Source organism: Seriola dumerili, unplaced genomic scaffold (assembly GCF_002260705.1).
Source record: "Seriola dumerili isolate Sdu_G_001 unplaced genomic scaffold, Sdu_1.0 BDQW01000052.1, whole genome shotgun sequence".
In the NCBI taxonomy this organism is placed as follows: domain Eukaryota; kingdom Metazoa; phylum Chordata; class Actinopteri; order Carangiformes; family Carangidae; genus Seriola; species Seriola dumerili.
The window spans coordinates 6,914,453-7,036,348 of NW_019174307.1; the positions used below are offsets into that span (position 1 = coordinate 6,914,453).

A 121,896-nucleotide genomic window follows, 5' to 3' on the forward strand; every position below is an offset into this window, starting at 1 on the left:
CTTTATCTCCTCACATTTTGTTTTGCTGCACATGGTGTTACATGTGCATTGTATGTTTGTTGTCTGTCTTTGTGAGGGGTGGGCTTTGGATGAGGCTCGCCTGATGTCAGAAGGTGATGTGGGTGTATGAGTCATGATGGGGGTGGTGGCTGCTGGGCTGGCGGTTTGGAGCAGATGGTTACAGTCGCCATGGAGGGGGATCACACTTAGAGGTAAAGTGAGATATGCTGTTCATTCAAAGGTGGCTGATTGTTGCTCTCCACTAGGCAACTTACAAGGCAACTCTGCATAGTTGAAGTTCCAGCAAGAGGCAAATAAAATTGTTTAAAAGAGGCTTTTTCACTGTGGCAGGAATAAACTCTTGAGGAGATGAATGCATTTCAGTGTTTTGAATTAATACATTTAAACATTTCCACTCCCACCAGTTTCCATAAATGGATCTTGACGCAGCCGTGCTTCACATTGTTTGGACATAAACCAGCCGAGATTTGTTTTGCATTTGCTCTGGCACTGGCAATGTCATCCACTGCCAAAACAGCTTTTTCGGCCTTAAACATAGCCATTGCACCTTTTATATAGTGTTTTTTTGTGACCCAGTATAATCAACCAATTGATTTATGATGTGCTTGGTGAAATTTATTTAGTTTATTTAGCTCTTAACTTAAGGTATGTATTTAATTGCTTCGTCAAAGAGAGTTTTATTCAGCCTGTGAAAATAATTGCATAATGTCCTCTGTATATCTGAGGAAACTTTTCATGTTGATGTCATCAGGATTATTTTAGATTATGTCAGTTTGGGCAGAAACCTTGTGTTTCAAACTGGGGCATAGTTTTTGAAAGATGTGGGCATTTACCTGGCATGGGAAGTCTGTTGAAAGCTGCAATTGAGCTGCATTATAGGAAATGTGGGATTCAGCATTTTGTATCTTTACTCACAATAGACTACAAATTGTTATATCTCTGCCTCTGTGTGTTGATATTGATCCCTCTTTTTTTTTTTCAATATGTCTGGTATATTTGTGGAAGTGCATTCATTACTGGACTACTCATTTAATTATGTTATTTTCTACTAATTTCTTCTAATTCAGGGAGAGATATTTTAATCTTCTTTTCATTAGATTTGTATTAGAATAATATGATTAATCACTTATTTATTTACTGTCTGTGCCACTGTCTGTCATTATTATCAACGCTAATTGTAAATAATTTTGTTACATCTAGTCTATGGTACACATCCTTCTTACTTGATAAAATCAAAGCTGTGGTGGGGAAATACTTTAGTTAGACAAAGACAACTTTGTTCCTATTTTTTTTCTGTCTGAACTAGTTCATTGCGGATATCAGAAGCTCAGGACATTCCTGCATCAACTTAAATGGGGAAAATATTCATCACAAAAAATAATCAGTAGAGGGGTATAAACATATTGTCCACTAATTCAACTAATTTTAAGAGTGAGCAGAGTGATGACACACATCAGAGTGCAATGCAGAGAGATAAAAAGAGGTCCTCCTTGAGGGAAAAGGGCAGCATTTATCTCACAGACTGGCCTATTTTATATATCTTTACTGGATCTGGGAGGATTTGATAGCACTCCCTAAAGGCTTCTGCAGGTGGAGTTGCTGCTTTATAGTGGAAGCGAGCCACTACCACTTACTCTTTTAAGAAGCTGGTTTTCGGCTCAAACATTGTTGCATGACGATTGTAAGTGTTATTTTTTTATAGATTAATTTCATAACGACTATGACTAATTGTAAGTATAAGCCAATACTGTCAGACAACAAACTTTGTCAAGCTAGAAAAGGTGATAGTTCCTGCAGGATTCCTGTAAGACAATTGGTTGACATTTTTGATAATTGATTATTCTTTAAGATGAATTCAGAAAGTCCGATGCCAGATTACTAAAAGTTCAATGCAGTTCATCACTTTAAAGATGAATTTTACACCAGGCAGAGAAGACTTGTTTTACTGACTTTTTCCCCAACACTCACTGTCACTGTGGGGGTATGATTAACTCTGTTGCACCTGTAAACAGTGATGTCAAAATGACAAGTGTTGACTGTTGTGTTTATATTTTCTCTAGTTACGGACCTTGCTAGAGATAATTTAAAAAGACAGGATCAGCAACAATAAAAGTGATGGGACAAAGTGAGAAGAAGATCTCACCATCTAGTTTGGTCTGGCTTCAAATCTGTTACATCCTGTGGTTTATCACAGGATGTAACAGAGCCCATCCTTCATTCTTCTAATGGACCCAAAATATTTCCAAACCAACAGAAAGGCATTATTTTTTGAGTATCATAAGCTATAAATTTTCTTTCCTCTACTGAAATTCATAGTAAGAATAAAACACAGACGTTTCCATATAAAATACTTAGAAACAATGGTTTCAGTGTCATTTTTATTTGTAAAATATTCACATTGAAAAGTAATAGGCATTGTTGTGGCACTGGCTTCACAGAGGCTCACAGCACTAACAAACACACAGTTTATTTAGTGCACATGCATCATGCTAGATTCAAAGCCCTTACAATATTCACGGTTCTTTGCACTTAAACTCAACTTGTTGACATAATGTGAGAAACAGTTTCATGTTGCTTCGGTGTGATTTGGATGTGAAGTTTGTTAGTACAACCAGAACAACATCAGTGCGCTGTTTTTTTCCCTCCAGGCGCCAGAAAGGCTAATAAACTAAACACAAGCTATTAAACCAGCTAAACACAGCACACACAGTGTATAGCAACACGCACACACACGCACAGATTGTAGTAAAAGCTGAATGGCACAACAGTGCACATCACGGCTGGTTTTGAGGGCTTTTGCAGCTGTTGACAAAGCAGCAGAAGCAGTTCTCATACAGAAACAAATCCACTGATAAAGCTGTCGATGTTCAGAATCTCAATTTGATCCCTTCGTCTTCTCTATGGAAGGATTCACAGTTGGTTTGTCTTTCACATTACAATTACTTTTTGTATTACATCTCATCACATTCAATTTAGATAACATAAATGCTAAATTGATCTGGATTATTCTATACTAGCTTACAAAGCAGTGCAAAGATTGATGTCAACATGCCATTCTCTTGATAAAAATCACCCAAAACTTATCAAATCATATTTTTGTAAGTCAACATTGTGTAGTAAAGATATAAAGACTGTCCTGTTAGACAGTACAATCTACCTGTTTTCCTTCTCCCACCCATGACACATTACATATTACAAGATCTTCAAGCCAATGCCTCACATTAGCAGGGTGGATATGGAATCAGGCACTACTCTTTTCTCTCTCTGCCTCTCCCTCTCCTCCTCTCTCTGATTGCTTCCATCCTACTTGACAAAATGCAGCGCCTCAGCTGCCACCACGGAGCCTTTGCTGCTGTCGAGGCTGGTGACCAGCTTGAAGCCTGATCTCAATGCTAGCATCACCGTCTCTAGTTTCAGACAGTCAAGCGTGCACAAGAATGTGCTGTCCTCCTTCAGAACGAGCCGTGAGCCGGGCTCCGACTTGATGAAGTGTCGGAACTGGATCACGTTGGATGACACCACAAATTCTTCCGGAAAGCCATCAAGGCGGCTCTTGGAGATCTGAACCAGCCGCCCTTTAACCTTGTCGATAAAGCCGGGGTCACTGCAGTACACCTTGAGGCCCTGCGACCTCTCATGGCTATCTGTCACCTCCAAAAAGGCAGGTTCTCGCTGGGCTGCCCTCTGACTTTCCCAGTCAACCACGGCCTCCACCAGTTCACTCAGATGGTAAAAATTGGCCTCCCGTCGCAGGAGGGCCGCCTCCCGGAAGTCGTCAGGTAGCTGGAGCTCTCCGGTTCGCAGGTAGTTGAGCACATGGCGAAAAACTGGACCATCTCTATCAATGAATGGGTTGCCCATGGAGTCGGTGTGCTGAACTGGCTTCTTACCGTTGGCCAACTCTTCCAGAAAGGACCCCTGGTGCTTGGCAAGTGTGGTCCGGTGGGCAGTGTACAGAAATCCCCCTACGTTGAGGGTGATGGTGCCTGAGGAGGGCTTCTTGAAGCTCTTGCTGGGCTGCAGCAGGTCTGGGTTGATGTGCCTCAGTTCACTTTCCATCCTTCTGAGGTTCCATTCCATTCTCCAGTCACCGTCTCCAGCCTCGACCCAGCCTCCTCAGAGCTGGTGTTTGCGTGTGTGTGTGCAGTACAAATCAAGCCTCTTTTTTCACCCTCTTTTGGATCTGGCTGTGTGAGTATGTGCTACTGCTGAGAAAATGAAAAGGTGTTGTCAGCTGTCGTGTAGTGAGAATGAACGTGTTTGAGACCATGTGATGGTGGATGGGTGAGTCCTGTCTGGCAGAAGAGCTACAGTGAACTAGGAGCAGAAAACAGACTGGCTCTCTGTGCTGCTCGGTGTCCCTCCTCCTCTCGCTTCTCTCTCTCTCTTCTCTCTCCCTGTCTTCTCTCTCTGTCTCTCTCCCCCTCAGGAGTGGGTGGGCACACACAGCGTCACATGCAGGGAGGAGAGAGAGTGAGCAAACAACTGAAGACTCCAGGAGCTTTTTTTCTTTCTTGCTCTCTTTCCCTAATTATCTTTGATAAAAAAGGTGTGGAGCTGAGCTCTAGCAATTAGCACACACACGCACACATGCACACACACCCACAAATGCACACACACCCACACTCCCTCCTGTCACCAGATGGAGGGAGGGTTGCTTCCATCATTTTTGGTGTGAAACTGTCGCAGCTTGTTTCAGTCTGAATATGAAACTCCTTTTGCAGCCAAATCCATCTGTTTACCACACAGCACTTCATGTGAACTGGAATCTGTTTGAAAAGGAATCCAGTTTAATTCAGGGGTTTACCGGCATGCTCTTTTTGTGTCATCTCTGCTTATGACAGGGAGAAGTAGCCTGCTAGTCTTACTTATGTAAATGAAAGCAACAGGAAAATGCATTTATGTAAATATCCTGTTTTCCTTTTTGCAGAGTAACAAGCAGTCCTCTGTCTTAGCAAATGTTGCCTGTGCATTGATTTGTGTGTGTGTGTGTGCGCACACGCATACGTGCGCTGGCTTTGGGCGGCTGTGGAAATGGACTAATTACAGTCGATGGTGGTCTGGTCATGAAGGACAGGTTTTGAATAATATTCCCCCCCTCAGGGAACGGCACTAGACGGGTAATTTGGTACTAACGACTCATTCCACTACTGTGTATGTGTTTCACGTCACTGTGTCTCTGCTAGTGCAACTGCGGATGCGTACAACACATTTCATGTTACATGTTATGTGTAGTGCTGCGTAAAAGATACACAAACATCCATTTCAAGAAGAACAAGGAGCAACAGATGGTCTGGCCTCCCAGAGTCCTGATCATAATGTCATGGAAGCAGAGAGAGTAATTGATCTCAAAACTGAAGAAATGATCATTCAAATGGCTATAGTAGATAGATGCAGATAGATGGATAGATACTTTATTTATTTAAATGAATGTGTCCATTAGCTCATTGTTGGTAATAATAATAATAATAATAAAAACAGTTAATAATAAATAAACAATAATAATTAGATTAGTCCACTTCCTTTGGCTGAGGTGTTGTATAGCCTGATGGCAGTGGGAACAAAGGATCTACTGAACCTCTCTGTTCTGCAGCGCAGTGAGATGAGATGTTTGCTGCAGCTGTAGCTGCTTCTCTTTCCTGCCAGAATCTTATGGAGCGGGTGGTTGGTATTGTCCAAGATGGCCTCCATCTTACATTGCATGCGTCTCTCCACAATAGTCCTGAGTGAGTCCAGACTCCTGCCAAGCACAGACCCAGCCTTTTTTACCAGCTTGTCCAGTCTCCTTGTGTTCATGTTGGACATGCTGCTGCCCCAGCAGACTGCAGCATAAAAGAGCACACTGGCCACCACTAACTGATAAAACATGTGCAGCATTTCACTGCAAACATCAAAGGACCTGAGCCTCCTGAGGAAAAAGAGCCGGCTCTGCCCCTTCCAGTAGATGGCATCTGTCTTCAGGGACCAATCCAGTTTACTGTCCAGGTGCACACCTAAGTATTTGTGTGTGCACCACCTTAATGTCCTTCCCTCGAATGTTGACTGGCTGAAGGGTGGGCCTAGACCTCCGAAAGTCGATGACCATCTCCTTGGTCTTGGAGATGTTCAGAAGGAGGCAGTTCTTGTCACTCCATTCACTGAAGGCCATCGTCAGATCCCTGTACTCCTTTTCCTGCCCATTCCTGATACGCTCCACAATAGTTCTGTCATCTGAGTATTTCTGGATGTGGCAGGACTCAGAGTTGTATTTAAAGTCTGCCGTATACAGGGTGAACAGGACTGGAGCCAGAACAGTTCCCTGTGGAGCCCCAGTGCTGCTCATCACTGTCCCTGAGACACAGTTACCCTGCCTGACGTACTGTGGTTGTCTTGTCAGGAAATCCACAATCCAGGACGTGAAGCAGGGATCCACCCCCATCCCTTCTAGCTTGTTTTTAAGAATGGGGAGCTGGATGGTGTTAAATGCACTTGAGAAACATAATCCTCATTTAACCACCTGGCTCATCCAAGTAAGAATAGGCCCGGCAGAGCATGTAAAGGACGGCATCATCCACTCCAATATGTTCTTTGTAGGCGAACTGTAGGTGGTCAAGTGCATGTTCAACCTGTGGCTTCAGAAGGTGGAGAAGCAGCCGCTCCAGGGTCTTCATTACGTGTGATGCAAGGGCCACCGGTCTGTAGTCATTTATCTCAGCTGGTCATCCTACTTTAGGGACCGGAACAAGACATGATGTTTTCCACAGGACCGGGACCCTCCTTGTTTGTAGGCTTAAGTTAAAAATCCTCTGGAGAGGCTCAGCCAGCTGGACTGCACAGTCCTTTAACAGCCTCGGACACACACCATCCAGGCCTGTTGCCTTTCCTGCCTCTTGAGCTCTGCCCTCCCCTCCTCCATTGTAAAGGACAGGAGACTTGACCCCATTGTGGAGGGAGTTGCAGCTGCAGTGTCAGGTTGTGAAGGAGATGCCGTAGGAGAAGCTGCAGCTGAAGCAGTGGGAGAGAGAATGGCTGAGGCTGTGTAAAACCTGTTGTAGAACAGGTGGAACTCATTGGCCTTGTCCACATAACCTAATGTTGCCTGGCTGTAGTAGTGAATGATATGTAGCATAGTCTTCCAGTCTTGTGTTAGTATTGTATTAGCTAGCATGAGATGCTTTCTATGTATCTACTGGGAGTGTGAGTGCTTGTCTGGCTGCTTTAGCAATCACACAGTGAGTTAATACATTTTTTTAAAACCTATCATCAATTTTAAAAAGACCCCTATCTTTCCATCAATGTTTTTCTACCTTATATCATGCAAGTCACTTACTGACTGCAGGTTTCATAGGTCGTTGGGTACCACATGCTTTTTGCCATGTTTTTTTTCATGTTTCTTTGTGTTTCTATTATGGAAATTACAAAAACTATGAGGGAAGAGGTAGAAAACAGCACAAAATACATGCTCTTATGTTAAATTCACTGTACTGTACAGTATATTAACTTGCACATTAAACCTGCACACTAATGTTTGTTGTTTATGTATGTCTCCAACAACTCTGCTGCAGAAATATTTTCGTGCAGATGATTTGTAACCTACTTCAGATGTTTTTTTACACTAGAGAATCAATGCCAGTGAATTTGCATTCCTTTTAATGGGTAGAACCTTGAGCATATCCCGGCTCATGGTGGGCGGCCGTCTGCCTCAAGCGGTTGTATCTCGTTTTACATTTTAAATTATTTCTAATTTATTTGGAATGTTTTTCGTTTTTTTTACAGATTTATTTTTACATGTCTTCGTTCAAATTACCTTAATAAATTCAACCCATATTATTATGGGTTCCCTAATTTGTAGATTTTAAACGGCTTTTATAAATTAATTGTGGTATTGCCATTTCTCTGTTAGTTCATCCCCTTGTCGTTATTTCCATTGTGTAATTTGACTTGAAATCATTTGTAAAAAAAAAAAAAAAAAAAAAAAAATAGAAGTGTGGAAAAAGGTCTGGACTCTAGTACAAGCGCTTCAGCAGTAGCTGTACAGGCTGGTGATTAATTTTTCTGTTTGCTGAAATCACACTTACTTCTACCAAGGCACTTAGCAAGAAGAAGAAGTGTCTTGTGTTGAGAAAAGCCCTGTAACTGTACAGTCTTGGTGATGCTCAGGTCTGCCCTCTTGGCACCAACGATCTCGCCTTTTAAAGTCTGTTAGATCTCACTTGAGGGGTCCGTTCAAATGCAAAGTAGGTGTGGAAATGAAGGTGCTTTTACTTGCACCTGTTTTTTAGCAACAGAAATGAAAAAGGAAGAAATGTTTATATTTTTCTGGACCCATTCTTCAAAGAGGCTAAAATGACCCTATTCTGAAATATACAGTATGTATTTCTTAATAGAACATATTCAGTGAGATAATTGTACAGTCATTCCAAAACACGCCTCAGAAGGTGGCCTCCTCTCCGACAGACAACTCATAATCAAACTGAGAGCTCCTCAGTGCATAAATTTGCATTTAGAATGAGCAAAATACATTTTACAAGCTTTTATTCTTAAGCTTGTGAGTACGATGAAAAGTGAGGGATTTTAGCTATGATCTTTGATCCGAAATGTTACCTTTAGCAGTATGATAAGTTTTGTCCCAGATCACATAACGTACACACAAACATGTCTGTTTTTGTATATGCCAATACAACAGAAACATTTTCAGAATTTGAGAGTTAATACATTCATGAAAGTCATCCCTTCTCATTTCCCCTCAATAATGAATTAGAACAAAATTAGCATTAAATTAATGAGATTCTGTGGACTGCTTATTCTTCTTAACACAAACAGTTAGCAACAGGTGTGTTACATTTGTGCAAGAGGTTATCATCCAGTTACACATCAGAGCTATTGCAGAAGAGTATTGGGAACAATTGAAGATTCATTTGAACTGAAATGCACTTCAAACGCAGTGACTACAGTCATATTTGATACTCAAATGCTGCTTTTCTTTCTGTGGCTGTGTGTGTTTATCTGGGAGAAGTCCCAAAGCGACAGCTCTCTGCCTCTGCAGCGATTTTCTAATCATAAGTGATTAGTGGTATCATCATCAACAACACTCGATTGGAATTGCAAACGAGGCCAAGATGCAGCAGAGAGGATTGTGGGAGGTTTGACCTGCTTTCTGCCTCCTGTTCATTAAAACTGGCTGATTGAGGAAGATTGTTATCTTCAAAGTCAGTGAGAATCTGTTTGTCACAGCTGTTGCGTCTCTTTACTGACAGCTCAGGACATTTGAATGAAAATTTCCCAAAATGCTGTGAGCAAGGACTCTCCTTCTCTCTTAAAGGTGGTGAATTATTCATAGAGCTGCTCTTAGAGCTTGTGGTGTAACACGGAGCCACTGACTGCTGTGAAGCTGGCATGGCAACCACTTAAAATAGGGAATTGTATTAGCTCTGAGCTGTCAGTCTTTTTTGCTTAATTCATTATGGAAGTCTGTCTACTGTATTGTATTGTATTGTAGTGTGTGTGTGTGTGTGTGTGTCAGGGGTAAAGTACTCTAACCCAAAAAGTTAGGTATGATGTCACAGGTAAAAGACTCAAATACAACATTAACAGTGAGTCCAGACTACAGGCAGGTTAGATGAGTCATAAACTTGAGATATTAGCCTTATTATTATTATTATCGTTTTTAATATGTGCAATACAAATCATTAAACTGGTGTAATATTTAGTAATTATTTGAACTATTTAAACAAAAGTTAAACCATCACATATTTAAAGAGCTATTAGTGTCCCCAGCTTTAATGTAACTACTGTCACATTAAAATGCTCAAAACATTAAAAAGTTGATTATTAATTTTTCTGTCTGAATCTCACTCATTTTGTCTACTTTTAATTTGATGTTATGAGAAGGAGTATATTATATTATATACAAAAACAAAAATGTCAAGGATATAACAATAAATTTCAAGAGATATTTTCATTGTCATCCTTCAGGAAAAGATGGCAAAGGTGACATGATATTACCACGAAATCAGCACAATAAAGTCATTGCAAGTCAAACATAAAAAAAATTGAAGTCATGAGGCTGGTCTTTGAGATACTTACTCTTTGAGGCTCTGTTTTTAAAACAATTTTCTGTAGTCCTTTAATGAATTATAGTTCTGTATTCCTAAAATATACCGTATTCCTGTTTCAAACCTTTTTAAAACCCATAATACACCATTTTTAAAACCTTGCAAACTGCCAATGAGGTTTTAAGGGTGAAAAATAGACTTACACCTGTGAAATCCAGTAGTAATTAAATTGTTCACCAGTCATTTGTGTGTTAGTAGGACTTTCTGTGTTTCATATGGATGGAGATCCATGTTAGAATCAAAACAAGTGGGCTGAAGTTACAGACGTCGGAAAATCACTTCAGAGTTAATGAATGGAATCATTAAAGCTCCTTAATGAAGCAGCCTCTGGGCTTGGTAGAGATGAGCTCTAATGGAAAATTATATTTGGAGATCCAATCACTGACTCACCCCCCCTCCAATTGCTTCCTTGTTGTCATCAGGAATGGACAAGGCTCTCTTTGTGCGTGCGTGTGTGTAGGACAAAGGAACAATAATCTTAATCAGATTTCTAAAAGCCTGTGTGCATACATTTTTGTTTTATCAAACAGAGCATACATACATGCACAAACCTGATTTTCATTCCCACAGTTAGTATGTTGATGTAGTATGTAGGCACTCCCTGTTTGCACACCAGTACTTCTGTCAGCTCTACTAGTCTTTAGACCTGTCATTGAAAGGAACAGCAAAGAGTTGGTGCCATTTCACCAGTTGTGCTGTATCACCAAGGTTCTTGGACGAGGGCAGAACAGTTGTCATTATGCGCGTGGCAGCGGCTATTTATAGTACCTGTATTATTACCTCATCACAGTTACCTTTAAACCATCATTAGCAGTGAGAGCAGAAAGTTAATGTCATTTACATAGCTCATTTCAAACAAACTTTAAACAGCCTTATAACGGATAAAATGAAAAGCTCATAAACACAGGGAAATAAAATAAAGCCTTAATTTTAAATGATTAGAATGATTAAAATAATCACACAAGTATCAAGTTGCAATGCGTCTTTTTTTTTTTTTTTTTTTTTACATATGTTGTAGTCATGGGATAAAGGTCAGTTTCTGCATGCAGTTTATTTATTCATTCTGTGTTTGTCTGGGATCTTGCCCAGTTGTTACAACATAACAGAACAGCAATTAACAATTCCATGTATTTTCACTGTTTCTTTAGCAATCTCTTTAGCCAGTGATTCCACTGCAATTAATGGAAATTGCTGCAACATTTTGCTGTTTTAAATGGTGGTGTGACTAGTCCTCTAGTCTGGCTTTCCCATATATAATACCAATCATCCTCAGTTTTGTATTCTATTGGATAGTACAGTATATGCCTCTTTGATGGGTACTGTACAGATGGTGTATAGACTACAAAAGTAAAACAATCAGGGAAGTTGGCTAAGAACCTAAACAAACAATGCTTTATGATTAGATTCCATGTCTCACTATATATTTCCATTTCCACCTCATCATCACCAGCATCACCTGCTGCTGGCTCTAGAAAACCATGTGTATGTTTGGTTTATGTGTATGCCTTCTCACTGCACCATCTGTCTTTATAAATACCTGTTCACGTGTGGGAAATGGCGTGTTCAGGGTTTTTGTGTGTACACGTTATTTATACCCCTGGTCCCATGACATTCAAAAGGACTTACAAACTATTCCTGAGAGCTAAAACCACCCAACATTGGCATTATAACTAGGAGGTCACTGGGTTCGATGGTCAGATGTCAATCGAAATCACAGGTAAGAGTGTTGTGTTAGAGAAGTATTGAAATCATACCACAAGTCTTATTGGAGAGGGATGTCAGAGCAAAGAGAGCCAGGCTCACATAAGTAGCCTCAGGCACAGCAACAGAGGCAGCTTATGCAATGGGTCAGATCGTGTTTGTAAGAAAAAAAAGGAGCTTAAGGCTAGTAAAATTTGAAAAGAAAAAGGAGCAACTTTTAGGCAGTGATAGTTTTACAATACTGAGGAGCAGTATCCATGTTGCATGCTGATAAATGGCTATTATGTATTTGTATTTATTGGTTTAATTCAAGTATGTGTAGGCTTTGTGTGTTTGTGGTCGGTTATATGTTGAAACACACATGAGGAGGGATAGTTTATCCAGACACAGTGGTGGTGGGCGGCAAGCTGTTTGTTGTGTTTAACGTTAGGAAGGTCGGGACTTTGAGGAGAGGGCCTCGGAGCAGATGGAGGTAAGAGATGAGTGTGAGGGGGTGGACAACTGACCTTCTTACCCTTGCATCTGTCTCTCTCTCCCTTTGAAGTCTTAATGCGGCCATTTTTCACTTCTCTGCTCTTAAAGAATTAGCTAAATGTAATGCCTTTAAATGTCATGTTTTACCTTTCCATCTACATATTCGTGCATGTTGTCCTGATTTCCCTTTAATTTTACCACCTATTAATAGCTTTTTGGTGTTTTGGTTGCTGGTATTACCATTTGGGTTAAATTTAGTGGTCTTGTCCTGATGTCCTTGTATTAAAAAGACACACTTTGATAAGCGACCTTACTTAATCTGCTGGATGATTTTAGTTTGAGGTGTTCACATTGAAAAGGGACCTAAGTACAGTCTTTGAGTGTAGTTTTATAGAGAAATAGTCATTCTGTACTGTGTACACTTAATTTCACGAGTAATTGGAGGAGTTGGTCATGAAAAATATCAACAAATTCATAATCATCAGTTGGTCTGATTCAGTCTCACCGGAACATCTTCAGTTTGTCTTCATGGCAGATTTGAATTTGGAGAAAGACAAAGATTTCTTTCAGAGACAGAACTTTTTATAAATAATGATTGGACATCCTAAGAGAGTAACCTAATGTCCATGAGATACAAGATGCTGGAAATGATCCAGCCAATGTGTGGATGACCTCCATAAGCATGAGGGTCTTTTCTCCACTCCACTATCTTTATGTGACGGGCCTAATTTTGCTGGAGCAGCATCTCTGAAGCATGAAATTCCCATGTGAATATATTTGAATGCCTATATTTATTGAAAGTTGACATAAGATCGATGGGCCTCATTGACCAACCATTCTTAAGAAAAAAATTCTTCTTAAAACCCACTTTCGCACTTTTTACGAAGATTCTGACATTTACCAATGTTTTCTTTTTTGAATCTACGCACACTCGAGCCCTCTTACTCACATTTGAGTGCTGACATGTTTGAGCAAAATAAGTGGTTATGCGTTTTCTTCTGTTCTACACTTATATAATATTATATAATTTAAATTACAATATTTTTGTCATTTATGATATTTCTTAAAAAACTTTTATTTTACAAAGCATTATGGTCTTTTAAAATAAATGAACGCTACATTAACACTTAACCGCTCGTTTGCGGCTCACTTCCTGCAGCAGTACCTTCACTTCAGAACTACTGAAGTTCCTTTTGCATTTTGATTCTAGTGCTCTGTCTTTAGATTTTCGTTTTGGCATTTCCTCAACTTTTCCTTATGGTTCTCTTTGTCTGTGTCTGCACATGACAATTCAGTCCCGTGCCCTTTTAAGAGGCATTTTCGGGCGTTTACCTATGCTAATTAGGGCCAACTGGCACACACGGAGATTGGCTTTCATCAATCTCAGCTTCTGAAATATCTGAACTAGAGCTGCAGTGATTACCTGATTGGTCAAGGGAAAATTAAAATGCAACTGTTTTGAGATTTATTTAATTGTTTCAGAGAATGTTTGGCGTTTTTACTATCCTGATGTTGCCTCGCCACATCCAGTGGACAGTGAAGTCTGCAGTAGGGATACTAGGTGATTGACGTTGTAGCTGCAGGGTCTAAGAGTCGTGACATCAGTTGAAGGATAGGTCCACCCAACATCTAATGTTTTAGTGAATCCCTGAACCATCCTGTAGATCGCCCATCAGCGGCAGAAATACTGACAGCGTGACGGGCCGTGTGTCATATTTAAGACACAATTTACTTGAGAAATTGCTAATCAGTTGTCAGATCAGTCTTATTCTGATTGTGGATCATCACTCAGTAGCATTCAGATTCAGAAGATAGTCGTATGTGTTTGCACTGGCTTTTTTTAATCTTTTCACACTATTTGTACTAAACTCAGGCCTCTGTAATTTATAGTATAGCACGAAGGGCAGGCAGAGAGCAAGTGTGTGTGTGTGTGTGTGCGTGCATGTGTGTGTGTGAGAGGAGTGCTAATAGCTAAAACCCAGAGTGAAGTGCATATAGGCTGTTATCTCTCTGCTGCTGTTATGTTCAAGGACATCAAAACATATACATCCAAACATGTTTCACTGGGGAACATCATAACCAGCAGCTGCCACTCAGCAGCATCAGATCAAAATTTTCCCCTTTTTAGACAGAAAATACAACCTGGCCCTGAAACTATGAAAACTTTTCTCAACGGCTGGCAAGACTGTGTCATCACAGAGCTGAACCACAACAGAAATAAAGTCACAGAATTGCACCTGGTGATCTGTTTCTCTCAGAGAATGCCATTATAGGAGATGTTACATTAATGCATTGATGCATTAACAGGGGATATCAGCCTGTACTGCAACTTACATTAAAACCTGAGGCAGCTGTCAGACTGTGTTCAGGCCAACAAAAGCCCTGTGTGTAAAAAATCTAAAAATGCAGTCATTCATATGAATGGAGCCAGTTTGTTGGTGCAGCAAAGCTGAAAAGGGCTCAATTTGTTCTGCAACGCAAGGGACGTCAATGCAATGCCAGCACAAAGTCAGCACGACGCAGTGCTGCATTTTAGCCACTCTGATACAGGCAAGCGCCCATTCCTGGTAGACAACCTTATAACGGGAATGCCATACTTCTGCTTTTTATCTTGCAATCGTGCTGACAAAAGATAAAATGGCTGCATTACATGGAGTATTACAAACCATAAAATCTGTTGCTCAAACGTTACTTCTCAGTAAACTGACAAGTCATAAAGACACATTGAGCAGATAATGATACATAAAATTTCATCTATTCATATATATTTTATTCTTATTTACAAATTGTGATTTATTTAAACTCCAAATTAATTCATCTTAAGGCATCATAATTAAGTCAAGCAAGAGTTTTTCCCTTGTATGACACACCTGGACCACTGTTGAATTTGTGAAAATTCTAAGTACAAGAAGAACAGTGAATGTGACTAGTTATGTTAATGACTTCTATGTTTTTCTTTAACAGAAAGTCCACTATTTACACATCAAAGTCTGTTTACTGGTGTAGGGGAGAACTACTGCATATGTATAGTGTTTTGTTGCTCCAGAGGGAGCTGCATGAAGTCAGATAAATTAGTCAGTTGAGGCTGCAGACGACAAGTTTGCAAATCTTTGGAAGACGTGAGTTTACCAGACTTCTGTAGCTTGCTCATCTCTGCTTGAGGCTAGTGGCTTAAGGCTGTATTAATCATGAGTAGAATAACACACACAAATCTCTGACTACACTGTCAGCTTTCAAGTTGCATGTCGACAATGTTGGCAACAGGTTTTGACAAGGAATTATTCCTTGTGTGGAATAAAAAAGATGATGTGTGATGTTAAATCTCAGCACTGACTTTTCTTCATCTGTTAGAGAGTAATAAATTATTGCCCAGCCTCAATGACAGATGCGTTGGACAATTAAGGTATTAAATGTCTGCTAAAGTTGTGGACCACAACATTGCTCTAGCACTTAAGCGTTTTATAGTGAATCCAATGTGTAGGAATCTACTATTTATCTCAAGTGTTCCTCCCACACAGAAGCCTTGAGCTACACTTGCTGTGGTCAGTACATAACAGATGCTGGTTCTCCCTTTGTCTACAGTATGTGTGTCTGTCCTTGTTTAGAAAGGCACTTCTCTCTTACGTACAGTGTCCCTCTGGATCCTGGAGAGAGGAAACGGGAAGACTTGAAGGGTTTGGGAAGTAGTCCTTATTCCTTCAAGGCCTTGACCTTGTTTACCTGTAACTATTGCAAAACATGTTTTGCAATAGTTAGTAGTAGAGGATGAAAAATATGTGACAAAATAAAAACAGGATTATTTTGATGTATATTGTTCTTGTGGTGAGTCACATATTTAGTAGGAATGGTACTGTATATTTGCATTTAATTTTCATTGAAAAAAATATGAATATGATGATGTGATTTTTTTTCCTGGGGTCTGTATCAAACAAGTATATTCCCTTATGTCTGGAGAATATGATTTGTAGGCCTGGGCATCTCTGTAGCACCACAATGCTTAATTTATAAAGATATGTTCTGACACATTTTACCGTTATCAAAAAATTGCAGCGCCATATTGAGATTTCGATCATATTCTGAGTAATTGTTCAGAGGGTTTTCATTTGGCCCTGTGCATGTGTACACACATGTTTCTTGTGTGTGGGTGTGTTTTTGGACATGTTGCTGGAAAGTGCTCTGGCACTCACCAGCCAATAATTGCACATAATTGTATCCATTTGTGGAAAAGGCGAAGATGAACATTAGTGAGATCTGTTACATGTACTGCAAAGTGTTTGTTGCCTCAAGATTAAAAGCGGACCCTTGTGGGCACTTGATGGAATGTTTCATGACATGTGATGTCGGGTGGTATGTGATGGTTACCATGGTGACCGTGGCTGTTGCACCTGCTTTTCTTCAGCTTTGATTAACACTGAATAGGCTGCTCAACAAATCCCATGAGAAGAGCAAAGCCAACAATGAATTGATCCCACTGACAAGTACTGCTCCTGGAGCCACAGCCTGATTTTTTTTTTTCGGCTGTGCCACTCCAAAACCTATTCAAAATACATAAATGAGCCACACTGTTGTATTGTGTGACATGTGCCTTCATTACAATAAACCTGGGTGTTGTAGTTTATTTTGTGTCAGTATCACTTACTCTGTGCTGCTGCTGTAAATACTCACTAGTGCACCAAATGTGTATTAATCTGGGGATGAAAATAGTCCCCATTAAATGCACCAATCCCTCCTGTTTGAGTAATGTTTGCTAAAACCTACAGTGCCCAGCTGTTTTAGGAAAGTATTTAGCCTTTTATAATAACTAAACTATAAATTTGTCCTTGATGTCTTAAATAGGAACCAGTGTGGCTGAGGTAGGGGAGGGAAGTTCCAAACACATTGTTGGTTTTTATTTTTTATGGGATTTGTTGACAATAAGTAAGGAAATGTGTCAGTGCAAGGACCAGCAGTTCTTTTTTATAACTTCTGCTATAATTTTTTTTGTGAAAGATGGTTCAAGTTTACCAACAAGCACCATGAGTCAAGTAGCCACTTAAAACAGAAACATTTTACCAATACCAATAAGTCTATGATCAGTAGAACAGCAACATCTAGACAACCAGCTGGACTGGTCTGTGAACACTGATGTCCTCTATTGAAAGGTGCAGAGTCTGCTCTATTTCATAAGTAGGCTCAGGTGCTCTGACGTCTGCAGTGAAATGCTGCACATTTTGGGGGGGCCAGCATAAAAGACAAGGATACTAGGCGGCTGCACAAACTGGTGACAGAGGAGGGCTCAGTGCTTGGCAGGAGGCTGGGCTCATTGGGGACTGTGGTGGAGAGATGTACACGGAGTAAGGTCCAGGTAATCTTGGACAATAGTGATCATCCCCTACACAACATTCTGGTAGGCAGACATCTCATCTCACTGCCCTGTGAGATGGGTTCAGGAGATCCTTCGTTCCCACGGCCATCAGGCTGCACAACACCTTACTTTAGCCAGTGGCTAATATCCAAAAGCCTCTGTCCCTCCCTACAAATCCAACCAGCCTCAAACACTGGACTCTTACATTTTTAAGAGTTGTTTTTATTATGCTCACCTACTTTTTTTTAATCTTTATTATTGTTAATCTTAGTTGTTGTGTATTATTTGTAGATGGTTTGATAATCTACACTGTGGCAGCAACTGGACACCTGAATTTTCCCAAGGGGATGAATAAATTACTATCAAACTAGGCATTGCTTTAAGAATTCACATATTTCATAGAACAATAAAATATGTAACTTTCAAAGAAAAGAAAAGGCCATCACAAAGCAGTGCAGGACAGTGAAGTTGAAGTTGTCAGTTATTTTCCCAACCAAAAAAATACTGGGTCAACATAAATAACCACTCAACATGCTCCCTGCAGTTTAACGTTATTAGTTGAATTTGAGTGTATTTTTAGTTGGTTTAGTTGGTATTCATTGACCACACTCACACATGGAGAGCTGGTGAGATGCTTAAGAAATGTTTGCGCCCAGTTTGCACAAACAAAAAGGATCATGAATACATAGGGTTTTGCCTTTTCTCTTATTTTATTGTTCCTTGCTCCTTGATTTATGTGTTAGGAAGCAACCAGCTCTACCATCACTACGCTCCAGTGCTCTTAATTCTCTTAATAAGGAGCATGAAAATATAGCATCATCTTCCCTAGCAAATCTGTTAGTGGCTGGACAGTGTAGCTTATTGATCCATCATGGATTGACGAAGAACAAAACCAACCTGAGGTGTTTTAGTATTCCCAACTTCTACATTTTGTTTTCTTATTTACATGTGGTAAATCATTAGAATCAGCGGCTATATGTTAACTATGATTCCGATAAACAAAAAACATTAACAAAGCAATAAACATCAGTGGATTTATATTTAGAATAAATTACTAATTTCCTTATTTTTAACAAGTTTGTATAAGCCACTAAATTATTTATCCATCCCCATTATTTCATAAATCATTAAATAGAGACTTTACAAGCGCAAATTTAATAAATGCAGACATAAATAATTGATGAATACAAAAATATTTTGCTGCTAGTAGAAATGACTTTGTGAATCCAGTGTGAGCATTGAAGTACATTAGATTCAATTGACTTTGATCTGTAAAGTCTGAAAAGAGATTAGTTGTGTATGTGCGGCTGCGTTAAGCAGTGACAAGTATTTTTTACATTCTGTTTTGTCATGTGGGAGGACCTCAGTAAAACAGTAACTGCCTCAGCTGTGGTAACGTGCACCCTTATTATTATCTGCACAATACATCACATCATCAGCGGATACACAACAAAAGACGCCACAGAGCTTTTTAGGCTGACTGACTGGTGATCCTGCTGTGTCTCCGTCATCAGAGACTGACGTTGCAGCAGATGACGCCTGAGAGAGAGAGTTTCGTTTCTTTTCTTTTCTCTCCCACATTTTAAGTGGGAGGGACTAAGACAAAAGCAAAAGAAGCGAGTGAGGAAAGCATGGAGACAAGGGAGGGAATTTCATGTGTCCCTAGAGGATTTACTAACTGTGATTTTACAGGATTTCACACTGTTCTGTAAGAGCGGGTTAAAATAACTTTGACAGCCTCTCTCTTTTCTCCACAGGTCATCTGGGCCTGTCAATCTGGTCTTTACCAAAGCCTCTTCACCTGTTTGTTCACCTCGACAGTTCTCTGTAGACTTACTCTGTCACTGTCTGCTGATTTTCTTTAACTAGTATGTCTGAAATGTAGCAGCTTCTCAGACCTTTTTTTTGTGTCCAGATACAAAAGATGCCAAATCATACAACAATAGACAGAGACAGAGACAGAGCTGTTGCCAATATAACACCAACACTCATCAACTGGACTCCACCATCTCCTGGACAGTCAACTCAAAATTTGCAAATAGAAAAACAAACAATGAGACTGGCTTGCAATAACAACTGGAGAGGAGCAGAAGAGTGGTCCTCTCCAGTCCTCAAATGGTTTAGGAAAAAGGTTGTGGGTTGGACAGTTAAATAATTGGCCAAAGCACCTCATGAAAGAACAGCTTGAAATCTAAATGCAACAAATGAAAGGGCCATATTCAAGGTGAATCAGTAATGGCTGAAAATGTCAAGCTGTGAGTGGTGAATGGGTTATCAAGGGCTGAGTGGGCCATAACAGGATCAAGGGTGAAATGTACTGACTTAATGCTTTTCATGTATTAATATCTAGGACCACATGATTTATACAATTGAAAAATAGGTAAAAAATACCCCCAAAAAGTGTGAATTGCTCTTCACATTCAAATGAGATTTTATGCCATCATGAAAACACTGATTTCTGGTTGAAGTAGAACACTTCTTTTTCCCAGTTTTGTGGCATTTTATCAGTCTAACATTCCTAATTATACATTTTAACACATTTGTTAAAAAAAACTAAATGGTGTGTTGTACGTGTTAATTTATTGTATTTTACTTTTTGAAGAACCACCACAGACATTAATTACAGCTACAAGTATTTTTGAGGCTGCTTCTGTGAGCTGTGCACACCCGGATTTGAGCAACTTCATTCTTTGCACATTTTCTCCTGCTTTGTCAAATCGGATGGGAAAGTGCTGGTAAATTGCAGTCCTCATATGTGAACACAGATTTTTATTCGGGTTCAGGGCAGGTTCAGGTTTTCGGCTGCTCAAAGTCTTTCAGAGACTTTTAATAAAGCCTCTCTAGCGTTGTAAGTGGCATTGTATTTATGAAAGGTCAAATCTGATGTCACGTGGCTCAAGGCCAGCTTTGCCATATTTAGGGCTACGGTAGCATGATCCCACAATTCACCTAATTATTAATACCCTCCTTGTTTGTGCAGAGAACTTCTGCTGTGAGTGTGACTTCATGTGGAGTAACGCTCAGTGGCCCTTTGTGGTAAACGGCCATGGTGCTGCAGAGATGGCTGTCCTTCTACTTTGTCCCAACTCTGCTGAGCTCTGTTTCTCCCCCAGGGCTAACTTTGGCTCAGTGAGGAGGATCAGAAGACATCTGAGACTAAATTTAACCCTTTTCTGTGATATAACTTGTATTGCTTTTACTACATCCTTTAATGATTCTGTGAAGATCCAGCAAATGGCATCCTATCAATATATGTATTGTTTGTCCCCACATCACACAGCATGTCCCCAATTCTTCCAAAACCTCATTCCTGCCATGGTGCCATTTTATGAACACCCTACCTCACCCTCAGCACCACCCTCCACCCTATAGCCTTAAAGAAAAGGATAAATAAAAATATAAGAAATAAATACAGTATATAATATATAGAGAACCAATTCCTCTCATTGCATTGTAAAGATGTATATGCTTATGAGAAATGGTTCAAAAGACAATTAACAAGATTGTGTGATGTGATGTTAGGTGACAAAATAGTATATAAGGTTATTTAAAAAGTTTTATATCAACAAAATGTGGATAACAAAGACTTTTACATTTGTTTTCAACAAACTTTGTGTGTACGTGTCTGGACGATGATTGAGCAGCTGAGTCACTGTGTCTGTTGTAGATGAAATCAGTCTGGAGGGGATGGTGGTGCACAGAGCTGAATGCAGACCGGTTGTCAACGACAGCTACATGAAGCTGAAGAAGTGAGTGAACTTTGAAGTTGTTTGTGTCAGAAACGCTGTAGTTTGAAAAGGTCGAATGGTCTAAACACATCTCAGGATTACATCAAATCAATCCAGATGAACTTAAATGTTAGGTTGCCTTATAGCGGCACTGGGTTAGAATAAACTTTAGAATGCAGCAAACTGATGTTACAGATTAATTAAAACAACAATACCAACACTCATATGATTAAAGAGAAACAGAAAAAATCTTTTTGTAGTACCATTACTGTACATCATGTGTTTATTGACACTAAATAACAGCATAATATTTCAACAAAATTTGTTAAAGGTTAAAATATAAGCACATTCCTGACATGGTCAGGAATGGTCATTGTATTCATGTACATGACCTCTCAAACGCACTGTAGGGGTCTAAAGTTGATATTAATGATGCACCTGAAATCAATAATATGCAGTCTGTAATAGTCTGTAGTGTTTTCACTACAGTAAAGGAGCAGACAGACTACAGATGAATTATTCATCAAATTTGGGGTATATTAAACACAAATGTCAACAGAAATGAACCAAACTGTCAGAGTAGTATTTTTTGAATTTGTTTCTTTCAACCCTGGACGACGCAAAATCTGTTCAAGTGTTGCGAATTTATTCCAGCAGGAGCAGAGAAGTTCTAATGCGTTGACAGGGCCATCACTGCAACTGTTCTTTTGTGTACACTAAACACTCGAGTTCACTCTGTCTTTTTTTTAAACTACTTCTTTATTGGAATTCGTTATTCCAGCCAGACTTAGAGGATGGTATTGCTATAGCAACAGCTATGACTGTGGCAGATGCATTGCTACATTACATTTCTAGACAAACATACAACACAGTTTACTTAGTATGACATAAACCATCCAATCAGCGAGACACACTACAGGATAAAAAGTTGTTGTCTCTGAACTTCACAGAGACTCTTCTGTGAACGTCTTATGTCATCCTCCTGCAAAAAAAAAGTGTTTTCAAGTGTATGTGCAGATCATCTAGCGTGGATTCTTCTTAGATGTTACATGGTGGTGATATTTGTCTACTGTATAGTACACATGAACCAGATGTATTTCATTTCACACTTGACAAGGAAAGTCTTCACTTTTCACTCCAGTTTTATAATCTCCCATTTGGATGGCAGCTGACAAATGTTCCTGCATCATGGCAGGCTACAGGCTATGCAGGATAGTCCGTTGTCATGGTTGTGTGTGTGTGTGTGTGTGTGTGCGTGTGTGTGTGTGTGTGTGTTCATGAACAGTTTTGCTTCACCACATGTTTTCTACTGTAGATAAATGATTTATATGTATTACATGAAGCATTTTGCCACATATATTTGCATATTAAAGATGAAAGACAAAAAACTATCCTCTAAATGCTGCAAGATACAAAACAAAGTTTTTATTTAGTGTTCATTAACGTACAGTATGGAGGATGAGATATGACTCATCTACAAAAATCTAAATGAGAGAAAAGGAAAAAACAAGTGTGTAAATGTCTCTCATGCATCAGTAAGCTTTACTAAAAGCTTCATTTGCATAGCTGATCATAGTTCAACATTTTCCGAGCCAATTATCTTTGCTGTTGTATGCAACCATCAATCTAAATAAAATATGTTCAATGAGCGGCCCAGTCAAGATGAATGAAAGTCAACAAAAAATAAATGAAAAGCAGCTGCCAGTATATTTGGTTAGTTTAACCTCAAGGTGCTGACAGTTGCTTTGTGCCAGCAGGCACATCTGTCAGCATAGATCAAGCTAGATCACAGAAAACACAAAGCAAACTTTGTCTCTCTCTCTTTTTGTGTGTGTGTGTGTGTGTGTGTGTGTGTGTGTGTGTGTGTGTGTGTGTGTGTCAGGCTGCAGATTGAAGAGTCCACCAAGCCTCAGCGTTTCTCACAGCAGCTAGAAAGAGCCATCACCACTGTCTTCAAGCCTGTGGCCAACCACGATTTCAATGTAAGAACTAATAACAGCAAGGGTGTGTGTGTGTAGTTGGTTTAATATAAAATAAAATGATAGCATGATAATATTGATAGAAAGTTGTAGGACTGAGGTAGTGAAGGTTGCTACAGAGTTGACCTGTACATTTTACCTATAAAAAGTCATCTGTAGGTCTCATAAACTCTGTCACACAACATCTGAATCACTGCACACCATACAGTGTAATTTGATATTATATGATCCTGAAGGTGCTGTAACACTAGTGGCATAACAGGTATTTTAGCTTCTGAAGGTGTTCTCTTTTTTCTTTAAATGTATTTTTAAAGAGGAAATTTTAGTATTTTTCTTCCTGTGAAAACAGATGAACAGTGCTTGTTTTAGCCTTTGGTTCAGTTCATTTGGGCAGATCTGAACACAGCAACAGTAGCAAAACAAACACACTGTGACCCCTTTAGAGGAAGTGGTCTCTGTCAGGTCACACCCTAATTCTAGAGTAGTTCAATTGAGGTGGGAATGAGTGATCCAACCTCAATTTGATTTGATTCATTATTTTGGAGACTAAAAGTCAAAACATCTCAGCCTTTACCTCTTTGATTTTGACAAAACTTTGAAATAAAATATGTTTCTTGTAAGTTCACCAACTTTATGGAAGCACAACTTGATATATGTTCAACACAATTACAAGTCCAGTAAGTGGGGAAAAAAAGAATATAGAAAAATAATAAAGAATAATAGCCAGATTTTATCATCGTGTGCAACTTTTAAAAAGTGCAATCAAACATATTAACTAAATGCTTATATTATGATTAGGCATGAGCTTCACATTCAGTGTTTTTCATGGGCATAAGTACAGACTAACTAAACAAACATCTCTATTCTAAGGTGGAGTATGAGAAGAAGAAGAAGTCGGAGGGGAAGATGGTGAGGGCTGAGCGGCAGGTCGTGCTGGACATGCTCTTCTCTGCCTTTGAGAAGCACCAGTATTACAACATTAAGGACCTCGTGGACATCACCAGACAACCTGTGGTGAGCAGCATGCACACATACATGAACACACATACATAAATAAACACATATAACAAGAAAACTGGACCACAAAAAAAAACAATACACCTGCCCACTATCCACCTTCCTTTGTTAAATTTTGAACAAATCGCCCACAGCATGATGTTCATGCCTGTTCACACTATCTGTTGTGCCTGAAATTTGTGCCAGCATGTGCACACATACACACACACACACACACACACAAACATGGGATGAATCGATACAGTGCAGTGGATTCATTCCAGCTCTCAGAGAACAGCAATGTGTAGGTGCTGATGAGACCTCGAGGTGATCCTCTCCCTCTGATTGCATCTGATTGCATAACCATCAGCTGAGTAGGAGTCAAACGCTGCAATACACTCCACACCATCACTTCTCTCCGAAAGCACTTGGCTAACGCTCAAATTAACTGAACTAAAGTAACTGAAATGCCCATTATGAAAAGTCTTGAAACACTGTTATTCATCAGTAGAGCAGAGCTGTCTGTTAGCTCCACAGAGACATCCAGTGGTCGTTGGAGAGTCTCACACAGCACTACTGAATTGTCTGCTGCTCTTGTACTGACAGTGTCTTCCACAGCTCCTGCACAGTATTAGACATGAGGTTGTGCTGGATTTATGCTTCTTCATGAAACCAAACAGCACTGTCATTACAGAAGTGAAAGGTCTAGGCAGGTTAAAATGTGAAGCAGAGTTGAATGCGTGAATACAAGCAGAGTCACAGGGAAATCACCATTAAAATGAGTGTAAAACTGGTCAAAACGTTAAAGGAATAGTTTGAATCATCTGTAAATCTCTGTCCGGTGCAGACCTACCTGAAAGAAATCATGAGGGAAATTGGGACGTACAACAGCAAGGGAGCTCACAAAAGCACCTGGGAACTGAAGCCAGAGTACCGACACTACCAGTCTGCTGAGGAAGAGGAGGAGATGCAGACCACCTAGTGCCAGCAAGGGCCTCTGAGCCCGTTCACTGGTGTATGTCTCATTGTATGAGAAAAAGCAGATACCACCTGCCAGGAATTCTGTTTTTTCAGGGAAATACTCTATCAGCCATGCTGGTAGTTATCGGTGTTTTTTCAAAGTTGGGGAATGAATATCCTATGGTTGTCTGGAAGCAGGCGGAAAAAAAAAACATTTAAAAAAGTAAAAAATGTTGAAGACAAAAGCACTGGTTTTCTCCTTTAAGTTATGAGCACAATATGAATGTTTAGTTTCTTTGTATCTGTCTCTATTTCTAAACGGGCAGTACGATGATTGTAGAGTTGTGTTTTGCTTGTTTTAATTTGCATGGTGAAACAGTAACTTGACTTAAGTCTGTCCATCTTGAATTTTACATGTTTTACTTTCTGAATAAATCTTGCTGAGTCTTGATAACCAACGATCAAATCTTTGGTAGAATGGCTTTTATCACAGTAGACATTTGAAGTGTCAAAGTAGAAAAAGCACAAGTGGATCTAATGACCGTAACAATGTCTCAGTCCCAGCAACTACTGCAACACATTGCAGCAGTTAATTATGTTATTAATTACACTTGTGTTTGAAGAGTCAAAATTCCTCTGTTTACCATGGGCACCTCCCAGTTTGGCCTCTACACATTTAGAAAATAAATAACAATAAACATCATGTCTGTTGTATTATAGTTTGGAGCAGGAGCTGCAGCACTGAATCTGAGAGAAACAAAGAAAGAAAAACAAAATGGCTGCAAACTCTTTTCCACTGATGGTGCACGTTTCTAGTAGTGTTACTATGACAACTGTGGACAGCATTTAACTATATGTACAATAAACCACACAGGGCAGAAACCTGCTGCTGCGCCATGTGTTTAAAATTTAAAGCATGTTGAGTTTCTGACCACACCCTAACCACTTATGTCAGCGGGTGTTCGCCATCAACCAGCTAAGGGCAGACTCCTGATTAGGGTGTTCAACCTTTTATATTAATTGCTTGATTGAACCTTAAAACGAACACTTTTTAGATGAAAAGGTTATAGTGGATGTATCGAGTCACATCAGAAACACACATGTTCATGCAGTAAAGAGGTTTGTCTTTTTTTTTCTTACCAAAGAAAAGTAGTGATACATATTGTAATTTGAGCTATATTGATAGATGAGAGCTGTGTAAGAGTTTTGAAACAGTCACTATTTCTGTAAATCCATCCAAACACTCAATAGGTCATTCTTCAACCTTGTTCTCAGTTACATTGTGGTGTTAATGTTGTCAGCTCCTCTCCACATTCATTCTTCAAACTAATATTCATGTTATTTATTTCTCTTGCTGGCATACAGATTACCATAAGACAGGTGGCTCATGAAACAAATTGAGATATTTCCTGCAGAATTAGGTCTTTGTTTGAATACAAATAAATGTGAACTGTTGCCAGTTACACTGTAAACATGCATATTGCGTATGACATCACTGTCTCAACTCTCAGGTAATATACAGACAGGATGACAATGCCCCCATCTACAGGACACGAGGGGTCACTGAATGTTTTGAGTATGATAATGATGTGAATCATATGCTGTAAACTCCTCTGTCACCAGATCTCAACCTCTTTTAACCAAAGCTGAAGGCATTTCGAAGTTGACATGTGCTGCACCTGATTTAAATGTCTTTTCCTCTGCTTGTACATGATGTTATTTGTCAAGCGCTATCTCCAATGGAGGAAAACCACGCCAGTGTTGACTCTTGTTTTGCTTCTATTTCTATCACGTTTTTGTCGCTGAACGTGGTTTCTTGGCCTTTGGGTTGTGCTACTTCATCTTCTCATGTTGTACTGAGGGCAGACTGGTCCACACCACGAGTGACTCACGATCAAGGGCGCAGGGTTGCATATTTTTGGAGGACAGAATTGTCTCTACCAATATTTGGTGAACTCCTTCAAAATATGTTTGGAGTGAAGTCATTGGATCATTCCAATGTGCCCTTAAGAGGCAACGTCTCCAAGACAACCAATTTAGGCATGCTAGCAATTGATTGACTGAAAAGGCAGGGGCTATCTGAAGGCTCACGATGTGAGAACATCACAGCGGTACCTAACGTCACCAGAAAAACTGCTGTTATTTAACCTTGTTAGCTAGTGTTAACTAGCAAGCTAACCCTGGTTTCTGTCTTCTATATGCTAGCAGTCAGGTTACTAGAAGGAGTAAACATAAAATGCTGGATATATCATAATATGAGTTTAATTTCTGTCAAAAAAAAACTCCCATGAAAATGCCTAACTATACTATGACGTTTTTATGCCTTATTATACAACAGTTACTTCCGACCAAGTAATTTGCTTTAGGCATTCCATGAGTGCCGATATAGAGTATAATAGCACTGGGACTTTTAACTACGTGTATTACTCCGCTTTACAGGTGTTCTATTAATCGCTAATTAGCAGTACATTAACGATCATTATCTGTCTTAGATTGTAACAAACTTTGCAATGATGATTATATTTCCAGAAATTACATTTTAATTAAATGATGTATGGTCGTCAGAAGAGGATGAGGGGAAGAAGCTTGGATAATTCAGCGCACAACAGATGTAACGCATAGACAAAGTAGCAAGCTAGTGTGTACTGTGCAAGTCGGGACAATGTTTATATTGCTTGCAACAGTCCAGTACCAGTCCAGTTGCAGAACTTTTTGTGTTGGCGTAGCCAAATAAATGATGAAACAGACAAACAAATAAAAACCCGTTGATGCTTATTTAACGAATGTGGCGCTCGTAGAACTGTTGTATAAAAGCAATATCACACTCGGTCGAGTGTGGCAGCTGTAATTACGTGCGGTCGAGTACTGAAGACGATCATGACCAACAATCAGACCATGCTGATATTCAGTATATCACTCCCTCTCATGTGATATTGCAGAACCATATCATGATTTATTTATGGAGCGGCACAGTGATGTAGTGGTTAGAACTGTCGCCTCACAGTGAGAAGGTTCTGACTTCGAACCCCAGGCCTAGAGCACCTCTGTGTGGAATTTTTGCGTGGTGTTCCTGTGTCTGTGTGGCTTCACTCCGAGTACTCCGGCTTCCTCCTGCTGTCCAAAGACATACCCATTGGATTGGGTTAATGGCGACTCTAATGCCTTACTATACTATGACTTTTTTATGCCTTACTATACTATGACTTTTTATTTTATTCAATACTTTTTAGTAAGAATGCAACTTTATTAAAACAACATGCTTATCAAAATTCTGTTTGTATATGATTTTCTTAATAATTTCTTATTAATTTTAAACATACATTTCTATCTTTTATACTTACATATAAAATATGAACATATACTGATAGGCTTTGGGATGGATACATATTTATGTAACATATGTGTATAATATAAACAGACTAAAATACATGTTTCCTTACCTAGACATACAGTATATGTAATTATATGATAGTGTTCCAAACAGTTTTCATCTCATTTTTACATATATAGGCTATACTTTGAATACATATTATTTTCTTTCATATGTACATATATTTCATATATGGAAGTTCAACACATGCACATATATTACATTTGTGTAAGGGCATTACTGAAGGAAAATTAAGACCTTGTGTTAATAAACCGTTTGGTTGACCGCATTAAAAAGCCAACGTCTTTGTTTGGGAGGGGTGTTGTTGTGTCCCTACCAATGTTGACACCAAACCTACACCTTTGCGCACAATCAACTCTTGAGGAAGTGGAGACCAGGCTAGTTGCTTAGCATGTCAACTTCAGTATCTCTGCAACACTATACATATATATCATCAGAGCCGGCCCAAGCCTTTATGGGGGCCCTAAGCAGAATGTTATACAGTTTAGCCTATGTAAAAATTACATGTGAAACCTGTAAGAAATAGGAAGTATATCATATATTTACATTTAGATCTATCTAATGGAAACATGTATATTGGCATGTCTGTTTTTATTGTAGGTTTATATTATAGACGTATCTAAAATAAATACATATCCATCTGTCAGTGTATGTTCATCATTTATATATACATAAATATAGAAGATATAAATGTATGGTTGAAGTTAAAAATAACTTATATCTTCATATAGCCAGATGATGTACATATATCACAATAATATATCCTCTTATAGATGACATACAGTATATAGTAAAATCAATCTTGTTATAGGGACAAATAAAACATCATAAGTCATAGTATATAGTAAGTCATAAAAACATTAAAAAAAAGTCATAGTAAGGCATTAAAACATCATTATATTAAGGCATAAAAATGTCATGGTATAGTAATGCATCAAAAACGTCACAGTAGAGTAAGTCATAAAATACGTCACAGTATAGTAAGTACATCATAGTATGGTTAGGTATAAAATGTCATAGTATATCAATACATTAAAATGTCAGAGTATAGTTAGGCATAAAAATGTCATAAAAACATCATAGTATACTAAGGCATAAAAATGTCATGGTATAGAAGGGCATAAAAACATCATAAACACGTCATAGTGTAGTATGGAATAAAAAAACGTCATATTATAGTAAGGCCTAAAAACGTCATAGTATAATAAGGCATAAAAATGTCATAAACTCGTCATAGTATAGTGAGGTGTAAAAATATCATAGTATAATAAGGCCTAAAAACATCATAGTATGGTAAGGCATAAAAATGTCATAGTATAGTTAGGCATAAAAAAACATCATAGTATAGTAAGGCATAAATGCGCCATAGTATAGTTAGGCATAAAAATGTCATAGTATAGTTAGGCATAAAAATGTCATAAAAACGTCATAGTGTAGTAGGCATAAAAACGTCATAATGTAGTGAACCATAAAAATGTCATAGTATAGTGAACCATAAAAATGTCATAGTATAGTAAGGCATAAAAAAATCATATTGTTGTAAGGCATAATAAATTTTATGAAAACATCATAGTATAGTAAGGCATAATCATAGTATAGTTAGGCATAAAAAACGTCAAAGTACAGTAAGGCATAAATACATCATAGTATAGTTAAGCATAACATCATAGTATGGTGAGGCATAAAAATGTCATAAAAACGTCATAGTATAGTAGGCATAAAAATGTGATAGTATAGTAAATCATAAAATACATCATAGTATAGTAAGGCATTAAATCGACATAGTATAGTAGGCATAAAAACATCATAGTATAGTGAGGCATAAAAACATCATGTATACTAAGGCCTAAAAACGTCATAGTATAGTAAGGCATAAATGCGTCATAGTATAGTATAGTATATAGTAGTATAGTAAGGCCTAAAAACGTCATAAAAAATGTCATAGTATACTAAGGCATAACAACATCATATGAAAGTAAGGCATGAAAAATGTCATAGTATAGTAAGACATAAAAAAATGTCATAGTATAGTAAGGCATAAAAAAAGTCATAAAAACATCATAGTATAGTAAGGCGTAAAAACGTCACAGTATAGGAAGGTATAAAAAGGTCATAGTATACAAAGGCATACAAATGTCATAGTATAGTAAGGCATAAAAAATGTCATAGTATAAGTAAGGCATAGAAAACGTCATAGTATAGTAAGGCATAAAAATGTCATAAAAACATCATAGTATAGTAAGGCGTAAAAACGTCACAGTATAGGAAGGTATAAAAAGGTCATAGTATACAAAGGCATACAAATGTCATAGTATAATAAGGCATAAAAAATGTCATAATATAGTTAGGCATAAAAATGTAATAAAAAACAGCATATATAGTGAGGCATAAAGATGTCCTAGTATAGTGAACCATAAAAACGTCATAGTATAGTAAGGCATAAATGCATCATAGTATAGTAAGACATAAAAATGTCATGGTATAGTTAGGCATAAAAAAACATCATAGTATAGTAAGGCATAAATGCGCCATAGTATAGTTAGGCATAAAAATGTCATAGTATAGTTAGGCATAGAAAACGTCATAGNGCCAAAATATATAACATTATAGTAAGCAATAAAAATGCTAGAAAAGGTCATACTATAGTAACGCATAAAAACATCATAGTATAATAAGGCATAAAAAATGTCATAGTATAGTTAGGCATAAAAATGTCATAAAAAACGGCATAGTATAGTAAGGCATAAAGATGTCCTAGTATAGTGAACCATAAAAACGTCATAGTATAGTAAGGCATAAATGCATCATAGTATAGTAAGACATAAAAATGTCATAGTATAGTTAGGCATAAAAAAACATCATAGTATAGTAAGGCATAAATGCGCCATAGTATAGTGAGGCATAAAAACATCATAAAAATTATCATAGTATACTTAGCCATTAAAATGGCATGGTATAGTAATGCATCAAAAACGTCATAGTAGAGTAAGTCATAAAATACATCATAGTATATTAAGGCATTAAGTCGACATAGTATAGTAGACATAAAAATGTCATAGTATAGTTAGGCATAAAAACATCATAGTATAGTGAGGTGTAAAAATATATTATTGTAAGGCATAAAAAATGTCATAGTATAAGTAAGGCATAGAAAACGTCATAGTATAGTAAGGCATAAAAATGTCATAGTATAGTAAGGCATGAAAAACGTCATAGTATACTAAGGCATAAAAATGTCATAGTATAGTAAGGCATAGAAAACGTCATAGTATAGTAAGGCATAGAAAACATCACAGTATAGTAAGGCGTAAAAACGTCACAGTATAGTAAGGCGTAAAAACATCATGGTATACTTAGGCCTAAAAATGTCATAGTATAGTAAGGCATAAATGCGTCATAGTAAAGTAAGGCATAAAAATGTTATAAAAAACGTCATAGTATACTAAGGCATAAAAATGTCATAGTATAGTAAGGCATAAAAAACGTCATACTATAGTAACGCATAAAAATGTCATAGTATAGTAGGCATAAAAACGTCATCGTATAGTAAGGCATAAAAAACGTCATAGTATAGTAAGGCATAAAAATGTTATTAAAAACATCATAGTATACTAAGGCATAAAAACGTCATAGTATAGTAAGGCATAAAAACATCATAGTATACTTAGGCCTAAAAACGTCAGAGTATAGTAAGGCATAAATGCGTCATAGTATAGTTAGGCATAAAAAAACATCATAGAATAGTAAGGCATAAATGCGCCATAGTATAGTGAGGCATAAAAACATCATAAAAATTATCATAGTATACTTAGCCATTAAAATGGCATGGTATAGTAATGCATCAAAAACGTCATAGTAGAGTAAGTCATAAAATACATCATAGTATATTAAGGCATTAAGTCGACATAGTATAGTAGACATAAAAATGTCATAGTATAGTTAGGCATAAAAACATCATAGTATAGTGAGGTGTAAAAATATATTATTGTAAGGCATAAAAAACGTCATAGGATACTAAGGCATAAAAATGTCATAGTAGAGTAAGTCATAAAATACATCATAGTATAGTAAGGTATTAAAACATCATAGTATAGTAAGGTATTAAAACATCATAGTATAGTAAGGTATTAAAACATCATAGTATAGTAAGGTATTAAAACATCATAGTATAGTAAGGTATTAAAACATCATAGTATAGTAAGGTATTAAAACATCATAGTATAGTAAGGTATTAAAACATCATAGTATAGTAAGGTATTAAAACATCATAGTATAGTAAGGTATTAAAACATCATAGTATAGTAAGGTATTAAAACATCATAGTATAGTAAGGTATTAAAACATCATAGTATAGTAAGGTATTAAAACATCATAGTATAGTAAGGTATTAAAACATCATAGTATAGTAAGGTATTAAAACATCATAGTATAGTAAGGTATTAAAACATCATAGTATAGTAAGGTATTAAAACATCATAGTATAGTAAGGTATTAAAACATCATAGTATAGTAAGGTATTAAAACATCATAGTATAGTAAGGTATTAAAACATCATAGTATAGTAAGGTATTAAAACATCATAGTATAGTAAGGTATTAAAACATCATAGTATAGTAAGGTATTAAAACATCATAGTATAGTAAGGTATTAAAACATCATAGTATAGTAAGGTATTAAAACATCATAGTATAGTAAGGTATTAAAACATCATAGTATAGTAAGGTATTAAAACATCATAGTATAGTAAGGTATTAAAACATCATAGTATAGTAAGGTATTAAAACATCATAGTATAGTAAGGTATTAAAACATCATAGTATACTAAGGCATAAAAATGTCATGGTATAGTAGGCATAAAAACGTCATAGTATAGTAAGGTATTAAAACATCATAGTATACTATGTCCTAAAAACATCATAGTATAGTAAGGCATAAAAACGGATCTCCAGCTACTCCAGGCCGCATGTCGAAGTATGCTTGGGCAAGATACTGTACCCCGCATTGCCCTTTTCATCAGTATATGACTGTGCATATGAGTGTTATGTATGATGTCAGTGAATGAGTGAATGTTGCAAGTATTGTTAAGTGCTTTCAGTGGTCAGTAAGACTACAAAAGGACTATATAAGTGCATAAGTGAGGAATAAGAACATAGTATACTAAGGTATAGAATGTCATAGTATAGTATGGCATAAATGCATCATAGTATAGTAAGACATAAAAATGTCATAGTATAGTTAGGCATAAAAAAAATCATAGTATAGTAAGGCATAAATGCGCCATAGTATAGTGAGGCATACAAACGTCATAAAAAACATCATAGTATATTAAGGCATAAAAATGTCATGGTATAGTGATGCATCCAAAATGTAATAGTAGAGTATAGTATAGTAGTATAGTAAGGCATAAAGACATCATAAAAATGTCGTAGTATAGTGAGGCATAAATGCGTCATAGTACAGTTAGGCATCAAAAACGTCATAGTATAGTAGGCATAAAAACGTCATAGTATAGTAAGGCCTGAAACGTGATAGTATAGTAAGGCATTAAATCGACATAGTATAGTAAGGCATAAAGACATCATAAACAAGTCATAGTATAGTAAGGCCTAAAAACGTCATATTATACTAAGGCATAAAGATGTCATAGTATAGTGAACCATAAAATACGTCATAGTATAGTAGGCATAAAAACGTCATAGTATAGTAAGGCATAAAGACATAAACAAATCATAGTGTAGCGAGGCGTAAAAATGTCTTGTACACGAAAGCCTAAAAACGTCATAGTATACTAAGGCATAAAAATTGTCTTAGTATAGTTAGGCATAAAAACGTCATAGTATACTAAGGCATAAAAATGTCATGGTATAGTAATGCATCAAAAATGTAATAGTAGAGTAAGTCATAAAATACCTCATAGTATAGTAAGGCATTAAATTGAAATAGTATAGTAAGGCATAAAGATATCATAAAAACGTCATAGTATAGTGAGGCGTAAAAATGTCTTGTACACGGCATAAATGTGTCATAGTATAGTAAGGCATAAAAACGTAATGGTATAGTAAGGCCTAAAAACAGCATAGTATACTTAGGCCTAAAAACATCATAGTATAATAAGGCATAAAAACGGCATAGTAAGGTATAAATGTGTCATAGTATAGTAAGGCATAAAAACGTAATGGTATAGTAAGGCCTAAAAACATCATAGTATACTTAGGCCTAAAAAACGTCATAGTATAGTAAGGCATAAAAACGTAATGGTATAGTAAGGCATAAAAATGTCATAGTATACTTAGGCCTAAAAACGTCATAGTATAGTAAGGCATAAATGCATCATAGTATAGTGAGGTCTAAAAAACGTCATAGTATGGTAAGGCCTAAAAGTGTCATTGTATAGTAAGGCATACAACGTCATCATATAGTAAATTGTCTTAGTATAGTTAGGCATAAAAACGTCATAGTATGGTAAGGCCTAAAAGTGTCATTGTATAGTAAGGCATACAACGTCATCATATAGTAAATTGTCTTAGTATAGTTAGGCATAAAAACGTCATAGTATGGTAAGGCCTAAAAGTGTCATTGTATAGTAAGGCATACAACGTCATCATATAGTAAATTGTCTTAGTATAGTTAGGCATAAAAACGTCATAGTATGGTAAGGCCTAAAAGTGTCATTGTATAGTAAGGCATACAACGTCATCATATAGTAAATTGTCTTAGTATAGTTAGGCATAAAAACGTCATAGTATGGTAAGGCCTAAAAGTGTCATTGTATAGTAAGGCATACAACGTCATCATATAGTAAATTGTCTTAGTATAGTTAGGCATAAAAACGTCATAGTATGGTAAGGCCTAAAAGTGTCATTGTATAGTAAGGCATACAACGTCATCATATAGTAAATTGTCTTAGTATAGTTAGGCATAAAAACGTCATAGTATGGTAAGGCCTAAAAGTGTCATTGTATAGTAAGGCATACAACGTCATCATATAGTAAATTGTCTTAGTATAGTTAGGCATAAAAACGTCATAGTATGGTAAGGCCTAAAAGTGTCATTGTATAGTAAGGCATACAACGTCATCATATAGTAAATTGTCTTAGTATAGTTAGGCATAAAAACGTCATAGTATGGTAAGGCCTAAAAGTGTCATTGTATAGTAAGGCATACAACGTCATCATATAGTAAATTGTCTTAGTATAGTTAGGCATAAAAACGTCATAGTATAGTAAGGCATAAAACGTCATAAAATTGTCATAGTATAGTAATGCATACAACGTCATTGTATTATAAGGTAAAAAATGTCATAAAAATGTCATAATATAGTAAGGTATAAAAATCTCATGAAAACGTCATAGTATAAAATGTCATAGTATAGTATAGTAAGGCACAAAAACGTCATGATATAGTAAGGCATGAAAACGTCATAGTATATTAAGGCATAAAAATGTCATAAAATCGTCATAGTATGGTAAGGCATGAAAACGTCATAGTATATCAAGGCATAAAGCGTATCAAAAACGTCATAATATAGTAAGGCATAAAATGTCATACTATAATAAGGCATTAAAATAGTATATCAAGGCATAAAGCGTATCAAAAACGTCATAATATAGTAAGGCATAAAATGTCATACTATAATAAGGCATTAAAACGTCATAGTATAGTAAGGCATAAAGCGTCATAAAATCGTCATAGTATAGTAAGGCATAAAAACCTCGTAGTATAGTAAGGCATACAACGTCATCATATAGTAAGGTATAAAATGTAATAAAACTGTGATAGTATAGTAAGGCATACAACGTCATCATATAGTAAGGTATAAAATGTAATAAAACTGTGATAGTATAGTAAGGCATACAACGTCATCATATAGTAAGGTATAAAATGTAATAAAACTGTGATAGTATAGTAAGGCATACAACGTCATCATATAGTAAGGTATAAAATGTAATAAAACTGTGATAGTATAGTAAGGCATAACTTGTCATACTATAATAAAGCATTAAAACGTCATAGTATAGTAAGGCATAAAATATACTATAATAAGGCATGAAAACGCCATAGTATATTAAGGCATAAAGCGTAACAAAAATGTCATAATATAGTAAGGCATAAATTGTCATACTATAATAAGGCATAAAAACGTCATAGTATGGTAAGGCCTAAAAACATCATTGTATAGTAAGGCATAAAACGTCATAAAATTGTCATAGTATAGTAAGGCATACAACGTCATAGTGAAATAAGGCAAAAAATGTCATAGTATAGTAAGGCATAAAACGTCATAGTATTATAAGGTAAAAAATGTCATAAAAACGTCATAATATAGTAAGGTATAAAAATCTCATGAAAACGTCATGGTATAAAATGTCATAAAATCGTCATAGTATAGTAAGGCACAAAAACGTCACAATATAGTAAGGCATGAAAACGTCATAGTATATTAAGGCATAAAAGGTCATAAAATCGTCATAGTATGGTAAGGCATGAAAACGTCATAGTATATCAAGGCATAAAGCGTAACAAAAACGTCATAATATAGTAAGGCATAAAATGTCATACTAAAATAAGGCATTAAAACGTCATAGTATAGTAAGGCATAAAACGTCATAAAAACGTCATAGTATAGTAAGGCATAAAAACGTCATAGTATAGTAAGGCATACAACGTCATCATATAGTAAGGTATAAAATGTAATAAAAATGTGATAGTATAGTAAGGCATAAAATGTCATAAAATCGTCATAGTATGGTAAGGCATGAAAATGTCATAGTATATCAAGGCATAAAGCGTAACAAAAACAACGTTATAGTATTATAAGGTAAAAAATGTCATAAAAATGTCATAATATAGTAAGGTATAAAAATCTCATGAAAACATCATAGTATAAAATGTCATAAAATCGTCATAGTATAGTAAGGCACAAAAACGTCATAATATAGTAAGGCATGAAAACGTCATAGTATATTAAGGCATAAAAGGTCATAAAAACGTCATAGTATAATAAGGCATAAAAATGTCATAGTATAGTAAGGCATAAAACGTCATAAAATTGTCATAGTATAGTAAGGCATACAACGTCATAGTATTATAAGGTAAAAAATGTCATAAAAACGTCATAATATAGTAAGGTATAAAAATCTCATGAAAACGTCATAGTATAAAATGTCACAAAATCGTCATAGTATAGTAAGGCACAAAAACGTCAATATAGTAAGGCATGAAAACGTCATAGTATATTAAGGCATAAAGCGTAACAAAAACGTCATAATATAGTAAGGTATACAAATTTCATGAAAACGTCATAGTATATTAAGGCATAAAGCGTAACAAAAACGTCATAATATAGTAAGGTATACAAATTTCATGAAAACGTCATAGTATATTAAGGCATAAAGCGTAACAAAAACGTCATAATATAGTAAGGTATACAAATTTCATGAAAACGTCATAGTATATTAAGGCATAAAGCGTAACAAAAACGTCATAATATAGTAAGGTATACAAATTTCATGAAAACGTCATAGTATATTAAGGCATAAAAGGTCATAAAAACGTCATAGTATAGTAAGGCATACAACGTCATAGTATTATAAGGTAAAAAAAAGTCATAAAAACGTCATAATATAGTAAGGTATAAAAATTTCATGAAAACGTCATAGTATAAAATGTCATAAAATCGCCATAGTATAGTAAGGCACAAAAACGTCATAATATAGTAAGGCATGAAAACGTCATAGTATATTAAGGCATAAAAGGTCATAAAATCGCCATAGTATGGTAAGGCATGAAAACGTCATAGTATATCAAGGCATAAAGCGTAACAAAAACGTCATAATATAGTAAGGCATAAAATGTCATACTAAAATAAGGCATTAAAACGTCATAGTATAGTAAGGCATAAAACGTCATAAAAACGTCATAGTATAGTAAGGCATAAAAACGTCATAGTATAGTAAGGCATACAACGTCATCATATAGTAAGGTATAAAATGTAATAAAAATGTGATAGTATAGTAAGGCATAAAACGTGATAGTATAGTAAGGTGTAAAACGTCATAAAAACGTCATAGTATAGTAAGGCATACAACGTCATCACATAGTAAGGTATAAAATGTAATAAAAATGTGATAGTATAGTAAGGCATAAAATGTGATAGTATAGTAAGGCATAAAACGTGATAGTATAGTAAGGCATAAAACGTCATAAAAACGTCATTGTATAGTAAGGCATAAAAACGCCATAGTATACTAAGCCATAAAAATGTCATGGTATAGTAATGCATCAAAAACGTCATGGTAGAGTAAATCATAAAATACATCATAGTATAGTTAGGCATAAATGCGTCATAGTATAGTTAGGCATAAAAAATGTCGTAGAATAGTAAGGCATAAAAACGTCATAGTATACTAAGGCATAAAAATGTCATGGTTTAGTAATGCATCATAAACATAGTAGAGTAAGTCATAAAATACGTCATAGTATAGTAAGGCATAAAGACAGCATGAAAACGTCATAGTATAGTGAGGCTTAAAAACATGTATAATAAGGCCTAAAAAGGTCATAGTATAGTAAGGCATAAAAACATAATATTATTGTAAGGCATAAAAAATGTCATAGTTTAGTTAGGCATAAAAAACATCATAGTATACTAAGGCATAAAAAATGTCATGGTGCTGTTGGGGGCCCCCCTGTGGCCCCAAGCAGACACTTATTTAGCTTATGCCTTGGGCAGGACTTGTATTTCATTGACATGATGTCAAGACTTGTTTCTTCATTCCATTGATAATTACCAGACGCAAAAACATGGCTGGATGGTTTCACATCCATGCAAAATAGTCACAAACCTTTACGGGTGTAGTTGACATCAAATGAAGGCCGAGTTGGAAGACGGGTGTAGTCTGACCCATAAGTAAAGTACTCTGTAATAATGTAGTAATGACTGAGTATTAATGTTTACAGACATCATGGCTGATGTGATCCCATCGAAAGAATTTTTGAATGTTTTGAACTAAAATACTTACATATAGCACCTTTAAGATTGAATATACTGATGCTAAAAATACTGTAATGGCCATGTGAAATCTTAGTGTAGAATGGAAATTCAACTGAAACAATTTAAGAAGGAAAATGACTCTGCTTGAACTGTTAACACATGCCCACACTAAGAGAACAGCCTGTGATTAGGATATAAGTATTGACATGTAGACTGTAACATAAAATCAGTATCAGACTCATGCAGATCTTGTGTAGATGTTTCCGTAACAGTCTGATGTACAAAGCAAAGATAAACATGGAACATTTCAAAGAAAATCTTTCAATCAACAAACATCTGGTACTTGTAAAGCAACTTTATTTGTCCTTTATCATCATACTATTTTGTTACAAGCACCATTTTTATTTTAATAGTGATCATCTCAAATGATAATGTGTTGCCTTTGTAAAATCCAAACCAGATGTAATGTGATCGTCCAGCCACCCTGTGTCCACAGGACAACACAGTGAGATGACTCAAGTTTATGTGGTCAAATATGAAGCCCAATTATCCGAACATTGTGAAATCCATCTGCACAAAGAAAAATCACTGGGGGAGCCCTAATGTCAGAAGTACACAGAGGCAGCATTTGGAGAGAAGGCAGGGGCACAGTTACAAACCAACAGGTGCTCTCAAATAACAACCTCACTTTTCAGTTATAGTTAAGACTTCATCAAAAAGGGAAAAAATACCCAAGTGGAGCTTATGAAGAGGACCAGCACGTTCAAATTGAACACATGCAAGACAGAAAAACAAAAATAGACATTAAAAAAGTAGTCCATGTACAATTATACACACAAAATAAACAAATGGGAATTTATTGACAGACTAAGATGCAAGTGCAACAGAGCAACAATATATTATGTTTGCTCCAAGTGCCTCCTCCCCCACGTATCACTACACCATCTTTCCCATTTGTGAAATAATAATTTATAAAGAAAAATAATTTCTAATCCCAGGTTACTGGAGTCAAGTTTCTAAAATGAAAGGTCTTGGCCAGTAGTCCTATGATGGTGTTTAATTCTCAGATGCCTAATCACTACGGAGCAGGAGGCTATGCACTGCACAGGGATCATTATCCAAAGGCCTCTCTGACCTTGACTTTATAACCTCAACCAAGCTGTGAATCTTGATGTTAACATTTAAAAAGCTACAGCTGCCCACAGTCTGTGATGACCAGCTTCTTCGTGGGCGTGCCTCCCTTGGTACCCAGCTCTCCCATCTGTTGCACCACATCCATGCCATCCCGAACCCAACCGAAAGCCACGTGTTTGAAGTCTAGGTGTTCGGCTTTCTTCAGGGTGATGAAGAACTGTGAGTTGTTGGTGTCGCGCCCACGATTGGCCATTGACAGAATACCTGGACCTGTGTGCCGAACATCAAAGTTCTCGTCCTCAAACTTGCTGCCATAGATGGACTTTCCTCCTGTGCCGTCACTGTTTGTGATGTCACCGCCCTACAAGACCATTGGAGAACTTGTTAGTAGTGTTACATAGAGCTCTATTACTGAAAAATACATTATTTCCTCCGTGATATACAGTAATGATTTGATGGAATTATAAAAAACAATATTCTTTATTAGTAAAATAATTATTTAACAACTTGGATCATGAAGTATTACAGATGCATGTGCTTCAATTATATATCATGAGGTAGCTGTTATGCTGTTCTTCCTCGCTGCATAATTGTACACTGAGGTTCGTAGTGACACCACACGTGAATATCATTTTAAGATGCCAGTCCATGACGTGCAATATTTGAGGCATTGACCCAAGCAGATTAATCACATCCATTCAAATACAGCTCTAAGGTAACAATAATATCTGCTGGATTTTGTTTTGCCAGGTGAAGATTAAACACTGTAGTCAAATATACGAGTGCCATTATTACAAACATGTACAGTAAACACCAGTGAGCAAGTTTCACATTGTAATTATTAGTGAAACTGAAGTCATCTCCTCACCTGACACATGAAGGCTGGTATGACTCTGTGGAAGATGGACTCCCGCAGTCCAAAGCCTTTCTCTCCGGTGCAGAGAGCCCTGAAGTTCTCTGCCGTCTTGGGGACAATATGGGAGAAAAGCTCTATGGTGATAGTTCCTAGTGTCTGGCCATCAGCTGACACTTTGAGGAACACCTGTGGATTACTGTCTCTGGAGTGCTCTTGAACTCTAGACATCTGTGGTGAGAAGATACATGAGGCGTCGCTGCCGGCTGGGCCCATTCGGCTCTGACACTCACAGAAGGTCTTCTTGAAGGTTTCGGCGATCTCAGGGGTTTTGAACTTTGCTGCCAGCTGCTCCACTACGCCGTCGCCGTCTGGAAAAACAGAGGAGGAGACTGAAACCAAGAACAGACTAATGTGGTGCAGAAACTCACTTCATATCAACACTGTGTGTGTACCTGAGTAGTCGGTGGCAGTCCACAGCAGTGCATTAGCTGAGGCGTTCATGGGTTTGAGCTCCATCGCCTGTGAGATGGTGTGGTTGGCACAAACCCTCAGCACCTGCTCTCTTCTCATAAGGATTCGGTAGAAATGTTTGGTTGGGTGGAAGAGGATCTTGAGGTCACCAATGCCACGCTCCTTCCACTGGCCGAGGTCCCGGTCCCATCGGTACAGCTTGGCACGCTCCTTAAACAGGATTTCCTCGTCCTCCTCCCCAGACTTCGTCTCCACCTGAGAGAGAGACAACACGATGAGCTGTGGTGAGCATTCACTAAACTTATTTAATTTAATGTATTATAAAAAAACATTGCAGCTCAGCAGTGTAAGCTACCTCTGGTAGTGACACTATTGGCTCAAAGTGAATGTCCACATTATTAGGAGCATCCTCTTCATCACTGCCCTCTTCATCACCGTTGTTTTTTGGTGCTGAGGACACTGCGGGCCCAAAAACTGTCGCTCCAGCGTTTGCCCACGAGAAGTTGGAGTCTACATGAAAGAGAAAACAATAAATATGTAGTGAAATATAATCTTGCTGTGATGATACCTTAGTAGAGACCAATAGAGACATGGCAAGACAGTTGTCGAAAAGAAAAGCCAACCTTTGTTTCCAAATGCAAATCCCTCTGTGTTTTTGGCCAAGTCAGCAAAGGAGAAGCCACCAAATGAGTTGAAGCCAAAGGAAGAGTCTGTGGTGGGAGGGACAAAGTTATAATTAAGTACTTAACTTAATGCAGTTTATTTCACATCTTCTCTTTGTTTGCACAACTCCCACAGACACTGGGTTGGACACAGCATCATGAACAGTGTAAAGTTATGTGAAGCAATAACCCTGCCATAAACATAACTTGAAGTCAAAGATGATACTCAGTGGTAGAGGAAGTTTTGAATTTTTTTTTTTCTTTTTTGCTTAAAACGTACCAATGACACAATGTAATGCAATGAACTCCATATCAAAAGCAAGTACTCATCATAAAAATGGCTCCAGTAAGTGTGATGTTATTACATTAACAATATTGATACATCCATGATTAATAGGTTTGAAGGGAAAGAAAAAAGTTCTGAGAGACAAATTAGTTTTGATTTGATTTTTGGACTTTTCACTTTACACTACCTTTGAACAGTATAGAAAACTTAAATGGGGTAACAACATTTGAGCCGAACAGAACTGAATTTCATAATATACAAACATGGATGCTGTTAAATTGAAGTGAATGTCAGAGCTTCTTAACTTCACACAGGTTTGGGCTGTTAGGCCTGTAGTGATGCTAATAATTCCTCCTTTCCCACTGTTAAGTTTGGGGAAGGGAGTCAACTGGACTAAGTGCTTCCACAGATACATATACTGATGAGCCGGTGAACAGATCAACACACCAGTTTATCAATGATTACATGTAATACATCATTGATAAATCTTGTGAAGACGGTTGTTTGTTTCTAAAGCTGGCAGGAATATTTTGACTTAGAAGATTGTATCTCAAATTGAACAAACCAGTAAGGTTCCACACTCAACGGGTAGACTGTCAGTGGTCTTACATCTACAGTGAGGAACAGGAAATAGTCTATACCTTGACTGGTTGTAGTAGAAGAAACAGTAGAAGCTGCAGTCCCACCGTTGGAATCTGGCTCTGAGCTCTTCTTTGTTGACAGGTCAATGGGAGAGCTGCTGCTAGGAGCTTCACTTTGAGTCTCTGTTGGCTGGTCTGAGGTCTGCTCCTCAGGTGCAGATATGCTGCCTGCGGTGTCTGTGCTGCTGGATGATGGGACTGGCAGCAGCTCCTCTGAGGGTTCAGCAGTGGAGGCCATTCCAGCTTTGTTTAACTGGGCATCCTAATACAAATTTAGGAATGAAACTCACATTACCTTCACCGCAACAAATACATTTTTGACAATAACAAATATTGATACCATAATTGTGCTATAAATGCTACATTAACAAAATATAAATAATATAACCTGGCCATCACATTGATGGAGGAGAAACAGTTGTGTTTTTGAATCTACCACATGCATGAATACTGTGTCATCTATTGTGTTTAGTAGAAATGTCCCAAGCATATCCTAAGGATCGGTATCAGGGCTGATCTGGGCAGCCGGCTAGGGTTGCAGCACCTCTTCTTTAGGACAGCCAGCATCCTGCTTCATAAGCCAGAGAAAATTAGCCAGTGTGAATGTAATTATTTGGGTGCAGCGGTGAATGAGTCTCAGTTCAGACACTGAGGTTGGAGAAATACACAAACATAAATACAAATGTCGCCAACAGTACGCCAGATCAGCTGTTACTAATTAATGTTGATTCTGTTAGCAAGTTGATGACAGTCCTAAATTAAACTTGGCTGTTGTCGGTTTGTGAGCTCTCTACGCAACACTGTCAGTTCTCATCAAAAATAGCTTCTGAGGAAAGAACCTCCACTCTGCAACACCACTGTAAAAAAAAACACAAGTGAACCCAGTTTTTTTTAGTGAGACATCACGGTCAGAGTAGTATTCTTCCAAATCAACTTTCATTTCATATCATATCAATAATTTAAGCTTATGAACTTTATATTTTTCAACCATGATCTTCAGTGTTTGGATCAATAAGCTCATAGCGTAAGTCTCAGATCAGACTTGGTTTTGGCAGATACCCAGTATTAAAGGACTCGGATCAGGGCCAAAAAACTATTGGGACATCCCTAGCATTTAGATTCAGTCTACTTGTATGCTTATTTGCCTTCAATTATTATTCAGTGCTTTTCTAAATGCTGTATCTGTTACCAGGTCTTGCTGTGCCTTGCGGACTTCTGTCTCAAAGTCTTCAGGCTTGTCGTGGTCTGTGTCGCTGTCTGTGGTGCTCAGGCCACAGAAGAAGGTGGGTGGAAGCTGGAGGCTTTTGGCCTTCTCCTCCTCCTCCGGCGTCGGCTTCTTCTCCCACACCACCTGGCAGTCTGGCTCTGAATGCAGTATACACAAGTTTAGGGCTAGAGAGTGGCACACTGAATCAAAGCAATGGTACTTGATGAATAAGTGAGGTTGAGCTATTGGACATAATAGAGTATCACTGTGTGACAGGATGTAACATACATACCATCACCACATGCTGCATCCTTTTTCTCAGGAGGATCAGGGTAGAGCTTTCCATTCAAGGCTTTTACTGCTGACTCGTAGTCCTCATCTGGAAATCAAAACAAATTCAAGTATTTAGCGTAAATTACATTTCGTAATCATGTTTGCCAAGAGAGAAGATATGTTGATTCCATTGTTCCCACTTCACTCCTACAGACTTGGACATTGGAACAAGAGTGATTTACATTTATTTTTCCTATATTCAAATTTCGTGATGGTTATATGGAATGTATTTACCGTAGTCACATAGGCATAAAGCAAGGTGAGCTTGCTTCAATAAAACAGCACAATGCAAAAGCACTAAAGAGCTTTTCTACCACTCTAAGGGGATTAAGACTATATTTCTGTTCATGAATGAGCTGACAGTAAATTAATGAAAGGTGACTATACTATCTATGGAAAATATTAAAAGAAATTTTGCAAAAATTTCACTCTTTTATATTCTTGTTGTATTTTCTTATTCTTGTTTTGTATGTTAGTTACCATCAGTATGATCATCACTGGAGTAGCCTGGTTCATTCTGGTAGCAGAAGAAAGTGAATGGCAGCAGGAGTTTCCTGGCTAAAGCTGCCTGTTCAGCAGTGGGTTCCCTGACATACACAATCTCCACTTCTGAGTCCTCCTCCAACCCTGCACCACCTCCTTCTGCCTGAGGGGGCCCTGTGACACACAAGTAGAACAGTACATAGACAGGCAGGTAAGGAACTGCTTAGAACAGATGAATCTGCTTCATTCCCTATATAACCGCAGGTGTTAGTTCCACACACACAAAAAAGTCATGCACAGCAAAAAGGAACGGCATGCATTTGATTTACAAATGTGTGAGACAACTTGTATTAAGAGAACATTTCTGTATGCATGTCTCTGTGTTTTTCATTCTATTTGACGGACTACACCACTTGTTGGACACATGATATTGTAAAATTAAACCGCATAAATACCACAGCTTTAACTCTAATTGGCCTTTGCACATAACTGGCAGAAGCCAGACTGGACAGGGAATTGCATTTCACACTGTTGCTACACATCCTGCACTAAAAATGGAGTGTGTGACGTTTGCACAGTGCATTCCTCTCTGAGGGAACACTCTGTGTGGAATCTTCTCAGCTCACTTTTCAATAGACATTAACTTTAACTGACGTGCCTGCTGTTGGGATTCAAAACTCAAGTTTGATTCTGTCTATTGTTTAATCAACTGGTCATTAGTAATTACCTCATTACATTATCACATTTCCTTACCCAACCCAATTTTAGCATCACTGAAAAACCTTTACACCCCTATGAACTCAAGCATAGTATGAGATCTTATGACTGTCCTTAAGATCGAGATTCAAGACTCAGATAAGAGAAAGTCTAACCTAACATAATTTGACATTTGCTCTTTGGTTAGCAGGAGAAACACTGTGAAGATAAAATTGAAAGTTTACAAGAGGAAAAATCTAACGACAATATAAGAGCTCAAACTAATAGTTTTTGGTCAAATTTCACTTAAATTCATTTAGACATGGGAGCTGTGAACCACGATGTCAAACTGCTAAGTTTATAATGAGTCATATGAAAGAATCATTTATGATAATACTGAATTACAACTCATCTAAGATAAAATGGATCTTCTTTTATTGAACTAAATCTAAAGGAGGAGCACTGAATTAGCAGATACAGAAAATCAAAACACCACATTTTGTCATTTTAATTAACTGCCTTTTATGAGATTATATAACTGCATCACTCACTACTTCGACAATGACTGATGAATTAGCAGATACAGAAAATCAAAACACCACATTTTGTCATTTTGTATAACTTCCTCCTGTGTGAGACTCTTATTATAATATATATATATATATATATATATATATGTATAATATTATATATCTATAATATCTTAGATTATATGATATGATGTATTATTATAAATTAATAAAATTCTTTGTATATTAAAAACTGCACCTCCACACACTGGACATGCAAAACATTAGCTCCACTGGTTTTTCCACTCCGTGCATCCAGGTTATTTTTCTCTAGTAGTAAGGGCCAGCCAGGTGACAGCTGAGAAGTGTTAACACACACTGCAGTGATTAGAGTACCTGGGGGTTCAAATTGGGTGGTTGATGTGCTGGTCCAAAAAGCCATTGGGTTATCTTTGAAAAGCCTAAAATCCAGCCCTAAGGGATGATGGGTTGTTGGGCGAAGAGAAACTAATTGTGAGGTTGGTATCATAATCAGAAAACAAGGCCAAAAGTGTTCAAATAAAAATGTTAAATACTATGACCGTGTGCTGACTGAAATATATAAAAATGTGTTCTAAGTATTGGTACTAGACAATCTATGGGTATGCAACATACAGTATGTGCAGAACCAAAAACCTGCTGTAGATCATTTACTGTATTCATGTTTACTAAAGATACAGGGATATCTTGAGTAAATTAAACAATATACAGCATAGAAAGTGGCTACATGTGGATGAAATGAGAAATCAGATTTTAATCCAATTTTCCAATTTCTGTCCTAGTAAAAACTGAGGAGGGTCTTGGCTGGGTCAACTAAGATGATGGAGCAATGAGATGCAGATGGAACAAGACAATGAAGTAAAAATAAAATGAACAAAACAGTCATGATACTCATTCAAAAACAGAAAATCAGACAAATATTTCACATATACTGTATTAAGATGTGTTTCTTTTTTACCTTTCTCTGGGATTTTGAACGCAGGTGCTGCAAGTGAAGCCTTGGCAGGTCGTCCAGAATCTTTGGCTTTCGAACCAGATGCAGATTCCTCTGTCTCAGAATGAGATTTAGGAGTGCCAAAAATCTTCTGAAGGCTATCAGTGCCAAAGACAAACTTAGGGGGAGACACCACTGTCTTTGAGGTGTTGGCTGGACCCGGAGACCCAGGTGCACATGGCTTACTGTCAGGGGAAAGCTCTGTACATTCCTTTGTGGTCTCTTCCAGAACAGCAATGGCTGCCTTCCCACATACAGCTGTAGCAGTCTTTGCAGATCCTGCAGCTCCACTGTCTTGAGATGTGACAACTCCAGATGTCACTGGGTTCATAAGTTCCTCTTTCCCTTGTGCAACCTTAGCCTCCTCAAAGACCTGTTTGAATGTATTTGCAGTATCCTGCAGTTTGAATCTCACAGCTAACTGCTCAATATTAGCCTCTCCTACTTCAGCAAAGTCCATGGCACTCCAGACCCAGGCCTTCTCAGCACCTTTCATAGGTTCAAGCTTCATGGTTGCTGTGATCCAATGGTTGGCACAGATCTTAAGTACCTGGTCTCTTCTCATTATCAACCTCACTCGTTTGGTGTCATAATTCTGCAAGATCTTGAGGTCTCCGATACCCCTCTCCTTCCACTGACCCAGTTCTTTGTCGTAGCGATACAGTTTGGCCCTATGACTGAAGACTACCTGTTCATTTTCCTCTCCTGTAGAAATCTCCACCAGATCAGGCAAGGGGACCACAGGTTCAAAGTACTGGCCATCCCTCTCTTCATCCTGGGTTACATCTTGCTCGTCATCAGTACCCACTGAGGCTCTGCTCTGGTTAAGTTTAGCAGGAGACTTAGATGGGCTAATGCCAGGTTGAAAACTGAAGCTGAACCCACCCGTAGATTCTCCAAAGCGGAAAAGGTTCTTTCTCAAGGGGCTACTGGCGATGGGAGAGGCATAGACTGATGAGTCAGCAGTATCATCTAACGCTTCTTCTCGTAGGTCATAGTTATCCCACTCCAAGGTGGGGCCAGTGGTTTCACTGTGAGCCTTGATTACGAGGCTTGACACGTTGCTGGATGTTGTAACATCTGCCTGGTTTTCATCATCTTTGATCTTTGTTTTCTCATCAGTCAAAAAGAATTTCAGGTCTTTCAAACCAGACTTCATTTCCTCTGCTTTCTGAATGAGATGTGCCGTTCTACCTGTGTCAACCAGCTTGTGGGGGGTTTGTAGGGGAATGTCCAAAAGAAGTCTCTGACACTCTTCAAACTTCTCTTTAAACTCCTCAGCAAGCTCTGAGCTTTTAAACTTAGCAGCCAGCTGTTCAAGATTAGCATCTCCATCAGAAAAGTCATTGGCCATCCAGATCCATGCTTTATCCGAGCCTGCCAAGGGCTTAAGATTCATGGTGGTGGTGATCCAGTGGTTGGCGCACACCTTCAGAACCTGCTCTCTTCTCATCAGCACCCTGAGCCTGCCATTACTGTTGTTTTTCAGGAATTTGAGGGTTCCCACACCACGCTCTTTCCACTGACTGGTGCTGGAGTCAAATCTGAAAAGTTTGACGCGCTGAGAATAAAGAACTTGTTCATCCTCCTCCCCTGTCACCAGGTCCACCTTCTCCGGCATCTGAACCACTGGTTCAAACTGGATATCATCATTTTCCTCCGTTTTATACATGCCGTCATCCTCCAGTTCATTTGAGGCATCTGCCTTTGTGGGGGTTGCCTGGAATGATGAAAACACCTGCTCACCGGCCCCAGAGAAACCTTTGAAATCGGGGTCTTTCTGGCCAAACTGGAAGTCTGCTCCAGACGACTTTGCCAGGTCAGCAAAACTGAATGTATCGGTTTTTCCAGAAATTAATGGATTTTGATCTTGCTCCGTTTGATCCACTGAGGAAGTAGACTCATTTTCTTTCTCATTGTGTTTCTCTGCTATGCTTTTAAGAAAACTGGAGGCTGACCCTGATGGAGGTGTTGGATTATCAGTTGAGGGGGTTTCTTTACTAGTGTCCTGAATGCCAAACTTGAAGCCACTGGATGGAATGGGCATTGAGAATGAAAAGCCTGAAGCACTTGTGGTACTAGATCCAGACTGAGGAGCTTCAAACTTGAAAGAAGAAGCTGAGCTTTTATCTTTGTTTTGACCAAACTGAAAAGTGCTGCCAGTTCCAAAAGGCATTGTGAATCCAGTTCCAGCAGGCTGACTTGATGAACTCTTGGTTCCAAAGGTAAAGCTGAAGGTGGAGGCTGAGGGAGCAGTGCTGGTTGTGCTTTTAGCATTGGGATTTGGTGTCTGACAAGCCAAACACTTACTGGCAGAAGCATTGTTTCTCACCAGACAAGTGTCACAATCCCATTCTCCATCTTTCTTGGCAAACATGGCTTCTAAAGAGGGTGCCTCATTTGGGGTGTGGCAGGAAACACATTCAGCAGCTGATGCATCATTTCTGACCAGGCAGGCTTTGCAGCTCCACTCATCTTTCTTTGCAAAATCAGCCCCAAATCCTGAAATTGCTGTCAGATTTGATGATACTGGAGCCCCCTCTGTTGACTTGGCAGCAGGGTTGGGGCTATTACAGGCAACACATTTGTCAGAAGAGGCTTCATTTCTTACTTCGCATACATCACAGTCCCACTGCCCAGGCTTCTTGCTAAACTGGGCACCAAACCCAGAATCAACAGCAGATATAGAGGGCTGCGTTGCAGGTGCATCTACAGCTGGTGTGGTTTGTGCTGTGGCAGTTGTTTTAGCTGAGGCTTTAACAGCTTTACAAGAAACACAACTGTCTGCAGAGCCCTCATTTCTCAGAGAACATGTGTCACAGTCCCACTGCCCTGGCTTCTTTCCAAAGCCAGAACCAAACGCACTGGTTACTGTGTCAGCAGGTTTTGAGGTGCCAGTCCCAAATGTAAATGAAGATGGTATAGAAGCACCAAAAGCACCAAATCCAGTAAATGTAGAGCCAGAACTACTGGGTTTTGATGAATCAGTCCCAAATTTGAATGTAAAGGGACTGGCTTTGGTTTCAGCAGAAGCCTGAATGTCTGGTTTAGATGAAGAATTGGGATTGACACTTTGACATGCAACACACCGCATATCTGTGGGTTTATTTCTTACACAGCACACAGTGCAGTCCCATTCCCCTTCTTTGAGTGCAAACTGGGCTGCCAGTGACTCTGAATCTTTTAAGCTTTCCTCTTTCTTCTCCTGTTGATCGTGCACTTCTGGCGATTTGAGTACAATTTTCTGGGCTTCCTCAAACTTAGCTTTGAAAAGCGATGCCTCATCTACTGTTTTAAAGCGGATGGCCAGTTGCTCTGTCTTAGGCTCTTCATCTGCATAATCAATGGCATTCCAGACCCAGGATTTGTCAGAGCCAGCATTCGGTTTCAGTAGCATATCAACAGTGATGTAGTGGTTGGCACAGATCTTAAGGACCTGTTCCCTTCTCATTAAGAGGCGGACCTTCCCTTTAGTGCTGTGTTTTAGGATTTTGACATTGCCAATACCCCGCTCCTTCCACTCTTTTGTCTCTGTGTCAAATCGATATAGCTTTGCCCTATTGCAAAACATCTCCTCCTCCTCTTCCTCACCCGTTTTCACATCTACTTTATCGGGAAGAGGTACAATGGGTTCAAAATGAGGGCCATCCTCATCCTCTTCAACATGAGTGCTGTCATTGTCACTTTCTGCTGCCCTTTCTTCTTCTGCTGCATAATTGGGTAACCCAAATACTGGCTTGGTAACATCCCCAAATTTAAATGGCTGGTCCACATTTCCAAAGAGACTTCCAGTGCCAGTGTTCTGTGCAGAATCAACAAAGGAAAAGCTAGTAGCACTTTTAGTGCCAAAGGTGAAAATGCTTGTTTGGCTGGTAGGCTGCTCCTGAGTAGGAGGCTTCTCTGGAACAGCATCTGTTTTAGTGGGAATGTCTGACGTAAGAAGACCAAGGAGACTTTCACTGTGCTTGGCCTGAGAAGCTGAGAAAGTGAAATCTCCGTCATTGGATTTAAAGTTGGAGTTGAATTTAAAAGCAGCTGAAGGTGTTGACTGGGCAACTGCCCCTGCTCCAAAACTAGGCACTTTGGGGACTTCAGCAGGTGCCTGCTGACTGAAAGACAGCTTCCCAAAGTCCACTGGCTTTCCTTCTATGCTCTTTGGTGGCTGAACAGGGACAACAGATGGCTTGGTGAAGTAGCCAGGCTCAGGTAGAGGAGGGTTAGTGGTTTGTTGGGTTACACTCTGGCCATAATATTCTTCACTATATGGGGAAAGAAGGCTTGTGGCTGGCGATTCAAATCGCAGAGGGGCACCAAAGACTTGCTCTTGAGGAGGGTAAATGCAGGTTGGGGCTGTTTGCAGTGGAGGTGTGTGAGTGGGCTGCTGGTAGGCATACATATGCTGCTGAGGTGGCATACGGTTCATACTATACATTGGGCCCTGTGTAAAGAGAGAAGAATAAAAATCAAATGTTACTCTGTGTACTCCAAAGCAAGTTTATTAATGTAAACCAATGTTAGATGATGATTACCTTGGTGGGGGTTACATTTGCTGCTGTGCGCAGGAGATACTGAGAGTTGTAAGCTGGAGATTGGTTGTAGTACACAGAAGGGCCTGTGGTGGCAACTTAAAGAAGGACAAATTATATATATGAAGATTGTTAATTTTACAAGCAAAGTCTGTCTAATACTTGTAGAGAAAAATATAGAATATTTAGACATGCTTTGGTTCTATGTGCTGTGTTTACCTGTTAAAGGGGCACCGTGGTAGGACTGGACTGGGGTAAAAGGCTCCTGTAGGCCCTCAGCCCCGTAGCTTTCCCCATACATCTTATGATGAGGAGAGCCTGCGTTCCCCGAAGAGTTGTGCCTCAGATCATGAACTTCATTCTGCAAAACAAGGAGCTTAATGAGAAACAATTTGACACATCTATACAAAACATTTAGACCAAAATCTAAAAATGTACATACAATGGTGATTTGGCATCAATCCATGTAGAAAATCAACATTTTATACTGTGACATTCTCATGTTAATGAATGTCTGTCACACAGTTCCTGGGGTATTTGTTTTCCTCGACTGCAGGGTTATCATAAGAATCATGTGCAATTTCTCCTGTTTTCTAAATATACTTTCACATTCCCATAAGTAGCTTCCCTGATTTCTGATTTACTGTTGCTGCAAACTCCTTTGTCCATGTTTACCTTTTGTCATGATAAATTCAGCATAATGCACCCAACTATGGCTAACAGCATACCATACTCACCACTCTACTGGCTTCGAGTTTTGCTTTTAAACTTAAGTAATGTTAGTGATCACCTATTACTTCTAAATGGAATCACATGTCAGGTTGTGTGAAATCAAATTTAAAAAAAGATGTTTAATCTCTAATCCTGACCTTGAGGGCTTCAACTTGCTGACACAGCATCTGAAGGAGACTTTTCTGGTCCTCCACCCAATGAGGTGGTGTCTTGGGAGAAATCTGAATGACAAGGTAAAGAAATTATAAGAAAGTTACTAATTGTGTTTTGAATCAAAATCTCTAGGATAACTACAAGGAAACATTTAAAATTTAAAAAGACACAAAGAAGCCTCAAGTGGTCTTGATAACCAAAAATGTGAACCTACCAATCTTTTGGAAGGAGAGACCAAGCTTTTGTTAGGAGAGGGAGTGGAAAACTTGATGTGGGATATGGTGGCACTGGTTTCTGTGGGATGAGCAGGGCTAGAGTGGGCTGGTCTTCTTCGACAATCCTCTTCTTTCTCCTCGTCTTCATCCATGGCCTCCCCACTCTCCCCCAACTGCTGGTTCACGTCATTCAGGAGGTCCACAACTTCCTCCATGGACACAGGCAGCTGGGACACAAAACGTGGGTTATTCTGCTGCAGAGTTCACATTTACAAGTATAACCAGTGTCCATCATGCTAACTCAATCAGCAAATAGTATGTCATTAAACATGAATTGTGAAATTTTAAGTCGCTAGTTTTGTCTTTGATATTTTGAAGGTTCAAAAAATTACCTTGTCAATGTCGTCAGCATTGGCATTGTAGATCTTAGACAAGTAGGTCCTGAACTTTCTCAGGAACGTGATGCACCTGTCTTGGGTCTCCTCAACCCCATTGCTGGCCTCCTCTGACAGCCGCTGGTAGATCTGCCAAGGAAACAGAGCACATCATAAAAAAAATTGAACATGAACATGGACAGGTGTCAGAAGCACCAGCTTCCATATTAAGATACACCAATCTGATATCACGTTAGCGGACTGATCCAGGTGAATTTTTGGGAATCATCAACAAATAGGAATAGGGTAGTTCAGCGGTTGAAAAATGTCAAATGGAAGGTGCTGTTTTGACGCAAAGATAAACTGCTGAAAATATTCTACATCAAGTGTACATTTAAATGGATACTGGACTGTTTCGGTGGGTGTTTTTAAAACTCTCTATGACATGTTTTTTTTCTCTCGAGGTCCTGTGCTCCCGGTTTGCGTTCTAACTGCGCGCTGGACAGAATCTACTGTGGGTAATGTAACGACTATTCATGAGTACCTCAAACAACCCCACGTCAAAAAACTCTTATGTACATGTTGTGGCACTGACAATGGATAATTTTGTAATTGTTCCCACTTTGCCATTTCATACTACTATTGGCATCAATCATCAAAATGTGCTGCAATACAAACAAAACCGTATTCACAGTTTTCATTACTATGAAAAATAGTTAGAATAAGCACATCTACATCTGTATTATCAGGTCTGGTGCTAACACACCTCCCAAGATGCATGTTTATTAGGCCTAAGCTCATAAAATGTCATCTATTCTTAATAAGAGATTATTTTATTACATAATTTATTATTCCTGCTTTTTAAGGGACTTTGTAGCCATTAGTTGCCATCAGTGGGAGCTGATCGAGTAAACCTAAAACTGAGTTAGTGAGTGAGTGAGTGAGTGAGTGAGTGAGTGAGTAAATACATACATAAATACAAAAAATAACTAACTTATCTCATTTATGTTGTGTAGAAGCCAATGACTTACCTGAGCCAAATGCCAGACGGATGACATGTTATTGATGGTTTCCAAGGTAGCAATGGCCTCTTCTGTCCTGCCTTCAATGTCAAGGAGAGTCGCATATGCTATCTTGAATTCCTCTTCATAACCCTTCACAGATGAAATCTGAACAGGGACAGATACAAACTGTAAGTGGGAATCAAACCGCAAACTCTAACATCTATCATGCTCTACCATTTGACCTACAGTACTACTGACTGATTGAAAAATGTCAACAAAAAAAATGTGTGACCTGTTTGACAACAATTTATTAAGTTCTTAAATAAAAAAAACAAAGGTCATTCATTAAATGAATTCCAAACCAAGAAAAGAAACACACTCACACAGCACAGCACTCGTGTTCATAATTCATGAAAGCATAAAAGACTGAATCTAATAGCTATTCTTATGCCAGAGATTCAAAGATGATGTTATTTACAGGCAAAGCGAAAAACCTTCACATCTTTAGACTCAAGACTAGACTGTCTCAGGAAAGAGTGGACAAGGTGCAGCCACCCAACCCATATCCAAACTGTCTTATAATAAAAAGAAACCATGAGCACAATATTAACCTGTATGTCTTTGGAGGGAAAGTGTATGAAGAGGGGGTCAAGGGGTTCAGGTATACTGCGTCTGTTTTTGATCCTTTCCAACAGTGGGAGGACAACTTTCCAGTAGTGGACACTGCGGCCGATGTACTCCTTCTGGTCGTAGTACGAGTTCACTCCATCACCCTGGGTTATTAAACATACAAACACAGCCAGATGACGGGGGAGGTGAGCCAGCCACATTAGCTTAATGCAGGGCAGATAATATTAACAAGGTAAGAAAAACAGTGCATGCAGTAGTTTCTTCAGTTGCAAATTCTACACTAAACAAATGCACACAGTCAGAGAGGCAGCACATGTGGCCGTTTCGACAACTTAAAGTTGATCACATTTAGCAGTTGTAGAGTGAGTGACAGAAAGGAGCAGGTGTAAAGGCATGTGTGTCCCTGCGCAGTATCTGGCAAGGTGCTGTGTTATCTAAGTGGTGTTTTTCTGTCTGTGCTGAATGTCTGTGTGTGCATGACTGCCACCCACATAACTGATGCTTTTCTCCCACTGCAGTCAAGTAGCATTCATAGTGTAAAGGCAGGGGAAGAACTTTTAATACAGTAATCTGTAGATTTACTTGTCAATCACAATTTAAGTTAGCAAGTACAGTGTTTTTAGTGATTTTGAGTTTACTACTTATCCATTTAAAGGCACACAAAAGACTCTTGCTCTGCTATTCTAACTACAATCAAACAACTATATCAGTACACAAAATCTGTCAAAAAAACACCAAAACAAAAAACAAAACAAAAAAAAAAAAAAACACAAAACAAACAAAAATGTGTGCATGTGTGTGTACCGTCTGGCTGAGACACTGAGCCCAGTGGATGGCTAGTGCTGGTTGAAGCCCATGTTTCTCTCCAGCCCTCAGAGTGCTCAGTCCATGCTGCACAATCATCCGTAGCTTGGCTGACATGCTAGGGCTGCAAGAAGACAAGCATCAAAAGCACTGTTTAAATAATTACACTAAAATGAGTGAGTACCCTGTTTTGGCCTGTTCATGTCACTTATGAAACTGCTAGACACTCAAATACTCTGCTTCATTTTTGACCTAGTGTCTAAATATTTTTTAACAGTGACACAAAGAGCTTCAATGTAAGTGTTTTTGGGAAAATGTTGAGGCAATATCAATTAGCAACTGATTAAGGTCTATAAGAGAAATAGCCTGACAGCTAACAGCCATACTGACATTTAAATTAAGTTAATATTTAGCGTTTAAATACATTAACTTCATTACTGGCACCATCACTATTTAAATTTTGCAGGATTGACAACATTCAGAGAGTGAGATAAAAACTATTTGACAGGCAGACTACAAAATGATTCTGTACTTGCATAATGCACTCTAACGCTGCCATCTCAATATCAGATTTTGATCTGACTTGCCTATATTGTCAGAATATTTTCTGAAACTGCTCATGGTCCAAGGCATACATGGTTTTACACACATAACCACAACACAACATTGAAATAACTGGTCTTGTATTGTTAGATATTCTGCAAACAATGTGCTTTAAACAATGTAATTTGTTAAAGTAAATAAAGGTAGCTGATCATATCCATTATGTCAGATGTGGTTGATATAATCACTTATAACAGCTTATACTTAGGCAGATATACTATATGTTCAGTTTTAACCCAGGTTACTGGTGACTTTTTGTCTTCGAGTGCCTTATCCAATCTGGATCTCAGGAGTTCTCAGACTCACGCTGCTCGTTTGTGAATGAGGCTATAGATGGCATCCCACCACTCCCTCTGTCTGTCAGTGGTCAAGAGGCGAAGTAGAGGAAGGGGGAGGCAGCGAGGTTCATAGAGCTGCTGATGTTGCTGCTGGTTCATTCCGCTGCTGATCTTTGCTGTCTCCTGGAGCTGGCAGTGACTACAGAACACCACACCTTGTAAAAACACCTGGAGGGAAAAAACAAGACAGGAGACAGAGACATGTTTACATTTTGAAAGAAGTGCAGGAAACCACAAATTTCAGAATCAATTATAACAACAATAAAAAATTACAATAGGGTCCTCGCACCCTTTATTGCTCCGGCCCTAAAAATAAATAAAAACAAAAAAAACCCCAAAAGGAACAGCAAAGGCGTATATGGTTGGATTGGATTTAGATTGCAGTAGGCAAAACAGATCAGTTGGCTAAGCAAACCTTTTATTTTTTATTAGCAAAGACATATGTTGAAGTCATGCAGGTAAGGCTTGCGTGCTTCTCGTTTATAGCCAGTGTGGACTGTTGCTTTCGTTAATAAATTATGTTAATCTGAAAAGGCAGCCCACATGGCTCCGCTTACCTCCAGGTCCAGCAGGCAGATGGACTCTGGTGCATTTGTGTCCAATTTGGAAGTTTCCAGGGTAAGCCTAGGAAAGAGCTGTGCTAACCAGTCCCGTAGGGCCGGTCTTTGAGCCAGGAGAGTCCACTGCAGTCCCAACCAACTCAGATGCTGCAAGTCACCACCATGCAGTAGGATGGAGCCTACAGAGGAGGCACCACAGTTATTACCATGTAGGAGTGAATAAAAATGGCATTTTATCTGCCACTATTTTGGAGTACCTGAAAAGTGAAATCTTACAGCTGTCAAAAATAAAAGTGAAATGGGAAAATAACAAACAACTGGAGAAATCTTCATGGTGCATTAGTAGTCAGTCAGATTATTAGGTTTGTACCAGTGTCCCATTTGGCAAGCTGAGAGAGCTCTGGAGCCGTGGTGTTAATGGAACGAATGTCATCATTGGCAATAAATGAAGATCCAGTGGAGGCCTGTGGTCCAAACAGGAGTTCAAACAGAGAGTCCTGACCGCTACGATTTCCAAATGCCTCCACCACCTACACACAGACAACATAAAATTATTTTGTCTGTTTCTAAAAATATAAAATAAAACATCACTTTGTCAGTGTTGTCTATGTCTGATATGATGAATATGATGCAGAAATTATTAATGTTAGTGCTGAACTGTAAAGACAAAGCAATAATGTATCTGCTGTAGTTGTGACAGAGAGGTAAGATGTTTGCATCATGCTGAATCATAAAGCCGAACTTAGGCTTTATGATTAGGCTTTATGTGTCAGATATTTTACCCATGCCAAATTAAATTAATAATAACATAATTAATTAAAATGTCCTTATGTGGCATAAAGCACTTAATTCCTGGTTAAAAACCTGGTAGTAAGCTTCAACTAAACTGACTCAGAACACACAGACAGACCTCTCTGATTAAGGTGGATGAATCAGTGCTCAGATTGAGCAACATGTGTCCAGCCTGACTCTGTCGATCGTTGGCCAGCAGTTCCAGGAGCGGTGGGGCTGACTGGTCTCTTTTGGTCACTTTAGGCTTTGGTCTGGGGACCTGGTGGAAGGACAACAAACTGTCAAAAGCTGACTATATTCAATAGTTCCTGGCTGTGGCTGCCAAATAAAATCTGTAAATGGAAAGGGAAGAACAAACTGACTGGCAGTTAGCTAGATGATAAGTACTGGGTATATTTGTGTTAATTGGTGTGTCAGTACCTGGTATGCCAGCAGGTAGCACAGTGCAGCCAGGTCAATGACAACCCTCCAGGTCTGTTGGCGATCCTGTGCTAGCTTCAACAGCAGTGTGGCAGCATGCAGGTAGAGGTGACCTCTCATCTCCACAAACACCTCACAAAGCTCATCTGTGTGGCGGCCTGCAACGCTGCTCAGTGTCTGCATAGCTTGGTCAAAACTACACACACACAAACACAGTTTTAATATAGAGTGCAGCGTTTCCGGCAGTTATGTTTGATTGGAATAATGAAAACAAATGGTCACCTAGAAGAAAACAGATGTTCACAATGCTATGAAAGACATGAACGTTGTATGTCTTCTGTAAGCATAGAAATTTAATTGAAAGAAAAAAAAAAGAATTGTGACTAGAAGGCTAGGATATATAAAAATATTATAAATATAATATAAAAACAGTCTTGGGGGAAATTACTTCAAAATCCAAAAATGAGAGTAAAGAGGACTTTAGGTTTAGATTTGATTTCATGGATACGGCTTGTCTACAGAGTATGCTTACAACACCCCAAGACCTCAACATGACATACCTTCTGAGCGCATCACGACTGGGCTCCATGATGCTCTCAGACAGTGTGATTCTCAGGAGGCTGCAATGGGCCAAAAGCAGCTCCCTCTGGAGACGCCGACACATCTTTTCATTGCTAGATACGCTGGGCTGAGCCAGATATTCCTGAAAAAAAGTCATTGATTTTTAGTATTATTTGAGTTGAACAGGTTAGATTTTAAGAAGCTTTCAAAAAAAGCATACTTGTCCTACCCTATCAAATATACTATAACTAGTGGCCCTCTAAATTTGAGTATATGCTCACCTGCAGTGTGCGCACTACCACTGTGTACCAGTCCAGGCTGTGGCTCAGCATGCCCCTTTTCTCAGCAGCCAGGCAATGTTTGACGGCCTCATCCAGTCGGCCATCCTGACAGAACAACTGAACCAGCTTCACATTCACATGTGTATCACCTGGCCTTGCTGCAAGCTCGGCCTGGAGAAGGTCGAATAACCGGTTCCAACCCTGCTGACCCTGACGACTCAACAGACGCTCCTGCGTGAAGCAACACAGATAAACCAAAAAGATGATCATTATGGCATCCTTTGCACTTTTAGTTATTAGGTACCTCCTTCCTGGATTGGATCTACACAGGACTGGCGAGCAAAGTCCTGTTCATGAAAAGTACGATTAAATTTAAGACAATGGCAACAGAGTGAGGTACAAATCAAATCAAATTTAAAGTGATATTAAATGAGTTCAATGGTATAAAGCTGCAGTGTACAACAGAGGTCTTACTGGAGATTCAAAAGAAAATAAGCCTCACCTTCAGGTTGAAGATTGCAGGGTTTCCTGGCAAAAGCTTTGCCGCTTTCTCCACCCAGAACTCTGCTCTGCTGTCACATTCATCCTTACTGACCAGTAACTCAGCCACCTTCAGCACCAGGTCCCTCTGGGCTGGGTTCAAGTCCACTGACCGCTACAAACACACACAGAGATGAAGGCATACTAGGGTCCGTTTTTTTTTTTTTTTTTACAAGCTTGCAGACGTGTGATCAATCCAAAGGACAAGATACTTCCAAAACTTTAAAGAGGTGGGAAAGAAAGATGAGGAGAATGGCTACTTTATTTATACCTCAGTCACATGTTGGGGTGCCAAAGATAGGGAAGCCTTATGAAGCTAATGAATAAACATGAGGAATCAAGTCAAAGGAAGATAGTTTCATACACTGTAAACCTGTAAAGCTGTAAACTTCAATGCCATTTTACTTCTTGATTTTATTTACTTAAGAAGTCCTACCATCTGCACCATATGCTCTGCTTTTCTTTTGGCTCTTAACTTTGTGATAACAATAAAAACTTGACACCTCCTCCTTCTCACACTATGATAATGAAATGTCTCATTTTCTTTTTAAATTTAATACAGTCTGGAGGTGGTTTTATTTAAGCTGCAAACTGTCAGCAGCAGGTTGCACTATAGTCAGTCCTGGTCATGCTGCTTTATGGTTCACCCTGTGTTTTAACAGCTCAGCTGGGCATTTTTCCGATCTGGTATACCCAGCTGGAGTACGATGACTTGCAATAAAAAAAAATTGGAAATGAATAGGGTTTATAGCCAATAGTACTCAACAATACCTAAAATCAACCCCAATACTGACTTTGCACATGGGCTCAGGATGTTCATGATTACAGTGGGGTTCCAGCTGGGTGTCCCATCTGAATAAAGGTGTATGGGGGAAAAAGCGACTTAACATGAGTTAACAAACATACCTATAGTTTTGTATATTTTATCCCATCAGTTAGAATCGAACTACACTGTTTTAAGTATTACTTCTGAAAATTTCTGAAGAGCATGTGCTACATTTCCAGACCGATTTCTGTTCTGTACAGTATAAAAATCAACTTAGACCCTCTGGAAGTGATGCATCACAGTGAGCATACAGTAGCCTTTACAAAGTCAGTCATATTTTTGTAACATGGTAATACAGCTGTGAATGGGTCTTTGTTGAAAACTGTTACTACTGGTGCATTCAATTTTGCTGAGAATCTGTGATTTAAGCATTGACTGCCTCTACATGCAAGAAACAACTAATGTCACTTGATTCTCATCACACCACAGCCCTCCAGAAGCCAATGAAAACCCTGAAAATGTTCATGTCCATTATTATTTGTCTGTCCGAGTGAGATGAATGCACAACCATTTCGGAAAACATAACAAATAAAGGGCATTAAATGGTCACTTTGATAAATGACCTACACAATCCTAGTGTTTGCAACTTTAAAATTTCACATAGCTGATGCTAAAGAAGGTAGGAAACATATCTAAAACTGTATGGTATGTGATGGAAGAGGTTGACAGGAAAGTAAATGAAAGTACATTCAGAGCTGCGTAACTTCCCCTCCCTATGCAGGTGTTAATATAAACCCCAAATACCTGTTTGGTTGGTACGCCAATAATTAAGGTTAACCTTGTATTCTAAAATAGATCTCTTCACAGCTCTGTCATTGAATTTCTTCAGCTCTGCAAACCTTCTATGAGGTGTAATGGCAGAACTAAAAGAGTTTTGGGTAACCTGATAGACAGGAACCCATTTACACCAACACCAAGTCCTAATTAACAGTCTGTAAATTCAAACAAAAAAGACACTGAAAGCTGAAGGAGTTAAGATGTTTAGAGAATCAGACGCTGGCAGCCAGATAAGCTGCAATGCAAGCTTGAGTTAAGACTTTATCCATGCTGTAGGGTTGGCTGCCTTGACACAAGCCATTTAATGTATGGTTATTGGGCTGTGGAATGAGTCCTCCATTACAAACCACCTGCTGTAAATTGGCATTGGATAAAATCCCAACCAAAATGAGGGTAGTTAACAAGGAGCATTGTTATCCATGTACTCCTTCATATTATTCCACATTTTCAATTTGAACTGTTGTAACTTTATGAATCAACTTGTACATGGACTGCACTCGCATAACATTTTTTAACCTGAATGACTCTGACTCACCCACATGCACACAACCACAGACTGGCCTGGCCATCGGTAGCAGTTTTAAGTTTGGTATTTTGCTCAATGCCCTTTTACTTTCACATGTGAACAGGAAGGAAGAACCGGACTTTAAACAACAAATCCTGGAATTCATTACATTAAAAGCAGGGTGTGTAGCAGACTTTGATCATCCTAATTTTAAAACACTAGGATGACACATCCACAAGCACATCTTGTAATGCATTCTTTCACAAAGAAAGGCTTTGTTTTGCACTTTTTTTTTTTTAACCAATGACATGTTTTTCCTACCTTGTAACATCCTATTGCCTTGTCAATGTCTCCCTCTTTCTCGTAGAGCTGTCCAAGGAATTTGTGTGCTTTCGGATCCCTCTGCTGGACCTTGAGATACTCTGATACATGTCTAGGAAGAGCATGAAACATGCAAAATTACTGTCAATATAACAGAGACATCTCTTTGAAGCAATAACACATTCACTCAATAACAGGGAAGCTTGTGTGCTTACCTTTTCGCAAGTTCATATTCCTTTGCCTCAAAGTACAATTTAGCAAATAAAAATCCTTTGACTGGCTTCTGTGGAAAGAAAACATTGAAGATGAATATCAGTAAAAGGACAATATTTGGAGTCATTTAAAAAATAAAAAAAATTCTCTCACTTTTGCTGGTTAGAGGCCATAATAATAAATGTCATTATGGCTTAAAATTCAATTTACAAGATGTCTTTTTGGATGGTTTTATCCTAGATACAAATGACCCCCTGTCCTGACATAGTAAAAACAAACAACTTCTCAGCCAACATGGCTATGGAATTAAATCCATTTATGATTTACTTCTCGCCTTCCTTGTCCACCAGATTTGAGCTAGTGGTGCCTGTCAACTTGTACTTGCTGAGGTTTAATACCTACATGGATACTTGTTCCATTATAGTGTTTTTTTTCAATATGGTACAGAGTCAACTCGACTTTACTTGCTTTTGGTGCCAGATATTTCTTTAGATTCTGTGTTGCCAGGATATGGGATAATTTAACTTTGCACATTAAGATAATATAGTAAGCACCCTAGTTTTGAAAACGGTTTAATCATTTCTTATGAGCGACTTGACTCATTTTTGTATCATTTATTTATTTTGATGTTTGATTTGAAACGATTTCGTTGATGACAAAAGAAGTATTTGTTGTGTTGGGTTGTTGATAGTATGTCACCCAGTCGCCTGGACTTTGCCATCTCTACATCAAGACCGACAATGAAATCACTGTGATTTTTGGACTTTATATTGAAGTTTATTTATGCCATCATTCTCTCCTTGTTATTCGTAGATCTCAGCTAGTAATTAAAGGTGACCCCCAGTCTGTGGATCAAACTATTGAGATCAGGCACACTATATCTTTAGCATCTTTTAAATCCTTGCATAAAACATTATGATTATTTCATATCTTGATCACGCCACCTTTGCTATTTTATGATGCCTGTGTTCGTTTTTATTTACATGCTTCAGCTGTATATTTCATTGTTTTTCTTTTTAAGTAAAGCACTTAGCAACTTTGTTAAGAAAATTGCTGTATATATAAAGTTGTTTCTTCTAATTATTACTTCATAATGATATCAATCAAACTAAACTACACAGCCATTTTCACTCTTCTTACTAATACTATACAATCTAATGATTCAGACACTGCTTAGTGCAACATTAAAGTTAGGCTAGCTATGTACCAGTCCAGTAACTTCTGTTTAAAGATAGTCTAGTCAGCAGTTCGCTAAATAACAGCAAATTTCTGATAAAGTTAGTTTCGTGCTGCTAGTATAAATCAATTAATGGCGCGTATTCCGGTTAAAATCGGCATTAAGGCCATGTTTTTCCAAGTGTATAAAACTAGTATCAACTACACAAGTGGTCTAACTAGCTGACTGTGTCATTGCTAACTAGCAGGGCTAATCAGCTAGCGCTGCTGTAACAACCCTGCCGCGCATTTTCCGGGCATAAAGGGGAGGACAAGACGAGGCGTTACCATGCCGGTTTGCTAATGTCTGCGCTGCTAACCGGTTACGGTTATCAGAGTTTACACAGAACACGAGATTAAAGCGAAACTATTTAACGTCCCGTCAATTCAAACGTTAGCTAGTGTTCATTTAACCGGTTGTTGAGGCTGACACATGCTGGCTGACATGATGGCAGCAGCACGCTAACGTTAGCCGCCGGTTCAACTTACCTCTTTGAGTGAGGGAGAGGAACTCTGTACTGAGGAAACGTAACGGTCCACTTCAGCCTTACTTCGCCGCATGGCTTCCAAAAACAACTACCTCTAAAACGGCGGACTAAGGTGCATAGAATACCAGGAATTCACAAAATATATATTAAAAAAACTGACATTAATATCGGCTCGACTGTCACTCCTTAACGTTAACTGCCCATGATGATATTGCGCAGTCTCATTACCATCAAATGGCAGAGGGTCACGTGGGTCGTGCGCTTTCTTGAATCAGGCTCCTTAACCAATGAGAACCGTGTATTCAGTATGACGCACACTGACGCACTTTATTTTGAAGGAGGGGTGGTCAGGCTGGGTGAGCCCTCTTTGCATTAGGTGAAATGGTTATTGCTACTACTATACCTATTCTTTATACCACCAATCGAAGATCAATGAAACCACGGTTGGTGTCCAGTTTACATTTAAATTTTAGTTTGATCTGTATGTCCATGCAAATAATATAATAAAATATGCAACAAATATGCACTTGAGGATGAGTGAGGATACTTTCAAAAATAATGTTAAGTTCACAAAGTGCAGTAAAGAGGAAGAAAAACATTAACTCACTATTTTGTGTGAGTACCCTTAGCCTTTAAAACAGCACCAATTTTCCTCGGTACACTAGCAAATAGTTTTTCATGGTTGGCAGGTAGGTTGTTGTGAGTGGAGAACATACCAGTTCTTCTGTGGATTCAGTCTGTCTCACTGTCTTCTGTCTCTTTGTGCGATTCAAAACTGACTCCATGATGTTTGAGATCAGGTCTCTGTGGAGGACACACCATCTGTTGCAGACTCCTCATTTTTCTTTCTTTCACTGAAGACAGTTCTTAATGATTGTGGCTGTGTTTTAGGGCTCATTGTGATGCTACAGAATGTGGCTGATTTTTCAGCACATTGTCATGCTGCATAATGAATTTGGTACCAATCAGATGTGATCTGCATGATAGATAAGAATCTAAACATCTAAAGTGCCTAGAAAGTCCACTAGCAACATATTGGCCAAGTATGTGTAAACATACTAGCCCTGTAAGGACAAGGACGACAAGCATGTATGAAGTTTTACACAGGAATAATTTTCTCTGTATCAGTGTTGTCAGTGCTCTATGCATCTTAACTAGGGGTAAAGTTTTACCACAACAGCTATTCAATCGACCTGTGACTCCCACACCTGCTTGGGATGTCATGTTACACTCTAAAAGATGTCAGAAATTGGAAATCAAAAACAAGACTACCTGCACACTGGTAGCATTGATGTACAAGTTTATTCTGATGAATTGACAGAATTATCTTAGATATACTGAAAAATAACTTTCCATTCAAGTATAGAGCATGCACTTTGGTGTGGTTACATGGAGAAATATTGTCTCTTGACAAGCATTGTGAAGATAAAATACAATATAAGAGCAGTAGAGTCATCTCATTCATCCAGGTAGTAAGATATCAAATGCAACTATCTGCTGGACTATTTTTAGTGGAGCTGAAATTCTGCTTCACAACAAAGTCCAATGGATAGTTTTACTTCTACATGACATATGAGAAATGTTGTGGCTTAGGCAGTGAAATTCACAACAGTAACATAGGCTTTGTATTTCCATAAAATAGTGGAATGTGTCTTTCTATCAAACTGCTATGCATTAGATGAGGTTTCTGTGATAAAATATTACTCGAGTGAAACTTTGTGAAAACAGAAATTATTCTTTCCCATTCACAACACTTGCTTTTTTTTCCCTAAGAGGGTCTGAGCCCTGAGGAAGTCAGTACACCTCCCTAAGAGGATCACTTTCTCTGGATTACAAGCAAACAGAGACACGTTATAACATCTAACATTACTCCAACATCCGGTCTCTGCACATGCCACAAGCCATCATGTTTTAACACACACACAGTAACCACTTGTCATGCAGTAAAAGCTGTCACTGTGACGTTAGGGCGTTCAGTATTTGCTGGCAGCATGTCAGAGGTGTTGACTCTGCATTACTTTTAAAGGTGTTTCAGCTATTCTGTCACCCTTGTGTATTTACTGTAAATGGGGGTAGACAAAAACTGATCATTATTAACTTGTGATTTATTCCCGGGAGGTTATACTGGATTATTTTAGAATGTACAAGTGAAGCTAATGAACTGGTAACTCAGTGTAAATACCAATTTTAGAGATTGTTTCACACATAAAATGCATAGTATGTAGCAAGGCAACCCAACATACTGCAGGTGATGGCTGAGTCCATCACTGTAGTATTAAGGAGGCTACAGTATGACGTCAACAGTTTATGGGGAAAAAAAAATCTAATTTTATAAAACACAAACTTGATTTGCATAACATTACAGAAAATACATTAGTAATACATAAAATAATACATGTTGGTGGAAGAGATATTATATACACATTCAGTACACCTGCATTTTTTATCGCTTTGTCTGGGTTTACTCTATTATAAAAGAGTATCAGTAACATAAGTCAAACAGGAAACAGTTTTTTGGCATCAAGACACAAGTTGGCAAACAGTTAATCAAACTGTCAACACAGCTTGTAAGTAATTATATTATCCCCATGTTTCAATGTTCTCTTAAAGCTCATGTTATTATTAAATACAGGACCATCATTGTGTATGTTTCTGTTTATACTGTATATATATATATATATATTTTTTTTTAATTTTATTAATGAAGGCCATCGCAGTGAAATAAGGCAAGCATATGAAAAATGTACAGTGCAGTATTTGAGCCAAAAGGATCAAAACAGGTTAAAGTTGAACCCACCAATTGAATGACCAACAATCAGTCAGTTTCAGGCTCTTGAAATGATCCTCAGTGCTTAGCAGCTGCAACTGAAAGGACAAATAGTGGAGTGTTCCACTGAAATAACAAACCTAAATTTAAAATAACAACAATATAAAACAGATTAATTATATCTAATATGATTGTCAATTCTGGAAATGTGACCACCTCACAGTCTCATCTTTCCCTCCCTACTGCGGCTCGAATGTATGTTTACTTCCGTGCAACAGTTTCAGAGAGCTTCTTCAGTCTCTTCTTCAGCTCCAGAGGGAATTTCTCATAGCACTTCTTGCATACTGGCTTCATGTCAAACTCCACAAACTTGTTCCTGTGGAAGAAAGACAAACATTAGCTTAGACATTAGATGTTGTCACTCCTAGTACGAATATATACTGTATGTGTCAATGCTATGTCTAATGGCATGAAAAATGGTTTGGCAAACTTGCTGGTTTGAAGCTGCACCCTAGAACACTGCCAATCAAATATTTCATAGCCTTACAAATCACCCGTGCAACAGCATATACATTGAAATGTTGACATGGAAAACAAACAAAAAAACAGAAGATTGTGGTCATTGAGTACTAAAGTAAATATTGTGAATGGCATTTCTTCTTGTTGAAAAATCATACTGAAAAGCATTTAGTTTTGTTTGTTTTATAGTTACAGAGAATTTTCCTTTTTCAGATTACTTCTAAATTACTTTTATGGTCAAATTTTACTAATATCATCTTTCATTCCATAATTAAGTACCACTGCCCCTGCTCCATACCTTGGTTTTTACGTCGGCCAAGGAGGTTATGTCTTTGGTCCTATTTTGTATGTTCATAAGTTAGCTGAATAAACCCAACATTTTATTGACCTTTTTATCCAAGACACCCAACCTGAAACCTGCTCACAGATTTCAGCCAACTGGATGCAGTTGCACATCTAGCAATATTCCAGAGGATCCCTGACCACAGTGGCAGAGTGATTCTTGAACATTCTTGATATGTTTTGATGAACTACACTACAACTCCTGCACTTTCTTGAATGAAAACAATCAGGCCCATGTTCCCTGAGACAAACATTGCTATGTGTACTGATATTCTTTAGATCTACATACAGATTAAAATTTTCTAAACATTTTCAGTGATTAAAATAACACATTTAGAGATCTGAGTGCCTTCTGGTTGTTTTCTGTACTAAATGCTATTAATTCCACTAACACTGGCCAGCTCTCTAAACCTTTCCCCAAAGCTTCCCCTGGACGACATTCCCTCCCAAAGCAGATAATCGCTGGCAGGACCGGGGCACGTGTCAAATCCAGTGGGACCTTGGCACTTACACAGCTGCGGCCAGAAAGCTGCCGGAAGTGATTAAGGTTTTACCCTTTATGCCCAGACAGACCGGGAGACCCGAGAAACAAAGCCTTCCTTCCCTTTACCATGTGACTGATCTGATTTTCCTGTTTGCATAGCACAGGTTAGCAGTACCAGCCTTAATCCTGACTAGTGTTTCAGAATGAGAAGTGGTTATGTACTGAAATATTTTCAGTGGTAGCTCACTCAAATCTGTCCAGTCAGTGTATATTCACCTGCTTAATCTCTGCTTTAAAAAGCCAAAGGCATTAATTCTGACTGTGATATGAGGAATGAAAGTGGCATGGAGCATGTTTGAAATATGATGACATGAAATAGAAGAAGAATAAAAACATAAAGGAAGAAAGATGGAAACTGACCAAAGGAAGAACAATGGAAATGAAGAGAAAGGAGAAAGAGAGGATCACAGACACATGGGTATCAATTTCTTCTTCTTCTCTTTTGAGTCACGCTCACGCTTGGCCAGCCGGCGTTTCATGTCGTCTGGCAGGCGTTCATAACAGTGTTTACACACTGGCTTCAGATCCACCTCCACAAACTTATCCCTGACAGAGCAGGGAGGAAAAAGAGATGGCGAGAGGTTTGAAAGAAAGGGGAAGAGAAGAGGAAGGGCAGTTGGAGAGGAGAAGGAGAGAGACAACAAGACGGCAGGAATAAAGGTAAGAAATAGAAGGAGGAGAAGTGAAAGATAAAAGATAAAAGAGAGATTAAAGTTGAAGAGAGGGCAAGGGAAGGAAAAGTGGTGCAAGAGAAGCATACAAGGGAACAAAGAAGTGGGATTATAAAAGGGAGGAAAGATGGAGAGACAAGCCCACAGAAACACAAAGTTAAAAGAGAAAGGTGAGAAAATCAGGAATGGACATGTTTGAATAACAGACAGTTAACAGCAGCAGATAGTCTTAAATGCAGAGAAGTTGTGAATGACAAAAATTAGAAGCAGCAGAGAAAGCTCGGCCAATTCACATGAGAATTCCTGACAGTCTTCAGAGAATATAATTAATACCTAATAAGTATTAAAAAAAAATCCAGGCTAAAATGTGTGTATTGATCCCACACATATAAACGTTATAGTGCGTCTCTTAGACTCTCTGCATTACTTACTTGAGGGTGAGCTTGGTGTTGCAGGTAGAGCAGGCAAAACAGTTGACACACCAAGCCTTGTTAAGAGCAGACACCACTGAAAAAAAATACAGTCACAGTCACATGAGACACTGACCCAGATTATTATCATATGACTAGTTCTGAATCCAATTTTCAAGAAAGAACCTTGTCAACATGTATAAATCAAATAAATGTAAGTGTATGAATCCAACTACAGTCATGATCATGTGAAAGAGAAGCACATGGTAAACAGTGCTCTAATGAGCACTAATATCAACAGGGCTGCGCAATGAGCGACATTCACATATATTTTCAATCTAAACAAGTTTCCTCACCATCTCCTTCAATAACACGGTTGCAGTGGTAGCAAACATCTCCAAACAGCTGAGCGTGGCAAGGGGAGAGAAACACAGAGAGTGAGCAGTGACACATCTCATGAGTTATGAAAATATGCAACACAATGCAGCAGTGGTAGTCCTCATCATGGGTAAGATAACACTTTCAGATGCCATGCAAACAAACACAGGCTACAGAAGCATTTTAAAACTTCATGAGTACATGAGTTGAACACCTGATCCCATAAAACTTTCTAACACTAGGTGGAGTCATTACAATGATGAAGTCGTTTTCTTTCTGCTCCAGCACAGTTCATATTTCTCTCACAGATATAAAACATTTTACTGCCAAACTTCATCTTTTTTCTATTATTGTTATTAAAACTTATTAAAAAAGAAAAAAATAGTGCCAACTGTGACTAGTTCAAAATTTTTGGCATCTGGCAACATGTTGAATATCTCACCTAGAGTCCCTCATGTACACAAGTAAAATCTGTGGCTCACCCAAAAATATTGTTTGTATTCTTTATTCAAATATCTACCTGGTGTTTCAAGTAAAAGTGAGGATTAATAGAAAAGTTGGCCAAAATAGAGCATTCAACTGAAATATTACAGACTAAAAATGACTTCTCTGATTGGAAGGTAGACTACAAATGTATAACTGTTTGCAGCCAACTTAAAAATTTCAGATAGGTCAGACTTTCCCACATAACTACCCTCCATAATCAATCTTTCCATCATCACTTCATATTTGAGCAGCCTGGGTCAAAGGCACAGTTACTAATCTTGACATACTATAAATGGAGCCAAGAGAGAGAGATTTCATGACAGGCAAAACACAGCAACATGTTTCAGCTTCTTTTTGAGTATTCAACATAAATATTCCCAATACGGTTGAGTGTTACCTGGTTGTAGTGCGTTTCACAGTAGGCCAGGCCCTTGCGCTCGTAGTGACGGTGTCCCAGGAAGGGTTTCTCACACTTAGCACACACAAAATGCTGCAAACAAACCAATGGCCAAGCACACATGGTTAGCACAGCCATCTGTCAGTACATTATCCCATTCAGACCATGTCACAGGCAGCAGCACAGTCTGGCTTTGACATTATCAGGTCAGACCACAACCAGATCAGTTCAGCCCAGATGTCCTGTTATTGCTCGCAAACTGAATATAGAGAGTAGAGAAGCTGGACAGAATAACAACCTCTAGAGGGTGCAATAGTCCTCAACACAGACAGGGGGATTTAATTGTAGGGTATGACACAGTTTTTTGATAATGAGCAATTTAGTCCCCACAGTTAACTCAGTGAGGACCCCGTACGTATTTGTGTCAAAGAACACCATGGACCAGAGAGCAGAGTTACACCAATATCAATTTTTGAAGCCAAATCAAAGGTGATATTTGTGATGGAGGGTGTTGCTAGCCAGTTTTTTTGGCAATATTCAACATTTTTAAATTTTCAAAATGAAGAACTGAACTGAATCTTATTCTTGTAGAGTATAAAAAGCCTCTGACAGATCACTGGATATAATTGGACAATAAAACTCTTCAGAGACCCTAATCAACCCATTTAAACCCAAATTATGCCCTGCTACACCAGTACATGACTTTTACCTTCAGGATCAACACATCTCAAACTTCATGGTGAAAAGCTGGAATTTGTAAAACTTCATTAATTAAACCCTTTTACCCCTATTGTAATTCCAGACAAAATAAGTTTATAAGGAACAGTAAATAAGAAAATGATTATTTATTCTCATTTCAGCTGGTTTTTTTTTTGTGATATTCAACGTATTAATATTTACATTTAAAACAGATTAATATGGATAAGATAGAATTCTGAAAAGTAACTAATTAGAGGAAACTGGGTTGAATATATGATCTAGCAAGACAAAAGGCAGTCTGGCCCGTAGCTGTCAAGACATTATGCTGTGATGGACAGACAGATAGTGAGCTGTTTGATAAAAGTTATATATTAGTGTAACCCTTATATGAAGATGATTCTAGCCAGGCAGGGAGAAATGAGACACACGGCAGCAGTCAGCAACAGGCCAATCCTTAATCCCCTCACCATGTCAAAGTGTCTCTCACAATAGGCATGACCACCTCGCTCATAAAACGGGTGGCCCTGAAATGGGCGCTCACACACAGTGCACACATGATGCTACATGTGGATGAGGGAAGACAGGAAAATGGCCATAAATTGTGAGAGAAGATGAGATAAAGATAAAGAAGGTGGTTGAATGATGCCAGAGAGAAAAATAAATATAGAGACAGACTGCAGATAATAGAGGAATGATGCACACAGCTTTGAGTTTAAAGCACTGGACCTAATTGTGGAGATAAAGCTGGCAAAGGTATGAGTCACATTTTAAAGAGCACTCAGTAGAATGAAATGAATAGAAATACAAATGGATAGAAAAAAAACTCTGGTCATAGACATACAGAATGAATAGCTATTTCAGATACACAAATTGCATTTCAGAATTATTGGAAATATTGGGAACCTCAGAGATAATGTGCTTATATTAGACCTCTACTGTTCATATATACAGAAAACAGGCAGTAAAAACTACTTCAAAAGAATATAGGCAATATATCATTTAAAATGTAATTACATCTGAAAGCAATCTGACAATAAATACTAAGTAAATGTCTCTAAATGCACTTTCCTGGATGTGAGTGTGAAACCAACGTATGCATTTAAGTAAAGTTTACTATGCTCAAAATAACTGAAGTCATATCCAAAAGGTTTATAGTTTAACATCGCACCTCCACATGCCACTGCTTGCCCATGGCATTGACCACACGGCCCTCGATGGGTCTCCTACAGGCCCCGCAGATCGGGACACCCATCTTGTCATGGCAGGGCAGACAGTAGAGCTCCCCCTTCAGCTCCCTGGCATCAGCAGTTAGCTCCTTACTGCAGAGACAGACAGAAATACAACTAGATCAGTTTTTTGCCTCTGGTAACACAAAATAATACAAATGCAGGACATGAAAACACATTTCATAGTTACTGATTAAAACTACAAAGAAACATTTGTTTATGCATTTGAAAGAACTCAAAACAATGGTGATTTTAATGATGAATTTACATTTACGTAAAAAGAAGAAAACATGAAATAAACCAAAAACAAATCTGGCTCTTACAAGATAATTATATATCTGATACAGTAAATTACACCGACACTGTGTTACGCATCATTCTGTGGGGAGTTGTGTCATAATCGTAATGCAATTAAAGACAACACCCTTTTCATATAAGATAACATGAGACACTCATTCAGATCACTTCATGGGGACATGACAAGCAACTTTAACAGTTACATCATGTGTCCAGCAGAGAGCACTATCAAGCCTATCATTTTGAGTCTGACTGAAAGTGCTTCATGTGGTGAGTTTTTATTATATCATATATCATGAGGGGGAGGTTTATAATATTATTATATTGTTGTATTTTATATTGGAATTGTTGTTTTTTTAATAGTCCATAAATATATTATTGTATTTTATGTTTCAGGTATAAATGATGCTGTCAATAAAGAGCAGTGCAAACTTTTATTTGTCAAATGCCAAGGTATAATGTACAGTAAACAAAGTAGTGAAATGAGGGTTGGACTCATCAGCCTGTGCAAAACTGCAAAAATTAAATCAATTTTTTTTCCCGATATTATCAAAATTGCACATGGCAGGAAATATCACAATATTTGATATTATTGAATATCGGCCCAAGTCTAATTTATTAGTCTGTAGGTCTGTATAGACTATGCACTTGCAACCTATTTTTGTTGGATCTCATCTGCTACGTTTTTATGATAACATTATTTCATCAGGGAATTAGAGTTGCAACAAATATTTACATTGTAATAATAAATTTGATAATCACAGGTGAACTCTCATCTCAATATATTCAGCCCACTGGATCCTAGAATCAAAATGTCAAAAACATCAGAAGTGCAGAATCGTGACTGCATAACAAACTAAGTGTAAGTCTGGCATGGAATTAAAAGACCTCTCTGTCTGCAGATGTGAACAAGTAGTGCTTTCAGGACTTTCTACTCTCACTGTTTTGCTGCTGTGAATGATTTGTGAGACTGATACAGCGGGCCAAGTTTGTTTACCCGCAGTTGTTGCAGTTGAAGTGATCAGGGTGGTAGGGGTCATTCTTGAACAGCAGAGGCTGCTCGTCAATGATAGCGTGACACTTCTGGCAGATGTACTTGCCAAGGCCCCGAGCTTTCTCTCTGTTGTGGCATGGACGACACAGATGCCTGATGAAAGAGAGAGAGAAAAATACAGAAAAGCAGAGAGATACCGGATTAGATACTTTAGCAATTCCCTAAATTGAATCAATTAAGGACTGATTCCAACTAATATATCAATGTGATACAACTGATGCAGAGATCGGCACACTCAGCAGCAGCACTAAATATAATCCATCCTTCAAAACCTTGGGTTCAGCAGCCTATATAACCAGAACCAAGATTAGAAACTTAACTGAAACTACAGTGAGTTTTTCTTGACACAGAACACTTGACCAGTTTGTTCAGAGTGTCACCCTGACATCGTTTACAGTACACAACAGCGAGCTGCAGTTTCCTTCTCTCATAATACTGGCCTTCACCTCAGCTGACACTTCATCATAGTTTTTGAAGCAACACAACTGAGCGAGTTCAAAAAGAAGAGAAGAGATGAGTCTTGAGTCAGCTTGGTATAATTGCATAGTAGTCATAGAAACATAAGTACCAGACAAAATAACCTTGTAGACAATAATAACTGATATGATTGCACAAATATAACCAGTGAAATTATAGTGGCTGGTTGTAAAGGGACTGACCTTCCAGCATTCTTCACAAAACCAACATCGGCTAACACGGCCTGGCAGATATCACAGCAGAAACAGTCCGGATGCCAGCTGTTGTTCATGGCCTTGATCACACGGCCGATGATGAACTCACCTGAAAGAAGAACAACAGAGTATGGAGAACCTGATAGTGACAGAACAGCTACTTAGATATTTATTTAAAGGGCATATACTCAAGCCTACATCCACAATAGGTAAGAGCAGGTAAAGAAAATGTAAAGATGGTATTCATTCACTTTTACTGCGGTTCTAATACTTACCACACTGGTGGCAGCAGGGAGCAAACAGCATCTGGAAGTCATGTTCACAGTATTTCCTGCCTTCAAACTGTCAGCAGAATTCAATCAAATTGTAAGCAGTTAATTAAATTGCACAAATGTACATTAACACATTAAAAAGGAAATCATATTAATAAACAGTGTATTCCTAAAAATCTATATATGCAAACTATTTCTAATATTATTACTCAAGAAGACTGAATTGTGTTGATAAAAGAATGGCAAAAAAAAAAAAAAAAAAACCCAGATAAAAATGAAAAGGTATATCTCAAAACAGAACTGTCACCTGGCACATGGTGAAAAAAGAATAAAAATCTGAAAGATGGATGACTACATTGGAATGGTTGATCTTTACTTGATCTTTCTTTCCGTATGAGCAGCACAAAATGCAGATGTGGGTTTCAGTATTCAAATCATTTGCTTAAAGTCACAAGTCCCCGTGTGATACTGGTCAGTGCAAACATGGCTGTATGTTGTACTGTATAAACACTCTGGTATTCCAAACAGCCATCAGTGCAACATGGCTTCACAGTTGTTGCACAAGAGCATTACTTAACAGAATGGATGTTTGAGGACATCGAAAACTGCTTTGTAGAATTTCTAATTTCTACTTCACCATAAGTCATGGTAAATAGTCCTTGGTCTGCATTTTAATTTTAGGATTCTTCTCTTTAGATTGTTACAAGATGTTTCTGAAATGACTTTATTATCATTCTAATGTAGGTGATTTCACTGTATAGTGCTATTTAAAGTCTTACAATCTAACAACTAATAAACCAGTGATGCTCAAAAACAGACAAGATGGCAAGAAGTAAATTTACTTTGAGACTGTATCCTGTTGTAAAAAACAGACTTTGTACTCTAAAAGAAAAGGATTTCTCGCTTCCCTTTGATACAGATTTTAGAGCTATCATCTAATGGTCATTAAAGCAAATGCAGCTATGGAGGTTTCTGCATACCTCTGATAAGCAAAGGTTTTCTGTCTACTTTAAATCTACATACTCAGCAACAGTATGATCCTACGTCAATCTATTCAATTGACTGTTGTTTATTTATGGCAGTAGAATAGGGAATGAGAAATTAATGTCACACCCCTTGCTTTGATGTTTATATTGATCGGAGCAGTAGAGACACTTTCTTTTGATAAACTGACTTACATAAATAGCATCAGGTCTTCTGGAGCCTGGTGCAGAAACAATGGGCCTTGTGTCAAGGCTGTGAGCAAACAGCTTACTGGAAAGGGGCTTCAAATAATTCAATAATGCTTTAAAGTTGTGCTCACCCGTCTTTATTTACCTCACCCAGAACTGTGTTTACATTCTTTGTCTAAGAGATGTGCACTAACAACAGCCTTGCACTAAACAGTGATCATATTGCCAGTAACATCAGTTCATCAGTTTGTTAACCCTTCATAATCACTCTATATGTATTTCAAGATGAAAAAAGAAGTGAAACCATGGTTACATTTATCTTTTTAGACGAACTTCTGTGTTCAGAGGCAGTATTCATATCTCTGAAAGTATTTATCTGTTCACACACACTTTAATTTGCATCTTGCACCGTTACCCAGGCATGTCAAGACTGATCAAGGCAATCCCATGTTTATTGTAACCCCTTACCCTCTGGATGTGCTTCAACCTGTCAATAGCTGCATCACACATTTTCATTGGATTATGAAAGTTGAAAATCAGCAGATAAAGTGTTACCTCATAGAAGAGTCCCTCTGGGAACTGTTGGAAACACTGGGCGCACACAAAGCACTGCTCGTGGTAAAGTTCCCCATTACTGTTCACTATCTTCTCTGCCGGGGCAAAGCCACTCTTGCAGCGCTCACACATGGCATTGGCCAGAGCATTGGCCATGTTGCTGAAAAGAAAAAAAAAAGCATCATAATTAGGATCAAAGTGTAGTTACATAATCAAAATGGATATAAAACAAATTTTACTATATCTCTTCAGATTAATAAAAAATAATGTATCTGATTTTTCCATGCATCAGTTCTACATGTTAAGTCATGTACATGTTTAGGTTTATTTGTCTCTGTCTCTTCTTAAACACACACACACACACACACACACACACACACACACACACACACACACACACACACACACACACACACACACACACGCACACACACACACACAGAATATCTTAGTTCCAGGTTTATTTTGGCTCTACCGATGAGGGTGTGGGGATCAGTGAGGTGGGAAACCTTAATGTTGTCTTTTGAAAGACAAGCTGAAGTTAATGTTCATCGGCATTGGATCTGTAACAGCAGTTGCTGTAAGTGATGTGAGTACACGCACAGATATGGGGCATTATCATATAACATGACTAATTGATCAACACAGCAGAACCCCAGACCACAGATGTGGTCACACCCAAAAACCTGCCGGAATGCCTCATGAAAAGGTATTTATCTATATCCTCATTTTCTGCTCGCTATCACATTTGGTCTTCAAAACACATAATGATGTTCTCTGTCTTTCACCTCACAAGAGAAGCCATTTATACACATGATGTACACAACACTGACTGAGTATTAATGATTGGTTTTTGGTCCGGATTTTCAAACAGAAAATCATGGCAAATGATCTGGACACATACTAGGAGTCACTTTTTTCCTAGATTAATCTTCAAACTGGATAAATCTATGGTGAGAAATGTGACATGCAACTGCTGAATTGTACATTAGTTTATATTTACAACACCTAGTTTTTATAGATGTTGACAAGGTTTGGGATTTTGAGAGAACGGAAGTTATGCTATCATGTAAACACTGCTTAAAGTTGGCCGATTGATCCAGTATCTATCTGACCAGCCTGAATTAATTCTCAAACTATAAGTTTTTAAGACGTTAATCCAGCAAAAAGGGGAATAATTTATTTTCACTATAATTCCATCTATAAGTAATACAATGACAGAATGTATGACTATTTTAGTCATGGTTTTCAAACACTTTCTGTAATAAAACATCTAAAAGCAAACATCTCAAAATCAGATGGGGGTCTGTGGTAATTTGTGTCAGTTTAGGGGTCCTTGATGTGATAAAGTTTGAGAACCACTGATCTACTGTATATCATCATACTGCCCCAACACTACCATTAAAGATTTATGCTTAGGCTGAACCTTGGACTAATTAATGATGGTCCTATCATAATAAGGATGAGTCAAAATAAAGGGCTTGAAAACAAACTACAGAAAGACAACAACAAAACTTTTCCAAACTGAGCATAAACAGTCAATGTACAAAACTGCAACAAACTAATTAATCAATAGTAAATGTCCTAATTCTGATGCCCACAATAACAACACTGCTTAATACCTTAGGCAAAGTGGAAGCAAATTGGATTAAGCTGCAGACAGAGATGTTGAGTGGGGCCCTCCTGGCTCCTCTGCTTTGTTTGAAAGGTCAGAATACCAAAGTGTATCCAGGCAACACACACACACACACGAACATGTAAGATTTTTATGGAGTGATGCCATCTGTTCATATCAACTTGGGAAATAAACAAAAATTCCAAAAGCTCCCAGACACACTGCTCATCGTCTCTCATTTTTTGGGCTTTACTCTAAATTCCTCATCATTTTAACAATGCACATTTCAGTTCTACCACATCTTGAAGTATCTGCACTACAAACAAGGGTAGCTGGCATACCCTGAAACAACATGTAGGAATAAGCACAGCTTCCATCTGGGTCCACTCCTCACAAACTTATCAAATACATTTTGTTCTACATACCCTGTCCGTGCTGATATCACACACACGGACAGCCCTGCCCTGTCCAAAGGATTTGTGGGAGGAAGTGATACATCCCTTAGGCATTTCCACCCTCCTATCTGCATCTAGCACCCTGCATGAGTTAGAGACCAGCCCATAAGCAGTTTTAAGACTAAAACAACATAATCCAGTGCCATGGGTAATTCTCCCAGTCCTTGTTGCTGTAAGCCTCCTTCTTAAAAGGATGTAGACAGAAGGAAACAGTGCAGGCAGACCAATTAATCTAAAGGAGTCATTAACATTGCGAGACAGATGTGACATGATCCCTCACCAGCTTCCCACCAGCTGCTAACTGTGTTCAAATCTTGCAGTCTTGCAGTGGTGGCAAAGAGATTTGTCACCCTTCACAATCTAGACTCCCAAAAACAGCATGCAACTTCACTGACTTCAGTTACTCTACCTTAAGTTTTGGCTGAATTGCTACAAATGTGTACCTTAAATTAAGGAACACTGCAGTGGCATGAAGTAAGTGAACCCTTTGGAAATACCTGCAATTAAATTTATATGAATTTGTCCTAAATTATGATCAGATCTTAATCAAAGTTACAATAATGAACAAATACAATCTATCTTAACTAATAACACACAATTCATTGTTTTTGTTCTTCCATGAAACATCAATCAAACATTCATAGTAAAGTTTGGAAAAAGTATGTGACCCCCTCACCTAATGACATCAACAAAAGCTAATTGGAGTCAGGAGTTAGTAATGTTGGAGTCCAACCAATAAAACAAGATTGGAGGTGTGGGTTAGAGACACTTTGACTTATAAAATATACTTTAACATTTGGAGTTTTTGCAAAAATGAGATCTCAGAAATTTATGATCAAGAGTTGTTGATTTGCATCAAGTTATTAAATCCACAGGTTCACTTACTTTTTCCACCATCACTGTGAATGTTTAATGGTTGATAAATAAAGACAAGATTGTAATTGTTTGGGTGTTAGATTAAGCACACTGTGTGACTTAGATGAAGATAAATCACATTTTATGACCTGTTAATGCAGAAAAAGAGGTAATTCCAAAGGGTTTACAATTTTTTTCCTGCTACTATACACATTCACTTACATTCATGAAAAACATACTCCTGTACCCCTATTTCTTGTTGTGGAGGCTTTCTGTGATGTCGCTTGACACTACCACATATTTAAAAAAAATATTTTGTTTGTGGCAAAAACATCTCCCACACTGGTTGGCAGATTTCTCCACATATGACTCTCCTTTCACCCTGTTAAGCCAAACGTGCTGGCTTGTGACTATAAATGGAGTCTGGTTGTCAGCAATGGGAAAGGATGCAGACTATCACTTCTGTTATGAATACATTATGTTCCCTCCACCCTCCCTCCTCCAGTCTCCTCTTGTTTTCACTTCTCCTCTTGTGCATCTCCATTATTCTTTTCTCAGTGTTTATAAACCTCTGCATCCCTAAATTTATAGGCTTTAAAATGGCCCATCAATAACAGTGACGTTCTAATCTCGCCACATTTTCATATACTTGCTATCTTTAAAAATTCACACAAGTTTAAGTTATTTTCAACTGTTGTGACAATGCCATGGAAAACTGCGACCCAGACATTGCTGACAGCTGTCTGAATATTCAAAGCTTAGTAAATGTATTTGCTGATAACAAATCTTATGTTCTTACTTACCTCATATTGCCTTCTCATATTCTTTTTTTTTTCTTCTTATTTTGACCAGCCCTGTGTCTTCACATTGTGGGTACCAAAAGTAATTACTGAAACCAACTCTGTTGAAGTTTTGTGTTTTACTCAATTCACAAGTATAAATATCCAAATAGTCAGAATTGACCAGGTCATACATCAAATTTGTCTGTGGTGGACAGGGTTTTTTATGTATTACCACTAGTCACTAAAGTCAGACATTTTCAAACTTTCCCAAACACAGGGGGTTTAATGTTTCCATGACTGACAAGACCCTCAGTTTACTGTCTCATCTTGGTCACTCTAATGATGGCTGCTGCTTGCTCATCCTCAGCTCTGACCTCTTACCCCGAATTTGTTTTTTTTTTGCTCCCGAGCTCCAACTGAACGTGAGCCAGACACCTTCACCCAAAGCCTGTGATGAGGCCAGATTGGTCAGAAATACAGTATGTATATTTAGCCTTCCTGTCCTTCATGCACACATACTTGGAATACCAGTTGGCATAGTCTACTTTGCATAACAACTCCCCCCTTGGCACAAAAATAGCCCCTCCTGTGGCACACAGAGTGATCCCTGGACAAACATGACACCTAAGGCAGCTTAAGCAAGTCAAACTGGCTGGGTAAATCCAGGTGTTAGAATATAAGGATTCTTCACATTCTCTAACACCACAGTAAGATTAGAGTATACTGACTAATACTGTGTCAGTCTATGAATTCCTTAACACACACACACACCTCCACTATAACATACCATTTTTCCTGCACTGTCATCTGTTTAACTGTATTATTCTTAATCTTCGATTGTAATTTAATGATGTAGAAAATAATCCAAAACCATCACAGCACCAAGCCAGAGAAACAACCTACAGCTCATGTCCTGGTCCATGACAGGCCATCAGAAATAAAGTTAGACTAAAACGAGAAGTGGGTTTTAGTAGGATGATGATGATGATGATAATGATGATGATGATGATGATGATGATGACAACTTAAAGTTGAGGAGTGTCCAAGAGAATTAGACTTGACACTTTCATATATATCTATACACCTACAGGCATACCAACAGGCATACCTTTTGGCTGGACTAGAGCTCTTTTAAAGAGGATGATGCAGGCTTTACTGCTGGTTTTACAGGCTGCTGAGTAAAATCTTTTCACACCACACTGGTAGGATTTCTCTGGTGAAACATCTCATATATAAAGTAATCATAAAGACACTAACTGTTTAGGAAGCAAATTCCAGTAATCAGAATTGATTTCATAAGGGCAAGTGTCATAATCGTAAACCTTTTTTTAGGTTGAAAACTTAACTGCAGTGCTCTTACCCCTGTCCACGACATTGTATACTTACAAGCGAGCGTAAAAATCACAAAACTCCTTATAGACTTTAACATCGCTCTTCCTCCTCTGGGACTTGGATACCGGGACTTCAGCCTCTCCCACATCCCCACCCTGAAGCCTCTGGTGGTAACCGTTCATCTCCTCATGAGGAAAATGGTCCAGGGCCTCCCTATCCTCAGGTATAGAGGGCGGCAAGGAACGACCATTCATCTCCAGACTCTAATGAACACTCTAATGAACACTTTGAAATAAGTGCAAAAATCCAACACTTAACACTTGTAACACTTGTATTAAACCAACTGCTGTCAAAACTTCTAATACTCCAATAAAAATCCTCTATGCTGGTTCAGTGGTAGTTTCCAGTAATGAGAAGGGGAATCCAGTAAGCAGTGGCAGCTGTAATCCACAGAGCAAGAAGGAGACAGAACCACTGACCAGACTGCGCTGGGAGTACTCTCCTCTCTCTCTCCTCACACACACCCTCTCTCACGGACACACTCCCTCTTTCCCTCATTCCCACATCAACTCTTTCTCTTTTTTTTTCTCACACACATACACATACACTTAGTCTGCCCTCCTGTCACACTCGCTGTCTATTCTTGGGAAGGTTACTGAAATTAAAGAGCCCACCCTGAGGCCTGTCCAGACAGAGGTCACTGTGCCATGACGCGCACACACACACACACACACACACACCCACACACACACACACACACACACACCCACACACACACACACACACACACACCCACACACACACACACACACACACACACACACTGTTCTGTGTCACAAACAGTCTTTGGCTAATATCTACCCATGCTATCAATTTGCATATGACTGTATTTGCGTGGTAAACAGCTGGAAGTCTCAGCTTTCTGGGAGATATAACAACGTGGCTCCAACTCAATATTGCGCAAAGTGGGAATGTTGCACTGCAAAGCCAATATAAAAAGGAAAAGGACAAATAACAACCATGTGTTTGACATTGTTGAATAAATAGAATAAAACAGGAAATCAAGTAGCAGTATGTTTAGATAAACATACATGGGTTGAAATTGGAGCTAGATATTGTCTAATCTGTGTCACCCTCCTGATATGAAGCCAATGCTGTTTGTTGAATTTTATTTATAGTGTAACTGACACTGGTTGGAAAAACCTGAATCCTGCATCTGACCATTTCAACTGCATGCATGCTGCTCTTGTTTCACCATCACCCACCAACATAATATCTCCTTCCTTTGCTCCTCTTGTGTTGTTCACCTACTTACGTAGCAGGACATCCAAAAATCTAATAAGAGTTTGGTATGTGACAAACTAACAAGTGCCACATTTGGCTTTGAATGCCAAAGTGAACATACACTGGCTAGCTGAGATGGAATCTATGCACGCTTTCACATTCACGTTCACTGTTTCCAAATACACTTTAACCCCCTCGAATGATAAACAATGTCATGTGATTATTAATGGACTTCCTATTTTAGGTAGTAAAGGTCCCTGACAGGATTCAAACTCAGGACATAATGGAAACATGGGATGAGTCTTCTCCAAGTGAGTCAACAGAACGACTTGAATATCATCGACGTTAGAAATCCAATATTGGGCTAAGCTTTGGCATTCCTCTAAACCCATGAATCTGTGTGTCCTCTGGGTAAATGATAGCTCTTCATGTGGTCACACTCAACTGGCATCTCAAATTAACGGCCACTTCCCAAACCATCAAAACATGAAGCCAGATCTGGAAATACACTCCAGTGAAACAAACAAGTTTGAGGCTCCATTGGAGAACAACCGCTGTGTTCATCCTGCAAAACTATAAGGGACAGACAATGAACACAAGTGTCAAAACTAAAACTATTGTGTTATAGTCCTGTGTGTGTGCGTGCGTGTGTGTGTGTATGTGTGTGTGTGTGTGTGTGTGTGTGTGTGTGTCCCAGCTGAAACACATCTCCAAGACCTTAAGTATAACAGTCTTCTACATTACTCCATCATTCTACAAATAGACATTCAGTGGAGCCTTAACTCCAAACTAGGTACTGGCAGCTGCTGTTTTGTGTCTGTGTGTGTGTGTGAAAGAGAGTTTGTATACATAGTAGAGGCCAACTCTGCCTCCTCTGAGAGGGGCTGCCAAACTGCGCATAACATCCTTAGTCATTTATTCTCATTTTTTATTTAAATCCTCAGTTTTTATCAAAACTTGCCAATTTGGGGATGTTTTGTTTTGTTTCTGAATGTTGTAATTAAGATTTTTAAAGGCTGTTTAAACAACTGTGTTGTCTAACAAGAGACAGTCTGGGTTTTGACATGAATGACATAATGAGCCAAACATTTCGCCAGGCAGCATTTTAAGCTTCCAGAGCCTTTCCAGGTCATTGTCTCCATATCAAAGTCACGTGCTGTGTGGGGGGGTCTCATCCACTGGGGCCCAGTGTTGAGTGACTGGGGTACAATGGGCAGAGGGTGGGTGCCTAACAGGAAACACGTCTTTCCTCCTGATTGCAGTTAATGCCATGTTGCCGAGTTCCACCCTAAAATGAGAGCACATGAACTGTGCAGCTCTCTGCTGTCCATACTGACACAACAAAGTGCATTGTTCATGTTTGATTTAGTTTACAATTAACACCGCAATTAAACATTATTAAGCATTTCAATCATATATTTACAGAGTTGAAATGATTAGTCAATCACTTAGAAATGTTTTGTGATAATCTGTGGGACTGTGGGATTTTCTGAACATGGTGAAGACAGGGTGGAATATCACTTTATATAATAAAATACCAGGTTCAAAAAGGAGGGGCCTAAATTTTTGGCAGTTTTGGTTTTCACCTGGTATATTGAGACCATTTGAACTGGTGAGTTTACCTTGGTTCATATGTGGCCTTTACTAAAACATGAATGTGTTTAGTTATGGAATAGACTAGACAAAGATTATGGCACTACATGGTCACAGCCATGCAAGTCTTTCTGCCGTGGGATCCTGAGTAGTATTGTGCCAAACTACATGGGATAAAACAGTGTATTGCTTGATGCTGTTTGTCCCACATACTGTATATCGGATTGGTCCCAGCGTTAGATTTAATCTCGGACATGCTAAATTCGAGCTTTACTGTACCCCCGGCCTGTAAACATAATACAAACTGAATTTTAATGAAATTTTGTCCAGTAGTAGCACAGCATTAAAATCCAAACACTCACATAAAGCAATAACAAGATATTTTAGCAAAAAGGGTATTAGTTGTCACTGCCTGATAGAGAGAGACAGACACATAGAGAGAGAGATGGGGAGAGAGAGAGAGAGAGCGACTGAGCGAGAGAGAGAGAGAGAGAGAGAGAGAGAGAGAGAGAGAGAGAGAGAGAGAGAAAGAATGTGAATGCCGATATGAATGTCAACCTGAGCTTAAAAATGGCTACAGCAACTGTCAGCAGTCGACAAGGTGTCTCTGGTGTGTTCCCACTGCGGGATAGGATTTTGAGACTTCCTTATGGGGCCATTAAAGTCAAAAGGTCATGTCACCCATGCTAAAGAAAAAGATGTTGGAAATATACTGTTCCAATGAACTGACCTCTAAGGCTATTATGGAGCTAAAGCCATTCATTTTCCAACAGAGGGGAGATTTGTGCTTATTAACTACTGTAGTTACTCTCAACAGCTCGTGTGGGCTCCCGCAGTCAGAAATATGTAACTCAATAACACACAGTTGCCTATTATATAATTTGTCTATTATATTTTCCATCTGAGAAGAAAAGCCCTTTACAAAATCTAAAACAACCCATTACTAAAAATAGGCATTAGTGAATCTTTGTGGCCTTGACATTTAAATATTAGATCATGTGAACAAATAATTGCTAATTCCATTAAAAGATTATTCCTATGGACATTTATATAATGTCTCAAAAAGTGATGCTGCACTATACAAGTAAGTGTTTTGTTTCCAGTGGAAGCCACACAGACTCTAACACTGTCTGATCTTCTCGGCACAGTAACTTTGGGCCTGTACTGATGATGAAACTCCATTTCCTAGATGATCCTGGAGGAGTTTGTTTTCAGTTTGTGCTTGGTTGCTGTTTAATTTTGATTGGTCTGATTAATATGTCTTTAAATTCTTAATTCTCTCTCTTAAGACCTCTGTTTTGATCTCAGTTAGCTCGGAATAAATGGATTCTAGTCAGTGTCAAGGCACCCTCTGACATTGTATGACGTCTGTTCCTTATGTGCACCATATATAATCATTCCTATGCTGTTTAACTTTCACTGTTTCGAGATTCCCCCATGACCCTTCAAAGACAAGCAGGTGCCTGTCTCTGTGGGAACCTGGGCAAATGTGGTGGGAACACAGTCACCACTGTCACATAAAAAAATACACACAGACATGACATGTACATTTTCACAGTTTCAAGATTCCCATTTTCTTTGATTTGACCCACACTGGTGGATCTAAATTCCATTTCAATAGATACCGGTCAAATTTGACCCAGAAGCACTTGTACAAAAGTATAAAAAAAATGTGTGTGCATTTTGGTATATTTTGGGTCACTTTAGGAAAAGTAATCAAATTTCAGGCTAAAAAAATGACATTTGGGGTATTTTTACTGCTGTCAAATGTCAAAACGGGTCATATTTGACCCAACAGTATGTAAGGGTTAATTTGGCTGTCTATCTGATACTGATGGATTAGGTTATATAAAGTATAAAACAAACATGATTCCCCATTTTCAAATGATTCAGCCACAGAAATCAAAAAGGTTGGGAGTTGGTTCAGTTCACCACTGCACAGGGTTATATTATTTTCTCAATAACATGAATGAATGGGACTTTTACAAAATTTTAACTTGAAAACTTAAATTTTCCAATAGTTAATATTTCAAACTTTTTGTTCAGTTTTCAATATAGCTCAAATTTACTTCCACCACTAAATCTAAAACATTGCTTTGCATCCAGTTCACTTTGTGATATTGTGCAATTAATCTGCAAGTATTTTGATTAATCAGTAAGTAATTTTTTAAGCAAAAGTGCAGAGAAATGGGCCTTTTCTTTTGCTTTTTTTCTAACATTTTAAAAAATACATGATAATGAAAATAACTGTAAATTGCAAATTCTTTGTAATTTCAATAATCATTCAGTCATAATCTGTAATTAGAACATACAATCTTGCAGTGAAAAGAAATTTATTATACAACACTTTTCTATTTAAAACTTGTGTTATAGTACGCTAAATGCATCTGTGTCTGCAGACTACATTTGAACATTTTTAGACCTATGCAACAGCCCTGACTCTCAGCTGGTGCAAGACAAGCAGACTCAGGCTGGAGAGACAAATCAAACACACCCCTGCTCACACACCCACACTCACCCACACACACTGTGTCAACAGCAACCATGGCAACATAGACGGGAGGACTGCTTGGGCAAAACCATTTTTCCTTTGGCAAGGCAAAAGCACCCAAAAATGTGCACATACACTATCACACTCACTGACACACAAGTGATTCAGTGACTGTGCAAACACAATTCATGACTAACATTTCCTTTGTTTTGCACTTTTTGTTCCAGACGCCCATTTTGACCTCTAGTCCCACTTAAGGACAGCCTGGAATACAACATACAGCCCAGGGGACAACAGCAACACAATTTACTTGTTCAACACTTTCATGGCACAAACAAAATTAAATCATTTATTTTGACATGTTGCATAAATGCATTCTTTGAAACTTCTTTGAAACTGTGGTGTTTCACTTTGGGTCACCACTGTCATTTACGGATGCTTTGTGGAGTTCTGTTTTAATTTCATTCCACAATGGTTTTCATGGTAAGCAGTAATTAAACCCAATTAGCATGTTAAGGCTACACAATACTGAACAAATTAGGGGAAAAACTAGGGAAAGTATTTTTAAATAAAAATATGCTTTTCTAGTCTCCTTGTGCCTATGAGAACTTGTCCGTATGGATATGGACTTTCTCAGTCCCCTGGTATTTTCTATTAGTTTTTATGGTTTCAATATGTCTTTTCTCCTGACTGTTCAGGTGGTTAGGATTTGTGGTCTTACCTGGAAGTGCCGCGCTGATGGCAAAACACTGTCATCATCCCTACTCATCATCATGTATAAATCAGCTAAATCTGTACACAACAGTGGGTGATTCTTGTTTTGGTAGAAATGTCTTCAAAGCTGTCAAAACTAGAGTAAATAAATTCATATTTTCTTTTTCAGAACCACAGGTGGGGTCACCTTCATTCTGACTCTTTTTGTTGGTCTCCTAAAGCTTTTTTCAGTATGTTACTGTTTTGTCCCTCTCTCACATGCTCTCTTCTGCCTGTGCACAGTGCATTACATAATAATATAATTCATATTGGTATTCATATGGTATTGTCTTATTGAGGCAACTTACAGAGATATCAGAAATGATTGGTTTGACACAGAGAATCTACCTACTCCTACAACTACTGTAAAATCAGAGAATGAGATTTCATTGAGTTATCAATCAAAATTGTGATTTTAATACCATCAATCCTCCTGCCCTACTGTATGCTAGACTGCATGGTGATAAAAGAATATAAAAGAAATTCCATGGGAAGGGGATGCAAGGAAAGAAATGAGGTGTTTTTGGTTTGACTGGGGACACTGCTAACAAGAGAACTCCCCCTTTCTGTCCACATTCCTCACATTACTACATTCCTCTATTCACTTCAGGATCTCACACACACACACACAGAGAGAGAGAGAAAATGAGAGAGACAGCAAGGTGTTTGTGAGACAGAAACAATAGAAAAAAAGTAATGCTAACATGTTGAGAGACCAATATTGCACAGTTCTGCACACATTGTACATGTCTATAGCTGCTGGTAACACAAATCAAAGGAATGCAACCACATCAGATGCAATATTTGCTGATCAAACACTCCACCACATCTCACCTTATCTATCCCTGTCAGCACACGACACACAGAAAAAGACTTTTCTTCAAAGGTTCTTTGATAACAATATGTGTTCTGTAGCAACACAAACAAACCCTCTCTGATTCATTACATTATGCAAGACAGTGTCAGTCATGATAACCCAGCTAAAGATAACAAAACCGGCCCAACAGACCACAGGATGCCACGATAAAAAGGTTAAGGTTCATAGCAAAGAAACTGCAGGTTAAGCGCTTGAGAGGCCATCAGCTGATTTTAAAATGGTCATCAGAAAGATATCAGCTGGACATTCTGACAGGCGTAAAACACTGGCAAGCCCAGTATGGTTATTTAATCATTCTTATAGTTCCTTGTTGCACCATAGGTCATTTAACTATTGATGTAAGCTGCTATAGAAACCAAAAACACAGTTGATTTGTGCAACACTTAAGGCTCATTCTCCTGTAATGCACAGAAGAATTTTAGTTAAAAACTGTACAGTCTCGTACAAATTGTGAATGACTCGCTTACAATATAATGCGAGTAAAACACCGAAACAAATAACAGCCATCTCACCGCTGAATCAACATTTCTTAAATGCATAATAAATGCAGACATAAATAATTTGACATAAGATTAAAAGCGTCACAGAGGAAGACTCACCTGAAGCTGTCTCTAGCCAGACTTCCATAGCTGTCTGGTCTTTCCTGTCTCCGTCTGTACAAGTCTGAGTTTGACAACTCTTTCAGCCTCAGAGAGTTCATCGCCCCTTTGCCTCTCTCTCTCTCCCTCCCTTCCTTCCTTCCTACCCCTTGTCTGCCGAGAACACTCAGTCCACAGAAATAGGGGTCCTCTAAAGAAATAGTGTGTAAATGTCTGATTCAAATATCAATCTGCTCTCGTTCTCTCTCTCAAACACACCTTCAGGGCTCACACCCTTGAGGAAGGACATATACAGAGGTGTGGTCTCACGGCCTGCACACCTATCAGCTACTTCTTGCTCCTCCTCCTCCTCCTGCAGCAGGTAGAGGGGAAATGCCCCAGAGGAAAGGAGAAGGACACAGATAAGAAGAGAGCAGCATTGCCCTTTTCTGGCCTTTGCCTTTGTTGCCTCTCTTTGCCTCCTACTTCTTTTTGTCTCATTCCTCTGTTTAAATAGAAAGCAACAAGAGAGAGTACAAATGGCTGAAGAGAAGAAGAAAGGTCATTTTCCCTTCTCACACACAGATATTACACATACTGTACACACAATGGGCAAGCTGTTATTACAGATAGGAAGTTATGTAGAGTAGAGATGCAGAGAGGCATTTGAGGTCAGCATCACAGCCCGACCAATTCTGGTTGTTTGGGGCCAAATGCAATATTGACATTTTAAAGACAAAAAAATAATTGCTACAATGCTATGTCAGCCAGCACTTACATGGACCCTGTTGGCATTTTTTGTTTGATTTGTGCTCCTCTGTTGTGAACTGTGAGATTATTTCCCAACAGAAACAACAAACTATTGAGAAAAGATAAAATGCCAATCTATGAATAATTCATCACAACATTATGTGGGAACAAGGGCTACTCTCCTCTCCAACAAACACAAAACACAGCACATTCATAGTTTCAGGCACAGCTGATAGCTGCCTCTCAGACATGTTTAATTACAAACAGGAGGCAGTGACATCACCAAAGCAGGCACATGATTGGTCAGAGGTTGTCGAACCAAACAAGCAAAGTCAACAAGCAGCCAAAGAAAACAGAGCGCAGGTTGTAGTGCTGTAAAACAGAACATGCAAACTGTAGTCTGAGCTCAATGTGAGGCATCCCTGATAAACACAGCTCTCTGTTAAAGTAAACACCAACCAAATATAACTCAAATATTAAAATTCTCTTCTAGTATTTAACCACATTTAATACAAGGTGCAAAAAACTAACATTACCGCTTGTCTCAATGATTGCCGCTCTAATTCTGACTTACTTTGACTGACTGAAATCTGACAGATGACTTTCTTTAGGTAAATTGTTATTTGGTGTATACCATTCAGTCAATATCTGTACCTGTCATTAGAGATATTTTCTGTCTGATGGTGTTAAACGGTTGGGTGACAGAAACCAAGTCTCTCCTTGATACATACAGCAGATTCCCCCTCAGCAGCTTGTCTTGACCTGCTCGGCATTCCACATGGGTTTGACGAACACACACTCACAGAATCGTAGAATGTGAATGTTGAACTTCAAGCTTCACATCCTGACACAGCTGCACCTGGGTCACAGTAGCACAGGCTGACATGTCTGAGTATGCCATAACATTTATTATGGCTCATAGCTTTAGGCTGTAAAAGTGTGGTTTCTATTCTCTGCAATCATCATACTCGTCTGAGTTCACATTATCTGTAATTCAGCCCATTTGGGACGTGCATTTTCTTCAATTTGTCATACAATTTAAATCTAAATTATAATAGTTGATCTAAGAATCATCACTGTATGTAATCTGCCTTACATTTCAAGCTTACTTTAAGATGATGATGATGACGGCGCAATGACAACTGCTGGATTGAAAACCTAATGCTGTGTTTGGGATTGAAGCTGCATGAAGCCAAAGTTTTGCAGTGGTAAGTTCCTACGAGAGCTGCTTCACACAGACTCATCACACACACACACATGCACGCACGCACACACACACACACACACACCAATATGGCAAAAGCAGTGCAGACATTTCCAAAAAGCCCCACACACTCTATAAATAACCTCTCTACCAAATGCGCACCCTGCCACTGTGTGGGCAACACTGGTACTACAGCTCTTCTAACAACTTAAAGCTCTAGTCACATTACAGCAACCCAACAAAACTGTAATGACTGGAATTACTGTTTATTGGACAAATGAAATCAGAAACTTCTTTACTTTTAAACATGTCACAGCAAACTGAACCTTGGTGAAACATGTTCTAGTATAGTCTCATATAGTCTTTATATGTACCAAGGCGTCTCATTACTGTGTCTCTGTTGCAATTATCCTACTTTTTCATAAGAAATTTAAATCAATGGTAATCTTGGCATTACTCACACACATAACAAGAATTGTATAAACAAGTAGATACAAAACAGTCCAAATGCTGAGTCACTGTTCAAAAATGCATGCAGTAAAACCTCACTGAAACTGAGTTGACTTCCTAGCTGATACAACACAACATTCAAAAGGTACACTGAAGCGTTGCAGTTATACAAGCAGCATTATGGTTCTTACATCAAACATGAAGCAAGTAATGGAGTCTAGCTGGTAATGCTACTGCAATTACAATGAAAATAGTTACAACAATAAAATAAACTTATCTTACCAATGTTTTGTGTCAGACTGTCGTGTGGATATTCAGCTGTTGCTAAATTCCTTTTGCCGTTACTGCAAACACTACTACAGCTATTATCTCAGGCTGCATGGCCATATAACTTCCTATTTTCTGCGGTGTGTGTGTGTGTGTGTGTGTGTGTGTGTGTGTGTGTGTGTGTGTGTGTGTATGTGTGTGTGTGTGTGTGTGTGTGTGTGTGAGAGATGGTTGGATGTAAAGCCAGCACACAAACCTATAGTCACATGTGTGTGAGGATGAAGAGAGCACTTCAGGGAGGTAAAAGATAGTGTAGAGAAAGGGGAGGAAGTAGTAAAGAGGTGAAACTTTATTGAAATTGGCTGATACAAAAGAAAAACTTTGCATTATTCAACATAATCCCCGGGTTCTTTGATAATAGAGTGAGGTGTTTGAGTGAGACTATGGGAATCACCTTGTCATCAACTATGGAAACTCGACTGACACCATATCTGTCAGTGACAGACAGGTTGAACTGTACTAGGGGCAGGCTCCTTCATATTATCACAGTCAACTAGACCCTCTCAAATCCGTCTAGAACTGTTTATTTCTGTGTCTATGCAACAGAGGAAATGATGGTGAAACACCTCACTGTCTTATCAAAAAACCAGGGCTTATGTTAAGTAACCCTTAAGTTCTTTCTCTAATGCCATTCGGTGTTTCACTATGGGAGACACAGACAACTCCTGGATTTGCATCAGTTTCCCAAAGCTACAAACAATGTTAAGTCGAGCAGTAATCATCAGTAGGCCTCACCAGGCCTGTTCACCTCCAGCACTGCCAAGGTGGTGGTTGGGTCGAGTTTTTCATTTTTTTGGATGAGCAGTTCTCCACAAAATCAAAAATACATACATGAAATAAACTAACCCCTTACTGATGATGTCACACAACTGTTACGATGCTCCACTGACAACATAAATGTTGATTTTCAGCGTATGAATAGAAAACCTTACCTACTGACCCCACACCCAGCTACAGGCTGGATTAAATCAGGCCAAACAAAGACACCAAAGTCAACTCCAACCCGAAATGGAGATTGTTCAAAGCATCAGGAAACTGACCCCTGAGGATAGAGAGAAAGAAAGCTCAGAAAAGACATGTTTAAGTTTAAGAGTTCAGGAGGAGGCAGGAGGCCAAGAAGAGGAGGAGAAAAGGAGGGCAAATGGGCAAAAACGAGAGCAACTGAAGCAAGAGAAGTTTCAGTGGAAAAAGATGATGATGGTCAAGGAAAAGCCCATCACATGATCTGAAAAAGGAGCAGCAGAAGAGGCGCGAGGAGGCTGAACTTTGCTGTGTGTGAGGAACGGAAAGCCAGTTTCAAGTGCCTGACATGTGAGGTGAAGAGCCAGGAGATTCAGGCTCTTCCCCTCAGAAGTCAGGTAAAAAAAACCTCTGTCGAACAATTGGCTTGGAGAGCAGAAAACAGACTCTAAGACTCTCCAAGCACAGCTCCACATCATTTTCTCAAAAAGCAGCAAAATCAAAATGATTGAACCCCCTGCAGTGGTGGAAGGAGAGACTGAAGATTGGACTCAGCTTTGATAAGAATCAAGATCAGAAGGAGAGAAAGTGGGAAGTGTGCAGACTCAAAGAGTGCAACAGAAACTGGAAGGCCTGCAGGGACAGCCACTGGAGCCGTATGTTTGGCCAGTTTGATGTTTACTGCATGTCCAGAAACAGCATCCTCAAAAAGACTATCTTCTGGATGGAACTGATCCTGCTAAACACCCACTGCAGCAATTACTATTATAAGTCTTACAAATGATTTTGGTAGAATTTTGTGACATGTGACAGCAACACCGAGGTGGAGGAGGGTGCTGGTTGTTCAGCTCTGGCTGGACAAGGGTAGCTTGTCATCCCCTCCTTCCATCCCTCTCTACCTTTCTTCAATCTCCTTCCCCCTCACTCCCTTCCCCATTCCATATATACTCCTATCCCCCCTCTCACCCTCTCTCTTTCTTTCTCAACTCAGTTGGTTGAGGCAGAGGTCTACCCACCATGAGCCAGATTCTGCTAAAGGCGTCTTTCCCTTAAAAAAGGGAGTTTTTCCCTGCCACCACTGCCAAGTGCTTGCTCATGGAGGAATTAAGGGTAAAGAGTACGGTCTAGACCTGCTCCATATGAAAGCAAGTCAACCTGGCCTACAGGCCTCAGCCTTCAGTACAGAATATATCAAGTACATATTTCTACTAATAAACTGACATGACAGCCTGAAAAAGGATTGAAGCTGTAGTGCAGTGTTTTTTACAGGTAATTTCTTGAAAATTCAAAACTTGTGTGTATATATGTATTCATTTGTAGATTGTTGAGTGAAATTCTCCCACAGACATGGAGCATATTGTCTCTTTACTCACACACACCCTACCATGGAGGAACTGCTGTAAGAGGACCAGTGTACATCCTGTTGTTACATACTTCCTTCTGCATCAATCAGGCAGTTATCTATTACTGGTGTGCTTACACATACTACTATATACTATCAAGAAAAACTTGCTGACAACAGTTCTCAGTTCTCAGTTTCTTGCAGTCATCACACAGACACGTCTTCAGAACCTCTATCTATAAACAGAAGCCATAATGACTTCTAGTTTCACCACAGCGTGGTGAAAGACAACACGCACTGCTGTGGTGTTATCAGTTACCGCCAGTTTACTGCCATTAAGGCCAACTGTATGAGATACAAAAGTATCTCATGATTTTGACATGGTCAATATTATGAATTAGTGTCACATAAGAATGACTATGGAGCTCATTTCTATATTATACATATTTCTAATACATCATGCCTCAGAACTAAATACAGCATGTCTTACAAGTACAAAAAAAATCCTACGAAGACAAAAAAATACCACAACTTCTCAAGAAATTTGTATGACAGCATGCTAAATGAGAGAATGAGGTCTACACTGAAACTAATGGGGGGGGGGGCTAAAGGGGGGATGGAACTTTAGATGATAACATAGCACCGTCCATTAGAAAATATGGTGGTATCAAACAAGGACAAAATAAACCAAATAAAACTTCCAAATGCTGAAAAAAAAGTCTGTTTATCATTTAACATGATAAATATCATATTTTTGAGTTAGTGCTATATTTTCACTGAATAGATTCAGTCTTGTCAACACTTTTCAATGCTAGTTGAGGTGCTTTGGAGCAGTGATCTGTCTGTGTGTTGATCTGTGTTCTGGTCAGTGCTGACGTCTCCTGAGCCCACCTCCCCCCCTGAAAATTCAAGGGAAAGAATTAATTAATCTTTCAATCTATGCAACTGAGCAATCTCACAAACCACATGTATGGAGCAAACAAACTAACAAACAAACAAAACAGACCCAAAAGCTGGACTGTCCTGGGTAAACCAGGGTGCCTGGTCACCCAATTCTACCAACCCTATGAGAAATGTCTAAGTTTTCTGTTATCATTTACCAATAAAATGTTCGTAGTTTAAGGCCCAATGCATCATTTTTGGACATAGCTAGGTTTACATGCTCACCAACTACCTATATGAAGTATAACTAAGCTCAGTTTAATTAGAATACGTGTTTTAAGTTATAAACTGTGTGATTAATCTACCCTGTGTGAACTGAGACTGATAGTGAGACATAAACAAGAAAAAAAAAGGAAAATTAGCCAAACTTGGTGTAAATTAGGTTAGCTTTTTTGGTCATGAGCTCTATGCTAGATATTTATCTTCCTACCAACCAAAAACAGTAATTTGTGGAGTTTAGTTAACATTAGATTTTTCACCAGCAGCAAACACAAACTCACCGGTTGGCCGCTCATTTGTGATTTAGCTTAGTCTTAGAAGGTGATCATCCTCTTGTCCACAGTGGCTGATTGTTGCTGTTCAATCTGCTCTACTCTTCTCAACCTCCCAGCACATTTAAATTGACTCCTAGCGCCACCTGCTGCCGTGCAAGGCAAATTACTCAGGACATTTGTGAAAAGATCCAGAAGAAAGATTGTACCGTAAGTCACTTGATATCTTATTTATTTGCAGGCTATATTATTTGTACTTGTAAGACACACTGTTGTCACTACTTGTTTCTGAAGTATGTTTGTTTTATAGGTATGTTTTGTATTTTCGAAAAAAAAATGCATTCATTTGTTAATGTTTTGTATTTGCAAACCACAGTGTTTGTCAGTGAACTGTAGGGCATTTGTAAAACTGTTTATTTCTAAACTTTTCACAGGAAATAAGCTTCAGACTAGGAAGTCAAATTTTTCACTTAAATTTATAATTTAACATCTCATAATTGTGATTGTATAAGTCACACATATGTGATACAAAGTCACACATATGGCAGTAGTTACTTGTGCATAATATGGCCCTATTTATCATTAACGAAAGCAGTAATTCTATCACTCTGAAAGCTTTATCACTGCAAGAGCCTCAATGTCTTCTGTTCATTTGTTGCAGTAAGCAAATGTTGATACATAAATCTACTATTGATACTAACATAAGACTTCCTCAGTCTACCTCACATTAAATGCATTTTAGTGTGAAGACAGTGGTAAGAGTTTGTTGTGCTTCCAGGCCTGTAAAATCATGGGACACCCAATGAAATCTCAATAACTTAATCTGGTATAGAAACTCTTCCTGTTATAAGTTAATAATCTAATGTAGTATCAATAAGCAACAGTATGTGTGAGTCACAATAAACATTTCACACTCCCTCACGCCACATGCATCAAGTTAGTACACACACAGTCCAAATCCTACATCACACAAGTTCACTGCTCTTCCAAACAAGGACAAGTTCACACTGCAGACTGAGACATTCTTCTAAGCTCTAGTTGTATCAACACAGTGTGGAATCAGATAAAAGTCTAATGCATTGGGAATGCAGCAATCCTCAGGCCTTTTAAATGACTCGCCCTCATACTGCTTTAAATGTCCAGAAGGCTTTATAAATGCCTGATTCATCCCAGGTCATAATTAACTTGTTGGTGCACACAGTAGCATTCACACTAGTGGAAAAAACATTGCTGTGAATAGCAGTCCCCAGGGAAATGATGGTCAGGAAGCGGTTTTGAAAGCAATAACTACTGTCCAGTGAGTTTGTGTGGACATTCCTGTGCAGGGAGGAGGTTGATCTGCAGAAAATGGAGAAACATCATCTTTCCGTCTTTAAAATGTCTTTCTCACTGCTATTCTGTGAGTCTATTGCTTCTGTCTAAAGTGTGAGTCTAGGTTGACACAAATATATCAAGTTACCTTTCAAGCTATTTTGGCTTTTTCTATTCAAAAGCTGTACAATTAGTGTCAAAATCTCCAGTACAACACAGTGGAGAATAATTTCCAGACTAAAGTTTATGAATTTATGACTATTTGTTATATGTGAGATATGTGAACACAGAAATTATTCCAGCATGGAGTAGGGGGTTTTTACAGGCAGACTTGGGTAAACTGAAAGTTGTTTAAGCTATTATCAATATTGGTGTAAAGCTGTCAGCACCGTGGTTTTAAATGCAAGAATGAGGTAGTAGTTTCCAGTAAAGGAGAGTTACTGTTGCAGTACTTGATTTATTGATGCCTATTAGTTATGTAAAAAAACAACAACAAAAAAACATTACCAATACCAAAGTATCAGCTGCACTTCCACAATCATTTATGTACAAAATCTTTTTCATGTCATTGTTTAATCAGAGGAGAGTATAAGACTTTGTGTTGATACTGTAGCTCGTCAGCTAAAAGCTTCCACCAATAACAGTGGGGGGCGCTAGCTAGTAGCTTAAGTGGCCAAGTTGAGATTGCAGCTACACAGAGAAAATAACTGTTAGTATGTCGCTAATGTGATTTAACTTTCCGTGTTAAAGCTATTCTCTAAAATGTACATAAGCCAGGTTTTAGTATATGAAAGACAACATTAACCTGGCAGCTTTGTAAATGGAGTTCATCGTGATTAAATTAAAGTTTTCCCAGCACATAAGAGAATGGAGCCGAACGGGACTACGTTTTTTTTCCTTCCAGCGTCAAACTGTCAACTTCCCAACTTTTCAGGCAAATGTGTCTCCCAAAGAAATACTTTTAAACTCCTCACTTACCCGTTTGTCATTTCAGTAATGCCGAGCATCACTCCGCTCTCTTCCGGACCAGGCTTGTGTTTTCTGTCCTCAGCTGCAGCCGCCCAGATGTTGTACAGTCTGGGATGTACAGTAACGTTAGCAAGGCTCGCTTTTCCCACAGCTAGCAGAATGGCGATGTTGGGCCTCGCCTCTTCCTCCAACCGTCAAGACACACTCAACGGAACATTACACTTCCGCTTGTCACTTTCAAAGTAAAACCATTCTGCTGCCTCTTAGAAATGTGAACTAGTAAATAAAAACAAAAGGAAATACTTTAAATAAATAAATACAATGGAAACGTCTACTCTTTAAAAAAAATACTTTTTAGTCTGAAGGATACATTACATGTGATTCTATAAAACTATTTGTTGTTTACAAAAATATATAAAAATGATATTACATAATTATAATTAAAATATACTGCATTACTCGCACAAATGTGTTTAAGTGTCAGTTTATTGATTTTAGATTTTAGATTTTTGGTTTCATATCTGTTCAACAAGCTGTGACTGACTTGCAAGCAGATTTACTCACAAGCATCTTAATTTATAACATACAATATATGTATATCTACAACAGTCAGGCTTGTTTCTTGGTTTTGAGCTATGATAACACATAAGTTAACCTTCCTATTATTTATACTTAGCAAGACACTTGAATAGACCACAGCCATTGTTATTATTATTAAAAATTACTTTTATATGTATTGTTCTAATGTCTGAGCAGTCTTCTGCACTCAAGAAGTGATACACCTTGTGATTTTTGTAGCATTTTGTGACATGTGATGGCGGCAGTGAGGTGGAGGAAGCTGCTGGTTGTTCAGCTCAGGCTGGACAAGTGTAGCCCCCTCCTCCCACCTTCTTTCCCCGTCTCTCCCCTCACCCTCTTTCTCTCCACCCTCCTTCAAATACCCCTCTACCTTTCCTCCATCTCCTTCACCCTCATCCCCTTCCCCATACCTCCTATACTCTCTCTCCCCCTCTGTCTTTCTTTCTCAACCCAAACGGTTGAGGCAGACGTCCACCCACCATACATGAGCCAGTTTCCTCAAAGTTTCTTCCCTGAGTTTTTTCTTGAAGCTGTCGCCAATTGCTTGCTCATGGGGGAATGAAACTAAAGCCACATTTTGACAGGACTAATACACTCAAATTAATGAGATAGCTCGGTGCTTTTATTTTGAAAATCAACGGATCTGATTACTGTTTTGCTGTGTATCTCTGGCAGCTTCTCACTCAGTCTGCGAGCTTCCACCACTGGAGAGATACAACTTGGGTTTTACAGCCAGAAAACGGCCAGACCCGCCCTGCGAACTCAGTGCAACTTGTATTTTTGAGTCAACACATTAAACGTGTGTTATGAGGCTGACCCCTCTGCTGCTGCTACTCCATCCTCTTTAGTCTTGCATCATGTACATGAAACATCAGCTCGGGATATATGGAAAGTTTTCATTCTGGAAAATATACGGAAGTTCAACATGGCGGGTGGGTGTCGAGGAAAGGGTGGGTGAAGAAACCGGTCTCAGACCAAGGACAGTGATTTTTTTGAAACCATCCACAGCTTTTTACAGAGGCACTTAATGGAAATGATGTGTCACTATGACTACTGAGCAAAAACATAAGAGGACAAGAATAAATGATAAAATTAAAAGCAAAGAAAATATTAGGGAGAAATACATCACTTAACTGCAAGGTGTTAATGACAGTGCTGCTCCCCAGGGAGGCAAGAACATAAAAACATGTTTACCTCTCCTTCCAGTAGCAGATACTGCAGCTATTATTTGTTGTTTCCTCCCCTGACTGCGTCATGATACCCTAAACCACATTTATTTCCTTAAAAGGCAAGCCCGTGCACCCCCTTCCCTCCTTCAAGAGGGATGAGGACTGTCATAGTAAGGAAAGAATTTCATAGTAAGAAACAGACGATTGATGCATCCTATCACATTACAGACTGAGACTGAAGATGAGAAAATTGGTCTCCCTCACAGATTTGTCCAGCAAGAAAACCATGACTTTACAAGTCTGTAGACCTGAAGAGGGAATATGAACACTTGTGTTTTTATGTTTATCCTGTAGCCCCTTCTGTTAAATATCTAGCAATTCATATTTGTTTAAAATGAACATCTGGCTAATGATGGCTTTTATGATCTGTATATACAACGTTTAGTATCGAAGTGCATTACAAAGTAACTGGAAACTTTCTCATCCATGTTGACTTTATTTTTCGTTTACAGTTAGAAATAAACCAGAAAAACCCAGAACTCTCTTTGTCTCACGTAAATTAAGTTTTTAGCAGAAACTCACTGCTAGTAAATGCCCATTCACTCTTGTACAGATAATATTTTATAGTTACGGTAATCTCTCATAGTTTATGCTGACATTAACTGTCATAAATATAAAAGCCTTGGATAAAAATACATTCACTCACACTGAAGCAATCACAAAAAAGCTGCCACTGGAATGAGAAAACAAACAGGCCAATTAGCTTCATCACCGGTAAGACTTGAGCAAAAATGTATTAATGTAATGTTAAACTGTGTGGATGTGAATTTTAGGGGAAGGGGGGCTTCTGTGCAAATTATGTCCCACCCACTCCCATCTCAACAGGGAGGTCAGAGGTCATGATGAGACACTGTAAAAAGCAGCACCCATGGGTCTGCTAGGGAGTCATGCTCAAGGTCACTTAAGCAGGGGGGATGTGCTTGCTGTCATGGGAACTGTCCTTCAACAAGACAGCTGTCTTCAGATGGAGTTGCAACAAATCTCTCATGTTCAGAGATTTAACAGCAGCACAACAAGCAACAAAACCAGAAAGGATTCCCAAAACAGAAATGGAAACCTTGAATATAATAGTTTGGTATTAAATAATAACAACCACAACAAACCATAACAACAAAATACACAGAAACCAAAACAAAATCCATCACTACAGGACATGATAACCCACAACTCACACAACATAAATGAAAGTTTTAACTGCTTCTGACTTCAGATTTGAGGCATTAGTGAACAACTGCAAAATCCATCAGAAAAAGTGCAAATACACTAAATATGATATTGCTCAGTCATCTAGATCAGGTGAACCTGAGAATGTTAGATATGCACTTCTTTGTACTCGAAAGTATTTTGATAGAATTACTGAAAAGATTTTAATTAATTGTTTTCTAAAGCAGTGAAAATTTCTTAATGGTTTTTTTTTTTACCTCCCAGACAAAACTAGTAAAAAGGAAAAGTAGAGATGATTTTAAACAATGAGGTACTGAGCAAGTTTCCTGTTAATTTTCATACTGCAATAAAAGGAAAAGGTGGCTGCCTCTTAGGTAGTGAAAACACATTCACGTCTATAACACGCAAATATGCCCTTAAAAACAGTTGGAAGAAATGTAAAGCATGTGTATTATTTGTACCAAAAGAGCTAAAACACCAGTAAAGTCCTTCAATTGTGCTGTGCTACCCAGTACAAGCCCAGTAGAAGTAAGTAAAATTTTCTTGCAAAGTTATCATACATCTGAATATCATATTCACGTTACATTATGCCATTAACTACAGTTATGCCCTTGATTAATTCCTGTTATAATTTGTGCACATCATATGTATTATACAATGTTATTCTTACAACATGATATACCCAATGTGTTATATCCATTCACAATACTTTCATTGTGATAATGATGCTTTATAATGCCTTATGAGCTCCATTTCAAGGAAGTGTAATCATGTCCAGTAAATGTTATTATAAATACAAGTACATTTCAATAGTAAGAATATGGAAGACAGAACCAGATCACAGTTAACATTCATTGGTAAGAGACTAATGTACCTATTGCACTTTTAATTCAATCAATATTCATCTCAAATGTTTTGGTTTTATCTCTACCCAATACCTACTCATTCTTTCCCGGCACATTCCTTGGTCCTTTCTATTGTGTCACAAAAATTTTGTAAATGCCCCAGATTATCTCCCATTCATTTGCCACTGCTTTGAATATACAGCATCACTGCTCAGTACAGGTTTATCACAGAAAAAAGGCCCAGTAACATCTTAGCATGTGCTCCCAGTGTTTTTGTTGTTATTTATCAAGATTTAGTTATCAAGTCTATCTGATTCCAGACCAGCTATGGAGATAGGAGGTCCAGCCTGAGCCCCGATTTCCGGACCCCTCCTCCTCACCTACACAAAGAGCCAAGAACACCAGGTAAGACATTAGGGATACTATATACTATAGCACTTCAAGACCTTGAGACAAAAAACCAACAAAATAATTTTTGTTTGAATTAACAAAAGGTAGGTGTATGTGTCTATAAAAGTTATTGCATAATCAATTAATAATTTATAGGGTGTTTGAGTCTGTGTGCACTCAGATGCTGTGTGTGAATGTTGACAGCATTGCGGAGACAAACCTAGAGTTTATAGGCAGTTTGGTCAGCGCTCAGGTTGCTAGCATATTTTTAACCAGTACTGCTAAATTTTGTGTGTATTTTAGTTTATATGTTACACAATAAATCTTTTTAGCAATATGACAGTGGTTTTTATGATACATTTGAGTGCACATAGTACAGTGTGTACTATGTGCACTCAAATAATACATACTACATACTATACCTTGTGCAATGGCAGCCAGTTTGCTTTTCTCCTCTGGACTGAGCTGCAGCATTGTGTGAATAACGGGCAGGAGCGCCTGCCTCTCACTGCCAGATTGCAGGAAGATGAATTGCAGCAGGACATTCTTCAGATACTCCAGGTTGGCCACGCTCTTCTCCCTCTCCTGGTTCCGCTCTAGACGACGTACTTCACTCTTCAACAACTAGCAGGTGAAAAATACCGGCAAAATATGAAATAAATTTAAAAAAACCTAAGATTTGATAAATTCCCTCTATCCAACATTGTTAGCGTCCAAAAACCTGCATATCTCTTACTAGTTTAGACAAGATATATTTTTGGGGGCAATAGACCTTTTTCATTGAACATTTTACTTGTCATAGCAGCAGAGATATGGGTGTAACTAATTACATCAAAGCTGGCTCCGTTCAAATTAAGGGAACCAGAAAGACATGCTACTGAACCAGCCTGCACTGGCAAAAGGAGATGGTACACATTCATCATTTATGTTATTGCTGACACATGTGCTTTCCCATCTGTGAAATGTAAAAATATCAGCTGTGAAAAAAATTTAGTAAGCAATACGCTTATATCAAGAGAGTGAAATTATTTTAGAAAGACTAAACAGGGTACAGACATTTTCTTCTTTCTTCGTATACAATGCAAACTTATTATTGTGCGTTATTATACATAAAAACATATTCTTTAACTGTCATTAGAAACAGAATTTGAAATCCAAATGTTTTTGTTGGTTGTACGTATTTCGCGTTACTCTTTTAAACAGGCGATAGTAATTTTGATCATCGCTGCTTTCCGTAGTGTAACAGCTTACGTCACACTTAGCAACTATGGCGGCGCTCCCTTAGAAAGATCTGTCAAGTGTGTTGGGAGAGAGACATTGAAAAGCCTGTCATGTCAAATTATTCTGAACGTATACTGTGTTAGTTGTCCATTTAGGTGTGGAAAAACCATTTTAAAGATGGGATTAGAGCGTCTGCTGAATGGGGTGCTGGAGTTTTACTCCAGACAGTTTCGACTCGTTAATATTCAGCACAAAGTCAGTGCCTTTCGAAACGCGTCCATGTCTTCACAGACTTCACCGAGCAGCGGCCTGTCCAACCGGGTCACGTGTGTTTCGGGACTGTGCAGCAGGATATTCGTCCTCACAAGCCGCCGTGGTGCCGTTCACAGGCAGCTGGCAGCCCGCCGCAGCCTCTCCACTTCCACCCAGCCCTCCAAAGATGTCACCCTGTTCGAGCACGACAGGACCCGCTTCTTCCGACTCCTCTCGGTTTTCTGCGGCGGACAGTTTCTCTTCTGGACGTACATGGCTCACTTCGCTTACACTGAGCTCAGAAACACAAGGGGCGCTACAGATAAAGGGAAAGCCAAGGCGTCCACCACAACCACTACCACCGGGCTGGCTGGGATGTGGAGTTTTGAGATGAACCTGGGGTCAAACACCTGGAGGTATGGCTTCACGCTGGGATGCCTGGCAATAGGAGCAGGGATAGTCGGCCTCGGGATTCTGTTTTGTCGTCGCTCTGTAAGCCAGGTGGTTTTACATCAAGGGGGGAGGATGGTGACAGTTTGCACACAGTCACCTTTGGGACCAAGCCGAGGCCAGAGAATAACAGTCCCACTGTCTGAGGTAGCCTGTCACGCTCACAGACATGAGTCCCCCTCATTCATCCCCCTCAGGGTCAAAGGACACAAGTTCTACTATCTCTTGGACAAAGAGGGGACCCTGAACAACGCTAGGCTGTTTGACATCACTGTTGGGGCATACCGGCCAGTTTAAGATGGGGTTTCCAAAATTGTGTTGGGCACCAAAAACCAATGGATGACTGGTCAAAAGATCTGATTTTACACAACTATGGCATGTCGGTTTATGTTTGATTGATTCTCTTCACTGAAATAAATCTATAAGACCAAGAGTATAGACTGGTTTGGGTTCATTTCTACGAGTACACATCTATTGTGTTGACACTGTTTAGAGCAGTAAAAGTTAGTCAAGTTATTTGGACAATCAATGAAATTATCATTCATCAAGTAGAAATATCAAACATTCTCTGGATCCAGTTCTAATTGTAAGGAATTGCAGTGTTTCTTGTCATGTGATATTTAATTGAATAGCTGTCAGTTTGGACTGTTGGTTGCACAAAACAAGAAATTTGAAGATGTCAGATTAGGTGACAGTAAATTTGAGCAGCAATTGTTAGTTGGACCCCAAACTCTCAGAATGAAACAGTTTTTTAGAGAGGGATTTTAAAATTATATTTATGAAATCCATTCAAGTGTGTTTCATATTTAAATTTGATTGGATTAATTTGAAATTTAATTAATCAAGTTAAATTAACTTTTAGAACAAAATATTGTGAAAGTAAACTGATTAACGTCTTTGTGCTTTCTGCATGTGTGTGTTTGTGTACATATACATACAGTGATCTGCTCCATGAGAACTGCATTCGTGGCCTCAGTTTCATGCAGCAGGCTATTCATATGCTCCATGCTGCGGGTGGCTGTGGTCAGCTTTTGATTTAGCTCTTCTTTAGTAGGCTCCACTGTCCACACAAATGGCTCTAGAAGTGAAACCAAAGAGACACACATGAGTAAAGATCGTGCTATGACAAGTTTCTGGGTATAGAAGCCAAGTGCATGCCTCATGTACTAATATGTTTTTTTTTTTTTTTTTCTTAACATAGTGTGGATGATTAGGTGACTCACTGTCATAGATAGAATATGCTGTTTATTTTAGACTATACTATCATGCTCCCACAAAAATAGATACATTAAAAAATGAATAATAATCCCAACAGTGTATAGTGAAGTAGAATTTTTACTTACTAAATTTCCATTCTTTGACCCAAACAGAATGATGGCTGTTTTTCATTGCAAGATTTTTTTTTAGATTACATACTGTTCATGGTGCAGCTCTGCTGTTAAACACACCTTGTTTGGGATCCGGAGATGTGAGAAGCTGCTCCAGAGAGGGTAGGGGTGTAAGTGCAGGAGAGGGGCTCTCAGTCTCAGTGGTCTCCATACCCTCACCCTCTTCCCTGGCCATAGACTGAAGGTCGCTGAGGGCCACTAGTCCCAGCCCTGCCTGGTTTTGATCTGTGTTTCTCCGCTGAAGGTCTGATGCCAGAGGTTTACGGCTGGTCTGGACTGACACTGCACCTGAAAGAGGGCGTAAGGTTCATAGAAGAAAAAGATTTTGTGAAAAAGTAGAGAATGAGGTTCACAAACAACAGACAATTACATTTAAAAGTACAGCTATTGTCAGTTAAGAGTGGGTTACATAAACTAGGATTACCTTTAAAACTGGATAAAATTACAGATTATCTTCCAATTCAATATGTACTCAGAATCAGAATTAGAATCTGGTCTATTGCCAACATACAAGGAATTTGCTTTGGTGTTTTGGTGCATGTGGTAATGTGTTAATTTTGCCATGCTCTGATTACATTAACTATCATGGCTTCACCATGAAGTGCTTTTATGTGTCAGACAAGAGGTCAAATAAGTCTAAGACATGTGAAGGCAACTTAAATTTATTAAAGAGCACATCTGGACTCTTCATGCTTCAGCAGTATGCGCAATCCTTGACTATGAATTCCTACTAAATTTCCCACCAAGCTGTGAGTCAGTGTCCTACTTCACTGTGACATGAGGGGGCACCAGACACATTCTTCTGTTAACCAGCTCAGTTGGAATAAACAATGATGAGTGTGAAGAGAAGGTTGAGGGGAAGGATGGGGTGCATGACGGAGTGGGTGGACAGAAGAGAGGATTGTGATTAATGAACCTGAAACTGAACCAAGAGGCCAGACTCCCAACCAGTCCCCTGACCTTCCCCCCTCCAGTCTGCTACTCTGCTCCCTCTCCCCACACAGCTGAGTGAAATGACCAAGATGATCAAGTCCTGCTAAATGCAGTTTTTTCTGAGTGTGAATAAAAAGTGTGACTGGGTTCTGTAATCTGATTTGGGCTCAGAAAGAAAGGTCCATAGGGAAAGCCTCACTGGGACGCTGAGAGCTCACTGTTAATAAGACATGGAATGAAACAAACTGATGTTGAACCCTTCTGCACTTTAACAGCCATTAAGGCCCAATTAAATCCCAATATAGTGGTAAAAAGGCTCAAATATAACTTTCAATAAAGGCTGATATTGGCCCTATATATCGGACTAATCCTGGCGTGCATTTGTGAGCCACTAATGATGAGTCTGTCCAGATGCCACAGTGAGCGGTTTGCCACACTGAGAGGCGGGAATAAAGCTGAGGAGCCTCACCAACACCTGGCCGTGCTGAACTGACAGAGAAGAGACACTCGCGCGCACATGCACTTGCCTTTCCTAGTCATTACTATGTGTGTATTTGCTGTTTGACTCCAGAGGGCAGCTGTGTGGGAGGTGATGAATGAGCTTCCAGTGCGGCTCCACTGATAAACACACCAAGACTTTCTCTGTTCTCTCTCTCATCATTCCTCTCATAGAAGACAAGACTAAACACGATAAAACTTCAATACTCAACTCAACACTTGCTGCTTTGATAGATCTCTTCATACGATCCACTTATTCACTCCTTGAGCCTTTTGCTATTTGTTTGAACTTTTTTCGATTGTTCTGATATTTAGTGATATAAAATGTAAATGTGTTACCTCACCCTTTTCAACTGCTACTTCATATACAGAATAAAGTCCTTTCTGCCTAATAAATTTGAATGGATCAAGTTTATGATTTGCCAGCATGCTTACTGTTCTGGCTCTGCAGGTTGAAGAGTTGCTCCTCAACACGGGTCAGCTGGCTTTGCAGGGTCTCCACGGTGGCCCGGTGGTCATCCTGCAGCTTCCTCAGCTGCTCCCTGTAAGTCTGGCGCTGGGCCTCGACCTGCGACGACAGGTCAGCCTGAGCCTGGGACAGGTCGGACCGCAGAGCCACGTTTTCCGACTGCACTGACAGCAGCCTGGAGATGGAGACAGAGTGAAGGGAAATTAAAGGAAGAGTTTAGAGATTGAAGAATAAGCAATAATGGCAAACCTTAAGCCTTGCCAGCTCACCTCTCACGGAGTTCTGCCTCCTTGCTAACAGTTTCCTGGAGGATTTTATTGTGTCTCTCCAGCAGAGTGTCGTGTTCAGTCTGGAGCTGCTGCAGCTCTGCTGTGTTGCTCTGGAGGCTCTGTTGGCTTTCTGCCAGCCTGGACCTCAGCTGTTCTACCTGAGAGGACAACTGCTCCCTGCCGAACAACCATCGCATTCATTACATTCACATCACTCTTGCAGCATTGACTGACACGTACTACTAAATTAGTATTCACTTTAAAATGGTTCATTGAGTTTGTGCCTGCAATTTAAAAGACCAAGCCGTGTTATCAGACCTGATCCCAGCACTGATATTGCAAATAGCTTTTACTTGTATTACACAATATGCAATAGTTATACAGTGATCATTTCTTTTTTTTTGGTTCAAAAATATCTGGTCTGCAGTTTTTTTTCTATAGTTTTAAAATATTTATTACCATTTCTTACATTACTAGCTATTAACTCAACCTGTATTAGGTTCTTCCCTGGCTGTGTATTTGTCAGCAGGTTTCGCAGCTTTAAGGGTGTTTGAGGGTGACTGATGTTAGAGAAGCTGCCTTACTTATAAATAATCCTCTCAATTTTGAACAGTGCAACAGCAACAGCACAATGACAGGGTTATAATTGCTCTACTGTACAGAAAATATGAATGTGAACACCCTCATATTAAAACTAAGCGTCAGCACTTCACCCTCTGAGTTAGTTTCGTTTCAAATCCAATGTGCTAGAGTACAGAACTAATGCAATAAAATGTGTAACTGTCTTCTGTAGATTACATTCACTGAACACTAGCAGGACACAATTCACAGCTACATTTTCTGATTATCTCCCTGCATCTTCCTGTTGTACAAAACTGTCATACAGGTGTTGTCCTTACCTCTCTAGTTTGCCAGAGTCTCCTTCACTCTGAGCGGTGGTTTTGCTCTTCTGCTGTTTGAGCACATTGTGAACTCGCACCTTGTAACTCTCAAACTCGCCTGTTGTTGCCACAAGCTCGGCCTGGAAACAACACAAAGGTAAATATGTAATATATATATAATATATAATAGGTAGATATGCGATAAATAAGATGTTTACTGCTGATTTAACTGTTCAGCTCTCTCAAAGGGGAAATAAAACTACAAAGAGTTTGACAGGCTGTGAGATGAGCAGATTTGTAGTTGTCATTTCTGTTGGACAATAAATAAAAAATACTAGAGTTTTGCCTCATTTCATGGTTACGATCTTAAATATTATTCAACCTCAAACCCAAGGAAAAAAAACGGTAAACTGGTAACTTAATTTTCTCACCGATGATGTTTCAAATGCATGAGTCATCAACCCTCTTAGTCATATTCCCTTCATTAAATTTTCTCAAAGTACTCTTTTTTTAGTCTGCTGCACTCAAACTCACTGTACTGGCACAATGTACCTCTCTCTGGAAAAACACCATTAGGTAAATGTGAATAAAAAAGTCAATTTCAACCTGAAAACACTTTTTATCTCTGTAATGCTTGTGCTTCAGCTTGTGTAGGACAATTCTCAAATAAAGTCTTTTACTGAATGTGCATACCTAATCTTTTCAGCCATCTTTCCCACATAGTGATATTCTTCATTCACATACTTCTCCTTAATGACATTCACACACAATTTAAAAATCCATATGAATATCTCAGACTATAGTGTTGAGCTGGTTTAACAAGGTGGTGAGGGAGGACAGGAAGGAGATGAGGGAAAGATTAAAAACTGCAAAGGCAGAATAATAAAATGTCTAATGGAAGAAAACAGAGGAAAAAAGAAAGACAGGTGAGAGGAAAAGAACAATGGAGAAAAGAGAGTGAATTACACCACATTACAAGACTCTTGCCGATATAAATGGGCAAATTATGTGAAAAACTTAAAAGTTTAACACAATACAAGTCAACGGCACCATATTTGATCATTTTCTCAACCTCATGTTTTGTGGCCAGTCACACCACATTGGTGCTGAAACAAGCTGCTGATTAATCAGTTAGTTGTTTGACAGAAAATTACTTGACAAAAACAATTGTAACGACTGACTGCTTAAGTCGTTCATTAGGCAAAAACACCCACTGGTTTCAGCTTTCCAAAAGGAGAATTTGCTGCTTCATTCTGGTTTATATTACTATAAATAATATATCATTGGATTTTGGACTGTTGGTCACACAAAAAGCAATTACAAGTTGTCAGTTTGGACAACATTTAGATTAAATAAATGATTAATCAAAAATTAAAAAAAGAAAAAAAAATCTTGAGCTGGTGCAGCCTGCGGTTAAATTCATCTAAGTTGGGAGTGTCTCATTTCACTTCAGCACCTTGAAAGTTACTGCTTATGTGTCATTGTGAAACGGACTTCACTCTCACCCCTCTCTGGTGGAGCTATTTGAGTGTATATGAACACTATGTTGATGGAGAGAGTCGGTTAAACCTGGATAAACAGTTAAAAAAATGTAAATGTACCTTAGCAGCGTCTCTCTCCTGCTGCAGGTTGTTGATGCGTTGCTGCAGGGAGCTGCTGGTTCTTTGTTGCTGGTCCAGCACGGACTTCAGCTGCTCCTGCAAACGATGGCGCTCCGCCATCAACTCGCACACCTCGATCTAATTGCATTAACACACGCACTTTCATATGTTACTTGTTTATGACCAAAAATTCTATGTTTCATCAAAAGGGAGAGCAGAGAGAAGTTTTGCTGGGTAGTGCTGCCTGTGTTACCTTTGAGCTTTCTAGCTGCTGTTGGTGAGCCTCTAGCTCTCCTTTCAGAGAGGCCTGCAGCATCATAAGGGAGGTCTCCTGCACTCGTGCACACACACAATGACAATTTAAATGCATATAACCATATATGCAAACACAACAACACACAAATGATTTACTACTCCCAGCATCTTCAAGGCCTTCTCCACAATCACGCCCACACATGGTTGCATAACACTATTTACATTCATCAGGCAGTAATGTAGTAGGCAAGTCGGTGGGACACACAACACAAACACATACGCACAAACCAACACAAACAGACCTGTTTCTTGGCATCAGCCAAGTCCTTCTTGGTCTTCACCAGCAGCTGTTTCATCTTGGAGGTCTTCTCCTCCCCCTGGTCTAGCTGGGACTTCAAAGCCTCTGGAGACACGTACAGATGCACAGACACATGTATACACACACACACACACACACACACACACACACACACACACATCAAATGGCTTAAGTGAAAATCATACTGTAGGATTTTTATTTAAGGACATTTTTTCAGTATTATGCATTCATTATAGAGCTTGACTGTGTAGCAACAGGAAACACGGAGAGAGAGAGAGAGAGAGAGAGAGAGAGAGAGAGAGAGAGAGAGAGAGAGAGAGAGAAAGGGAGGGAAATTACATGCAACAGTGTTTCCCCTCGTAAGACCCCTCACATTCATGGTAGACAGCAAATGCAGGAATAATAGATGTTTACTATCAGTGAGTGCAGACTTGTTCCTAAAACCTGCAGCAGACATTACTATCTCATTAATGCAGAACTGAACAATACTGCGCGAGTTAGGTCTTAGGTCTGATCAACCCACAGAAAAACCATTCCTGTGGAATCCTGCTGTGATACAACTGTCTGATTAAAACTAGCATGTTTTTACTACCAATTACTAAATAATTCTACAGCACCACATAAAAGAAACTGTAGGGGTATTAATCTGTGTGTCAGCATGTGAGTGTAAATGTGAACATATCATCCATACCTATTTCCTGCTTGAGTGTGTCCTCTTTCTGGGTGAGTGTGTTTATCTGGGTCTTAAGCTCCTCAGCACGCTCATCTCTCTCTGAGAGTTTGGCGTTGAGTTCTTTCACCAGACGCTCGTAGTCGGCCATCTCCATGTCCAGCAGAGAGTTCTGCTGCGCCTCCTACAAGCAGTGTAAACAGACCACATTATTGCAGGGAACAAAGCTAAAACCCCATCCTGCAGTCAGTCAGGTCATTTATCTCAAACCATAATTACACTTCCAGACACACAATTAAATCTTCTCCTATTTGGTAAACATTATGCAAGGTGATTTTTTAGCATATCTAAACCCTATCTTTCCTAATTTAAGATCTATATTTTTTCTGGGCCAAAAAATGAATAGTGCCTAATGTTCTGTCTTTTACTCTCAAAAATATCAACCTCAAAATGATATGTTTATTGGGCAGTACTAACAATGTAGACACATGACAAAGTCAGCCCGCCTGGCAGCGTTTGTGTACACTGCTGTACTTTGTAGGTCTCCACTAATGGAAAAGCAACAGCAGCCACTGTGCTGTGGGCTAGAATTGCTCTCTTTCTCTCTGAGAGGTGCTGCTGTAGCTGCAGGCCGGCCATCACCAGTCCAGTCGCTTGACTGGACAGGCCCTCAGAGACATGCTTGTGTCTGAGAAGCATTTGTGTGTCTGTGTGTGTGTACCTTGCGTAGCTGGTCCAGCTCCTGGGCAGTCTGCTGAGACTGCTGCTGCTGCTTGCGGAGCTGGGCTGTCAGCTCTTCTACCTCCTTCATGGCAGATGTCAAGTCCTGCACATGCAAGCAAACACAAAGAAGTTTTTGGTTAGCCAAAAGCTTTCTGCGTATTCTGTAGATTTCATATTATTATACCTCTGATCAGTACACAAACTGTTTACAGAGAGTCCATGTCTCCTTATTTCTACCTTGATCTTCTGTTCTTTCATAGCTCTCTCAGCCAGCAGGTCTTTGTCCAGACTGGCTGACTGTCTTTGCAGCTCCTGGTTCTGGGCCTCCAGCTGCCTCACTGTGCTCCTCGCAGTCTCCATACCAGCCAGCAGGTCCTCTTTCTCACTGTTCAGTGTCTCCTTCTGCAAAAGCAAAAATACTCCAGAATACTGTCTCTGTGAAGTGACAAACTTACATCTTGAAATGATAACTTCACAGGAGTTACCAATACAGAGAATGTGATGTAACGATAATTTGTGAAATGAACAAGGGTTAATATCCTTACAGAAGGCCAGTTTGGACTCTCATTGAGTGAAAAATGTTCTGCCTTTCCTCTGGTTTACATGAAGGGTCCCAAGAGCAACTAAAACCTCTATTAGCAAAGTACATCAACCCCGCACCTTTAAGAAATCTTGAAATGTTACTATTTTACAGATGCAAGGTTTTCATCTGAAAATACACATATAGGCAAATGCACCAAACCTGTATGAACACACAATTGAAAGTCATTCATGCAAATCTGACAGCAGCAGCCTCTGTGGGCTTTCTCTGCAAGGTACACTGAACCAGCAGCGGCAGCAGCCACCTCCCATCATCTGTCAGCCAAACACTGAAACTATGATTGGTATACAGAGAAGTCCAGACGTACTCTGAGATCCCTGATTAGCTTCAAGTCTGCCCACCCCCCCTCGAGACCCATGAGCAAACACAAGAATAAACCTGCGTCTCAGAAAATGGTGTTGCACTTGCACACAGCAGATGGGAGCTAAACTCCGCTCCATTTACCTGCCTGTTGTTCTCTCATTGGAAAGAGACAGTTATGAGCTTGGGGAGAGGAGTATATATAAACACAATTTCTCCCTAGCTCACCCAGTCACATCTGATGGGCTATTTGTGGGTGCAAGGCTGTCAAGCATAGCTGGGTAAAGTGTCGCTGGCTAAAACGACTCACTGTAAATCAGATGAAAACTGAGTTATGCGATAAGTATTGGAGAGATGTATTGCTGGACGAAGAGGCACTGCTTAGATTTACTGGTGGGTGAGAGCACTTTGTGTGTTTGTTAGTGGTAATGTGTGTGCGCGTGTGTGATTGAGTGTGTGTTACCTGTGTGACAGTGCTGCTGAGTCGTTTGGTCAGCTCTGCAATCTGTCTCTCTGCCGCCTCCACCTTCTCTCTCTCCTTATCCAGTTGCTCTGTTTGCCTGTCGTAATCTATCTGCAGGTTCTACACACACACACACATTCATTCATCACTTGAAGCTGCTGGAAACAGCTCAGAGAAGGTAAAAACTATGCATCTCAGATATCAGCTGTATTTAGATGTGAGTAAGGGACAAAACTCTCATTAGACACAACAGAGTGGTTTCTCCTCTCATGGAAAGCAGAGTGCAGTCTGGGGGCTGTTTATGGAGACCACTGGGAGTAATATCACACACAAAGTTTGTTTTGAAAAGAGCATTCTTCCACTTGCCAATTAGTAACGTTAGGAATGCAGAGAATTAATCAAATGTTTAATGATCAAAACTGCCAATTTCAATCGACCACAAAGACAAATTACAACAAACCACAGCATAAATACTGCATTGTCTACGTTCTGGCATGTCAAACACTAAGCAATACTGATTCCATTACAACTTCATTGGTGGTCTATTGCGGAATAGATCTGAAATCAAAGTCATTACGTACTTTAAATATGCATTCCTAATACATATTATGTTAATTACACTTAACTTTTGATTCAATGTTTCTGTAAAAAGATACAGTAACAGAAGTGAAGCAGGATATTCTGGTACATTTTCTCCCACCTTGTAGCCTTCAGCACCGTGGATGATGTCTTTCATAGAGCTGTTCACTTTCTCCCTCTCTGCTTTCAGTGATTCTACCTCCTCCTTGAGGGTTGCAACCTGGAAAAAAAATCAAATAAATTATGGACTGAGCTGTGTACAATCATTGAGGGACAAAAGTGTCAGTAATCTATATCTATCTTGTGCCCTGAATATGTGACTCTGCTTTCTGATAATATTCACTTCACAATGAGAAGATTGGGAAAGTTAGAAATGTCATTATATTTCTGCAACTTTACAACTTTTATTGTGCATTTCTCTGTTTCCTGCTAACTGTTTAACTAATGTGACATTGCAATTTCCTGTGTATTTACTATGTTCATGTTGTTAAATAAAGGATAACAAACTAACATTTACAGTTTAGAAATGTCTTTCTTCTCTCTACCTCTTTCTTATGGATGTCCAGCTCCTTCTTTGCTTTGACGGCAACCGCTTTGATTTTGTTCATCTTTTCATCCTTTTCCTTGTTTCCTTTCTCCAGGAGCGCTGAGGGGAGCAGAAGTTAAAATTTATAATTTCCTACCTGCTTCAACAAGCAGGCAAACTAACAACATTATATATTTAGTTAAAGAATGTGCAGTTTGAGATATTAGTTTATCCTACTCATTAACATTGACAAGTGGACATGGACCTCCATACCTATTTTATTTGTGATCTCATTGGCTACAGTTTCTTCAGAGGAAGCAGGCTGGGCACCAGACTCCTAAGAGTGTGACCGAAGAAAAAGAGAACATTTAACTTATCTGTCACTTAATATATATTATTTCATCAATAAATCAAGGAGTAGTTTAGTCTACAAAATAACAAAAACCATGCCAAATGCCTGCACAGAGGTACAGAGGGAAAAACAACCATTTATTCACTTTTATAAAGCTGTGAACTACAATATTAGTTTTTTACTTGCTACATGACTTATAGCACCTATGAGCAAGTTGGGAAAATTTCTAATTTAGGCAGTTCCCAGTGGTGGTATCAGAAAAGGCAAAGCCTCAGACAGCAATGTATTCTGATCACTTGTGGCTGCATGATCACATCTCATTAGGCAGTTAAAACAAAATATGGTCATTTAGTTGTGATTATGATCAGTGATTAAAATCAACACAACTTTAAGTATCAAATTCACATGGTTTCATGTCAGGAGCTCCACCCACCTGGAGAGCAGCCATCTCGCTCCTCAGCTGAGATATAAGCGAGTCTTTCTCCGTCAGCTGTTCTCTGTATTCTCTTTTCTCTTTCTCCATATTTTCCATTTCCCCTTTCTCCTTCTCTTCTTTCTCTTCAGTCATCAGAGAAATCTGGGCCTGCAGTTTCTGGTTCTCCTCACTAATCTTCTCACTTACTGACTTCATATCCAGCAGATCTTTTTGTAGCCCTTCAGTGTCCTTCACCACCTCCTCCAGGTTGTTTCTCAACATGTTCCTCTCTTGTTCCAGGTCTTTGATCTGGGCATGAAGCTCCCTTTGCACGTCCTCTGTTCTTCTCTCCCCTTGAGCCTCTTCAAGACTACTCCTCAAAAGATCCCTCTCCTTTTCTAGCTCATCTACGCGTGCTTGGAGCTCCTCAACCTCGTCTGTGGAATTTTTGAGTACTTCATTCTGATTTTCTTCCAGAGCTCTGATGGAGGTGCGGGCCTGCTCTGCCTCCTCTGCCACTGAGTTCAACCTGACCTCTAGGTGATGCTTTTCAGATGTCTCCTGCTCCAGCTGAGCCTCCAGGGCTGCAAGCTTGGAGCCCAAAAGCTCCCTCTCTTCCTGGGCTTTGACAAGCCCTGAGGATGCCTCTTCTACTTTCTGATGGAGGTCAGCCTTTTCTGTGGAGAGCTCTTTAATAGTCAGCTCTAAAGCAGAAACTATCTCCTGCTTTTTTTCCACCTCCTCTTTCAGCCTCTCTTCTACCTTTTCCCTCTCCTCTTTCAGATGCTGCACTTCATCTTCGTTCTCTTTGTTCAAGCCTTTCAGCTTCTCTTTCTCTTCTCTCAGCAAAAGTGATTCTTTCTCTTTCTCCTCCTGCAGCCTCTCAAATTCTTTTGTTCTCTCATGGTTCAGCTTTTGCATTTCCTCTTCTCGCATCTTAAGCAGGGATTGTATGTTGTCTCGGTCTTCAGTCAGTGTGTTGACCATCTCTTTAAGGTCTTGAGTCATGTTTTCCTTCATTTGCATTTGGGAGAGGATCTCTTCATTCTGCTTGGTTAGCTCCTCCACAGATTGCTTCAACTCACAGACCAAAGTTGTTTGTTCCTCTACAGATGCCTGGAGTTTCTCATCCTCACCTGGGCAACCTTCAGGGTTCAGCTTCTGGTCTGTCATATTCTCCATCAGCGTGTTTTTCTCCTCTGTAACCTTGTTGACCCTCACCAACAGTCCATCTCTCTCCTGGCTGAGTTGTTCAATCTTATTTTGGAGTTCTTGTACAGTATTAGTAGCCTGCTCCTTCATGGCTTTGTATTGAAGAACAAAATCTTTTGTCTTCTCACCCAGTTCTGTCTCCACACCTTGAAGTATCTCCCTCATGTGTTGACACTCAGCCAAGGCAGAGTCTCTGTCCCTGGTCAAGGTCTCACACTGGTCCCTCAGCTCCTGGTTCAGCTTCTGCTGCTCCTCTGGATTCACTGCAGACTCTTTGGATTCTCCTTGGACCTCTTGTTGGTCAGGATCGAGAGTCATTACAGGGTCAGTGGGGGCACTTTCCCTGGTCAACTGCAGCTCATTGATTTTGAACTCCAGCTCTTCTCTCTCCATCTGGAACTCCTCCTTGGCCCTCTCCAGCTCTGCCTCCATCTCACTCTTCACATTACTGAGCAGGGTTAGCTCGTCCTGTAACATGGTGTTCTGGGCTTGAAGGTCTTCCAAAGCAGCTCTCAATCTGCTTGTCTCTGTCTCCTCTCCATCACCGTGGCTGGAGTCACCCTGACTTATGCCAGACAGCTCCAGCATTTTGGCGATCCCTGAACCACGGGCAGGTTCCTCATCTTCCTCTTGCACATCCTGAAGATAGCTGTCTGGAAAAAAAAAAGGAATAGGGTCATGGGCATTCAAAAAAGTTATTCTGACGTTCAAAATCTTTAGTTATATCACAGACAGAAGATTGAACATAGCATGTTGGTGTATATATAAATATCAGCCAAATTTAAAGCATGCAATAACTTAGCTTTCCTTCATTCAATCCAGAAAACTTGTTATCAAGAGGAAATGATGTTCTTAAATATATCAACCATGGTTTTACTGCCTCTTTGGTGTGAGATATAAAGAAATAAAATGATGGTTTAGTGGACACTTTTTCATAAAAATTGTAGTGAATAAATATTACAATTTGTATCTTAAACAATTAATGAAAAAATAAAACACAAATCATTAAGAAAGTAACTGTTAAATCACATGTTGTGTCATTGCTTCAACAAGTGAAACTGCCTACTTGAGAGAGTAAGTGGCTTTCATAGTAACAAAAACAGTGGTTAATGATCTGATCTCTGTCTTTAAATGCAATGCTGTTGTACCTTTGAGAGCGAGCTGCTCCGTCAGCTCCTCGTGGAGCAACAGGAGACGCTCCCTCTCGATCTCGCAATCCTCTTCCAGAGCCCTCATTTCCTCCTCGTGCTGAAGACTTTTCTGAGCCAGATCCTCTTTCAGGTTCTCCACCTCCTGCTGGGCTTCTGTCAACTCCCTTTGGTGGCTCTCTTGTAGCTCAGTAATCTCCTGGGATTTTCGCTCATGGATCTCTTCCAGTTCAGCTCGAAGGGTTTGCAGCTGAACTTCTAAGCAACTGCGGACTTCTTCGGTGCTCTCTTTTGCACTGGCATGTTCAGCTTGGCGCGCCCTCTCTCTTTCACTCTCCCTCTGCCTGTCACTCTCTTCTCGCTCTTTCAGTAATTTCTGGAAATAAGACACGTCTTCTTGGTGTTTATTTTTGGATTCCTCAATACTGCTCTCTAGAGTCTTGATCTTCCTTTGGTGGTCTTCTACCACACGGTCAAGCTCTCCTTTCAGCACTGCTAGATCATCCTGCACAAAGTAACAGTCAGGCACATGACGAACAGATCCTGTTGCATTACAAACATACATGCATCAATGGATAGATCTTATAATCTACTGGAATATAACATTTACACAGTGTAAAACTAGATCTTATGTGTTTTTTTTTCACCTTGGCTTGCTGCTTATTCCTCTCCAGATCTTTACGGGACAGTGCAAGACTTTGCTGAGTTTCTGCCTTCTCCAGTAGCAAGGCATCCATCCTCTCAGTCAGCTCCTTCAGTATTATGAAAATGAAGAACAGCATGTTAACATATGAATATCTAAAGCACACGATGATGACATGATGAGATGCTGCCCTGCAGACAAACCTGTATCAGCGTGGAGTCATCTAAACTGCTGTTACTGTTTTTGGATTGCTGTTTGAGGGATTCAACCTCTTTTTCCAAATCTGATAAAAGAAATATTATCATGTTACATATCTGTATACTATTAGCCCACAGAGCCACAGTATCAAACATAAACACAAGCTTTAACAGGATTTAAACCTACCTGCACACCTGCTCTTCATCTTCTGCATAGCAGCCATCTGCTTCTTGGCAAACTTGATAAGGTCATCTTTGGACAGTGTGTCCAGCTGAGAATGCAATGTAAAGAAAGTAGAGGAGCATTAATCTAGAAAACAGTACAATTGTTTGCTTGCCTTTTTGAGCAATAATGTTTAAAATATAGATAGGTGTGCTTGTTGAAGTGCAGTACCTTTGACTTGGCTGCACCTGCTGGTGATGGAGCTGCAGACTGCGCTCCCGTGCCACCAGGGTCCTGTTTCAGCGAAGGGAAAATAAGAAATGACAAGCTTATCTGCTAAGGCTAAAGTAATATTAGATCTGTCAGGTACGCTGCTTGATTATTTTTGACTGCTCGACTTCAGACATGCTCGATAAAAGACTGGTGTCAGTCAGCACAGTGTTCCCTTTGTAAAATCTCAAGTTTAATGTTGCTCTGCTTGTTGTCAAAGGCGTTTTTTTGATAGAACAAGTTCTGTTGTCTGATATGTTCTGTTTAATTAGGAGCCACGTTTCAGTTCGGTATATGCAGACCAGTAAAAAGAAATTTAAATTTCGGCTGTAAAAATGGTCGGTCTTTCTTCAGGATGGCTAAGAAGAGCAATGCAAAGCACTTCGGAAAGCTGACTTTGTGAATATGGTCATGTGGCATGGTTTGAAAACATGCGTGTTGTACCAGAGGAATATGACATTAGTGTCAACGCTTCAGAATATTGCTATGCTCTGTCGACTGTCAACATATTTACATACCAAGGTTTGGGATGAAGACCGGTTAGTAAGCAGCACATAACTTAACCTGCTGGTAGTTTTACTAGCTCGGTCCCTTTGCAATTAAACGGGAGTAGCTTTGAGCTTTATAAAGGGCATATCATTATATTTTAACGTTAGCTAACTTGAAGATGCTAGCTACATACCCTTTACTAAGTTGTGACCGGCTAAAGCTAAACCCTCGGAAATGAACATTTACCTCCATCTCAGTCAGTTCGGCCGTTTAGCTACTTCTCAGTCGTCTGACAAGCAAAGGGCGACAACAGGTAAGTTCACCAGACAGAGTCAAAGGAATATCTAAGATGATTTGCGATTCCTTTGGGGATTTAACACGAAAACATCCCTTCTGTTTTGGTTTGGAGTTAACGAGCTAAAGCTACGACTTGCTTCCGCAATCGTAAACCAAGTGACGTCAGTACAATTTACGTCACATGATAAACAGGATATTTTATCCGGATTATTCAAAATCAACAAATATTATTTCATTGGCAGTATATTGCAGATTGTACCCATGTAAATTGTGCGCAGCATATTGAATTTACTGTAACGTACATAGTTGTCACACAGAAATAAAGAATGTCGTCCTTTTTTACTGTGGAAATGAGAAATACTGATAATAAACTGCATAATAAAATCTAACTGACACCATTTTGACATCAGGTGGTCCCCAGACATTAACTAACTAAGAAGCATTAGTCTTAAATCACTGTTGCATAGTTGCAATGTATGTCTGACCCCCTACAGGGGAGGCAAAAATATCATAAACACAGTGCCACAGTAAAGAAAGGGTCACATTAAGACCTCAAACCTGGGAAAGATGTCCAAAAAAGATTCCAATATAGAAGAGTGAAGCATAAATGCTAAATATGGTGGCTTACAGCCTCAGGACGTTTTTAGCTGGGGCCATACTTTAAATATACTAAATAGAATTCAGTATTAAACAGACAAGTCACATTTCAATGTATTCTGATATCTGGAATATGAAAGTACATTAGTATATGTGTGACTTGAGGTGAGTAGCTGTAACAGGCAGAATTACTACCAATACAGAAACTATACAAGTTAGATTTCTTTTCCACAGATTGTTTTGTATTTAATTAACCCTCATGAGGACATAATTAACCAATTATGTCCTTGAGATAGTGTAACATTTGCAAATTTTATTACGAAGAAGAATTGTTTTTTACTGTATAATAATATGGAAAATACATTTAATCCATGGGGCTGTTATTGTAGTTTCAGCAATAAATTACTTTTACAGATTAAGTGGGTGAAAGGAGATCGTCGTGGTATCTCAGAAACTGTTTATTCAAGAGATATGTAGTAGTTTTACACCTCTTTGCTGTTTACTGTACATTAAACATGTGCAGTATCCATGAAATGGAGACATCAAACTCACAGACATCAAACACGTGTTGATGACCAAGACTGAAAAAAACAGGATAACAGAATAAAACAACAAATAAACAAAACAAATAAACCTTGATCAGCAAAATATAAGCAATATAGACCTACATGCAGTTTGCAAAGACAGTCTGGGAAGGTAGCATACAGTAGCTGAGACCTAACACTGTTCTGATTGTGATTTCACTGAGCATGCAAGGGCATATGGGGTATAAAATCACCCTAGAGCTGTCTGTTGCTACCATGATGTTGTTTTTGGG

The 121,896-nt window shown here is 39.0% G+C and overlaps 6 protein-coding genes across 12 annotated transcripts in view; 2 read left to right on the plus strand and 4 right to left on the minus strand.

Annotated features, from left to right (window-relative positions):
- LOC111218332 (general transcription factor IIF subunit 2-like) overlaps positions 1–25,854 on the plus strand; it is a 39,104-nt gene extending 13,250 nt beyond the window's left edge. For all 3 annotated transcript variants that reach the window (XM_022740584.1, XM_022740586.1, XM_022740587.1), the window contains 4 exons: positions 21,302–21,383; positions 23,245–23,344; positions 24,212–24,355; positions 25,185–25,854. In XM_022740584.1, coding sequence (XP_022596305.1) covers positions 21,302–21,383; positions 23,245–23,344; positions 24,212–24,355; positions 25,185–25,319 — 461 coding nt within the window. In that variant the 3' untranslated portion in view covers positions 25,320–25,854. The remainder of the gene's footprint in view (positions 1–21,301; positions 21,384–23,244; positions 23,345–24,211; positions 24,356–25,184) is intronic.
- Positions 2,402–4,384, minus strand: kctd4 (potassium channel tetramerization domain containing 4). The gene has a single exon (XM_022740583.1). It carries the CDS (start codon positions 4,099–4,101, stop codon positions 3,325–3,327), a length of 777 nt encoding a protein of 258 aa, XP_022596304.1. The 5' UTR covers positions 4,102–4,384; the 3' UTR covers positions 2,402–3,324.
- A 14,167-nt stretch (positions 25,855–40,021) lies between the features above and the next one.
- LOC111218510 (E3 SUMO-protein ligase RanBP2-like) lies at positions 40,022–65,046 on the minus strand. The gene is made up of 29 exons (XM_022740845.1): positions 64,872–65,046; positions 63,170–63,237; positions 62,955–63,066; positions 60,488–60,640; positions 59,986–60,216; positions 59,704–59,846; positions 59,144–59,339; positions 58,842–58,982; positions 58,302–58,461; positions 57,929–58,110; positions 57,340–57,539; positions 56,431–56,554; positions 55,608–55,769; positions 55,024–55,161; positions 54,011–54,142; positions 53,618–53,845; positions 53,388–53,471; positions 52,738–52,879; positions 52,522–52,616; positions 47,957–52,430; positions 45,752–45,928; positions 45,231–45,317; positions 44,921–45,096; positions 43,732–43,993; positions 42,766–42,852; positions 42,498–42,652; positions 42,124–42,397; positions 41,684–42,039; positions 40,022–41,176 (listed from the first exon to the last, which is right to left on the minus strand). Exons 1-29 carry the CDS (start codon positions 64,941–64,943, stop codon positions 40,871–40,873), a joined length of 9,117 nt encoding a protein of 3,038 aa, XP_022596566.1. The 5' UTR covers positions 64,944–65,046; the 3' UTR covers positions 40,022–40,870.
- Positions 65,047–66,153: 1,107 nt separating this feature from the next.
- On the minus strand, positions 66,154–98,870 carry LOC111218163 (LIM and senescent cell antigen-like-containing domain protein 1). 5 transcript variants are annotated; one of them, XM_022740310.1, is made up of 11 exons: positions 98,701–98,870; positions 77,331–77,490; positions 75,607–75,673; positions 75,320–75,440; positions 74,604–74,753; positions 73,252–73,402; positions 71,385–71,477; positions 70,480–70,528; positions 70,145–70,220; positions 69,403–69,588; positions 67,930–68,013 (listed from the first exon to the last, which is right to left on the minus strand). In XM_022740310.1, exons 1-10 carry the CDS (start codon positions 98,727–98,729, stop codon positions 69,447–69,449), a joined length of 1,038 nt encoding a protein of 345 aa, XP_022596031.1. In that variant the 5' UTR covers positions 98,730–98,870; the 3' UTR covers positions 67,930–68,013; positions 69,403–69,446. The 5 variants fall into 5 exon arrangements, with proteins under 5 accessions (XP_022596029.1, XP_022596031.1, XP_022596032.1 ...); XM_022740311.1 differs by lacking the exon at positions 98,701–98,870 and adding an exon at positions 92,632–92,722; XM_022740309.1 differs by lacking the exon at positions 98,701–98,870 and adding an exon at positions 89,967–90,154.
- Positions 98,871–100,927: 2,057 nt separating this feature from the next.
- On the minus strand, positions 100,928–120,503 carry gcc2 (GRIP and coiled-coil domain containing 2). The gene is made up of 25 exons (XM_022740565.1): positions 120,432–120,503; positions 119,658–119,720; positions 119,451–119,535; positions 119,270–119,349; positions 119,071–119,175; positions 118,424–118,928; positions 117,174–117,928; positions 116,082–117,143; positions 115,570–115,633; positions 115,316–115,416; positions 114,892–114,990; positions 114,192–114,311; positions 113,065–113,229; positions 112,826–112,930; positions 112,126–112,288; positions 111,418–111,518; positions 111,114–111,191; positions 110,861–110,998; positions 109,278–109,399; positions 108,379–108,555; positions 108,076–108,284; positions 106,270–106,497; positions 105,760–105,899; positions 103,321–103,522; positions 100,928–102,888 (listed from the first exon to the last, which is right to left on the minus strand). The coding sequence occupies exons 1-25, from the start codon at positions 120,435–120,437 to the stop codon at positions 102,815–102,817; spliced, it is 4,947 nt and encodes a 1,648-aa protein (XP_022596286.1). The 5' UTR covers positions 120,438–120,503; the 3' UTR covers positions 100,928–102,814.
- tmem223 (transmembrane protein 223) lies at positions 103,963–105,254 on the plus strand. The gene has a single exon (XM_022740564.1). It carries the CDS (start codon positions 104,057–104,059, stop codon positions 105,116–105,118), a length of 1,062 nt encoding a protein of 353 aa, XP_022596285.1. The 5' UTR covers positions 103,963–104,056; the 3' UTR covers positions 105,119–105,254.
- Positions 120,504–121,896: the final 1,393 nt, after the last annotated feature.

Coding starts and splice junctions, on each gene's coding strand:
- kctd4 (XM_022740583.1), bottom strand. CDS start 4,101: ATGGAATGGAACCTCAGAAGGATGGAAAGTGAACTGAGGCACATCAAC.
- LOC111218510 (XM_022740845.1), bottom strand. CDS start 64,943: ATGCGGCGAAGTAAGGCTGAAGTGGACCGTTACGTTTCCTCAGTACAG. Junction 63,067..63,169: donor GAATATGAACTTGCGAAAAG/GTAAGCACACAA, acceptor TGCTCTTCCTAG/ACATGTATCAGAGTATCTCA. Junction 59,340..59,703: donor AGTCGTGATGCGCTCAGAAG/GTATGTCATGTT, acceptor GTGTGTGTGTAG/TTTTGACCAAGCTATGCAGA.
- LOC111218163 (XM_022740307.1), bottom strand. CDS start 82,623: ATGAATGGTCGTTCCTTGCCGCCCTCTATACCTGAGGATAGGGAGGCC. Junction 77,491..82,423: donor TGTGATTTTTACGCTCGCTT/GTAAGTATACAA, acceptor TTTTCTTTTCAG/CAACATGGCCAATGCTCTGG. Junction 73,403..74,603: donor TTCAACTGCAACAACTGCGG/GTAAACAAACTT, acceptor CTGTCTCTGCAG/TAAGGAGCTAACTGCTGATG.
- tmem223 (XM_022740564.1), top strand. CDS start 104,057: ATGTTTTTGTTGGTTGTACGTATTTCGCGTTACTCTTTTAAACAGGCG.
- gcc2 (XM_022740565.1), bottom strand. Junction 115,417..115,569: donor TGAGATCACAAATAAAATAG/GTATGGAGGTCC, acceptor TGCTCCCCTCAG/CGCTCCTGGAGAAAGGAAAC. Junction 102,889..103,320: donor ACTGGCTGCCATTGCACAAG/GTATAGTATGTA, acceptor CTCTTTGTGTAG/GTGAGGAGGAGGGGTCCGGA.